Source organism: Pinus tabuliformis, chromosome 6 (assembly GCF_031772625.1).
Source record: "Pinus tabuliformis cultivar Carrire ecotype Pingquan chromosome 6, CPIR1, whole genome shotgun sequence".
NCBI classification, from domain to species: domain Eukaryota; kingdom Viridiplantae; phylum Streptophyta; class Pinopsida; order Pinales; family Pinaceae; genus Pinus; species Pinus tabuliformis.
Genome location: NC_142292.1, coordinates 1,345,390,512 through 1,345,534,690, shown reverse-complemented (window position 1 = coordinate 1,345,534,690; position 144,179 = coordinate 1,345,390,512).

Sequence of the window (144,179 nt, the reverse complement as noted above, 5' to 3'; positions counted from 1 at the left end):
GAATATATTAACTATGAGAATATGTCTTTATTTTTCATTAAAATTATAGGTTTATTTTACATTTCATTATGATATATAAGGGTGTGTGTCAGTAATTAAAGTTTAAGTTTTTTTCATATCTATTAATTTTTTTTTTACTTTAAAAATAAAAAATTAAATAACTGTACAAAATATTTAAATAATGTTTGGTCATAAAAAATGTTAAATCCTTATCTAAGATGGATCTACACATTATCATTAAATTAGAATCTATGGTTTAAAAAAAAGATTAATTTGAAGATTTCACTGAGATTATTGGCTTGTGGGGGCCCGACCCAGGTTCAGAAGTGATTTAGCCAGACAAATCCAAAAACTATCGGCCCTTTCAGCAACAGTCTGCGGAGCGTAGACTAAGGTCTCACCCGAGGTAGTATGGGAGGGTGCTGGAACTAGGTTTCCACACCCTAGGGATGTCTTGATGAGGTCTGGGAAGTTCGTGAGCCAATCCTGCGAGCCTACACTGTTCTGCGCAACTGTCTGACCTTGGCGTAGTTCTGGTACAGAATGCGAAGAGGCGCTGTCTAGATCCTTTACCATTACTGTGTTATTATTATAGATCTAACTTAATTTTGTGGGCCTAGTAGTCTTTATCAAACATTCAACATTCATAACAAGTGTGTGCAATTGTAAACTGTAAAGAGATGCATAACAATATAACAGAAGTATAAACACACAGATCTACGAGCGGATGCAAAATATTTCAGAATCAACTTATCTTTCATTAAACCTCTATTCAGTTACAATCCCAACTCCACCTTGCGCACTCAGCTACAGGGGTCTGTGCACACAGCTGCAGACTCTACTAGGCCTCTACGCACATAGCTGCAGAGCCTCTCCTTACTACTATAACCCAAGACTCGAACTTACAGACTCAGAATGAAATCCTTATCTCAAAACCATATTACCTCAGATCAAGATTCCTAAAAACTGCCTTTTACCCTTAGAGCCTCGCTCTATTTATACATTCCCATGGTCTGCAAACCATGGGTAGGCCGACACATTCTATATTGAATTACAATATTTTAGGACAGACTACCCTAGACTCTCACACTCCGTGCCCGCATTTTTCAGGGTCTTTACATTACATTGACCCAAAACTAAGCTTTAAGCCCCAAAAATCTTCTATGGGGGGATCTGCTACCCAACAGGCCCCCAACATAATCATCATGACTTGTCCCGAGTTACTCGGCTGGTGTGGTGATCTTTGCATGAAGTTCATCTAGCAACCTCTGTGCTTCGGTCACATCCGTAGCACATTATTCCGATGTCTATTGTACCCGTTGTGCATGTATCTCTGATGCCTCATTATCAGGTGTAATTCCTTGCCTGAGTGCATATACGCCTTGCATCTGTGCCAGCTTTCCCTCGATCTTCGCTATGACCGTGAATGCTTCCTCGAGCCAAGGCTGGATGCGTTCTTTAAGCACTGCTTATTTTTGACGCGTAGCATCCACCTACTCCTTTAGAAACTGGGCATCCCTCATCTTGGCCAATCGTTGAGTAAGGGCTACCGTCTGCGTCATCCCTTGGGCATTGTTGTAGGCCTGCTGCAATTCCCACGCTTCTATCTCTAACAGTTGTAGCGTTGGTACTTCATGCGGTGAAAAGTGAGGGTGAAGAGTGACTGATCTAACAAACCTGCACAATCCTATATGGCGTGCTTTATTGCTTCCAACCCTAATTGAATGGCATGGTGCCACTACTCTCTGAATTTCGGCAATGTAGAGAGCTGCACCTTCAACTTCAGCTCCGCGATCTGTAGATTAAGGTCCAACTAGATCCTTGTTACTTCCTCCTTTGCCTGGCAGAATCCACTGGCAAGTTTGTGGATCTGTATACCTATTGGTAAGTCTGCTGCAATCTCTAACTCAAGGACGCGACGACATGCTTCCTAGATTATTTTCTCCAACTACTAAGCTTGTGCTACCACTTCCTCGTGTTGGAGGCTAAGCTGCTCAATGTTGATTCATTGTTCATTGAGCACCTGTACTGCACGTCCTTCCCTAATGCACATCTTTGTCGTCACTCCATCCTGCAACTGGTATAATATTTCTCACAGAAGGGTACCAAGTTTAAGCTAAGTCCCTTGAGCCAGCTTACCATAGCTCTGTCCTCCATATTGTCTACTGTCAATGCTCCTTCTGGAAGCGCAACGGTATTTGTCAGGGAAAATTTTAAGAACCCCCCCAAATTTATATGTATAATAAATGAGCGAATCTCCATGGTATATATGAAAAATGGAAGGCAATTTTATCAATAATATAATATTTATATATAATTTTTTGGCGAATCTCTCACCAGGTATTGCGAATATTTTACTCAATTATAAAATCTTGTAGGATCTTGGCAAGTATTTCACTAAATAATAAAACTTTGTAAAGTCCTAATGAATCTTAGAATTGTGAACTCTTAGAGAATCTTTTGAAAAATTATAAAACCATATACGAAAAGAGCCACATTGTCATGCCTCTAGGCCTATGATAGTCTTTCAACCGTACTTGGTGAGGTGCAGCACCACCGAACACTTTCTTTCCACCAATACTTATGTTCATGGACTATGCCTAACCACTTGTCCTACTTAGTTTGTGTTTCTCAACCAAGTAATTATTATGTTTCCTTTATACCAATGAACACCCATACACATTCACTATCATCAGCAATTATACATGAACAACACAATTGCACAGTATAAAGGGAGGGGCAACTCCCTGAACAATGAGTCTACCCGAATATATTATATTAATCAACTTTCAACTTTACAAAGCTTTACAAGTATACTTGGGAAACACCAAGTTTCATACTTAGACAAATTTACAACTTGTCACACCTTCGTGTGCCAACCAAAGTTCCTTACCCAAGCTGGGTGGGCGCGCCCTCACACGAGCTACCAACCGCACTTCTCAACCAAACCTTGTTTCTTTGTGCACGATGGGCGGGCAACCTCACCAAGTCACCGAGACACCCTTGTTTACTCCTTCGCGGGCTTCACCAAAATATCCATCATTTTGTTTTACATGTCGGTTGGGCAACTTCACCAAGTCTCCACTCGTGCTCCTCATCCAAACTATGGGCGCTCCTACCCATGCCCTCACCCAAGAACCAAGACCCATGCGTTATATCTCCGTGCGGCATTTCCCGAGGTTGGGTGCATAGAGCTACGCCTCTTCTTTGCTATGGCTACACCTTCCAACTTCGTACTTTCTCCTTGCTCGAGTTGCTTGTTTGAATTCGATTGCCAAATGAATCCATCTCATGGTTTATTTGTATGGATGGTTGGGTGAGTTGGGCTATCCAAGCTGACTCATCCACCATGTAATTAACACCCCTACGCAACACAACTCATTTGGGAAGACTCATTGTTTAGGGAGTTTCCCCTCCTTTTATACTGTGCAATTTTGTTGTTCATGTATAATTGCTAATGATAATGAATGTGTATGGGTGTTCATTGGTATAAAGGAAACATAATAATTACTTGGTTGAGAAACACAAACTAAGTAGGACAAGTGGTTAGGCATAGTCCATGAACATAAGTGTTGGTGAAAAGAAAGTGTGCAGTGGTGCCACACCTCGCCAAGTACGGTTGAAAGACTACCGTAGGCTTGGGGGCGTGACACACATGGTCGCAATATCATTGTATTTTTTCACATTTCCATGAGATGGAACTTTTTTATAAAATTATAAAAAAGCCAACCAAGTCCCTTATAATATGCAGGTAAAGTTATAACAGATTCTGATACCTCTACTATGCTTGTCTTCATTCAAGTGTCATAGTTGTTATACTTAACACTATGAATCACAACTCTCTCAGAACTCAACTCTATAGTGTAATTAAAACCTTTGAAAATTGAATCTAACAACTCTATAAAAAGGATTAGTGAAATAGAAGCTTTTGTGAATGAGCCCACTAACTATCACTGCTAAACAATCAATATAGACTATGAAGTCTTCCATCTTGATCACAATCGTGCTCACGAACAAGGGAGTGCGACCACCTGGCCTGACATAATGGCCATCATAGCTTCCAATAATAAAAAGCCACCTTGCAAGGACATCCTAGCTCATGTCTCATGAATTTTATTCATCAATCTTAACTGATATAAATCTTATAAAGATAATATTAGAATCCTCTCCTGATTCACTGTTAATACAAGGGTAAAGGAAAATTTATAGGTCAAGGCACTAGCCAATACCAACTTTGGTATTTGTGACCCCTTTTTGAGGATGCACCTACCCTGCCCCATTGGGTTTCTGCCTTGTAACATAGTTCAAGGATCACAAGACTTTCCAATATTCCTACTCCATTGGACACACTTTATATGCTATACATAGTGAATGGAAAAGAAGCAGTATAGAACACACAATTTCACAGAAGGAAGAAAAATCTTAGCCAATTCAATATCAAAATCTTAACCACTGATTAATAAAGAATAACAAGTAGTGTAATGAATTGTTCCGAGTTATTTATTTACAAGTTGTAAAGAATGTAGTGGAATGGAAAATATTACTTAGGCAACCCTTCAATATTCTATACTAATATGTTTGTGCATGTACATATGAAATTAAGAGCATTGTTGAATACAAAGTTTCCTTTTCTCTTGCCTCCATTTTGACAAATCAGTGTCACTTTGAATCTTCTTTCATGTGTGGATGTTTTGAAAAATCAACGTGAAATCAAAGTCACTTTGAATTTCCTTTCCTACAAGGGATCACATCCACAGTTGATTAGTAAAATATAATCTACTATATATTATGTTCAAGAAACTGACTACAATCTACAATGGAAACGAGACGTCAATTCTTATTCTAAATTTGAATATCTCAGGACAACATAAGAGTTAAAAATGCATATGGCCTTAGTAGCTAGAAAAAAATCACTCCATCATTACAAGGCCACCTAGATTTCGGCACTTAATCTAAATAATGGCACTAGTTGCAGTTCTTATTTGCATTAACACCATGGAAAAGAAACAACAATGTTTCAAAGCACACTTACTAGAAAAGTTGCAATGTTCTGAGAATATTTAATGATAGCATTTGAACCTCGTAGCTATGGTGGGGAACTAGGGAACCCAAATCTTGGGAGATATCTCATACCAAATCTGAGAAAAAAATAAAAAAGGGAAAAAATCAAAATCTATAAATCAAGCAATGAATATTTTACAAATCAAATACAATTCCTTTAACTAATAGTTAAATTGTGGTGATATATTTAAATATTTAGTAAGAGGGGAACTTCAAACCATGGAATATTACCTTTATCCTTACTGTCATGCCTCAATGACTGAGATTACAAATCAATACTTATGGAAAGATTGTAAGAAATTCTGTGAAATAGTAAAGCATAACCTTTATTTGCAAGCAACAAAATCAAGACATTGTTACATCAAGAGCCATAATTGATACATAATCAATGAATCAAGTCCTTGTATGGCATAGGCTTGTTTCACAACCTCAATTTTCTCAATAACAAAATCAAGACATTGTATGTGGTTATTGCCAAAAGGAAACTGTGTTCTAATTTGGAAGAGGATCGTATCAAAAGAAATGGATTTATTCAAAGCTACAAAACCTAATGGGTTACTGAAAAATAAGTTGGAATATGGGATCATGATACTTAAATTGAAAAAATATTCTTTCCTTTTAGAAACATTACAGTTATACAATGTTTTTTGAAAGCACTAGAATTTGAAATTGGGCCTTTCTATCAAGACAAATTTTCATTAACAGAATGTACTTTCCTACCTGAAACATTGTAGATATCCAAGAAAAACTTGAAAAGCATAAGAGAACTTAGCATAATGTACTTTCTTTCCTTCCTTAACATTCTTAAAGAGTTGAGGTTCCCCAAGTCATCAGGTAACTTTCGAAGGAAATGACAGTTAGTAATAGTACAATTCACAACTGAAGATGTGTCACAAATATGAGGGGGCATCTCCTCCAAATCAAAAAAGTGCTTCAGGTTAAAATCTAGCATTATTGGAAGCTTAATGCTTGACTGGGTGTTATTGAACCCAAACATTTTTCCAATCTTCACTAAAAGCTTAAAGATAGCTTCTCTAAGTTCTACATGACTTTACTATGCTCTTGAAGTGGGGGCACATGTAGCCTCTCCAAGTGAATAGTCTTAAACTAAGTGAAGATAAGGCCGATAGATCATTTAGTGTGGATCTCTTTAACCCATAATTGAATACTATGTCTCTCTTGAACCCATAATGGAATACTATTAGGACTTTCAAATTTTTCATGGAACTCAAAAATGTTGGAAGAAAGTATTTGCTTCCAAAAAAGTGTAAAACTAAAGCCTCTGCTTGAAGACAATTGATGTCACACCACTAATACTTCTCCATGGAATCTATATAGGTAAACCACAAATGCAGAATTCCATTACAATATTGTGTTTATTGAATACACAAATGAAATCATTACATTTCTTTAAAATGTCTTTTGAAATAAAAATTACTGAAATTGAATATGGATAACCTAGTGGGTGTAGGATAAAATGCACCCGTTTCATTCACAGAAAGCATGAGAAAAAACCTAATACTATATATAAAACCAAGAAAAATTCAAATTCATCACTTCTAGGGGCCTCGTAACCACCCTGCCAATACACAAGTATGTTCCTATTTGCAGTTAGAAAAATTACCCAAATTACAATCTGTTTACTCCAGCCTATGTTGGAAAGCTATAGAAGGATGACTAGTGCAATCAATCCATTCCTTTTAGCCATAGATTTGTTTCAGTTTAAAACAGAAGTATACAAATGTACTTGTCCAATGTCTATGCTTTAACCATTCACCTTAAGATGTTTTTACAATATAATTTCCTAAGTCTATTTAATATCTTCATTATCATAAAAACCAACCTATATCCATCTTAACTCCACATCTACCACTCTTAGTGGGATGAAATCTATTTATCCCTCTGAGCACTTGGTAGACCTAGAATTAAGATGGATCTAATATGATAGAATTTCCCCTTTAAATAGTATATGCTCACATGAATAACATGGTATTACCATGGGTCAATACCATGGGTTATCATAAACCTGGAGCTTAAAAATTACTATTAGGAATTTATAAAAATTAATAAAATTAATAGTTGATTTTTATTTTATTTTTTATTTTAACCAAGCTAAAATGTTTAGCATACATTAAATTACAACATCCATTTTTACTCTTGATCCACCAAGCCCCGAGAGGGATCAAATATTTTTTCACTCTATGCTAGTTTGCATATCACGATATTTGATACCTCTCGGGGGTTATTAGATCCAAAGTAAAGATGGATCTATGTTGTTTTAATTCCCCCATTTAAATAGGCTACATTCCAAGTGAATACCATGGGTCAATACAATGTGCCATTTTTATCTTTATTAATACTAATATTAGGGTTAATAATGATTTTTTGCATGGTATTAATAATAGTCTAGCTCATGGTATTTGTCCCATAGTATTTTGCCCATAGGTTTCACCTAAATATAATGCATTTTTTTGAGTGTTCCTAAATATAAGGTGACTTATGTAAAAAAAATGTTTTATTTGTTTACCATACCTCTTTTTTATTTATACTTTTATTAATTTACCATACCTCTTTTACAAATATGGTATTTGGCCCATAGGATTCGCTTAAATAAAACCTCTTTTTTGAGCCTTCATAAATAGAACGAGGGTTATGGACTAAATATAAAAAAAAGCTTTATTCATTTTCTATACGTTTAGTTTATTTATATTTTTATTTATTTACCATACCTTTTGAGTAAGTATAAAAAGACGTTTTATTTATTTACCATACCTCCACTTTACTTATATTTTTATTTGTTTACACTCTTGCATGTATATAAGGTGACTTAAGGAGTAAATATAAAAATGTTTTATTTATTTACCATACCTCTCATTTATTTATATTTTTATTAATTTACCATACCTCTTTTATAAATATGGTATTTGGCCCATAGGATTCACTTAAATAAAACCTATTCTTCAAAATTAGGGTGAATGGAAGGTTGTAACTCGTAATTTCAAGGGCTAAATTTACCTTTTTTACCCTCTCCCTTAAAATAAGGTGGGCTATTTGAGGTGATTTGTAAAAATGTACTATGATACAAAATATTCGCCCACTAAAAATTTAAAACCCCTTAATTTCGCCAAAGGGCGAACATTCGCCCCTAAAATTTTCCATGGTATTTGCCATTTTGGCCTACAACAATTGCTCTACCCATAGCCCTGACTACCATTCCCTGCTATGGGGCCCACACCTGAAGTTCCTGGAGTTGCACCCTAAGCTCCCCCAACACATTCTGTTGCTCCGAACTTGCCTTCTAGACTGCCTCCTTGGTGACTTCGCGAACTGTGTCGCCGATGTCGTATAGGTCACCCACGGTTAGTGTAATAGGCTCCCCATCCAACTTGGAAGCCTTTGTCTTCTTCTGTGGCCTTATTCATTCTATCCTGCGCGGCCATTTCAATTGTGTCGAGGTGGTGCTTGGGTCCACACCTTCCATTGTATCATCTATCCCCTGTCCTATGGTTAGGTCTGGGCCTCTTTCTTCTTGCATCATAATGGCCCCTACTACTAATACCCTTTCCATGGTAGCCTTCACTGCCTCTTGGGATGCCCGTACTTCTTCAACGAGCTGTTCATTCAACTTTTGTTGTGCTAGCAGCTTAGCAGTAGCCTTTTGTTTTCGAATCTCTATCTCATCGCACACTACCACATCTAGTGCGCGCCATTTCGGTGGTCATGTGTCGAGCACCATGAAAACAATGTCATCTATTGTGATGAAGGGGAGCATGGTCCACTTCTACTCTGGATCCTTGCACGCCCTGATATACACATTATGCACATCTGCTTTAAAGTCTACAAAGCTCCTTAGACTGTCGTATACCGATGAGGATATGAGTGGCCATTTGTTGATCCATAGTCATACGCTCACCTCCATCATTACCCAGAAGATCTTTGTTTCCAGATTCACATGGCATCCTTTGTCTCCCATAGCGACGCCTATTTTGCTACCTCTGGCCAGTCGTGTTCAAGGGGAGGAAACTGAATATCCTTAGGCAATTCTCCTATAACCAACAGGATGGATAAGAGCAACCACACACAGTGGAAGGTCTTACCCTACTCCTAGGCCTCCCTATAGTTTTTCAGGAACTCCTTGCAGAGGAACTGCGACTAGTTGAACCATACCACTTCTGCACATTGCTCAGCCAGCGTGATGATTGTTGTTGGTACCTCATTGCCATGACATTTTCTCATCACCTTTCTTGCCAACAAATGGGTAGCAATGCGGACCTCATTGTCTTAAATCCTAGTAATAATGTAACCCCTCTACTTTTTCTCCAATTTATATTTCTTTTTCATGGCCTTCGCAATCGCCAAGTCTTCACTTGTACTAGTTATTTCTGCGGGGTCCCTTCCCATATAGGGAAGCCGAGAAATCCTATGAACGAGCTCCACCATGATGGGAATGGGCTCCTCCAGCCACAAGTACCCATCGTGATTGGGGCCCGATGAAAGTATGGAATCGATAGGAGGTGAAGTAGCCCAGCCTCCTCCCCCCCGCGCAGCCATTTCCATGGCTGTAGTGTTGTAACTACCCCCTCCGTGCTTTGTTCCATCAGCTAGCTAGTTTCCAAATGAGGGAACTTCTCGCTATCCGCGAGGTCCCAGTCTTCAAAGTTCATAGTGGGTATGCAGCCCACAGCCGAACATTTGAATAGAACTTCCACGGGTAGGAACGGGGTGTTGAGTGTGCTTTTAACAACATCCAAATATTTAGGTACCTTTACCCTCCCTTTCCGTGGAGGGACATACTTGGGCAGATTTGTTATGGCACCTACTGGCTGGATGTCTTCTTCCATTTCTTCCTCTGGTTCTATCTCTTCTACAAAGGTCTGAGGATCCTCCTCCTCATTATCACTCTCAATATTAACTATTTTTCCCTTTTCTTCCATCAACAATTTGCCAAACCACAGATTTCACAGAGGCATACAGACTAGTCCTGTTACCTATGGATCCTATTAAGGAATCGGTGTCTGGGGTGATTTTGGAATTTCTGGCGCATCCCCCACCAGTGACATAGGGCTTGGTGCGGCCTCCTTGGCGGTCGACATTCCTCTGCTCAGAAGGTCCTGCATATCTTTCGGTAATGCTTCAAATACTAAACTTGCTGTCAAATCCTCTAAAGCTGTAAAGTCCATGCGCAATAACTGAATTCTCAAGATGCCAAGGGTTGTTTGGTGGATGACCATCTGGGTTTTATAGGCCTGCCAGAATTCAAATTCGAATGTTCCCCTCCTTTTTGTCTCATTAATGCTATATTGGCAATAGATCGTTTCAAATCTAGTTCTAACTCTGTGTCTTAATTGCCTGCCATCCGCTCCTCATTGCCTTAAATTGGACATCTTGTCATTAACAGTGACACCAATGGTCACTTTCCACCCTATCTACATGGCAGCACAGTACCTTGTGCGCGAACGTGATATATGTGTCATAATGATCCTACGCATAACTTCCGGGTCGCGCAGCTCCCATACATACTCTGTTATAGAACCACACCCTCTTTCAACTGCCTGGAGCGCTGAGACTATGCTTCCTATGGATAGTCAGGTGGTTGCACTACTGGTGCAAGGATTCAAGGTACCTTCTGGCTTGGTCCATGGGCCTCCCTTAGTTACTCTTTCACTAATCAACACTTCATGTTCTTCCTTATGCATTGTGCTTCCTTAGTTTCTTTGCCTCATCAAGTGCGGTCACAACCATGGTAGTATGGCCAAAATCCCCTAGCGACAATCTTCTAGTGTAGTGGTAGGGTTTCCCATACGTGGCCCCATCATTCTGTGAATTCATAATGCTTGCAAGATTTTGGTTTCCATCTTTTTGATATCCTCACCCATTAATATGCTTTCCTGCTTCAGCCGTACTCAATCTTCTTCGAGTTCATGAAGCTCAAGGTTCCCTCACTCAATGGCTTCTTGAATCTACATATGTTAATCCTTATGCGGCTGCATAATCTCTTTGCTCTGGTCCTCACACGCTATCACAATTATGTGAGTGATTGCATGAGGATTCTTTCCCAATGTTATGGCCTTGAATGTGCTCGTCGTCTTTGGAACCATTTCCATGCTCAGGTTCTTGCACATGGCCCTATAGGCCCATCGGATCGCTACTACATGCAGGTCCCAATCAGCTCGTTCATCTAGTAGACTTTGGTCATGATTCCACATAGCTTTGTGAGGGCTCCGATGTGGAATTTGTGTCACCTTCCTTGCTGGCGCATCGAGTTCTGATTTTCTATCCTCAATCTGGGAGATGCTTGCACAACACACGTCTGCACCCACCAACATAAGTGGGAACACAAACTACTTCGTCCTGGCTGCCTGGCTCGCGTTCATTGCTGGGGACTTTCAAATCGTAAGTGCATCCGTCTTCTACATTCACGCCAGTTTCCAATATTCTTCTAGTGTGTACTCCACCACCATGCGGGTGTCGCGCACAATGCCCATTCCAGCATACTATACCGCTACTGTTCCAGTACTGCACTTTCAATTTTGTCTAAGAATTCATCCACTCTTGTTACCCCATCATATTTTGGTAGTTCCCTTGCTTTGGTCGTCGCGCACCACAGTGATCTAATCATCATGTTGTAATTCATCTTTGTTACTTCGTGCAACTGGTTCTGCTAACATTCTATTTCTTCATCCGAATCTGAAGTACAGGAACAATCACACTCCCATGAGATTCTCCCATATGCTGTCAGGTTCACCCAATCCTTGTCTTGCGGCGTTATTTGGCAAATGTAATCCAGCTCATCGTCACTGTCATTATCGCGCACAGGTTTAGTGTAGCGCACTCCTTCGACTAGATCTAGCGAAACTACTACATGTAGAGACCTTTTCTCTAATATCATCTTCTGCTTCTTCAAGTTGATGACTCCATTCATATCAGTGGCTCAGTATATTCCTAGCAATGCAGGACAAGTATTTTTGTCATCAACAATCTCTATCACTTCAGAGTTCATCTGCATGCTCGCACCGTTGATATCCACTTTTACCCCTTCCAACCTCCCCATGGGAAAAATCTTCTGTTGGTTAGCCATTCGTAATTAAATCAGGGACCACTACAACACAGGCTTGCCCATGCATTCCCATGTCTACTTTGGTAATACATTCACGTCCGAACCCAGGTCTAGGATTACCTGATCCATTTCATATTCACCAATCTGTGTCGTCAATCTCATTTCCCTCCCAATGCGCAATACATGCTTTCCAAGCTTCTGGAATACGCGCAGTTCCCCTGACCCTGCGCACCTAGTTATCAACTCCTATAGTCCTTTAACCACCTTATTATTGTGCAACAATTTCATGCATGTCCCTAAAAAGGTAGTTAGCATAGAAGGATCCATTCCCGGCTCTAGTTGATCCTTACTATCTAAAGTAGAGGACTCCGCGAAGCTCTTCTTAGCTTCCATAAATGTCTCCTTTGCACGTTCCAAGTCAAACTCAGGTTCCTTTGTAGGTGCCTTGCAAACCCATGTATCTTTCTCGAGCTGCTTCCCCTTATCTTCCCCTATATTTGCACATCTTCGAAGCACCATATTCACATTTGGGTCTTCTTCGCGCGGTTCAGACCTCATCATTTGAATATTATGTGTCAAAGTAGGCTGAAGTACCCATTTTTCAAACATCTGCACGATCAACGTGGGAAAACCTACTGCTTCATGGTCGAATTGAGCACAATATGAAAAAGATAGTCTCATCGGGTTGGTACAATCACAGGCATAGTGCTCTGGTACTCTGCAATTGTAACAGATTAACTATTCGCGGCCCCTTCCTGGCCCCATTCCTCCTCATCCTCGACCCCGGCACTAAATCCGGTATGCCCCATCCCCGTGGATGCATCAAGGCCTCACATTCCTGTCTACATTCTGTATGCTGGGGTTTGCTCCATCATCAATTTGTAGTTGTGACGAGTACGCTCATCATGACCCACTTATCTACATAAATTACAAAACAATTGTTGGGGAGACTGCGTATACTTCTGCAACAAGTGACAGTTATTCGTCATGTTCTTTTCTACTATCTGACAGATTGCGCACCATAGCGCGGGTGCTGTACTTAGCCCTGCCTATGCCTCTGGTCTCAATGGCATTGATCTCCCTCCTGCCAATTAGTTCGCAAAGACTGGATAGTGGTCTTTGTCATGGCCCTCGCCTTTGGATTTTATGCACCACACTTATTCGCGCGCCTCTAGCCACGATGCCCTTTCCTACTTCAAACTCTACATCTCCAAGCATAGATTCTGTAGTTGCACATGGCTTTGTTGGGTTCCCAACCCCAAATCCTATATCGGTGTTTGATGCAACCTCATCGCCATTTCCAATGCTTCAGCCTGGGTTGAAAGATTCTGTTTTGATAGCGTCGTCCTCAAGTGTGGTGTCAAAGACGCCACAAACCATGCGCAGTGCTACACATCCATTAGCGTCATATTAGCCTTGTGGATCGTACTCTTCAGCCTCTGATCCAGATCCCAGGGGGTCTCACCTAGAAACATCATGATATCTTTAAGTTTGATGATTGACTGTGTATTTGATTTCAGCCAGCTAAATTCTTTGTTCAACACATTCTTGATCTTGACTATTCTTGCATTTGGCTAATCATTTAAGTGCTTCATATACCATGTCAACGTGCAATCTTGCATCGCTCTTACTAATGTGGTCTTCCTAATGTTGTCATCCGTAAACCAATCTGCTTCCCACACTGCTCTTACCACGAGCTAGAACTGGTCCGGATCCTCATTCCCTACTCCTCTAAATATGGGTAGCCTGATCACGCTCACCATGCTGAACCATGTGGGTGGTGGAGGTGGGGGGGTTGAAGATGGAGGTGAAGTAGGTGAAGCGAGTGATGGCATAAGTGGAGGTGATAACTGCAGAATGCACTGCGTTATCAAACTAACCGCACTTCTCAGAGAAACCAGAGCACGTTCTTCATTGCTCTCTCACGAAGGTGAAATTAAGGGACTATTTCCTAATCCTTCGATACCTTTGTAGATATTTCTACTCTATGTCACTCCAAAAATCAATATATTTGCATAACTTGCTTTTCACATAGCAATATCTTAATCTAGGTATTCAGGGATTTAATCTACCTACCTCGTGGTCCCTTGAGAAAATGTCGTTCTGCGCTGCTATAACTCAAGGTTGTGTCTATTGAAAATTCAGTGATAAATCCTCCTATTATTCAGTCGAGCCAATGGTCCACAACTCGTGTGATCTTATCTTCTGTGCCTCTAGTCTGCACACTAACTCTAGAGTCCATACTATCAGTTGATCGAGCTTATACCTTCCCTGGCTGTTGGCTAACCTCGTGATCCAATCATACATCTATGAAGAGAAGGGCGTGAAGAAGATCTTGTGGATTTTCGTATACACATAGCGATCTAGCCACCTCTTCTCGGATATCTACGGAGTTCCATTCTCCTGTGTCACGAACTCGTGAAGTTTCTTGTCGAACCGCTCTTCAATTTCCTTATTTGTGGGGTTCTAGTGTTTTGACATCATACATCCTTTAGGTAGACCCCAGTCCCAATAATTGAACCATTTGTTGGCTTGTTGGGACCTGACCCAGGTTCAAAAGTGATTTAGCCAGACAAATCCTGAAACTACTAGCTCTTTCGGCAATAGTCCATGAAGCACAGACTGAGGTCTCACTTGAGGTAGTATGGGAGGGTGCTAGAACCAGGTTTCCAAACCATAGGGATGTGTTGATGAGGTCTAGAAAGTTCATGAGCCAATCCTGCATGCTTGCACTGTTCCGTGTAGCTGTCTGAACTTTGCGTAGTTCTAGTACAGAACGTGCAGAGGCGTTGTCTATATCCTTTACCCTTACTGTCTTATTATTAAAGATCTGACTTAATTTTGTGGGCCCAGTAGTCTTTTTCAAACATTCAACATTCATAACAAGTGTACGCAATCATAAACTATAAAGAGATGCATAACAATATGACAGAAGTATAAACACACAGATCTACGAGTAGATGCAAAATATTTCATAATCAACTTATCTTTCATTAAACATATGTTCAGTTACAATCCCAACTCTTCCCTGCACACTCTGCTGCAGGGGTCCGCGCACACAGCTGCGGAATCTACCAGTCCTCTGCACACACAGCTGCAGAGCCTCTCCTTACCACTATAACCCAAGAGTTGAAATTACAGACTCAGAACGAAATCCTTATCCCAAAACCATACTTCAGATCAAGATTCCCAAAAACTTCCTTCTACCCTTAGAGCGTCGCTCTATTTATACATTCCCATGGTCCACGTACCATAGGTAGGCTGACACTTTCTATATTAAATTACAATATTTTAGGGCGGACTACCCTAGACTCTCATGCTCCACGCTTGCATTTTGCGGGGTCTTTACATTACATTGACCCAAAACTAGTCTTTAAGCCCCAAAAACCCGTTATGGGGGGATCCGCTGCTCAACAGAGCCCATATTAAATTTGTATTTAACATAAAAAGCTATAATGATTATCATAAAATTAGAATCTTTAATTAAGGAAAAAATTAATTTGTTATTCACTTCCCATAAAAGATGCCTATCAATTTAAATATGTTATATTTATTAATATTTTATATAACAAATTAAATATGTTATACTTATTAATATTTTATATAACAAATTAATATGTGGTGAAATGAATTTGAATATGAACGGAAAGCTATAGTCCCTGCCATAGGCTGTTGGGTCCCTATAATACTAGTGATTACCCCATTACTATTGTAGTTATACCCCTTATTTATATTGATGTACCCATGTAGTGCCCATATTGTTACTATTGTGCCACATAGAAGCCCACTATTGTTATTGTTGTGCCCTACAATATTATTGTTATGTAGGCTTTGATTGTATTGGGACCACTTAGACTCCTATATATAGAAAGGAGGTATTTTCATTTGTAGCATCCAAGAATTGTTCATTTATGTAATGTAAAGGAGGTTGCCCCCTCGAAGAGGCTGAATTCTAAGGCGTGGATCTCTCTTTTCTATCTTTTTTGAGCTGGTTTCATAACATTTGGTATCAGAGCTTTGGATTCTAGGGTTTCGCTGCTCCAAACAGGTCATCGTGGCATTTTCGCTATAACTTTTTTTCTGTGACGTTTCAGAAGTCACAAAAAAAACCCATTTGAGAAGAAGTCGCGCTGAACCTTGGGCCCAAATTTCAGAGTTTTTCGCATGATATTTTCGGAGATATGATCTGAGGAAGTTGGTCTTTTTGCAGACTCTTGAATTACACTCAAAACAGGTGACCTAGGGAAAATCGTCATAACTTTCTTTCTGAGCATCGGATTGAAATTTCGTAAGAAGGTATAGAAAGAGGACGGACTGTAGTTTTCTTTTATATATTTTTTAGAGTCAAAGGTTGAAACAGTGACACGTGGCACGTCGTCCAAGTTCGCTCTACTGAACTAGTCTATAATCAAGTAACTGTGGGAGATTTCGCATAACTCTTCCTTGGAGAATCCAATTTGGGTCAGACTTGTGGCATTGGAAAGAGGACACAGAGGGCTGCTACAGGTCACACATTCAGAACTAGATAATCAGAAAGTATAGAGATACATCAGAGGCAATATCGAGCTCCTACAAAGTGAAAAAAGGTGTGTAGATTTTCTTTAATTTTTGCTTAAGCTTGGTTTGAAAATTTATTTTGAAGGTATTCAAAGGGAATATTAGAGAATTATTATCGGTAACTGATGCCACGAGGAAAGAAAATGCAAACACCTAGTAAGGAGCCTGAAAGGTCTAGCATGACTCATGAAGAAGAAGAAGAAATGCTATATGATATATCAAAATTACAAGAACAAGTGCAACGAGTGTCACTTGCACAAAAAGCAACAGAATCTAAAATGGATGGTTTAAGGAAAGATGTAGAAGCTAAGATGGATGGTTTAAAGAAAGGTGTAGAAGCTAAGATGGATGGCATGGAAGCTAAAATTGATGGCATGGATGATAAGATGGATAAGTTGCTACAAGAAATAGTCACTAAGGGTGAAAGAGTACCAAAGGAAACTCATGATGAGAACAAAAGAAATATTAATCATGATTCCATAGAATCTAATGTTGGATCGAAGACTCACCATGTTCCAAAAATCGATATGAGGAAGTTTGATGGCAAGGATCTCGCCACATGGATATTACAGATGGAGCAATTCTTCGATCTCAATAATGTGCAAAACACACAAAAGGTACGTATGGCAACTTTATATTTGGAACCAAATCAGTTTGTATGGTATCAATGGCTTTGTTCTCGTAAACAATTTATCACTTGGGCAATTTTTACGGAAGAATTGATAGCACATTATGAGGATACAAAAAGCAACACTTTTTTTAGCCAATTGATGAATCTCAAACAAAAGGGTTCAATAATGGAGCACATTGAGGAGTTCCAAAAATTGAACATAAGGATAAAAGATATTCCAGAGGAGCATAGGATTGATGTGTTCATAGGGTCTTTAAAGGATAATATCCAACATGATGTGCGCCTTTGGGAACCTGATTCATTAGAGAAGGCATTCAGGTTAGCAAGAAAAATGGAAAGCAAAATTATGGCAACTAGGAAGCATACCATTCACAACTATAAAGATGGAAGTGTTGCTGCCCATAGTCTTCCACAACCTACAAGGTTGACACCACAACAATTGGAAGAAAAAAGAGCAAAAGGGCTTTGTTACAATTGTGATAGCAAATACACAAAAGGTCATAAGTGTGCTGAGAAGAAATTATTCTACATAGATTGTGAAGAGGAAGAAGAAAAGGAGCAAGAAAGGTCAAAAGAAGAGGATATATTCCAGGAAAAAAGCCTATATGAAGAACAAATAAATCCGACCATATCTTGTAATGCATTGGTGGGAATTACCACTCCTCAAACCATCAAGATAGAAGGACAAATCAAGAAGAAAAAGGTGATAGTGTTGATTGATTCAGGAAGCACCCACAATTTTATTCATTGTAGGGTAGCAAAAGAATTGAATTGCTTCCTATATCCAGCACCAGAGTGTCAAGTGATGATTGCAAATGGAGGAACAATAAATTGCTCTGGAAAGTGCCATAATATCAAGCTATCCATGGGAGAATATGTATTGAATAGCCCAATGCTTTCCATTCCAATGGGAGGTGCTGATGTTGTACTAGGAGTCCAATGGCTACAATCCTTGGGTACAATAGCTTTTAATTTTCAAGAACTTTTCATGAAATTTTCTGTGGAAGGAAAGGAAGTTGAATTAAGGGGTATTGCAGGGAAACCAGGAAAGATAATCAGCTCTAATGGTATGACAAAGCTTCTAAAAAAGGAGCAAAGGGGTGTAATTGCACAATTATGTTCGCTAGATGTTTCCACATTAGAATCATCTATTTCTCCTGATCTCCAAAATGTCCTGGACAATCATTCCAAGGTATTTGAGACTCCCAAAGGTCTCCCACCTATGCGTGATCATGATCATGCTATTCATCTGATTCCAGGAAGTGTTCCTCCAAACATCAGGCCGTACAGATATCCCTATGTCCAAAAAAGTGAAATTGAACGTATGGTTGCAGAAATGCTAGAGGCTGGTATAATTCAACCAAGTCAAAGTTCTTTCTCTGCTCCAGTAGTATTGGTGCACAAGAAGGATGGATCATGGCGCATGTGTCCGGATTATAGGGAGCTCAACAAGCTCACTATTAAAGATAAGTTCCCCATTCCTGTCATTGATGAATTACTGGATGAATTGCATGGATCAATTTACTTCACCAAGTTGGATCTTCATTCAGGATATCATCAAATCAGAATGAAGATTGAAGACATTCCGAAAACGGCATTTAGAACTCATGAGGGTCATTATGAATTTTTGGTCATGCCTTTTGGCCTTACCAATGCACCTTCAACATTTCACGGTTTGATGAATTCAATTTTCAAACCATTCCTTAGAAAATTTGTGTTAGTATTTTTTGATGATATACTTATCTACAGCAAGTCTTGGAAGGATCATGTTGAACATGTCGACAGGGTGCTGCAACTATTGGAAGAGAAACAATTATATGCCAAAAGATCCAAATGTTTCTTTCGAGTCCAGGAGGTGGAATATTTGGGTCATATTGTATCTCATGAAGGAGTTAAGGTAGACCCTACCAAAATTAAAGCCATTAAGGAATGGAAAATCCCCACATCCATAAAGCATTTGCGCGGATTTCTTGGGTTGACAGGGTATTATCACAAGTTTGTTAAGAATTATGGGAGAATAGCAGCACCTCTAACGACATTATTGAAGAAAGATGCATTTTCATGGACTCCGGAAGCAACAAAGGCCTTTGAACATCTTAAAGAGGCAATGTGCCAAGCACCGGTCTTAGCTACACCGGACTTCACAAAAACCTTTACTGTGGAATGTGATGCTTCAGGAAATGGAATTGGTGTTGTTCTAATGCAAGATGAAAGACCCATTGCCTTTGAAAGTCGTCCAATCAAGGGAAAGTTTCTAAGAAAAGCTATTTATGAGAAGGAAATGTTGGCAATACTCCATGCACTTAAGAAATGGCGACCCTACCTAATGGGAAGACACTTCAAGGTAAAAACAGATCATGATAGCCTTAAATACTTTTTAGAACAAAGATTATCCTCTGAAGAGCAACAAAAGTGGGTCACAAAGATGTTGGGTTATGACTTTGAAATCATCTACAAAAAGGGGAAGCAAAATGTGGTGGCAGATGCACTCTCAAGGAAGGATGAGGATGTGGAAGCATTGTTCTGCGCTATTTCTATCATCCAACCAGATTGGATAAATGAAGCAAGGGAGGAATGGAAGAATGACGAAGAAGTATGGACACTTATTCGAAAGCTAAAACAAGATTCAAGTACGTCTAATACATTTAGCTGGAAAAATGATTCGTTATGGTACAAAGATCGCTTATACCTCTGTAAGAATTCCCAGCTAAAACAAAAGATTCTTAGGGAATTTCACACTTCTCCCTTAGGAGGGCACTCAGGATTTTTAAAAACTTACCACAGGGTGAAGAAGGAATTTTTTTGGGATGGCCTTAAATCAGATATTCATAAGTTTGTGGCAGAATGTTTGGTTTGCCAGCAAAATAAAGTTGAAACAATTAAGACACCGGGTCTATTACAACCTTTACCCATTCCAAGCCAACGTTGGGAGGAGGTATCAATGGATTTTATCACAGGTTTACCCAAGTCTGAGGGAAAGAGTGTCATCATGGTGGTAGTTGACAGACTTACCAAGTATGCACACTTTTGTGCATTATCACATCCATTTAAAGCCAGTACAGTTTCTACTGCATTTATGGAAACAATTCAAAAGCTACATGGAAACCCAAAGATTATTGTAAGTGACAGAGATCCCATTTTCACTGGAAATTTTTGGACAGAATTATTTTCTTGTCTTGGTACTCAGTTAGCTCATAGCTCATCTTATCATCCTCAATCTGATGGGCAAACTGAGATAGTAAACAAATGTTTGGAAGGATACCTTCGTTGCTTTGTATCTGATAAACAGACACAATGGGTCAAATGGTTGCCTCTGGCTGAATGGTGGTATAACACTTCCTTTCATACAGCAACAAAAATGACCCCATTTATGGCACTTTATGGGTATCAACCACCATCCATCACATCATATTTAAGAGAAAATTCTAAGGTTCAGGCAGTGGAACATCACATCGAACATCAACAACAAGTCCTCCAACTCTTAAAGGATAACCTTGTGTTGGCACAGAATAGAATGAAACAACAGGCAGATCAGCATCGCAGTGAAAGAAGTTTTGATGTAGGTGATTGGGTATTCCTACGGCTACAACCATATAAGCAAATGTCCCTCAAGCAAGCTAAGAAGGATAATAAATTATCACCAAAGTATTATGGTCCGTACAAGGTGTTGCAAAAGATTGGTACTATGGCATACAAATTGGAGCTTCCTGCAGCTTCTCGATTGCACCCAGTTTTCCATGTTTCATGCTTAAAGAAGGTTATAGGCGACAAGCTCCCAGTTCAAACAATATTGCCAGAACTTGACGAAGAAGGAAAAATTATATTGGAACCAGAAGCAGTTATAGAAACAAGAACTCGACAGCTACGAAATCGATCAATTTCAGAGTACCTTATCAAGTGGAAGAACTTATCCGCTGAAGATTCCACATGGGAGGACGAGAATTTTATGCAGAAGTATCCTGAACTACTCAAGCGTTGAGGACAACACTTTTTTGAAGGAGAGGGGCATGTTGGGTCCCTATAATACTAGTGATTACCCCATTACTATTGTAGTTATACCCCTTATTTATATTGATGTACCCATGTAGTGCCCATATTGTTACTATTGTGCCACATAGAAGCCCACTATTGTTATTGTTGTGCCCTACAATATTATTGTTATGTAGGCTTTGATTGTATTGGGACCACTTAGACTCCTATATATAGAAAGGAGGTATTTTCATTTGTAGCATCCAAGAATTGTTCATTTATGTAATGTAAAGGAGGTTGCCCCCTCGAAGAGGCTGAATTCTAAGGCGTGGATCTCTCTTTTCTATCTTTTTTGAGCTGGTTTCATAACATAGGCTGCTAAAACAATTTTTAAAGTGAGATCAATATTTGTTAGCATTCTGGTAGAAGAATAATGTAAATAGGATTTGCAACGAATTTGTTGGAGTGTGCAAGGCCTCTATGATATATGTTTACATAGAAACCATGGAGGCCGTCATGGTATAGTAACGATCTATAATCCCCAAGTTGTAATTACCATGTGAAGTGTATTGTAAGCGATAAAATATTTGAATAATTTTCCAATTAAAGTGAACTGCTCCTCTATTATAGTATTTAAATTTTCTGTATAATCAAAGATTTGGAAGATGATTAATAATTATTTTGTTAAATGTTTTGGAACTGATCTCACATTTATAATAATTCTTTTGGTATCCCTTGCTAAATATTTTGCAACTGATCTAATATTTATCTAACACGGCAATAAATGCTATTGTTTCGAAAACCCATAATAATAATTGGGTGCATGATGATGATGGAGTCTGCAAGAAAAGGACGATATTATGAGGAAACTGAGTAGAATTTTAATCAGAGCTAACTCAACAATCATGAAACTTTAGGAAGAATCCGATGATTCACTATGAGAGGGTAGCCAAATTACTGGTATATTTAATTGTATATAAAAATATGAAGAATTATATATATTTTTTTGCTAGAATTAAAAATTAGTATAAATTTATGCTAAATATTGATTTAATATGATTAGAAAGGGATTCAATTTTTTTCAGGTGTAATTTCTTTTATGAGCTGATAAATATTTTGTCTAGCTATTTAGTTTTTCTATTTTTATATTTTTAAAAAATTTTATTTTGGTTGATATAAAAAAAATTTCAACTTTAATGACGGATTGACAGAATTACACATCACACTGAGCCGTAAAATAAGTCTTTCATCCTGTTATCACAAAATCAGTACTAAGGGCTGCAGCCAAGCAAGATTTCATGTAACTCTTTCAACCAGACTTTAGACTAAGGATAAGCCTCCTTAGTCAGAGAGGGCTCTCTCACAAACTTTTGATAAAAATCAATCACAACAACAGATGGCTAACTCTTCACAAATTTATGAAAGCAAAGCTGGTTGGACACATATCAAATTGGTCTTCATTGGGCTATGGAGTCTCACACATTTAGTAAACAAAATCACAGTCATTTCATGGAAGTCAAGGTTCTTTGCATCAGATGTTCAAACATATTTCACATAAACCACAGCTTGCCAAACATACAGGAAGTCAGAGCATTAAACATGAATTCTGAGTGATTATGCTATAACAAGGCTGTAAAAGAACATTAAGAGAATAAACCACCATCATATTTGAACAATATAATCCATTGAGAATCTTGAGAAGAAACAACCACTGTTTTACTATTACTGTAATAAGTCTTTACATTGGCCCAAATAAACTCTGTTTTTGTATAAAATCTCCAACCTTTTTTACATCAGAGTCATTTCTATATATAGGAAAACAAAAATACAACTACTTGAGACTCCTCCTCCAGCATGAGGGGAGCTCGAAATCCTATCATTAATTGCCTTATCCATATCTAAACAAACTAATTAATTACAAAGGTATTGCACTGTGAAAACATAGAGTCCCATTCCCATTGAAACTCTAAGTCTATCTCCTCGTGTGCATTGATGCTTTCTTGAACTTTGACACCTGTACCATTTCAGTAATAGCCAATACATGCTGGAGAAACATTCACTGAACGAGCAGCTTCGGATACTTGTTGTGTGGATGACTCATCAGTTGATGAAGATCTGTGCCCTATTTTCACGGTCTCTGCCTCCCATTAGTCTTTATGCACTAAAATACTATGCTCCAAGCCATTTAATTCCTTTAATAACCACGCATAATCCAATATGCCTTATGATCTGGACACTTTGTGAGCTGAACAGGTGTACCACTCAAAATTTCGGTAACCCTACCAGAACCCTAAAAATTCGGCTATAAAGTAACTTTAGGAAGACTTTAACAAAAATTTCATCTTTTTCTTCAATACTTACACCTGTCACCTTTTGAATATCTGGATAGCTTTGTATAATCTCCATGCTGGCCTCGAGTCATCCTTTTCAAGATTTGCTGACCTCAGCATCAATTTCATTTTTTCACATAAACAGTCATCTACAGCAGTTTCGTAGCGCGCTACGAAACTGCTGTAGGTAATCAAAACAGAACATATGAATCTTAAAGCACTGATGACTTAACTTCGTGATTTCTTCAGTTACTTTGTACAGGTGTAAGGGATCCAAAAAGTTTCAAAATGATAACAACCAAAATTTATCAAAACTTGAAAAGCAAATTTCCTCTTGGATTAATCAGCTAGTTTACCTAGCTTCTTCTTCAAACTGCTAACTTCTTCCTTCAAAGCCTTGTTTTCTGCTCTTAAGCTCGTGTTCATCTGTTTCATGATTTTTGCCTGCTTTAGAGCTGGCACTGTCCACAAATATGCATCAGACACTGAGTCACTTTGGCTCATTAGACTTGTTCTGCCTTTTATTACAGCCTTTTTATAATTTGCATATCTCACTGCCCTTTCCTTAGAAACATTTTTAATCTGAGGCACTTCTTCTTGTGTTGTTCCTGCCTGTTGCTTGATAGCAATGACATTTCCACCTTGGCTGATGATGACCCTATTACTCTTGTTTTTACTTCTGGTTGTATGAACTGTTCTGGTCAAAACCTCATGTACATCTGTACTAGGCACTTCTAAAGGTGCCTTCTCTTTCTGCACTTTCTGCACTTCTTTCATTTGTCCTCTTGTGACTGGCCTACGTGGCTTGAAAGCATATTCTTTACTAGGCTCCTCAAATTTCAACCTTTTTGAAGCTATTGGTTTTTTAGTACTTTCGGGTGAAGATTGAGTGAGGTCAATATGCATTGGTTGCACTGGGTGATCTTGCTCAAACTCTATTGGTTCAATCTGTATTGGCTGATCTTGCTCAAGTTCAATAGCTTCAAGTAAGTCATTTAAACTGCCTTTTGAAATAGGGCTTTCTTCCACAGTAATTGACTTACCCTTCTCCTTGTTTAGTTGACCTCTAGTTTTCACCCTTGAAATCTTTTCAACTTCACTTGGTTTAGCTTCATCCTTCTTTTTCTGGATCTTCTGCTTTGATGACTGAGGTGTCTCCTTAGATGATGACTTAGGTGTTTCCTTTGCTGATGATTTAGGTGTCTCTTTTGCTACCACAGACTTCTCTGATTTCCTTAACTTGGTTTTAGGCTTCTTTTGGTCTGTCACCTCTTTTCTGAGCTCAGCCAGAGTAGGTTCTTCGCTCCTTCCTTCCCTTTCCCTCACAAGCAATGGAGTGAGGCCTGTTTTGCTTGGAAAGCCGGCCATAAAAACAAATGAATCCCAATCTCTGCCAATCTTTTGTAAACCATCCAACACCAGCAACTTTACTAAACCATGATGAAACAAGGATGTTTCACAACCATCTTTCTTTAACTGGATTTTATCACACATTTTACTAATGCTTCTGAATAAATAGAAAGGTATATCTATTGAAGCCTTACCTGTGAAATGCAACAAAAGTTTGAAGTGATAGGAATAAACTTTATTGTACCTTCCCTCGCATGTTAGGTATTTCTGGATGCATGTGAGGAGCATAGCATAATGTTCTTTTATGTAACTCCTTGGCACCACTTTGGTGAGGTCTTCATTAACATACGGTTCCTTCAAAAATTCTTTACAGGGACTCATGTCGAATTTAAAATTTTTGAACCATTCTTGACCTCCCCTCGGAATTTCAGTGACAATGGAAATGGCTTCAGGAGACACAGGAAATTCTAACATTGACACCTTTGAATTTAATCCAGTAAAATTCAATGCGAAAGCCTTCGTTACCTCTGCATGTCCTCCCCTCAACTTCTCGCAGAACCTCCAGCAACCAGCATTCCGAAAGGCTCTTGCCACACCTTCATCCCTGAGTGTAACATCAAGCCCCTCTGGCTCTGTCCTCAGGCACTTACCGGATCGATGTTCCCTCTTTTCCATCTTGCTTCGAATATCTTCACACAGGGAACTAATAGCAGCTACAGCTCGAAAACAATCTCGACTTTGGAGTGCAGGCTCGCTTGCAATGATCCCTTTAAATGAGAACTCAGACTTCTCATACAGCAGACATGTTTACACATTATGAAAAACACATTATGACACAACCATACCTCATAAAATCCCTTAAGATGATATTCATATGCGTGATTCTGGACCTTATGGCGGAATGATGATTTATCATGACCTGGAGAGGACATCAACTGACAAACATGAACGGACCTATGACTCACCCCTCCCGGATTTGACATTCCAAGAAAAAGCGCTACAAAAACCCCGAAACCCCGATTTCGTAGCACGGACAGTTCAAATTTAACAAAACGCGCTACGAAATGGCTGATAAACAGTACGCTGCGAAAAGACGGAAACATCATTGCGCAGCTAAATTGACCAAACAGACTGCGCTGCGAAACTGCGCAAAGTACTAATGACATGACATGCCTTAACTGACAATGATGGAGGGTATCTAACGATTTTTTTACACGAACTTACATCAATACCTTTTGAAATTCAAATTTCAAAGTGACACACACACATATAAACCTATTCACAAAACTGAAGACTTTTATATGAAACTTGTGGACAACATTACATACATGAACTATGGTTCTAAGTGATAACACATCCTAATCAATATCTCAAAAACAAGACCAAGTTTAAATAGTAGAAACTATTTCCTATTGACAATGGTTGAAGATGGACATCTCTCGGATAGTGAGGGTGACAAAATTAATAGGTTGAAAATAAAATCCCCTTTGGAATTAAACTGAGAATTTAGGTGTAAACCCAAAACCATTCCACCCTTTCCTGAGAGACTAACTGGATACACGCAACCAAACCCGGAAGAGACTGAACTTCTGGGAGAAATTAAACAACTGTGTGTAAAAATACCACTTCTCGAGGCCATCAAAGATGTACCAATCTACAACAAATTGATCAAAGAGAAGTGTTTTAGGCACCCAAGCAAGTGCAAGAGAGATGTCGCAACTATTAATGTCATAGGACAACTGTCCGATCTAATGTTGGGACAAGTAATTTGTCCAAAATATTTGGACCCTGGGAGTCCTGTAGTGGATGTCCACATCAGTGGCACCATAATCCCCCACACCCTGATTGATCTAGGGGTTGCCATTAATGTGATGACCAGGGACACTATACTCAAACTTAACCTTCAGGGTTCCATGAGAAAGACCTCGACAGTACTGGAGTTAGCAGACCGCTCCACTGTGACTCTCGAAGGGATTGTGGAAGATGTCCTGGTCTCTGTTGATTCTTGGGAGTACCCTGTGGACTTTTTGGTCCTTCAGCCAAAGGAAAATCTCACTAGATACCCCCTCATTTTGGGAAGGCCTTGATTAGCTACTACAGATGCTTACATCAGTTGTCGAGCTAGGAGCATGACCATTAAGAATGGGCCAATGTCCAAACAGCTAGTCCTATATCCTCTTGCCCAACCTTAGAGGAGGAAGATGAGGATGAAGTCTACTCTGCACCTGTGTGCATCGTGGAAGCCACTGGGGGGGTCCTCAAACTGAGGATGACCTTATTGAGAATTTAATCCAAAATCCACCTCCTAGTGTGTTGCCATTAGAAGAGTTGGTAGGATACACCCAAGCCAGTGCTTTAGGGGATCTCTGTGTGGTTGATCCGACCTCTTCTTGAGTTAAGAATGTGGAATTTGGCTCTGAAAGAACCTTGAAGATCAACTTGTCCCTATCTCCCTCTCAAGTGGAGCTGTGCAGCTTGTTGAACCGCCATTTGGATGCTTTTGCTTGGAGCTACAAGGAGATGAAGGGAGTCCACCCTTCAGTCTGTACCCATCACATTTACATCAAAGAGGATTATAAACCAGTCAAGCAGCCTCAGAGGAGAATGAATCTAGCCCTTAAGGAAATTGTTAAAGAAGAACTGCAAAATTTATCGGACACAAGATTCATCTACCCCATCTTTGACAGCGAGTGGGTTTCTCCTCTAGTGCTTGTGCCCAAGAAAAACGGGAAGTGGAAAATCTGTGTAGATTATCGAGAACTTAGCAAAGCCACCAAGAAGGACCATTTCCATTTTCCTTTCATAGATCAAGTGTTAGATGGGCTGCAGGGAAGAAGTTATTTTCTTTCCTAGATGGGTTTAGCGGGTATAATCATATCCAAATCAGCCTGGAGACCAAGATAAGACCACTTTCACTTGCCATGGGGTACCTATGCCTACTGGGTCCTCCCCTTTGGGTTATGCAACACTCCTGCCACTTTCTAGAGAGCAGTACTGGGCATATTCATTGAGCTGGTTCATGATTCGGTGGAAATCTACATGGGTGACTTTACTCCTTATGGGTCCAACTTCCAAGAAGCATTGACTAACTTGGGAAAAGTTTTAACCAAGTGTGTTGAAATGAACCTGTGCCTCAGTCTTGAAAAATGTGAGTTCCTGGTGACTGAAAGGACCGTGCTACGTCATAAAATTTCTCAGTAAGGCTTACATGTGGATCCCAACAAGGTTACTATCATCCAATGGGTTCCACCTCCTCAAAAGGTAAGGGATGTTCGGAGTTTTTTAGGCTTAGCTGGATATTATAGAAGGTTCATTAAATATTTCAGTATGCTAGCCTCTCCATTGTTTGGTATTTTCGGGAAAGATGTTGAGTTTATGTGGACTGACAATTGTCAAGAGGCTCTGGATGTGTTGAAGGATAAGCTGGTAACTACCCCAATCTTGAGATGTCCAAACTAGACCCTACCTTTCCACATTCACACAGATGCCTCGAACAAAGCCATGGGAGCAACTTTAAGACAAGTTGAAGAGAAGCTACCATATGCCATATATTTCGTCAGCAAAAACCCGTCCAAGGTAGAATTAAACAATACGATAACTGAGAAAGAGCTCCTAGCTGTAGTCCATTCCCTAAACAAGTTCAAACATTACATCACTGGTTATCAAACATTCGTACACACTGATCATGCTGCAATTAGGTATTTGATGAATAAACCTGATGTAAATGCTCGTATCATTATATGGTTACTTTTATTGCAACAATTTGATTTGACCATTGTTGACAAGCCAGGTAAGGAAAATGTTGTTGCTGATTTTATGTCTAGACTAGATTTTCCTACAGGAGAAGAAGGGGTGGTGGATGATCAAAAGCCAGATGAACACCTGTTTATTATTTCAGTACTCTCACCATGGTTTGCTGATATAGCCAATTACTTGGTTTCAGCATAATTCCTGCCACACCTATCCTCAAAAGAGAAGAACAAGATCATTAGGAAAAGTGCCCCATTCACTTGGATTGGGGGCAACCTGTTCAAACTTGGCCCAGATCAGATTTTGAGGCATTGTGTCAGGGAGGAGGGGCCAGTCAGCAAGTCTCTTAAGCATTCACCTTTGGAAATGATTCTCCCAAGACAAGAAACTATCTCTCTTACACAAGCAACACAACACAACCTTCCCTAAGCTATCAAGCACTTCCACACTTATCACACCAACTACCTATAGTAGCAGCAATCTGAGCACTATAAGCTCCACACAATCCAAGCCATTCCAAACTAGCTCCTCATGGTAATGGTAGAGGTTTATATAGGAGAGGGAGTCTCCTTGAATGGTGGAAGGATGAGCTTATCTTCAAGGGAAGAAGTTGCAAAGGGTCGAACAGACATGCCATAGAAGGGAGGCGATACTCACAAGGCCAACAACCAAGTCTGGAGTTATCTGGAAGCCTGGCTGTTGGAACAAATTCGCCCAAACTGGATCAGCGCGGGTGCATAACTGGTCTGGCGCGCTGACGTCGCAAGGCAATGACGGTCAGGCTGCTGTCAGCGCGGGTTAATACAAACAGAGGCTGCGCTGGTCATGAAATTTGATCATCGCGGAAAAGTCGTGTTCTTTCGCGCTGGCAGCGCACGCGGTCTGTTACGAAGCGCCAGTCAGTGCGGGTATTTTAGAAACAGACGCGCTGATGAGGAAAACTTTAGAAAAGTGGGTTTTTGGGTCATTTCAGAAGGCATGAACTTGATTATTGTGAACTCCTGACATAGTAGGGTGACTGACAGGGAGACAGTGAAAAATTACTGTGTAACAGATGCCCCCTAAAGCATGAAGACCGAGAGAGTGGGAGGGGTGAAATGCTTTACAAAACTTGCCGAACTGGAACACCACCAGGAAGGACCGAATATCTCTGATAATCAAGTACATGCAGTCTAGGCATGGGCGCAGCCATCCGAAAGACGTGCGAAAGGTCTGTGGAATGGACGCAGCCACCCAGCTAAAGAGACCAGAATAATGATAAGGTATGGTCGCAGCCATCCATCAATGAGTCATGTAATGATCATCCACAAAATCGCAGCCTGGACCGTAACAGATAGAGATCTAGGGTCTTGCGCTCCGTCCCGACCCGAACAAAGTACAAGTCCAAGCATGTGAATGCATGAGCTGAAGTTGAACATGCATGAACATCGTCTGATTACTAGTCAATGATCAAAACTGTTAACAGACGCGAGAGGTACCACCAATAATGACAATGGTCCTCAAGGTACTATAGGTACAATCTACGGTGTGTGAATCAATGCGCTGGTGTCGAACACCCGCAGAATCATCCGATCGGAGGCCAATGATGAAAAACTTGCGTCGAACACGAAGAACCTGCCATTGAGGCATGCAGGCTCTAAGGCACCTGAAGGGAGTCTCTAAGTCGCCTTCCTGGATAATGAGTTGAAGTCGACAGGAAGTGACCTTGATCGAAGGTGGGCCATAATGTTTCCCACATCATCGACATGAGACAGAGGTAAAATGATTTGTGTGAGATAGCAGATGAGGTTGTATTACTGCAGAGGTCAACTTCTCTTGAACATATCGGCGGCACGACAGTGGATTCGGCAGTATTCGACATCAAATGAGCATAGGGTATGATGACGAGGCAATGAGCAAATGAGAGGTCAAATAGGATAACCCGCACCCACGGAGGTCAGTCGTGAAACAAAATGAGAAATTCCCACCCGACACGAATGCAGACCAGAGCCATGTTCAAGAGTGACATACTGCCGACACGACAATTATAGTTCCATTTTCCCCACCATTTCTGGCAGGTACCCCGGTTATTTTTGGATGACAAGCTTGACGGGGATAGCATATGCTTGGAGAGTGTCATTTTGATGATGCCTGATGTCATCAAGTGTTTAACGAGCCTAACAAAGGAAAAACTCGGCGTCTTTTCCTGTTTAGAGAGTCTGAAAAGACAGCGGAAAAGGAAACTCCAGGGGGTCCTTTTTCGTAAAGTTATGTCTCTCGAACCCGAAAAAGTATAAAACAATGCTCGAAAGAACCGCCCGACCATTACGATCGAGGAGTACTTTTCGTAAATAGTGCCTTCGACCTGAAAAAGTAAAAAAGCGGTCGGAAGCACGTCGTTTTAGAGCCAATAACGAGTGTGAAACGACAAACACCCGGCAATCTTTTTAAGTTAAACGGTCGAAAAAGAGCTTAAAATGACCGCCTCTCGTTCCTTTTAACGAGACGAAAGGAAGCTCGGCAATATTTTCTTGATTCATGTCGGAAAAGAGCTCAAAGACGACATTTTTTTGAAACCAAGTACACGAAAGACTGCTATGACCACGTCAGTTACCTGAACCTGCACAAGAACACCACCCGCATAAATCTATTCGACATGTGTAAAAAACATATTAAAACATGCATAAAGGCATAATACAGTGACATTAGTGCTAAAACCATGGCGAAAAGATGACAAAAACTCATATGGATAAGAAATTATAGTCAATTATGAATTTTTTACCATAAATAGGGGGGTAAAAGTAATTTTTTACCATTGTTACCATTTTGGGTCGTTGGTGGGCTACAGTATTGTAGCAATAATGCTACAACTCCTGGAGCTTCCTATCTCTAATTTTATCAACCCGGTAGTTCGTACAAACTTGGAAGCGACGGTGTTGTATGCACAAGTACTAGCTCTTGTCGCAGCTGTCACTTGGTCAGCTGGCACAAGTCCGCTAGGGCTCAAGCCAACTTCTATATGCTCTTAGAAGAAGCTTTCTAAATGATGGACGAAGGCTATCTCAACGGAAAGTAATCTACTTTGCAAAAATGGACTGAAAGCCAACCAAAACATGGAAACCCTAATAAACCCTAATCTGACTAGTTTAACCTCTATGATGCAATAGTGAGAGTGCAAATGTCTAAAAATGATGCCATTACTTCTAGTGATGTGAAATGCATGAAATCAAACTACTTCCATTAAAAAGAACATTGTTTTTGTATTTTTGCTTAAGTGGTTGGAGTTATTATGACTTGTTTCTTATTAGGTTTTGACTGTGCAGGGGTCGTTTGAAGGGAAAGAAAGCTTGGGAAAAGTCAAGAGGGCTAGGAGAGGTTCCAGGAGATCCAAAACATCATTCCACAGAAGTCCACAACGTTCAGGTGCTCGGCAACCGAGTGTGCAGGCTTCTACAGGATGTCTGCAGGGGTTTCTAGAGGATGTTCAGAGAAGAGGATTTTGGAGCATGGATGGAGGGGAAAAGATGGAGGAATGAGTATGGAGGTGAAATAGGGGTGTGAAGAGGTCTAGGACTTGGTGGATGAGGCTAAGGAGCGATTGGATTTGTTCAAGGATGGAGGAAGCGATGATGCACAAGAATGTAGGAATTAGGGCAAGGTGGGGAAAGTATGGCAAATGAAGGGTACAAATCATGGACTAAGGGTTGGAGCAGATTATCTGATGGATTATGGGTAGATAGAGAGGGATAACAGGTACTCTGCAAGTTATTTTTCGAATTTAACAAATGAAGACTTGGAAAATCAAGAACCTAATTACCTTGACCTAATCTGACCTAGATAATAGCAAAGGAAATGGAACAGAGGTTTATTCGAAATGAAATACGTGAAATGACTATGCAACTAAGCAATCATAAACTGAAGCATGCAATCAAAACTGATATCAAGTTCGACAACTAAGAATCCAACACTATTAATTGCATGGTGAAGCAAAGAATGTGCTTTCGTGGGCAGCAAGGTTACATTGGTCCCAGCTCATGATTCCACTGAAGGGGAGGTGAGATCCAAAGTAATTGGTAGCCTTTTTCTGAATATATTCCCTGTGATTAACCTATCAAGTAAATCTGAACATGAAGAACCTTTTTAATCATCAAAAGAAACCTAAATAACAACACAATATTTAAATCTAAATAGCAAATTTTATTCTAAGAATGCAACAAAACACATAAAGATAAACAAGGGAGGTACTGGGCGCTTGAGATGGGCCCAACCCCAAGAGCTACAGCCTCCCAAGAGAGATTTAGAGCTGGTGCAAAGCTAGATTCATCTTTATTAAACAAGAATGAAGAGTTACATCAAAACTGTCCACAAGGAGAGCTTGAGAATGAGCTGAAAGCAAAGCTAATCTATTGCATAACAATCGAACTACAAGCTAGCTAACTAATGGCTAAAACAAAATGACTAACTGGCTAACCCAATTGACTAACTAGCTAACAAAAATGACCAACCACTAGCTACCCAAAATGACTAACAACTAGCTAACCAAAATGAGGCCCCAAGCCTTCATATTTATACAATTTGAGGACCCAACAGTCCTCCTAAAAGTTAGGGACTTGGCTGCCCAAGACTTGTAGTTAACAGCAGTCCTACTTGACTTGCTTGGCTGCCCTTGTGCTCATTGATTTGGTGGCCTTTGAACTCTGAGCTGATGGTGGAGAATTCTAGGTAAGGGTCCATAAATGAGGGGGACACCTTCCTACAAATCCTCTAGCTTGTTCTCCCACGAATTTGGCTGCCAAGTGCTCATTAAGACCTTCAATTTTGTCTCCAAGTTGACCAAAAAGGCTACACAAAGCACCCATTAGACTTGTTGGCATAATGACTAACCAAATTCACTCTATTAACATAAAAATAATAAAAAACATGCAATAAACAAATGAGAATGGTGGACTAAGCCAAATTAGGAGGTTGAATGAGCCCAAATAATTGTACATTTTTGGGGCTCATCATCACCCCCCTACTGAAGGTGTTGCTCATCCTCTAAGCAACCAATCTATCTCCTTGTCTTTGATGGCCATGGTGGCTTCTTTGGCTAACATCTCGGCTGATTTCTCCTTTGGCTTCCCTCTTTTCAAACTTTCCTGTAGAAACTGTTCGCTGGCTTCCTGTAGAAACAGTCCTCTGTCTTCCTGTAGAAACAGTTCGCTGGCTTCCTGTAGAAACAGTCTGCTAGCTTCCTGTAGAACCAATTTCACTGATTTTACTTGGCTGGGGGTGCCCTCTCCTTGAACTGTGCTGTGGCAGCCTTCATCTTCTCCTCCTTTCTGCTCTTCTCCCTCACGGCCTGCTGCTTTTCCTGTCAAATTCTCAGCTTCCTGTAGAACTGTCTCAGCATCCTGTAGAGAGGCCTTTGTGTCCAACATTTTCATTCTTTCTCTCTAAGTGGATGTCTTCGGGCTTCCCTGTTCATAGCTGATGGATATCTTTGAAGGAGGCTCCTCCTTTTGTTTAGCTTTCGTGTCCTTAATGACAATTTGCTCCTTTGACAGTGGTTTGGGTTTGCCCACTTTTATCTGTGTGCTCCTTTTTCACTTTAAAGTACATGAAGGTTTGCCTCTTTCCCTTCCTTTTTGGTCTTGGAGGTGTGCTAATGGTGGCAAGTATGGCTGCTGCCTCCTTGGCCAAAATCTCAGGCGATTTTCCCTTTTTGTTCCTCTGTTTCTAGACTTCCTGTAGAAAGTCCTGTGCTGACTGTTTTCTGTCTTATGCTCAGCGGTCATGTCAAATTCCTCTTTTTCCTTCTGTTTTACCCTCTGCTTGAATGCCTTGTGCTCCCTCATCAATGTTCTTCTCACTTTCTTCAGTTGGCATGGTGTTGAGTTTGTGTTTTAACCAAAAAAAAGGAAAATTGTTCATGGGAACAATCATTTCACTGCGACAGAGGATAGCTGAATTCTCTTCTTTTTTTGGGACCAAATAAGGAATTCTTCATGCTCCTTATAACATCAAATGACAGTAATCCCCTTGTGTTAAAGCTGTTGTCACCTAGAATTGGTCTGTCTATTTATGTAAGAGATTTTTTACAGAATAGAGCATAAGGACATTGATTTTTTCCAACACATTGATAGATGTGTAAATTCAGGTTTTTCCACACACACAGGTCAGTCTCTACTGCTGCATGTCTTCTTTGCAAGGGAATGTTTTGTTTTCTTCTTTTTCTTTTTAAAATTGATGAGGATATTTCAGAAGCAGAAGAAAAGAATGGGTAAACTCATTGAATCATGCAGGCAGACTTCCACTGTTCTCCATGCACAGGCAACCTTTTTTACTCTCATTTTTCAATTTAATGTCGTGTTCAATGCACCATTTTGCACCAACAAATCATGCACAAAGAAGTTTCCCCACTCCTACCTTGTTTGGAGCTTGAAATTCACCAAAAATCCCAGGTTTCCTTTTTGCATGGTTGTTTTCTGCGTTTCCTGTAGAAGACTTCCTGTAGAAACGCCTGTAGGGTGTCTCTGCGTCTTTGAATGATCTTGGCATGCGGGAGAATTTTTAACAAGCTGAAAAACTTGGCGAAGGACGTCAGTTTAACAAAATTCAGAGGCAGAGGATTCAGCTGAAGAGGTTTGCAAGTGTAAATGAATCAGCAGTTAACGTGAGTCTTCAGCCGAGCCGTCATTAATTGCTGCGTGATTTGCATGAGAGAGTGAAGTGGCCAAGTGTACGTGGCCACATGAAACGGCAGTGCTGTGAAGCTGCATGTCCTCTCCCCGTTAATCAACTGCACTAGAGTTAAACTTTCTATCACTGTTTTTTTCTTTTAATTTTTTTTTTAATTTTTACGTGAGTCCATTGTCCACGTGCACTGCGTGGCTGCCGGCGGAGTTCTAAAGCAGACAATCAGTTGAGCCTTGCTAATCCGTGGTGTTGGGGGGAAAAGTATCTAATGCAGAATGCCTCTATCCCACTCTGAAGGTGATAGTACTCCAGCAACAACTGAATGCAAAGCTACTCAAAGTTTCTTCTTTATGATATGAGAGAGGGAAGAAAAGGATGATCTACTAACCGTTATCTTGCGCTAATAGTCGACCCAGTCTTCACTCCTTGCCGCTTGCTCCTAGCTCCTTGTCCTTTCACCGGCCCAGCTACACACAGATCCTGTAAAAGCACAAGAAAAGGAAACTAAAAGAAGCATACATCCATAATCGATTATAGGATTAGCATAAATCAAATATACAAGCATCTATTCATCATAAAGACACATGCATATAGAAGAACCTCAAATGCTTTATTGATAATAGAAGTAAAGTTCTGAGAGAGTTACAACCACAATGGGCCCAATCCAGCAACACCTCCCAGCTGAAAGAAATCTCCTCTTCACCTCCTTCAAGCAAAACACCCAATAGCTCTATACACAAACCAACAACACTTCTTTACTTGCACAAAATTCCAGCCTCCCTAGACCTCATGAGAGAGATCTATATATAGGTTTTTGGAGAAAGGATGAGTCATCTTGAGACTGGCCTGAAGCTGACTTGTGTCCTCTCCCACTTTAGTTAATCTTCAGTTCTTGAGTCCACTTGGAGAATCTTGCTTCCACTTGGAGATCAAGACCCTCTTACTCATCACTAGGCGAATTCCTTGACCCAAGTGTCAGTTTGGAAGCTTCCTGGGCAGTTGACACCTTGCAGAATGATTGTGCCACTTGGCCAATCTCGCCCAGCGTAGGTAGCCTTCATCAGTTTTGACCTTCAGTGCAGGTACAAGGAGGAGGAGTTGACATTCAATGCAGATGCTCAGTGGAGCAGCTGACATGATCCAGAAATTGCTTGTTTTTTAGTGTTTTCAGGTGGAGAACTGATTTTCAGTGCTGTGGTTTGTAGACCTTGTTCCTCTAAGGGTAAGAACAACATGTTTAGGGACTTTGGATCCCTCATATTATTGACATTTCATGCTCCATGCTGTTAGGCACAAAAATGTCTATAACAGTTGCCCCCTAAAGTATGAGGTCATTTATCGGGTGAAATGCTTTATCAGGAGGATCCGAAGTTCATTCAATCGCTGAGAGGTGCCCTGTAATAAGATACAATACAATACATTATTTTTCATTCTGTTTTCATGATCTAGCTGAGGCGGGCATTCCCATGCTCATCTTTATAAATTCATTTTGGTACATAGAACAGACGATCGTCTGATGGTAGACTGATAATTCTCTGCTGATATTATCATCCTTTGAGTAGGATGCTCATCTGCTGCAATGATGTACATATCAAATGTCTTTATATCCTGAATATATATCGCAGCCCGGATGGATGAAACTAGATCCGGGGTCTTCAAAACTCGTTCGATCTTCACTCTAAGTACAAGTAGATCCATGTGAGAATTGTGTTGAAGTCGAACATGGAAAGACATCGCTTGATTACCGGTCAATAATGTAAACCGTTAACAAGCGCGAGAGGAATCACCAATAATGACAATGACCCTCAAGGTACTACAGTACAATTTACGTGGTGTGAATAAAGGACTTGGCGTCGAACACCACGCAAAATCTTCTGGTCGAAGGTCATTGATGTATACCTGTCGCCGGAAGTGAGAAACTTGCCATTGAGGCATGCAAGATTCAAAGTACTGGGGGGGGGTGTTCCTAGATCAACTTCTTGGATAATGAGCTGAAGTCGACAAGAAGCGATCCGTCAAAGGAGGGCCTTAATGAATCCCACATCAGTGACACGGAATGGAGCTAATGACTTTAGTGGAGGTGAAAACAATCTGGAGATATGATTCAGGGTGGCGATCATGGGTGGATGAAGGATAATGTATGGCAGTGGATGGGACACGGTTGACTCTTTCTGAACACATCTCTTGAACATATAACGACACTAATGTGATGGATCGGTAGCATTACCCCAAATACGGATGGTTTGGCGAGGACCATGGTGATGAGACCGGTGAATGAAACAACCCAACCCGATGTGGTACGGAGGACAAAGTGTCATGTTCAAGAGCGACTTGCTACCATCAAAGCTTTGAGATTCTCCCAATTTTTCCCTAGTCATTTCTAACCAGTACCTCTTTATTTTTGTCAAGCTTGAGGAGGATAACATATGCTTGTTCTATAACCTGCCCTTCGGGCAAGCCCATCGCTATGTTTTAACGAGCCTAGCGATAGGGAAACTCGTTCTCGTCTAAAGACAAGTTTGTCGCTATTTAATCATTTTAACGAGTCTAGCGACAAAGACAACTCGGTCCTTTTCATTTTTAGAGAGTCTGAAAAGGTACAGAAAGTTAACTCCAAAATTCCTTTTTCGTCATCTAATCCCTTAAGTCCGAAAAAGTATAAAACAATACAAAAGGGATGAATTTTCGATAACTTTAACGAGCCGAATAAAACAAGCGCTCGACCTTTTTGTGCAATAATCCCTCAGGTCCCAAAAGATTAAAATCTAGAGGAGGGATAGCTCTTCCGGTCCTTTTAACGAGCTGGAAGGAAAAAACTCGGCAAACTTTTCATATTTTACGAGTCAAATGAAAAGAGCTCAAAGAAGACTCGTCTTTTGAGGAACGAGTGATAAACAGGGATAGCAGCAAATTCCAGGTACAGGTTGGAATTTTCCAATCACGGTAGTGTCACAAGGATGGCTAAGTGAAATCACTCTTCGCAGCTGTTCCTCAAAATGGGTAAACAATCATATGGGGGTGAACGATCGGCCAAATGGAATGGAGGTGGCGGGTGCAAACACAACCAAGGCTTTTATGGCTAATAAATTTACGATCACAATGGTTATTTACCGGAATAGGTTCTTTTTTTTAGATAAAAATGAGCTTAAACTCTGTGGAAAACATTGCTCACTGCTTTTATTTATTTTTTAACGAGCATGAAGACCGCGTTAAAACTGCTCGGATCTTGCGTTTATATTTTAGCGAGCATGAACTTTATGCTAAAACTGCTCGATTTGTGGTCAAATTTTTTATTTTTTACCATTACTAGCTTTTCTCTTTTCAAATGTAGTACTGTATTTTTCAATTGCTGCAACAAACTATGTTAGAAATGGATAATATTTGCATGAAAATGAGATTATAACCCTAATATTTCACTTTGTACTATGTAAAAAGCCATTAAAAGATGTTTTTACCTCTCATTTACCATTTCATTTCCATTTGGTTTGTTGGAGCTCTGGAGGTGCCTCTTCCCCCTTGATTTTCACCAGCTGATTCCGGGAGATTCTGCAGACGATTTTCGGCGCCGTCTGGACCAGGTAGGAGCTGAACCCTAGCTCTTTCTTTTCATGGTTTCCTTTTCCTGTTTTTTTGCATGTTTTCCAGTCTTTCTGAGCCCCTGGGGTTTTGCCTGGGCGCCCTAGGATCAGCGCAGGTTTCCCTTTCGAAACCTGCGCTAAAGGTCAAGCTGCCTTAAGGCAGCCTGACCCTCAGCACAAGTGGGAGACTTCCTGCCTGCGCTGGGCTTAAAAAGACTGAGTTTTGAGGTTATTTTTGATGATTTTTTCGCCAGTTTTTCATCAAAACAGGAACTCATTCTCTCTCTTGTTTGCTTTGCAGGGTGACTTGAGCAAAATGTCCCTTACATGGCGAGAACGAGAACATGAAGAGGAGGACATGATTGCCCTCCATGACCCGGTCACGGTGAACGCGCTGCGGAACTGTGGCCTGCTGAAGTTCTTCCGGATCTCTAGTATGAGAGCACAGATTTCTTTACTGCAGTATATGCTTGATGCTTGGGATCCTGTTAACCAAGTATTCCAGATTAGGGGGAAGACCATCCCCTTGACCATAGAGGACATGTACTTCTTGACTGGGTTGTCAAGACGTGGTGCCTTCGTTTCCTTATCAGGTACGGCCCGGGGGACTGATTCCACCAGAGATTATGTCCGCTAGTATTGCAGGGAAGGTTCTCAGCCAAGCAGAGACGCCAAGATTGTTATCCGTGAGATTACTGATCGGGCTCTCAGGTCCATTCTGTTTACTATTGGTAGGATGGCCGGTAGCGCAGCTTTACACGTTGCCAACAGGTCCTATATGCAGCACGCCTTGGAGTGTCTCCAACCGAAAGTATTCAACTGGTGTGATGCAGTACTTGTTCAGATGAAAAGTCAATTGACCAAGATAAAGGATGGGAAGCTGAAGAACTTTGGATTTGGTTCTATTCTGACTGCCTTTGCCTTGGAGAAAATCCCACTGATGCAGCCTCAGTACATCATACTTGACTTTCCCTCTCCGACTGAGCCACGCATCCAGAGGTGGGTTGACCACATGTCTAGGCATGCAGGTCAACCTCAGATTACTTTCACTGAGGCCTTCTTTAGGAGGTTCGAGCGCCAGGAGATGGCGTTTTCTGAGTATCCATATGTGGGTATGGATTTCCGAGGTGATCCGGATTTGGTTCTACCGGATGGCAAGCAGTGGGGTGCCATTGGTAAACTCTTTGACCACATTACTGTTTATTGTTCTTATTCATAACGTTGATGTGCTTTATTCTATCAAGACTTTTAATTGTACTCTTGGGTGCATGCAGATATTGGTCCTGTTCGCCCAGCAGTTCGTCCGAGATCGCCAGCTGCTGCCCCAGCAGGGGAACCTGCTAGGAGAGCTGTTATCCGCGATCTTGACGACACCAAGACCCTTACAGCTGTGCAGGAGCAGGTTGAGAGCCTTTCTCGTGGCCTTCTGGATGTACAGATCGACGAGTTACCTTTACAGATGCAGCGTCATACCATTGGCGTGCCTAGACGATGGACTCGTCTCTTACGCATGATTGCACAGGCCGTGACGTACTATCATGAGCACCATTAGGCTAGGGTGCCCCCTAGCATATTTTTGAGTTTTCAGGTCACATGACCAATTTTGTCTTGGTTACAGAACATTATGTATGAACTTATATAAACAGCTTATATATTTTGATTTTCGGATTTTATTCTGGTTGATTTACGTGATCCATATGTACAATCTTTGATGATGTGTCCTTTTTATAAATGTTGCAAATGTCGATCTAACACATAGTTTGCTAATGAGTCGGTTAATGTGTTTAAATTTCTTGAAATATGTTGATATTGAATCGAATCAAATCGCCTTTCCAAGATCTTAACCCTTAGGAACATGCGATAAATAGCTGGATTGCGAACAGAATATATACCATTGAGTTGTAGTATGACGAGCTGTGAGTCTAGCCTGACAATTAGTCGGCGTATGCCACGTGTGATGGCATCAGAGAGTAGTTCTATCAACGTGCTATACTCAGCGATGTTGTTCGTTGATTGCCCAACACATACTCCTCTGAAACTTACTAACTCGCCGCTTGGATCAAAAATGGCCCAGGTTGCGGAGGACAGGTTTCGCGAACTACGACTCGCTCCGTCGGCATATCCAACACATGTCTCCATAAGGTTTGACATCTGCCATCAATGAAAAAGGTGGATCACTCGACCAGAACAAATACTTTAGCGAAAACAAAATACAACAAAAGCATGCAGGTTACTATTTAAGCATAGTAACGCTTGAGGTACAACCTGTTGCGGGGCTGCACCAGTGGAATTCCATCGTAATCCATTAACTCGTAGGCCCTTTTGCTAACACCCTTTTAACAATATAGGGGCCCATCCATAAGGACTTGAATTTACCTGCTCCCAATTTATCGGATTCTTGATCATAAAGCAAGACCAAATCACCTTCTGAGAAGACACGAGGTTTGACATTTTTGTCGAATTGAGCCTTGACTCGTTTCTTATGGGCCTCGTTAGCCAAAGCGGCATCACGACGAGTTTCATCCAACTGGATTAATTCCAAGAAACGAGCCTCTTCCTCTGAAGTTCCGGGGAGGAGGTCGATCGCGAGTTTAAGCGACGAAATTTCGCACTGGATCAGCAAGACTGCTTCCAGGCCATACACCAATTGAAAAGGCGTGAACCCGGTTGCGTTCTTTACCGAGGTTCGGTAAGCCCACAAAGCTGAGTACAGGATTAGGTGCCATCTTCTTTTATGAACCCGATCATCCTTTGCAACATACGCTTCAAGACCTTGTTGATCACCTCAACTTGTCCGTTGGCTTGCGGATAATATGGGGTAGAGCTGTCGTGAGATAGCCCTAGCTTGGCAGCTAATTCGACCATCATGTGATTGCGAAAATGCGATCCATGATCTGTAACTATAGCCTGTGGTACGCCGAACCTAGCGACTACATGATTGAAAAAGAAAAGGGGAGCTGTTTCACCAGTGTTATCCAATGTAGGCATCGCCTCGGCCCATTTGGTAAAATAGTCGACAGCGACTATTATATACCCATGCCCCCCGGTCGAGGTAGGGTTACATTGCATGAAATCGATGCCCCACTTGGCAAAGGGCCCAACAGCAACTATAGGTTGCAAGGGTACGGGTGGTCGTCTGGTTTTGCTATCAAAGATTTGACAAGCATGGCAACTTCTGACTGCTGTTATGCAATCTTTGAACATGGTTGGCCAGAAGTATCCTGCTCGTAGTATTCTTTGTGTTGTTGCATATCCAGACTGATGCCCCCCACACGCGCCTGAATGAAAATCATTCAGGGCTTTTTCGGCCTCCTCATGGGTAAGGCACCTCCTCAGAACTGTATCGACACCACGACGGTAAAGTGTATCACCGACGATCATGTAGTCTTTTTCTTGGTATCGTATACGTTTTTGTTCTGAATGAGAGGTATTAGACCTAAACTTTTGGGTTTGGAGATAAACTATGATATCTCCGTACCACTCATCGCTTACAGATATCAGAAACAAACTTTCATCCACGATTGACTCTTCCGATGTTTCATCGTTGGACGACGATGGGAAATCGCATAATAATTCTGCGAAAACTAGAGCTTTCTTTGATTTGGATTTTACAAATTCCAGATCAAACTCTTGAAGGATAGCTATCCATTTTGAATATTTGCCCCCAAGCAACTGTCGCGACAGTATATAAGTCATGGGGTTGCAATCTGACAAGACGGTAGTTTTCCGAAAGAGGACATAATGTCGAAACCTTTGAATCGCTTGAACAGCTGCAAGCGCTAGTTTTTCCACATAAGAATATTTACTTTCTGTATCGTTTAAGTTTTTACTTAAATAATAGATAGGATGTTCAATTCCCTCGACTTCTTGAACTAAAACCATCGCAATGGTCGTATCCGCTGCAGCCAGATACAGGTTAAAATCTCTTTGATAGTCCGGGGCGTACATTAATGATCCTTTTACTAGACAATCTTTCAGAGCATCAAAGGAAGCTTGCGCCACCTGGTCCCAGACAAAAGGTACATCCTTTTTCAAAAGACGAGTATAACCTTTAGCAAGTTCTGCGTGATTTGGAATGAACCTCCTCAGAAAGTTTGCTTTCCCTTGGAGTTTCTGAATCTTAAGCAAATTTTCTTGAACCTTATAGGGGTCGAGACGAATCCCATCCTTAGAGACTACAAAGCCAAGTAAACGACCAGAGCCGACGCAAAACACACATTTGTGTGGGTTGAGTCTTATCTTGTAGTGTCGGCAACGTAGAAATATCGCTCTTAAATGCTGCGGATGATCAGTCCGCTTTCGCGAATGAGCCGGAAGATCGTCGAGATAAGGTTGAACAATGTTCTTGATGTCATGGAAGGCATAATTCATCGCCCTCTGAAACGTCGCCCCTGCGTTCTTTAAACCAAAGGGTAATTTTCGATAAGCGAATGTGCACCATGGACAAATAAATGCAGTCTTCGACTGGTCCTGTGGGCGGATATTTATTTGATTATACCCGGAAAATCCATCCATAAATGAAAAGATTTCACATCCGGCGCATTCATCAATTATCTAGTCGATGAAGGGTGTAGGGTAGTTGTCCTTCGGACAAGCTTGGTTTATATCCCTATAATCAACACACACTCTAATCGTCCCTTGTTTTTTCATAACAGGGACAATATTCGATACCCAATCGGTTAGAGGAACCGGGTAGATGAATCCAGCATGGAGGAGTTTTTCAACTTCCGCCTTGATGGCAGCGGCTTTCTTTGGGTGCACCTGCCGAAGCCGTTGTCTTACTGGTTTGACATCAGGATACATTTTAATTTCATGTTCAACTATACTCGAGTCGATGCCTGGCATTTCATCATATGACCAAGCAAAGACATCTCTAAATTCACGAAAAAGAGCGTTATATATTTCCAGTTCTGAAGGGGAACAACCTTTGCCGACATAAATATTCTCTACAAGATTTGTGTTGGTCGAGATATTTATGGCTATAGTCTCTTCGATATTGGATAGGTTTCACTCGGAATCCACCGTGTTTACAGTATTTGTTAGGAATTCAAATACTGAAGGGTGATAAAGGTCACTTTGAGTATCTTCTTCATATTCCGGAAGAAGGGAACGATGGTGGTGATCATTCCATGGTGTCCCCTCAATCATCATTGATTGTAAGATTCCTTCGTCGGTCCCATGTTCTTTCGACCAAGGATCTAGTGGGGTTCCATATTCTCTAGACCTATCTACCCAAACGCTTGACGAGCGTTGATTTGGGCTCGCCTCCCATGCCTGAAATATTGATTGCTACAATACTTCCAAAGGGCTTGGGGACAATACCATTGCATGATCCAAGTTGACCCTCGTGGAAGATATCATGTTGCAGGTTGCTACAAACGGTACATTTCCCGAATAAACAGGAGGTGGTAGCGCGAAAGTTCCCATCAAAATGGGATCTTTCAATAATCCTACTCCGATATCTTGAATTGAATGGTTACTTTCATGGATCATGGGAATGCTTCCTGTAACTTGCGAACCATTTGGGAGGAAATTCTGTTGGTCGACGATCATAATCCCTCCTTCAAACGGGAATGCGATCTTCCTAAAATAAGTCAACACGACAGCTGCCATGGCATAAATCCATGGTCTTCCCAGTAGGATGTTATAATCAAGATTTCCATCAATGACTTCAACATCAATTTCTACTGTTTTTCCTCCAAGTTCAACTTTCAAGTTATTAAGGATACCGTAAGGGGTATAAGTCCTTCCGTCGAAAGCCTTTAATGTCGTCGATGATCAAGACAAGGTTGGAGATCCTAAAGTTTTCCAGCAGCTCATCGACATAATACATGTCGATGCCCCCTCATCAATTATCGTTCTGTGAACAGTTTTGTTGAGGGCTTTCACTTGAATAAGGAAAGCTAGTTGAGCCGGTAACTGAGGATCATATCCTTTTTGATCAAAGGATACCAGATTTGAATCCTTAGGATCTACTCCACCAATTGCTGATAACAATGCCTGCCTTTGGGTTGGACAATTTTGTAGCACTTCAAGGGTCGACATAGCGGATGGCGATTGGGCCAAATCTTCCACTATATTATAATGCTGCGCCGCCCTGGCGCGAGGATTAAATGTCGACTTATGTACTACACCCTTTGGCGGTTTTATTGTTAATTCAGGGATGGTGGGCGTTACAACTTCTGTCGAAGTTGTTGTCGAACTACTTGGTTGATCTTTACCTTTTTCGTTCGACACCTGAGGATTCCCATAATCTTTGTTCCTTGTCGAAATCAAAGCATCATTCTGCTGTTTCGAAACCGACAACATAAGGACTTGTGACGGGGAAGCATTTCCACTATCAACCAGATTTTGACCTGGGTTGGGAAACGGATCAGTTAACACAGCTGACGTTTGGGAACTTTTAAAGAACCTCTTTAACTCAGCTTTGAATGGGAAATTCTTTGTGTTATGATCCTTATCATCACATATTAGACATGGATAATTTTGTTTCCCTTTGCCAGGAGGGTTTGAAGAATTTTTTCCAGGGGATGACTCACCCTGTTTCTTCTTCTTCCCTTTGTTTTGTTTCTTCTTGCTTCCTGGTTGATTGGTTTCTTTGCCTTTATCTTCCAATACGGAATTTACTTCCGAAGCAAGAATTTCTGCTTTTGCATTTTGATCCGAATTCTTACGGGCTTTCTTTGCGGAAGCCTTTATCGATTTCGTGTTTGCGGTGCCAATCACGCCATCACCGGCATGAGAGTCACTATTTGATTTAGGAGGAGGAGGAATTGAAAATTCCGGTCTAGGGGCGTCAGGTATTTTGTCATAGAGTGTGCCGGACTGGGTATACACTAAGTCCAAATACTGTGCATGAGCAATAACTTGCTCCTCTGTTACGACTCCCCCCTTGGCCACATCTTCTGTAATAGCCGGAAGTAACGACTTTATAAACCATTCAGCTAATAGCTGATCGGGAACATATGTTTTCACCATCCTACGACGACGACGCCACTCATGTATATGATCAGATATATGGGTAGCAGTTGTCTGTTTGAAGTTGGTTAATATTTCTGTTCCTGTTTCATACCTTATCGGTAACTGAAAATGGGTTAAGAAGGTCGTGGCTAGGGAACTAAAGTTGTCGAAAGAGGCTCTTGGCAATTCAATATACCATTTAGCCGCTGGACCTGTCAATGTCCTCTGAAAAAGGCGAAGTCTTATCGAATCATCGTTAAGGGTGTTCGACGAACACCACAGATGAAAGGTCATCACGTGATTCGACGGGTCTTCACCTGGATTTCCATTGAATTTAGGAATGTCAGATGGAAGCTTATGAGGAATCACTGGCCACCAAGGGGCATAAGCAATTAGATCGTTTGTTAACCGATGTAAATCGGGTAACTCTAACGTTGCCACGAATGGTAACTGTTGATTCAGGTTAGGCGAAGCGTAACCAGGGTACGATGGAATCGCTTGAGCAGTGGGTCTTTGCATACCAGCATAATGTAATTGATGTTGGTATGATTGATACGGTTGGTGGACTTGACCACTGTAAAGTGGTTGGTTTTGACCGTTTTGGATATACAGTTGTCCACTATTCGCAAAGATCTGCTGCTCAGAACCTTGGTACACTTGTTGGAACTGCGGTTGTTGGTATTGTACAAGCCATGGTTGTGACGCCATGTTTTGTTGCGCCAGGCTAACCATTGGACCAAGGTGTGGGGTAATTGTACCCGTTTGTACTTGTGTCGACCCACCAGTTGGCGATTGTGGTTGCGACCCATGGTCAAGCGACTGTTGCATTACAACCTGTGGTTGACATGTAACAGGTATCGCTTGAACTTGCGACACGGTTACAATAGCCGGTGTGGTTTGGATGTTCGTCACAGGTACACACTGTTGCATAGAATATACAATCCTTGGTTGTTGAGGTAGCATGGGTACCCAACTACTTGATGTAATTCCAGTATAACCTGAACATTGTTGTGAACTCATGTATGGATACCCTCCCGGAGGGGGTAATGAAAGGGCATATTGCCCCCCATATGGTAGCAATCCGGAATTAAAAGGGATTGATGGCCCAGATTGTCCTCCATGAGGATCAATCTGTTGAGTCTCAACATAAGAGTTGCCGGGTATTACTCCGGATGAACAAACTGGAACAGACCACACTGTCGAAATAGTCCCTTGGTGGACTCCTTCTAGTTGTTGAGAACTAGTTGGGACAGCTGGTATGCCGGCAAACATCGTCGGAGTGACGGCAGGAGCTTCTGTTGTCGCTGTGTCATTTGACACAGTCCTAGATGATGACGGTTGTTCAGACATTTTAAGTCTATCCAATAGATTGCCTAGCGATTCTACAGGAACTTCCACTTGTGGTGGATTAACTTCTGATGAAGGAAATAGAGTGACCCCGACTCCAAAATGAGTTGGAGTACTCGCTTGCGGATCCTCTGCAATTTCCTCTATCGCAATCAAACCAGGTGGAAGAGGAAGACCGTCAGGTCCGTAAAATATTTCTGGTGCCGAAGAAGTGGTTGTTTCGACAGCGACAGTTGTTTGGGGAACAAAACTTTCTAGACCGGTTACGGATGGAACTGGTTCAGTTACACAAGTATTTGCCCCCAGACTAGGATCGGTATTACTGTCCTTATGTGGCTGTTGAACTTCTTCTATAGAGGCAGGGTTTCCAGAAATGCTAGGAGTAACCGGAACCTCGGATGTAGTAGGAACACTTGTTCTAACTTTCAAAGGAGATTTTGAACCGGTTAAACGAGTTCGCTTTGCCCGTACTGTTTTCGATTCCGGGGACAAAGACAGTTGACTTGCAAGCCTCCGCGAACGACAGATTTTTAATTGACTTTCTTCCACGATTGCAGATTACTCGATCAACTAAAATATTAAAAGGTGAAATTTGTGTTTCCGAATTGAATGAATTTTATTAGACGCTTTTAGACACAACTTGCTTTTTCACTTTTTAAGAGTCGAGAAAAAGCTAAAGATGACTCTAGTCTCCTTTGATGTATTAACGAGCCCGAAGTGACAAATGCTCGGTTGGACTTTTTCAGTTATAGAGTTTGAAAAAGGCCAAAAGAAACTGCTCTGGAGATCTAGGCAGAGGGTGTGCCAAACCTTTCGCAAAACCACAGAATACGTTTCACGGTACGAGTGGTCGATCTTCGTGAATGCTGTGTTCACTGCATTGCGATCAGTAGGGCGGCCGACACGGTTTCCTATGGATAAAGGCTTTGATCCTATAGGGGTCTCCCAATATATACGCGACGGTACGTGGGAGCACAAGTCCGTATTAGTGCCACCGACTCTCAGGAGGAATCACCCACCTTCGTCGAGATCGACAGTCACTATGTTTAACGACGCCGGAACACGTCTCTAGCTTAGACCTCTAGATGTTTGCGTTATGTTTCAAAGCGTTGTTAGGTTCATTCAATATATTTTAAGTTTATCTTTTTAAAGTTTGCCTTTCAAGGTTCACCACGAGATGTATTGATACAAATTCCTAAATGCAGTCTAAGATGAGAAGCAAGCTTTTCCAATCTTTTCGACTTATGAAAATCTTAACTACTGAGGGAAAAGAGAGATAAAATCCTTTTCACACAGATCAAAGAGCACTCGCTAATGCACTTTTCCCTAAATCAACATACAAACTTAATGCAAAATGCAAAAATGCAAGTATTTCTTTTCTCTTTCTTAATGTTGATGAAATGCAAAAAGAAAGCTGTTGTATAACTTTGAATTCAATTTCAAGCGAAAGCAAACAAGTTTGTCCAAAATTGAAAGACACCTTACGATTCACTTGTTTCGACACTTAGAAATATATAAATTCAAACCATATAACGAAAGAGACAAACTCAATCAGCTATGAACAACAAATAAACTAGCTCTTAAGATCAACACGACACTTAATCACAGGTCTAGATCTAAGAGGTCAATGCATGACTGGTTCACTTTCGTTATGGGAAACTGTAAATGACACAAGAAATAAAAAAGAACAAATACAGTTTCTTTATACAACTTAGGCGGAATAATGACAAAGGGAGATGGTTTCAGATAGGTCCACTGACTGGCAACAAACAACAAAAACAAGAGTGAAAACAAATCAAGACACAACAGGAAACCCCAGGAACTCAAGCCAAGACTGGTCCAGCGCAGGTGTAACACTGCCTGTTTGACCTTCAACATAGGTAGCCCCTTCGGGAACTGCGCTGAAATGCAGACTGCCTTTGTACAGCCTGCAATGAAGAACGAGACTTTCGTCCGTCTTGGTTTTCGGGTCACAGATTGCTCAAAAATTCACAGTTTTTGCTCAAATCAGAAGCTATCAGTCAAGGACACACTAAGGGATGTAAAGGAGGATGAAAAGCTATCACTAAGAGCTTATTAGAGTCCTTGTGGATCAGCTCTTCAAATCATAAACTTGCTCAAAAAACTGAGCCAGAGTAGCTGCCCTCTACTTTGTGTTTGATAGATTCAAACACAGTTCGATTCGGTACTCTCCTTGTTTATGAAATGAATAGCAAGAAACACAACAAACCAATAAGATACGCTCCCCAGCGGAGTCGCCAGTTTGTTGGGGGGAAAAGTATCTAATGCAGAATGCCTCTATCCCACTCTGAAGGTGATAGTACTCCAGCAACAACTGAATGCAAAGATACTCAAAGTTTCTTCTTTATGAGATGAGAGAGGGAAGAAAAGGATGATCTACTAACCGTTATCTTGCGCTAATAGTCGACCCAGTCTTCACTCCTTGCCGCTTGCTCCTAGCTCCTTGTCCTTTCACCGGCCCAGCTACACGCAGATCCTGTAAAAGCACAAGAAAAGGAAACTACAAGAAGCATACATCCATAATCGATTATAGGATTAACATAAATCAAATATACAAGCATCTATTCATCATAAAGACACATGCATATAGAAGAACCTCAAATGCTTTATTGATAATAGAAGTAAAGTTCTGAGAGAGTTACAACCACAATGGGCCCAATCCAGCAACACCTCCCAGCTGAAAGAAATCTCCTCTTCACCTCCTTCAAGCAAAACACCCAATAGCTCTATACACAAACCAACACTTCTTTACTTGCAAAAAATTCCAGCCTCTCTAGACCTCATGAGAGAGATCTATATATAGGTTTTTGGAGAAAGGATGAGTCATCTTGAGACTGGCCTGAAGCTGACTTGTGTCCTCTCCCACTTTAGTTAATCTTCAGTTCTTGAGTCCACTTGGAGAATCTTGCTTCCACTTGGAGATCAAGACCCTCTTACTCATCACTAGGCGAATTCCTTGACCCAAGTATCAGTTTGGAAGCTTCCTGGGCAGTTGACACCTTGCAGAATGACTGTGCCACTTGGCCAATCTCGCCCAGCGCAGGTAGCCTTCATCAGTTTTGACCTTCAGCGCAGGTACAAGGAGGAGCAGTTGACATTCAGCGCAGATGCTCAGTGGAGCAGCTGACATGATCCAGAAATTGCTTGTTTTTGAGTGTTTTCAGGTGGAGAACTGATTTTCAGTGTTGTGGTTTGTAGACCTTGTTCCTCTAAGGGTAAGAACAACATGTTTAGGGACTTTGGATCCCTCAGATTATTGACATTTCATGCTCCATGCTGTTAGGCACAAAAATGTCTATAACACGTGGCTTAATTCCACCATTCCATCAATTCATGCAGTTTTCAAATTAAATCTATGCAATAGAACAATGAGATCAGTCACATACCTCGAAGTTGAATGGCTGCCGTGAGCTTTTTGCTGCCGCCTGCTCTGATTCTGCTGCTGCATGCTTAGTTTCTCTGATTGCATGTGGCTTGGCTGCTAATCCTTGATTGCTTTTCCTTGTGCAGGTGTCCTCTGGCCAGATGCATGCAACAAGAGTTCATTTCCACGTTCAGATCTGTACCCTCAAACTGTTGCCATTGAATTTTCACAGGACCAGAACTTCTTTTTGCCATTTCTCCCAAACGGTAGATCGGATTGATCTGAAACTCGGTGAGCATGTTCCTACCATCATTATGCATCTCCCATAGCAAATTCGTGATCAATGGATGCACGGATTTCGAGAAAAATGGAAAATGGCTGAAGATTTTAGATCTCGATTTCTCGAAAACCGTGCATCGGAATCGGCTGAAACTGCTTGGGTAGGTTACCATCACTCACATGCATATCCCCATGAAACAGGTTTTGAAACGGATGCACGGATATGGAGAAAACGCAAAAATGGCTGATGGTGATGGAGGCTGATTTCTTGGAAACCGTGCACCGGAATTGCATGAAACTGCTCAAGCATGTTGTCATCAACCTTGTACAATTCCCCACAAAACGGTTTGTCAAATGGATGCATGGTTTTCAAGTTATGGCAAAAACAAATTTGGCTCTAGGTATTTTTGCATCAAGGCCTTTTGCATTTTGGTTGCATGGTATGACAAAATGAATTTTGGTTGTGATGCAGGTATAGAGATGATGGAGGAGGAGTTGGAAGACTGCATGAGGACTTCTGAACCCTTGAGGAAGCTACCATGTTCGCCAAACCACTTTTTGAAATGCATGCCTAGTTTCCCACAATTTCTACAGGAAGTTCCTGTAGAAGCACAATGAGAAGCACAAGGAGGTGAAAAAATGATGGATGAAGGCAAGGGATGGACACACAAGTGCTTGTAGGCCTAATCAACATATTCCCACCATTAGATTCACTTTTGAAATTGGATTTGGCTCGTCCAAAGGTTCTACAGGATGTTTCCTGTAGAAATACAGAGCTTCCTGTAGAAGGCAAGAAAGATTCCTTTAACCTTGATTTGAGTGTTCCTCCTGTCATGAAACATCCTTCTTGCAACCTGCAATGTCATTGCTGCAACTTGAAATTATTCAATGGAGATTAGCTTTATTTTTCTTTTTCTTTTTCTCTTTTTTTTTTGAAAAACAACTAGGGCGCCTCATGGAGGTTTTCACCCTAATTGCCTACCTTGGGCGCCTCCAAGGGAGGTTTTCACCCAAAGATGTTATTCTCTTTTCTCTTTTTTTTTTCCAACCCATTGACCGCCTCATGGAGGTTTTCAATCAATTAGCCAATCTAAGGCGCCTCCGAGGAGGTTTTCACCTTAGATTTCTATTTTCCTTTTTTTCCTTTTTTTCTTTTTTCTCTTTTTTTCTTTTTTCTTTTTTCTTTTTTCTACCCTACCCTACTTGAAAAGCAAAAAAATTTCAAGTATAAGAATACTTCCAATGGAGCCATGTGCACATCGAGATTAGAGAAAAAATGATGTGAAGGCTCGCAATGCATGCTTTGATAGGTATCCAGATCTCAGAGACAAAGTGATCTGACTTTGAAAGTACAAAACATAGCTGAGGAGGAGAGTACTGGTGCAACTTAGTGACTGTCTAGAACCATGTCTCAATATAGCTTTGATATCCTTGGTCCTTTCCCTGATCTCGATCATTCTTCATGTCACCTTCTATCATGACCTTCTGATCTTCCTCTTTTTGTTGATCTTTCTCTTGAATACATGGAAGATTTGATGGTAACCATGAGGGAACTCTCTCGATCTCTGATTCTGATCCCTTCTCTTCATCAAGTGCAGCCCATGGTTCTTTGATCTCTTCTTTTGAATCTTCTTTTACTGGATGTGATCCTTCAATGCTTTCAAGATGATCTCTTTTTTGCAATGCTTTTCCTGAGCTATGGTGAAGATCATTGAGCTCAAGAGGAGTCATTTGCACATGTTGTGCCTCAGCTTTGCAATTTGGTTGAGCTACTCCACTGCATGGTTTTGGAAATGGTGCTACGGGTAGCTGAGTGGAGGGGTGTAATTGAGATGGAGATGGATGGCATTGTGGTTGGGTAGGCATTTGGGGTTGCCTTGGTGGAGGAGGAGGCGATGGTTGTGGATGAGCAGGTGGTGGAGGACAATGAGTGGGGTGAGAGTTGTACTGGGGCCTCCACTCCTGATAAGGTGCATTCCACTGAGGCTATGGCTGCTCATAAGAGTGAAATGAATGAGCAACTGGTTGGCCATAATATGGATCTGTGAAGAAACAAGGAGAATATGACCAAGGAGGAGGTGTAGACCAGGAAGGATGAGCAGGGGGACCCCAAGAAGGCATGAAAGTGGCTTGATAGGGGTCATAATAGGTCTCGGATGTCCCTTGCACTTCCTGCTGATAAGATCTAGGTTCATGTGGCCTCCTTTGGTTCATATGGTAGAGTGGTTCAGTGGCTCCTTTAACTCTTTGATATGCAACTTTAAGTCCAGGCAAGGAAGGGCACTGATTTGTAGGATGGTATTCTTCACAGATGAAACACACTTCTAGGGAGTGTGTTGGACATTCGTTCCTAGGATGCTTTCTAGTGCACCTAGGACAGAAAATGGCCAAAGCCCTCTTGGCTTCTTCTTGCTTCTTTTGGATCCGAAAGGTATCTAGTTGCATGGCAAGAAACTGCCCCATATCACTCTTGAAATCTTCCAGCTGATTTTCAAATTCATCTTTGGACAAGATGTTGCTCCCAACATTTCTGCTTGTAGCCATTTGCTCCAGAGGAATGTTTTCTTCTTCTTCTCCCCTAGAGGTTCTTCAAATATGTCTTGATGTCCACCCAGGGGTTCTTCAATCACAGCCATCGAAGAAGAGAGAACGCTGTGTGAAGCAGTGGGGGTGTTTTGCAATCATTTTTCTAACTTATCTCTACTCCTACAAGGCATGAAATGAAATCTTTTTGCTTGATTTTTGATTTTTTCTACTTCTACTTGCAAAACTGAAATAAATTGAACTGCAACTAACTATCTCACTAAAATGAACATGCGGAATTGAAATGAAAGCAGGAAAAGACTAATCTATTTTTCTCAAATGAAATTGTAGGAATGAAATGCTAGTCTATGCTTGCGGAATTGAAATGCTAATCTACGCTTGCAGAAATGAAATTGCGGAATTGAAATGCTAATCTATGAAAGCAAGAAATGCTAATCTACTTTTGCATAAATGAAATTGCATAATGGAAATGAAATAAACTACTTAGCAGAAGGTTGTAGTAGAAAATAGAAGAATAGCAACAATCACCAATACTCTGCCGCTTCCCCGGCAACGGCGCCAAAAAGATGGTGGGCTCCAGTATTGTAGCAATAATGCTACAACTCCTGGAGCTTCCTATCTCTAATTTTATCAACCCGGTAGTTCGTACAAACTTGGAAGCGACGGTGCTGTATGCACAAGTACTAGCTCTTGTCGCAGCTGTCACTTGGTCAGCTGGCACAAGTCCGCTAGGGCTCAAGCCAACTTCTATATGCTCTCAGAAGAAGCTTTCTAAATGATGGACGAAGGCTATCTCAACGGAAAGTAATCTACTTTGCAAAAATGGACTGAAAGCCAACCAAAACATGGAAACCCTAGTAAACCCTAATATGACTAGTTTAACCTCTATGATGCAATAGTGAGAGTGAAAATGTCTAAAAATGATGCGATTACTTCTAGTGATGTTAAATGCATGAACTCAAACTACTTCCACTAAAAAGAACATTGTTTTTGTATTTTTTCTTAAGTGGTTGGAGTTATTATGACTTGTTTCTTATTAGGTTTTGACTGTGCAGGGGTCGTTTGAAGGGAAAGAAAGCTTGGGAAAGGTCAAGAGGGCTAGGAGAGGTTCCAAGGAATCCAAAACATCATTCCACAGAAGTCCACAACGTTCAGGTGCTCGGCAACCGAGTGTGCAGGCTTCTACAGGATGTCTGCAGGGGTTTCTACAGGATGTTCAAAGAAGAGGATTTTGGAGCATGGATGGAGGGGAAAAGATGGAGGAATGAGTATGGAGGTGAAATAGGGGTGTGAAGAGGTCTAGGACTTGGTGGATGAGGCTAAGGAGCGATTGGATTTGTTCAAGGATGGAGGAAGCGATGATGCACAAGAATGTAGGAATTAGGGCAAGGTGGGGAAAGTATGGCAAATGAAGGGTACAAATCATGGAATAAGGGTTGGAGCAGATTATCTGATGGATTATGGGTAGATAGAGAGGGATAACAGGTGCTCTGCAAGTTATTTTTCGAATTTAACAAATGAAGACTTGGAAAATCAAGAACCTAATTACCTTGACCTAATCTGACCTAGATAATAGCAAAGGAAATGGAACAGAGGTTTATTCGAAATTAAATACGTGAAATGACTATGCAACTAAGCAATCATAAACTGAAGCATGCAATCAAAACTGATATCAAGTTCGACAACTAAGAATCCAACACTATTAATTGCATGGTGAAGCAAAGAATGTGTTTTTGTGGGCAGCAAGGTTACATTGGTCCCAGCTCATGATTCCACTGAAGGGGAGGTGAGATCCAAAGTAATTGGTAGCCTTTTTCTGAATATATTCCCTGTGATTAACCTATCAAGTAAATCTGAACATGAAGAACCTTTTTAATCATCAAAAGAAACCTAAATAACAACACAATATTTAAATCTAAATAGCAAATTTTATTCTAAGAATGCAGCAAAACACATAAAGATAAACAAGGGAGGTACTGGGCGCTTGAGATGGGCCCAACCCCAAGAGCTACAGCCTCCCAAGAGAGATTTAGAGCTGGTGCAAAGCTGGATTCATCTTTATTAAACAAGAATGAAGAGTTACATCAAAACTGTCCACAAGGAGAGCTTGAGAATGAGCTGAAAGCAAAGCTAATCTATTGCATAACAATCGAACTACAAGCTAGCTAACTAATGGCTAAAACAAAATGACTAACTGGCTAACCCAATTGACTAACTAGCTAACAAAAATGACCAACCACTAGCTACCCAAAATGACTAACAACTAGCTAACCAAAATGAGGCCCCAAGCCTTCTTATTTATACAATTTGAGGACCCAACAGTCCTCCTAAAAGTTAGGGACTTGGCTGCCCAAGACTTGTAGTTAACAGCAGTCCTACTTGACTTGCTTGGCTGCCCTTGTGCTCATTGATTTGGTGGCCTTTGAACTCCGAGCTGATGGTGGAGAATTTGAGGTAAGGGTCCATAAATGAGGGGGACACCTTCCTACAAATCCTCTAGCTTGTTCTCCCACGAATTTGGCTGCCAAGTGCTCATTAAGACCTTCAATTTTGTCTCCAAGTTGACCAAAAAGGCTACACAAAGCACCCATTAGACTTGTTGGCATAATGACTAACAAAATTCACTCTATTAACATAAAAATAATCAAAAACATGCAATAAACAGATGAGAATGGTGGACTAAGCCAAATTAGGAGGTTGAATGAGCCCAAATAATTGTACATTTTTGGGGCTCATCAGTCGTGAAGAACGTTGAGGAGATGGAAGGTTGACGGAGCGATTTCCAGCCCGTGCGGACACCATTCATCTGGCAGCTTCTTCCAGGTAGGTTCTCCCCTCCCTGTGTTTCATTTTGAGCCTTTTTTATAGCAATTCCATGGTGGAATTTGGCCATTTGGGCAAATTCTTTGAGCGTTGGTGCGCTCTCGGTTAGCGCGGATTTCCCGCTCGGGTCCGCGCTGATCGATTTATATTTACACGTACCACCACTTGGGTCAGCGTGGAAAACACGTGTGCTTCCGCACTGACCCAAGAAAAAAACAAAGGGGCGCCATTTTCAGCGCGACTGTTTTAAAAACAGTCGCGCTGGCGCGGAAAATTTTGGTTTTTAATGAAATGAACGTTCAAACTTCCACAATTAGCACTCTAATGTTTTTTCATGGTCTTGCAGGGCAGAATGGCTTTTGTTTGGCAAGAGAGAGCTCACGATGATGAGGATATAGCTTCCTATGCACTTGTCGAATGCCGGAATGCAATGCAGGCATGCGGTTTCTTGAAATTCTTCCTGACTCCGCGCCTAAGGGCACAACCTGACTTACTAGAGTTCCTAATCAGAGCTTGGAACCCAGTAGATGGAAAATTCACAATCCGTGGTCAGGATATCGAGTTTGACTCCACGGACATCTACTTTTTGACTGGATTGTCATGCCGGGGTCAGATGCCCATCCTGGAGGGGCAGCGACCCAGCGGTGAGACTCTGGACCAGCTGATGGCTCGAGTATGCCCAGGAGCCATCAAAACACGGAGCGAGAAGGTGGGTATCCCGACAGTACAAGACATGCCTCTTCGCACTATACTCTTCCTAGTGACACGGGCAGCGGGTTCTTTGGCCAATCATGAGGCCTCGAAGAACCAACTACTACTAGCTTTGGAGTGCCTACAGCCCACCATTTTCAACTGGGCAACAGCTGTGACTACCAGCATGAAGAGGCAACTGAACAACTGCCGACGCGGAGAGGCGAAGCAGTTTGCATACGGGTCGCTTCTTCTTCCGCTCATGCTGGAGCGGGTGCCGGCTCTACAGTTAGAGACGATGGTTGTGGATCCACCTAGAGGTCCCCGGGAGACGAGGGCCAGCCGATGGGCCCGTGTCATGCCACGTGGAGGTGGAGGCCACCCAGTATCTTGGGGAGTGTATTTTCGAGAGTGGCTGGATCGCCAGGTTGTCATCATGGAGGGCTCGCCATATGCTGGCATGGACTTCCGCAATGACGCTAACATGCTACTGCCCGCAGGAGAGCATTGGGACGATGGAGGTATGACACTTGATCTCTTTTCAACATTTTTTGATGTTTTTGATTTTTCATGTACATGTCTTAATAAATGTCACGGTGTGCAGATGTGGGACCCGTGAGACCCATTGGCCTAGCCCCAACGACATGGAGAGAGGGGCAAGGAGCTGGAGCCCTGGCCCTAGTTCCTCCAGGAGTTGATACGTCGGAGACTGTAGCTCGCAACCTCGAGGGTTTGCTGGAGGGAGTGCCAAATTACCAGGGGGTCGAGGACGTCCCTATAGAGCATCAGATCCACACAGTGGGGGTGGCACCCAGGATGCACCGCCTTTTGAGGCGGGTGGCACGAGCAGCTGTATGCTACAGAGAGCATAACCCAGCACAGTAGTCACCTAGGTTTACTTCCACTGATGTTTTGAGAGACATATGTCTCGAATGTATTGAGGACAGTGATTCCATTTTTGACATATACACTTATTTTTGAGCGCCTTAGTGCGCCACACGATATATATATATATATATATATATATATATATATATATATATATATATATATATACATACCGATTTTTGGATGGATCTTGTTTCATGTGATGATGTTTTTGTTTATGCCATGCAAATGTTCAGTACAAATGTAATCTTATGTATGAATTGCATAACACATGACCCATGTATTTTAATTTTTTAAATGCAAGCTTAAAAGCACACACGACACGCATGCAAACTATGCTTGGAAAATATCTTATTTACATATGCTTTACTCTATGGTCTTATTATGCTTTCTACGTTTTCTTGTATGATGTTTATCTATTTCGCAAATGTCTGTCTAACACACGATTTGCCAATGCATCAGTCAACGTGTTTAATCGTCTTGGAATATGTTGATATGTGATATAGTCAAAATTCCTTTCTAACAATCTGACACGTAGATACAACCTTAGGATGCATTGGTCTCTGACGGAATATCGCCCGTTGAGTTGATGGACGACAAGCTGGGAGTCCAGGTTTACCATCATTGCACGAATGCCGAGATCAACTGCTTCGGCTAGTAGCTCAATTACGGCACTGTATTCGGCAACATTATTAGTGGTATGACCGAGGCAGACTCCTTGAAGATCTAGCAACTCTCCGTGAGGATCATAGATTGCCCACGCCGCAAAGGACAAATTGCAAGTACTACGGCAGGCGCCATCAGCAAAACCAACATAAGGTGCACTAGACATCTGCACAAGAAGGAGAAAACACAATAAGAGGCAAACACGCCTTCTCACCAAAGAAAAACATAAAATCATGCACACAAAACACACTAAACACGCGTATGTACAAACTGAGTGCACGAAATCATGCATAATATTTCTTCAAATAAAGCCCGTTGCGGGGCTTGTCAAGAGGATTTCCTTCGTAATCAATCAACTCATATGCGGCCTTTTGTAAAACTCTCTTCACGATATAGGGAACTGGCCACATGGATTCGAGTTTTCCTGCCCCCAGCTTATCTTTAGCTTGATCATAGAGCAGTACTAGATCTCCCTCAACGAAGGAACGAGGCTGAATATTATGGTCAAAGTGAGCCTTGACTCTCTTCTTTTGCGCTTCGATAGCCAGAGAAGCTAAACGACAGGTCTCGTCTAACCGTTCTAGGTAAAGAAGCCGTTCCTCCATCGGAGTGGTGTTGGGAAGCAACTCAACAGCTAATTTCAACGAAGGAATCTCACACTCGACGGGAAGGGTGGCCTCCAGTCCGTAAACCAACTGAAACGAAGTGAAACCGGTGGCGTCCTTCACAGAAGTTTGGTAGGCCCACAAGGCTGGGAACAGCATCAGATGCCAATTAGACTTGTGCGTATTGACGGTGCGTTGAAGCATAGTGATCAAAACTTTGTTCACGGCCTTGACTTGACCGTTGGATTGTGGATAGTATGGTGTCGAACTATCTTGACGCAAGCTTAGTTGGGTTGTTAGTTCCGTCATCATGTGATTACGGAAATGCTTTCTGTGATCTGTGACGATAGCCTGAGGGACTCCGAAATGAGTAATAACATGATTAAACAAAAACTGCGCCGCTGTGTAACTGTCTTCGTTCAATGTAGGCATCGCTTCGGCCCACTTGGTGAAATAATCCACGGCAACGATGATATACCCATGCCCCCCAGCCGAACGAGGGTTACAGGACATATAATCGATGCCCCATTTGGCAAATGGACCTACGGTAACAACAGGGTGCAGGGGTGCAGGAGGTGCACGCATTTTCCGGTGGTATACTTGGCATTCATGGCATGCGCGAATGGCAAGAATGCAATCTTTGAAGATAGAAGGCCAGAAGTAACCAGCACGGAGAATTTTCTGGGCGGTAGCATATCCGGACATGTGGCCGCCACAAGCACCAGAGTGGCAGTCATTCAACACTCGCTCAGCTTCCTCGAGAGTCAAACATCGGCGGAGAACAGAATCAACGCCGAGGCGGTACAGGGTATCGCCCAAAATGCGATAGGGTTGAGATTGGTGACGAATTCGCCGTCGAGCATATTTCGACACATTGGGACGGAAGGAAGACGTCTGCAAATATACGATAATGTCCCCGTACCACGGGTCGAGGGTGCTGATGAGAAACAATGTTTCATCCGGGATATGTTCCTCCGAACGAGATGGTGCAGAATGAGATGGTAAGGAACAGAGCAGTTCAGCAAAGACCAGAGATTTCTTAGACTTGGCTGCAGTAAATTCCAAGTCGATCTCTTGGAGGATTACAATCCACTTCGAGTATTTGCCCCCCAGCAGTTGACGCGACAAAATTTAGGTCATGGGGTTGCAGTCAGAGATCACGGTCGTTGTGCGCAACAGGATATAATGTCGGAATCGTTGAACGACGCAGACAGCTGCCAATGCCAACTTTTCGACATATGCGTAGCGAGTTTCCGTATCCAGAAGGTTGCGACTAAGATAATAGATAACGTGCTCGGTGCCGGCATCATCATCCTACACTAGAACCATGCCGATGGTGGTGTCAGCGGCAGCTAGATAGAGAGTGTAATCACGGTGGTAGTTCGGAGGTCTTAAGAGCGGAGCTGAGACAAGAAGGTCTTTAAGGCGCTCGAAAGACTCCTGGGTGATAGCATCCCAATGAAAGGGTGTGTCTCACTTTAATAACCGTGTGAAACCCTTAGCCACCTCGGCATAATTCGGAATGAATCGTTTGAGAAAATTAGCTTTACCCTGCAAGCTCTGCAATTGCTGCAAAGAGGCAGGGGGAGGAAGATTCAAGATGGCCTCGACTTTGAGGGGATCCAGACGGATGCCTTCCCGGGAGACGATGAACCCGAGTAGTCGGCCAGATTCTACGCAGAAGACACACTTATGCGGATGGAGTCGAATACGGTAGTGTTGAAAGCGGAGAAAAATTTCGCGTAGATGAGATGGATGGTCCTGACGCTTAGCTGAATGAGCTGGGAGGTCATCCAGGTAAGGCTGTACGATGTGTCGAATATCATGAAAAGCATATGACATCGCACGCTGGAAAGTGGCACCGGCATTTTTGAGACCGAAAGGGAGCTTCTTATAGGCGAAGGTGCCCCAAGGACAAATGAAAGTTGTCTTATGCTGGTCTGCGGGGGCTATGTTGATCTGGTTATAGCCAGAGAAGCCGTCCATAAACGAATAAATCTCACTTCCTGCACAGTCATCAATAAGCTGATCAATGAAAGGCGTAGGAAAGTTATCTTTTGGACAGGCACGATTGATATCGCGGTAGTCAACACAGACCCGGATAGTGCCCTGCTTTTTATTCACAGGGACTATATTGGACACCCACTCCGTGAGGGGGATGGCATAGATGAAACCAGCTCGAAGAAGCTTTTTGACTTCGGCCTTGATGGCTGCAGCCTTTCGAGGGTGCACTGGACGTAAGCGCTGACGAACAGGCTTAGCATCTGGATAAGTAGGTATTTCGTGCACCACAATACTAGGGTCGATGCCGGGCATTTCCTCGTAAGACCATGCGAAGACATCATGGAATTCGCGAAATAGAACAGTATAGAGTTGAACTTCCTCAGGAGTGCATGTGACTCCAATAAAAATATTCTCGACAATCCCTGGTTTGACAGAGATGTCGATAGGCTGGGTTTGTGTGATGTTACCCATATTTCCCTCTGAAGACACTTGATATAGCTGAACAGGTGTTTGGAGGGGCGGAGATGGGACACATGAAGCAAACCGCTCGAGACATGCGACCATTTCCGAATGTGGAGGGAGAAGCGAAGAGCGATGGTGGTGATCTGACCAAGGGAGCTCTTCAAGAGACATAGTCTCTATGATAGCCTCATCGGAGGGAAATGTTTCCTTCAGGGGATCCGAAGTGGCCTCATCACCCAGCCAAGGGGAATGATCATATGAATCGGGAACACTGCTTAGAAAAGCAGGTTCAGGAAGGGGAGCCGATGCAGCGACAATCTCGATGTAGTTGAGCTCGGCAGGACTCAACGGCATCATATCACCCCAAGAGTCTTCTGATTCAGGGGAGGAAGAACCCATGGATCAAAACGTACTGAAATGATGTTAACAGGGGCGAGATTCGGAGGTGGGAGGGGAAAGACTCCGATTAAGGAGGGATCTTTGAATAGTCCGGCACCCACACTCACTAATGACTTGGAGGTATGCTCCACGAACGACACGTTACCTTCAGAAGAAGAAGAAAAAAAGGACAACTGGTCCACCGTGACGATCTTCCCCTAATGAGGGAAGCGAACGACATGGAACAAGGAGGAAGCCACGGCTTGCATGGCGTATGTCCAGCTTCGTCCAAGGAGGAGGTTGTAAGTGAGATTAGCGTCAACAACTTCAACCTCTACCTCAACGGTCTTCCCTTCTAAAGAGATAGGCAATCGTTGGAGGATACCATATGGACAAGATTCTCTTCCATCGAAAGCTTCCAGGGTCATAGGAGACTGGCTCAAAGCAGGAGAACCAATAGCCTTCCAGCAAGCAACAGACATGATGCAGGTTGAGGCACCCTCATCAATGACTGTACGATGAATCGTTTTGCCATTGATGATGACCTGTATAAGGAAAGCCACTTGGTGAGGCAGTCTCTGTGTGAAACCCTCAATATCAAAAGAAATTAAATCCAAATCTGCCGGGTCAATGCCACCAATAGCTGATAGCAAGGACTTCCTCTGGGAGGGGCAGCTCTGGAGGACTTCTAACGCGGACATAGCAGACGGATCTTGAGCTAAGTCCTCGACAACGCTATAGTGCTGGGCAGCACGAGCATTGGGGTTATAAGATGACTTCTTGAGTACACCTTTGGGAGGGGGTCGGGGGGTCGTCTCAGTGTTGGGCCGTTCGATGTGAAGGGGACCAGAACTAGACGGAGGAGTGCTGGAGGGAACCTCCGGCTCTTTCCCAGCTTGAGATGGATAATCTTTCGCTCGAGTTGAAACATGGATGGGAATCGTTCCAGCCATGAACACTTGAGAACCGAACGAGGAAGAGGATTGAGACGGATCTGCCACCATTTGGGTCTGCTGGGAAGGGAAAGGCTCTTTAAGCACAGCAGGAGGCCCAGGAGCACCTTTCAAAAGTCCACTAACTTCGGACCACCTCGGGCAATCCTTGGTATAGTGATCCTCATCGCAGATGAGACAAGGATACTTAGGTTTTCGCTTAGCTCCTTCCTCGGAGGGAGGCTTAGGGGGATCCTGCTTTGGCTGTCCAGATTTATCTTTAGCTTTCCCTTTCTTTTTCCCTTTTGAGGATTTATCCGCCGCGATGGACTGAACGGCGTTTACCTCGGAGGTACTTCCAGAAATTGATTGGCCCTGAGAAGCATTTTCGTTAGAGGCGTTTTGTTTCTGCTTCCCAGGGTTCGCGGTCGATTTCTTTGATGACGAATTCACAGAACCAATGACTCCATCAACAGAAGGTTTTGGTGGAACCTTGGGCTATCCAGGCCTCAGGGCATCTGGCAAATACTCATACAAAGTACCCGACTGAGAGTACACTAAGTCGAGGTACTGAGCTTGCGCGATAGCTTGCTCTTCAGTTACACACGCTCCCATTGCGATGTCTTTTGCAATCTTAGGGACAAAGGAAGTCGTGAACCAATCGGTCAGGAGTTGATCAGGAATCCAAAATTTGATCAGGCGACGACGCCTTCTCCATTCATGTATATGGTCAGAGATGTGCGTAGCTGTATCCTGTTTGAGAGACGTGAGGAGATGTGTCCCAGTCTCGTACCGAATGGGTAACTGAAAATGAGTCAAGAAGACCATAGCCAACGAGTTGAAATCTTGAAACATGCCGCGATTCAGCTCGATGTACCACTTAGCGGCTGAACCAGTGAGAGTTCTCTGAAAGAGGCGGAGCCGGATAGAGTCATCAAGCCATGAGTTCGATGAACACCAAAGGTGATAAGTCATTACATGGGCCTGAGGATCTTCACCAGCTTTGCCATCAAATTTCAGACAATCGCCTGGTATTTTGGTTGGAACTGGTGGCCAATATGGATTATGCAAAATAGGGTCATTTGTTAACTTGGACACATCAGGCAGTTCCAACGTCGCTAAGAACGGTAACTGTGGGTTAAAAGACATTTGTGGCTGCGGATTCGAGGCAGCATTAGGGTTCCAACCAAGTGGTGGTTGCCCCCATGGGCTCTGTCCGGATGGACCCAGCCCGAAAGGGCCTGGTGCATAGGGACCTTGCCCATAGGAGTTCTGTCCATACGGATTCTGGCCATATGCGGACAGTTGTCCCTGTGTCTGCCCTCCAGCTCCCCATGTATTAGCAACTTGCCCTACAGGTGCAGAATACTGATAATTTTGGTAAGGAGTGACCTGCAGTTGTTGATAATTTTGATAAGGAGCAAACTGAGTTTTCCCTTGGGGTTGCTGGTAGCCATATGACTGTTGGGCCCCATACTGAGCCTGATAGGGAGGCTGCATCTGGTAAGAAGGTTGAGGCTGTGGCCCACCTTGCATTTGATAACCCATTTGAGTTTGAGGCCCAGAATAATGTCCTTGAACCGGATGGGCTTGGAACATCTGGCCCGAAGGTTGACTTGGTTGGGTTTGGGATGGACCTGCCTGCCCAGAAGGACGAACTTGCTGGGTGCCAGGTTGTCCGTGAACCACCAAGGGTTGTCCTTGCGGAACAGATGGCTGAGCTGGCTGGACAACTGGTTGACCCTGAGGTTGGCCAGCTTGTCCAGATGGATGATTAGGGCGGACAGTGGGTTCGCCTTGCTACATAGAAGGTTGGCTTGTCTGCCCCCCAGGGTGCACAGGCTGAGCTGAGGGCTGGCCTTGCTGTATAGCAAGCTGCCCCCCTTGCCCAGAAGGATGCATGGATTGAGTAGTGGGTTGACCCTGCTGAACGTAGGGTTGCCCTGCTTGCCCAGAAAGATGACCAGACTGGGCAGTAGGTTGGCCCTGTTGTAAGTAGGGTTGCCCCCCCTGCCCAAGAGGATATCCCTGCTCGACTGCTGGTTGACCTTGAGGAGTGTAAACTTGCCTAGCTTGTCCAGATGGGTACCCCTGCTGGAAACCAGGTTGGCCTTGTTGACGTAAGGCTGCCCTGGTTATCCAGTTGGGTAACCTTGCTAGGTACCAGGTTGCGCTAGGTATCCAGAAGGTTGACTCTAATAGGAAAACGACGGACCACCAATGGCCGAGGGTTGTCCCGGGTAGGGTTGTCCCTCGGGCCCCCAGATTGTCCTGGGTAAGGCGGGCCATAAAGTGTCTGCCCTTGAGGGGTTTGCACATAAGGCGGCTGGCCTTGATTTGGCGGTCCTTGAGGCTGCCCAGGGATGACCTGACGTCCACGAATCGTATGAGTAACGGGGTCATAAGTAACGTCAAATGGTGTCGAGACTTCAACGTAAGGTTGACGAGGCAGAGATTGAACGAGCTCGAGATACTGACCATTAGCATCATAATAGAAGAGTGGACCTTGGTAATCTGGGTCCACAATGGGCTGCCCATGGGCATCATACGACCCTGCTCCTGGAACACCACCAGAAGAGGGTTGAGGACTCTGCGTAGGATCAACGACTCCAGATGAAACTCCTGGCTGGCCCTGACTGTGAGAAGGACCAGCACCAACGTTCATAGACGAAGACGCTGACACGGCACTAACGACCGGAGTCGAGTGCGCTACACAAACGGTCGGATTGGTAGGAACTGAGGTAACAGGCGTATTAAGACCTGAGGTAACAGGCGTATTAAGAGGTCGCGAAATAAAGGGCCCCGTGGTGGCAATAAGACTAGGATCCCATATAGTCGTAGAAGTAGTTCTAGCAGCTATCCTATCCCTCACTGACTGATATCGTGGAGGGAGTGGAGAGGTAGCTGGGATCGGAGTTTCAATATCTGACACCACGGGTGTCTCACCTGTGCTGGGAGATGTCTCATCCATGTGGGAAGTGGACATCGGAGACGACATACCGGGAGGAGTACGAGGGGTATAGTCGCTGTCAGGCTCCCAGATAGGATTCCAATCTTCTATGTAATCTTCGTCGCCCGGGGCACGTACGTTGATAGGCTGGATACTCGGAACAATGGGAAGAGTATCGCTTACAACTGGTACCTCAGGAGCAACAGAAGATGGAGAACCTTGATCACTCGGACCGGGAGTTGACGGGTCAGCCAGGATGACAAGACCCCTTAGAAAACCTAAAGAAAACTAACGATAAAGACCCTACTCAAGCTAACACACAGAAAATATAACCAGGTGATGTTATCGTGGCCGAATAAATTTTTAAGACACAGGAACCAAACTTGACCTTTTCATGTTTCAAGAGTCGAGAAAAGGACGAAAAGATGACTCCAGTCTCCTTCGAATGTTTAATGAGCACGAAGTGACAAGACGCTCACAGGCACCTTTTCTTTTAGGGAGTCCGAAAAGGATCAAAAGTGACTGCTCTGGAGACTCTAGGTAAAGGGTTTACCAAGCGATCCGTAAAACTGCTTATACACCTTAGCAATCGTATGAGAGCCAAGGACTTTCCGTACTACAGTCAATCTTCCCGAATGCTGTGTTCGGTGCATTACAGTTCACAAGGCGGCAGACTCGGCTTCCTATGGATCAAGGATAAAAGCCTAGTGGGGTCTCCCTATATACGCGATGGTACGTGGGAGCACAGTCCGTGTTAGACCACTATCGAGTCACAGAAGGAGGAATCACCCAACCGTAATGTGAAACAATAGTGACTATGTTTAAAGACCTCTAGATGTTTGCGTTTAGTTCCAATGCGTTTTTAGGTTAATTCAGTTCATTTTATGGTTGATCTTGAATTTAAGTTTCGATTTCAGGCCCTATCATGTGATCTCTCACAATTACCTGGATGCAAGCTATATGCCAAAGAACATCATTTCGTTCGATGAATTCTAACTATGAGAAGGTTAAGAGCTTTCAATCAAACAAAACGAACTCAATCAATCAAACAATCTAATGCAGCTAATGACAAAGAAATGAGACTTTTCTTTTGAGAACGCAAATCAACAAAATGCTGTTTCCTTTGATTAACTATTGAATGCGAAAGATATTAGTTCGATTTCTTTTTCAATGGCACAATGCACTTACAATGAATTTTGAGAGACAGCAACACCGAGTAAAGAAAACAAAAATCACTCAATGGAACACACAACAAGCGTGAAAAGCACTGGTTGAACCCAAGCAATTGTAATCTATGTTTGGGTGGCGAAGAGTAGCCGAAACAACCGAAGGACTGGTTCGAGCACAATCACCTAAACCACCAAGCAAAGAAAGCGAAAAGGAAGGTTTACGCAGTAGCAAAGCCAAGCGGCAACGAACTTTTGCGAACAAGTGAACAAGCGAACAAAACAAGGTTGTTCCAGTGGAAACTGGATGATGGCACTAGGTCATGGGATGCAAAAATGAAATTCGTTCGACAAAGCTTTGCAAGCAAGTGTGTAACAGTTCAAACAATGAATATCAAGTCACAAACCAAGTAGAAAGAGTTGGAGATAGCCAAACCAACAGGTTCAAGAGGTAAAACTGAGACAAATTCAATTTTACAAGATCAGCGCGGGTAGCATTCAGCAACTGTGCGCTGACACTAGGTCACGCGTAGCAACTTGGCGCTATCAGCGCGGAAGGACACGGATTAAGCGCGCTGGTTCGATTTCAGAACCGTCGCGACTATTTTACGTACAAGCGCGATGACAACAGGTTTAAAGAAACAGCTATGCGCTGTCAGCGCAACTGTTTTGATATAAACTGTGCTGAGGTTAAAAAAGAGGCAAAATCAAGCCAAGAACTCCCAAACCAAGGCCAGAACTCTTTAAACAATTCATACACCTCCCAGACTGACCCAGGAAGTCTGAAAGTAGAGAACTAATCCCCAATTTTGAAAAGAGAGAACAATCAAACTCAAACGCAAAAATGGACACAAGAGACAAAAGGCTGAACTCCCCAGCGGAGTCACCAAATTTTTGGAGAGGCAAATCCCCTCTACGGATAGAGGCGATCCCTACTAGCCCAGAGTACGTCTAGCAACAATCAATCAATGCTACTATGCAAGTTCCTAATTGCAATTAAAAGATAGGCAAAGAACACCTACTTGGATTCCAGCGCTGTTGTTTGATGAAGAGATGCCACCTTCACTCCTTCGCTCTGGCTGGTCACGATCCTCCGCGATCTCCGCGAATAGATACCTGCACACACGAAGAGAAAACAAACACAAGCGTGAAATCTAATAAAAGCAACCATACATCAGTCAGAAAGGATGTAATTCACATTAACCATTACGGAGACAAATGAGAATGGAACCATAATAGTAGTCATCTATTATTAATCAATAACAGAGAAGAGTACAACCAAGTGTTCTGACGTCGATATCCTTCTCAGGAGGGGCCAGTCAGCAAGTCTCTTAAGCATTCACCTTTGGAAATGATTCTCCCAAGACAAGAAACTATCTCTCTTACACAAGCAACACAACACAACCTTCCCTAAGTTATCAAGCACTTCCACACTTATCACACCAACTACCTATAGTAGCATCAATCTGAGCACTATAAGCTCCACACAATCCAAGCCATTCCAAACTAGCTACTCATGGTAATTGTAGAGGTTTATATAGGAGAGGGAGTCTCCTTGAATGGTGGAAGGATGAGCTTATCTTCAAGGGAAGCAGTTGCAAAGGGTCGAACAGACATGCCATAGAAGGGAGGCGATACTCACAAGGCCAACAACCAAGTCTGGAGTTATCTGGAAGGCTGGCTGTTGGAACAAATTCGCCAAAACTGGATCAGCGCGGGTGCATAACTGGTCTGGCACGCTGACGTCACAAGGCAATGACAGTCAGGCTATTGTCAGCGCGGGTTAATACAAACAGAGGTTGCGCTGGTCATGAAATTCGATCAGCGCGGAAAAGTCGTGTGCTTCTGCGCTGGCAGCGCACGCGGTCTGTTACGAAGCACCAGTCAGCGCGGGTATTTTAGAAACAGACGCGCTGATGAGGAAAAATTTAGAAAAGTGGGTTTTTGGGTCATTTCAGAAAGCATGAACTTGATTATTGTGAACTCCTGACACAGTAGGGTGACTGACAGGGAGACAGTGACAAATTAGTATGTAACAGTGGGGCATGGATTTTGTGGGTCCTATCAACCCTCCTTCAAGACAAAAGTCTTACATCATCGTGTGCATAGACTACTTGACAAAGTGGGCAGAAACGAAGGCAATCAAGGCAAAAATAGAAGAAAAAGTGGTTGAGTTTTTGAGGGAAAATATCTTCTATAAATTTGGCTACCCAAGAGAATTAGTCACAGATCAAGGAAGCTAGTTTACCTCTAACCTGATTGAAGACCTGCTTGCTCATCACAAGATTAAGCACAGAACTTCCACCCATTATCATCCGCAAGCAAATGGGCAGGTGGAAGTTACTAACAGGGCTTTGGAAGAAATCTTGACTAAAGTGGTGAGCAGAAGCAGAAAGGATTGGGAAGATCACTTGGTTGAGGCCACCTGGGCCTACAACACTACTTGGGAAACTACAACATGTTTCACACCTTATGAGCTAGTCTACGAGAATAAGGCTTTGCTCTCCATAGAATTTGCATACAACAGATTCAGGTTGGCAGCTCAACTAGACCTAGATCTCAGCCATGCACAACAGGAAAGACTGCTTCAGCTGAATGGACTAGATGAACAAAGAATGCAGGCCCTCCTCCACTCAGAGGTGGTCCAACTTCAAAGAAAAATATGGCATGACTGGCACCTTAAAGAGAAGCAATTTCAGCTAGGAGATTGGGCACTGTTATATGATTCAAGATACAAGGATTTCAAAGGGAAGCTGAGGACAAGATAGTTGGGATCATCTATAGTGGAGAAATGTAATGACAATGGTTTAGTCCTTATCAGGACCATTGATGAAGAAGCCATCTTCATGCTCGTCAATTGGCATCGTTTGAAGATATACAGGAAGCCCCTTTCTAAGCAGGAGTTTATTGAAACTTTGGATAAATCAGTGCTGGTAGTGGAGACGGTTCTTGTCTCCACCCCATCCACATTCTGAGCACCAAAAAAAAAAGGGAGAAAAAACAGAAAAAGAATAAAAATATCCCTGGGTGAAAACCTCTTAGAGGAACCCAGAGAAGAAAGTGAGAATGAAAACCTCCAGGAGGCGCCCCAACTGTCTATCAAAAATAAATAAAAAAACACAGAAAAATAAACCTGACTTATGTTGAACAATTTGCAGGTTGCAGGAAGGACATTGTAGGTTAAGAGGATCACACAAAACAAGGACATAGGTTGGCACCAGGCTACAAGCATCCCTCACAAACAATTCCTCCATGACCACTCCCCTTTCCTAAGATTTGATCTCATTTGAGCCAAGATTTCACCTTCTACAGGAAGTTCTGTGTCTTGTATAGGAAGATCCTGTAGAACCCAAAGACAAGCAAAATTGATTTCAGAAGAGAATCCAAAGGTTGGGAATATGTCTATGAGACCTACCAACACCCCTGTTTTTGTCCATCACCATTTGTCACCCTTTTTCATCTCTTTACACCTCCGTTGCACTCATCCTGTTATTTGTTCCTGCACAGTCACACAAAAAAAATGTTTTCTTCATATTGCCAGCAAGAACTTCTAGTGACAAATCAAGCAGTAGTGTCTCACTCACCATACCTATCAATCTCCATCTACACACCTCATTAGCTGAACCCCTCCTCGGCGATATAGCCCTGCTCATTCTAGCATTTCATTCAAGGAGGAGAAGCAGTTACAGGACATCCTACAGGAATCCTCTAGAAGCTGATCAATCTGAAAGACATACTCTGGAGATAGGGACAGCCAAAAATGATAAAGGAGACATGAAAAGGGCTCTCCTTGAACGTGGAAATATCAGTAAAAACCGATGCTAAGAAAAGCCCGTGCATGCAGTATCATCGAATGAAAAAATGGGTTCCAAAACCCGTGCATGAAGCAACAACAAATGAAGGAGTGGTTCCAAAACCCAAAGTCTGCATAACGCAGCCATGACCACACAGGTAAGTGCCTAAACTCATTTGTCAATTGCATAAATTATATTTTAAAAGTTGCATGCCTATGGAAATGGTTTATATTGAGTGGAATTGGTGGCCAGTCAACTGGCCACCCTCGGCTAGTTACATATCCTCATGGATCCAAACAAGCCCCAATACATTCAAAATTGCCAACGAAATGTGCATCCAGCACGTGTGGAGCATCCATTCCAAGAGAAATCATCGCGACTGATCGTGGTGGTGGCAGATAATGACAGAAAGGAGGTTATGGTGGTAAAAAACATGTAGATAAATTATGGCTGTGATGTCATATCAACGGTCTGGTCCAACCATCTCATCCCCTCACCACGAATCACACTGTAGTTAAAAGATGCCCGACTGAAACTTACACCACCTTCTATTCATCTTGCACTTGCAATGTCCTCAACTGGAGTACGTGTCCTCCACTTACAAAAAATATTAACGAGTCGTCCTCCACTAGTTTTCCTGCTTGTTTTGAAAATCTCCCGCGTATTGGGCTCTCTCAGCAGCACAGTGACATTCTACAGGAAGGGTTCCACAGGAAAACTTGCACAACTTTCTAGAGCATGATAACCTGAGATTTTTTGTTGAATTTGGAGCTCTAAATGAGGTAGGCTCCAGTATTGCAGGAATAATGTTGCAACTCATGGGACTCGCTTCTTTACTTTTATCAACCCGGTAGTTCGTAACAAACTTGGAAGCAACGGTGCTATATGCACAAGTACTAGCTCTTGCCGCAAGCTGTCACTTGATCAGCTGGTACAAGTCTGCTAGGAGCTTAAGCCAACTTCTATGAGCTCTTAGAAGAAGCTATTAACTGTGATGGATGAAAGCTAACTCTAAGGAGGCTAATCTACTTGCAGAAAGAAACTAAAAGTTGAAAGGAAATGCAAACCCTAGCAAACACTAGTTTTACCGGCTAACCCTACTAGTGCAAGAAAAGAAATGAAAGCTGCTGAAATGGATGCCATTGACTCTTGGAAAGGTAAAATGCATGTGTCTAAGCTACTTCTGAAGTAAAACCTAGAAAAAACATCTTTTTGTATTTTTGAGTAATTTTGTAGAATTATTATGCATATGCTTTAACTGTTTTTTACTGTGCAGAGGTTGATTGGCAAAAGGAAATGGAGCGGGCACTTGCAAGAGGTTGGGAAGGTGAAAAGAGGGCCTAAGGGGTCCCTGGAACCCTTCCAGAGAGTTTTACAATGATCAGATCTTGAGAAACTACCCACTTCTACAAGATGTTCTGCAGTGAGAATCGAGAGAGGATTTTTGAGGGTCGATGGAGGAAAACCGGTGGGAAAGTGGAAATGGAGGTTGGATGAGGTTTTGAAGTGGTCTAGGACCTGGTAAATGAGGCTAGGGGCTGATGAAGACAGTTGGATTTGTTCAAGGATGGAGGGACCAGTGTTGCACAAAAATGAAGAAATTAGGTCAAACTGGCAGAGTGTGGTGAATGAAGGAAATGAATCTGGAATCTGGGGTTGGATCAGGTGGTGGGAGGAAGGAAGGATAGGCAGGGATGGATTACAGGTGATATACACACTATTTCTCCAAACTAATCAAAGAAAGACTAAAAACATCAGAGATCTACCTACTTTAACCTATTATGACCTAAAAACCAGAAATCATGGTGGACAGAAGCTTATTGTTAGAAAATACAAACTATGAAAACCAAGCAAGAATAGATCTAAGCATGTCATCATAACTGGTATCAACTTCCCTAACTAAAAATCTAACACTTGTGATTGCATGGAAAGGAAAAACAGTGTTTTTGTGGCAGCAAGTATGCCTTGGTCTCAGCTCATGGTCCCCAAGAGGGAGAGATGAGATCAAGGATTGCTTGGTGGAATTTTTGGAGGTCTTTTCCTTTACCAAACTATCAAAACAAATTGAAGCATGAAAATCTATTTCAATCATCAAAAGCAACCTAAATAACAAAGCAATATGTTAATCTAATTAGCAGAAACTATTCTAGGAATGCAGCAAAAACATATAAAAGTACACAAGAGGACATACTGGCACTTGGGTTGGGCCCAACCCCAAGAGCTACAGCCTCCTAAAAGAATCTTAGAGCTGATGCAAAGTGAAATTGATCTCCATTACTCAAAAGATAACAATGTCACAAAAAGGTTTACAACAAAAGCTCGAAAATGGGTTGAAAGGCAAAGCAACACTAAAATGCAAAAATACAACTGTTCAAGAGCTAAAACTCTGAAGGCTGGAAGCCTTCCTACTTATCACCATGAGGACCTCCAACAACCCTCCTTAACTCAAGGGGCTTGGCTGCTCAAAACTACAAGTAATCAACCACTTCATAAAAGCTGCTCAGATTCCCTTGGGGATCATCTTCAGTGGGCTGCTGAACTCCGAGCTGATGGTGGAGAACTCAAGGAAGGGGCCATTTAGTGTAGGAGACACCCTTCCTACAAATCCTTAGCCTTTTTCCCTCGTATTTGACTATCAACTGGCTCATAAATGCTTGACCTTGGTCCAAAAGATGTCTAAAAATCTGCAATAAGCACGTATTAGACTTCATGGTCAAGTGACTATTCTCATTCATTCAATAAACATAAATATACTCAAAAGCATGCATAAACTATGAAGGATGGTGGATTAATGGAGAACAATAGGAAAAATGAGCCCATTAAGTTACCCATTTTTGGGGCTCATCATCACCCCCTGCTAAATGGGTTGCTCATCCTCTGAGCAACTAATCCATCTCATCATCTTTGATTGCTTTGACTGCCTCTCTCACATCCCAGGCTTCCGAGGTGATGTCTTCTTCTCAATCATGGAACCCTGCTTTTCTCTCTACTTCCTCCCACCACCTGTGCTCCTCTTCCTCTTTGACTCCTTCCAGCAGTCCTAAAAGCAAGGGACGACTAAACTTTAGGCCAATCCAGTTGGCCTTCATATTTTTCATTGACTGTTTATAGAGTGGTACTCTTTCCAAGGCATCCCTCATCCTTTTTGTGGTGTGGTATTCTCTTATTTTCAGACTGTGGGACAGTGTGTTCCACCTCCTTGTGCAAGCATGAATGCAGTTATCCACCAACAGTCTTTCCATGTCCTCAAAGTGAGCAATGGCCTGAGCTTGTTTCTCAATGTAATCTAGGTGAACCCAGGGGTTGTTGGCAAGTTGCTGATGGGAAACCTAAATAACAAAGCAATATGTTAATCTAAGTAGCAGAAACTATTCTAGGAATGTAGCAAAAACATATAAAAGTACACAAGAGGAGGTACTGGCACTTGGATTGGGCCCAACCCCAAGAGCTACAGCCTCCCAAAAGAAGCTCAAAGCTGATGCAAAGTGAAACTGATCTCCATTTCTAAAAAAATAACCATGTCACAAAAAGGTTTACAGAAAAAGCTCAAAAATGAGCTAAAAGGTAGAGCAGCACTAAAATCTAAAAATACAATTGTTCAGGAGCTAAAATACGAAGGCTGGAAGCCTTCCTACTTATCACCACGAGGACCTCCAACAACCCTCCTTAACTCAAGGGGTTTGGCTGCTAAAAACTGCAAGTAATAAACCACTTCACAAAAGCTGCTCGGCTGCCCTTGGGGATCATCTACGGTGGGCTGTTCAACTCCGAGCTGATGGTGGAGAACTTGAGAAAGGGGCCATTTAGTGCAAGAGACACCTTTCCTACAAATCCTCAGCCTTGTTCCTTCATATTTGGCTGTCAACTGGCTCATAAATGCTTGACCTTGGTCCAAAAGATGTCCAAAAATCTGCAATAAGCACGTATTAGACTTCATGGTCAAGTGATTATTCTTATTCATTCAATAAACATAAATATACTCAAAAGCATTCATAAACTATGAAGAATGGTGGATTAATGGAGAACAATAGGCAAAATGAGCCCAATAAGTTACCCATTTTTGGGGATCATCATCATCCCCTGCTAAATGAGTTTCTCATCCTCTGAGCAACTAATCTAGCTCATCATATTTGATTGCTTTGACTACCTCTCTCACATCCCAGGCTTCCAAGGTGATGTCTTCTTATCGGTCATGGAACCTTGCTTTTCTCTCTACTTCCTCCCACTGCCTGTGCTCCTCTTCTTCTTCGACTCCCTCCAGCAGTCCTAAAGGAAAGGGAGGAATGAACTTTAGGCCGACCCAGTTGGCCTGTAGATTTTGCATTGACTGTTTATAGAGTGGTACTCTTGCCAAGGCCTCCTTCATCCTTGTTGGGGTGTGGTATTCTCTTATTTTTAGACTGTGGGACAGTGTGTTCCATCTCCTTGTGCAAGCATGAATGCAGTTATCCCCCAACAGTCTCTCCATGTCGTCAAAGTGAGCAATGTCCTGAGCTTGTTTCTCAATATAATCTGGGAGAACCTGAGGGTTGTTTGACAAGTGCTGATGGGCATATATTAAGGCTAAGGAATCCTCTCGTTTGCTCTGATCATGAGTGGTTTACTTAGCTCCCTATTAATAATATTCTGAATCTCTGCTACCCTCTTTTCCTCATGGTTTAACCAAGAGGCCACGACCATAAGTTGCACATCTCCCAATGTATCATTGGGGTCCCACAGATTCATGTTTGGGAGGGCCAAGTTGTGTAAATATAATTCTGATAACTTGGTCTTATCTTCTGCTGAGCTGCTGTCACACAAACCCATGAGTTGATGGTAATTATGAAATGGAATGGTGCCCCTTTAGGCCAAGGTGTTAATTTGGAATTGCAACCATTGATCTTTAAGATATAAGGCATATGACTTAGCAGGTTGCCTACATTGTAAGGCTTCTACTGCCCAGCTGGCCATGCAGGCCAGTTAGGCCTCTTGCTCTTGCACCTGTTTCTTTAGGGACTGTATTTCATCTATTGCCTATGACTCCTTTTCCTGTAGCAGTTTTGTTAGTTCCTCAACCTCAGCCTGCAGCTTGTCCTCTTTCTGTTGTTCATCAGATGATTCCTTGTCTGCCGAAGGGCCTTCTTGCTGCTTATGTTCTCCCAAAATGGAGGGCCTATCTTTGTTATGACTTCCCTGTAGTTGCAACTATTTTCTTAGCAGCTCATTCTCCTCCTGCGGCTGGGCTATTTTGCAGTTTTCTACATGCCTGACCATGGCCAGTTCTCCTCTTAACTCTTTTAACTTCTCCTCCATGTGGCCTATGTCCTCAATTCCCTTAGATTTGGCAATTTTCATCCATGTGTGTGTTCTAATCCTCTCTTATTCTAATGCAAGGAAGAGTGACACAAAAAATTTCTATGGGATGATTTTCCTACCCTCTAACAGGTTGTAGTATGAGCCCAAGCTAGGCTGAGGGCTTGGTTCCAGTATCTACTCGGTCTTTCCCTCTCCCTGTGATGATTTGGTTGTCTTTTCCTCCAATTTCTCGGTCTCTTTTAACTTGGCCAGAGTTCCCTGTAGAGACGTCTCAGCTTCCTGTAGAGCTGTCTTTGAGTCCACCATCATAATTCTCTCTCTCCAAGGGGAGTTTTTTGGGCTTCCTCATTCATAGGTGATAGACATATTTGAAGGAGACTCTTCTTTTGGTTTAGTTGTTGTGTCCTCAATGACAATTGGCTCTTTTGACTGTGGCTGGGGTCTACACACTTTTATCCGTGTGCTCCTCCTTGCTTTAAAGTACATGGAGGTTTGCCTCTTTCTTTTCCCTTTTTGTTTTGGAGCTGTGCTTAAGGAAACAAGCACAACTACTACCTCCCTTACCAATATCTCAGGTGATTTCTCCTCTTGCTATTCTTTTTCCCTGCTTCCTATAGAAATCCCCATGTCAATTGTTTTTGTTTGTGTTGCTAAGATTTTAGGGTGTGTCTTTTCCTTCTGTTTCTATGCGCCTGCTTTGGCTATGGCAGCCTTCATTTGGAATTTTTCAGCCTTCTCTATTCCATTCTGCATCCTCTTTTCTTGTGGGGTTTTTGCTATTGTTTCTTCCCCTGTTTTAGGCTCAGCAATCTGGCCCATTTCTCCTTTTTCTTTCTGTTCTTGTTGTGCTTGAATGTCCCGTGTTCCTTCACCATTGGTTTTGTCACCTTCCTCAGTGTGTTCTCGCCCCCCACTATTGGATGAGGTGATGTCTTTAGCCAAAATTCTGATATTGTCATCCCTGGACATGTTTCGGAAGGTCTCCCAAGATATGGGGACAGTGTAGGTGTGCAAAGCATCTTCCACCAATAGTTTGATGAGCCCATGATGGACCAACTAATCTGGCATCCCTTCATTTAATTTTGTACCACATTCAATTAGTGACTGAAGAAGAAAATAGGGAATGCTCAGTTTGTTGGCTGGAGGAAAATCAATCCCATGCCTTAGTTCAGACAACAACCTGAAATGATATCCATAGATGATGCTAAACCTTCCTTAACATGTGATGTACTTCGTAATTGGGAAACTGACTTCACTCCATAGAGGAGGCAAGCTGGTTCTTCTAACCCCATTTTTGTCTTCTACAGGATGCTCTGTGGGCAAAAATAATGACTTCTTAGCAATTTGGCCCAGTGATCTCTCTTCTTTGCTCCAAGGGAGCCCCAATGGTAGACCAGTAACTGCACTGATGAGCTCAGGGGTGAGTTCTAGGGTCAAACTCCTAAAACTAACTATGGCATGTGTTTTTTACTATGGTCTCAGGGACATTAAAAACTCCTCAATTATCTCCTCATCATGACCCTGAATTTTGTCAAAGAAGGATACCCAATTTGCTTGGGTGAAAAGGTCCACCACCTAAGGATGCTTGTGCAGTTTGCTAGAGTCTGATGCTTCTTTCCTTATGAATCCTCCTGGCATGGTGAGAGTGCTCTTTTTATGCTTTAATCAAAAAAGGAAATGCCTTTTATGGTTTCCCTTTAACCCAAGAAGGAATTTCTCGAGTGTCCAATATCAACTAGCAACAATTCTTTGGTTTTAAGGTTGCTGTCACCCAGAACTCAATTGTCTGCTTATGAAAAGACGAATTTGGTTTTTACAGACAAAGCATAAGGATTAAGTTTTCTTCTCAGCACACAAACAGATATGCAAATTCAAATTTTTTTACACACACAGGCTGGCCCCCACGGCTGCATATATCTTCCGTACAGGAGAATTCAAAAAGGGAAAGTGGAGGAGAATTTTGATGTAGAAAACTGGGAAACTCAGTGCAATACGCAGGCAAACATTTTACTTCCAATACACAGGTAGATTTTTCCTCTAATTTTCCAATCTGATGCCATTCAATTCACCACCTTGCACAAACACATCATGCATAGAGGATTTTTTCAAGCTTACCTTGTTTGGAACTCTAAATTCGACAAAAAATCCCAGGTTCTCCTGCTCTGGAAAGCTGTGCAAATTTTCCTGTAGAAGGCCCCCGGTTCCTGTAGAATTTCACTGTTCTGTTGAGTGAGCCCGATACGCGGGAGATTTTTGAAAACAAGCAGGAAAACCGGTGGAGGACGACTGGTTAACATTTTTTGGAAGCGAAGGACACATACTCCAGTCGAGGACATTGCAAGTGCAAGATGAACAGAAGGTGGTGTAAGTTTCAGGTGGGCATCTTTGAACTGCGGTGTGATTCGTGGTGAGGCCGGATGAGGTGGCTGGACCAGACCGTTGATCCAACATCATAGCCATAATTTCTCTATGTGTTTCTGACACCCATCACCTCCTTTTTTCCGTTATCCACCACCACCACTACCAGTCCCGCGATTTCTCCCAGAATGGATGATCCACAAGTGTTGGCTGCACATTTCGTTGGCAATTTGGAATGTAATAGGGCTCGTTTGGATCCCACGAGGATATGTAACTGGCCGAGGGTGGCCAGTTGACTGGCCACCGATTGCACTCAATCCAAACCATTCGCATAGGCATGCATCTTTTAAAATATAATTTATGCAATTGACGAATGAGTTTAGGAACTTACCTATGTGGTCACGGCTGCATTATGCAGAATTCAGGTTTTGGAACCAGTCCTTCATTTGTTGCTCCTTCATGGACGGGTTTTGGAACCCATTCCTTCATTCGTTGATGCTGCATGCACGGTTTTGTAGGTTAGGAGGATCACACAAAACAAGGATAGAGGTCGGCACTAGGCTACAAGCATCCCTCACAAACAATTCCTCCAAGACCACTCCCCTTTCATAAGATTTGATCTCATTCGGGCATAGATTTTACCTTCTACAGGAAGTTCTGTGTCTTCTACAGGAAGTTTTGTGTCTTCTACAGGAAAATCCTGTAGAACCCACATACAAGCAAAATTGATCTCAGAAGAGAATCAGAAGGTTGGGAATCTGCCTATGAGACCTACCAACACCCTTGTTTCCGTCCATCATCATTTGTCACCCTTTTTCATCTCTTTACACCTCTGTTGCACTAATTCTGTTATTTTTTCTTGCACAGTCACACACACACACAAAAATCTGTTTTCTTCATACTACCAGCAAGAACTTCTAGTGACAAATCAAGTAGTAGTGTCTCGCTCACCATAATTGTCAATCTCCATCTAGACGCCTCATCAGTCGAACCCCCCCTCAGCGGTATAGCCCTACTTATTCTAGCATTGCATTCTAGGAGGAGAAGTAGCTACAGGACATCCTATAGGAATGTTGTAGGAGTTGATCCCTCTAGAAGACATACTCTGGAGACAGGGACATCCAAAAACGACAAAGGAGACATGCAAAGGGCTCTACTTGAACGTGGAAATATTAGCAGCAACCGAAGCTAAGAAAAACCTGTGCATGCTGCATCAGCAAATGAAGGAATGGTTTCCAAAACCCACGCATGAAGCAGCAGCGAATGAAGGAGTGGTTCCAAAACCCGAACTCTGCATAACGCGGTTGTGACCACACAGGTAAGTGCCTAAACTCATTCGTCAATTGCATAAATTATATTTTAAAAGCTGCATGCCTATGGGAATGGTTCAGATTAAGTGGAATCGGTGGCCAGTCAACTGGCCACCCTCGGCCAGTTACATATCCTCATAAGATCCAAAAGAGCCCCATTAATTTCAAAATTGCCAATGAAATGTGTAGCCAGCACGTGTGGAACACCCATTCCGAGAGAAATCATCGGGACTGGTAGTGGTGGCGTCATATAACGACATAAATAAGGTGATGGCGGTTAGAAACACGTAGAGAAATTATGGTTGTGACGTCAGATCAACGGTCCGGTGTAGCCACCTCATCCCCTCACCGTAAATCACGTCGCAGTTAAAAGATGTTCGGCTGAAACTTACACCACCTTATGTTCATCTTGCACTTGCAACGTTCTCTACTGGAGTACGCATCCTCCGCTTCCAAAAACTATTAACCAGTCATCCTCCACCAGTTTTCCTACTTGTTTTCGAAAATCTCCTACATATTGGGCTCGCTCAACAGCACAGTGACATTCTATAGGAACCGGGGGCCTTCTATAGGAAGGGTTGTACAAGAAAACCTGCACAGCTTTCTGGAGCAGGAAAACCTAGGAGTTTTCATCGAATTTGGAGCTCCAAACGAGGCAGGCTCAAAAAAATCCTCTATGCATGATGTGTTTGTGCAAAGTGGTGAATTTAATGGCATCATATTGGAAAAACAGAGAAAAAATATTCCTGTGTATTGGAAGTAAAATGTTTTTCTACGTATTGCACTGAGTTTCCCAGTTTTCTGCATCAAAATTCTCCTCCACAATTCATTTTTGAATTCTCCTGCAGGGAAAATATATGCAGCCGTGGGGTCTAGCCTGTATGTGTAAAAAATTTTGAATTTGCATGTGTCTGTGTGCTGAGAAGAAAACTTAATCCTTGTGCTCTGTCTGTAAAAACCAAATCCGTATTTTCATAAGCAGACAGTCGAGTTCTGGGTGACAGCAATCTTAAAACCAAAGAATTATTGCTCGTTGATATTAGACACTCGAGAAATTCCTTCTTGGGTTCAGGGGAAACCATAAAATGAATTTCCTTTTCTGATTAAAGCATAAAAAGAGCTCTCACCATGCCAGGAGTATTCATAAGGAAAGAACCATTGGACTCTAGCAAATTGCACAAGCATCCTAAGGTGGTGGACCTTTTCACCCGAGCAAATTGCATATCCTTCTTTGACAAAATTCAGGGTCATGATGGGGAGATAACTGAGGAGTTTTTAATGTCCCTGAGACCACAGTCAAAAACACATGCCACAGTTAGTTTTATGGGTTTTACCCTAGAACTCACCCCTGAGCTCATCAGTGCAGTTACTAGTCTACCATTGGGGCTCCCTTGGAGCAAAGAATGGAGATCATTGGGCCAAATTGCTAAGAAGTCATTCTTTCTGCCCACAGATCTTCTTGTAGAAGAAAAAAACGGGGCTAGAAGAACCAACTTGCCTCCTCTCTGGAGTGAAGTCAGTTTCCAAATTATGAAGTACATCACATGTGAAGGAAGGTTTAGCATCATCTATGGATATCATTTCAGGTTGTTGTGTGAACTAAGGCATGGGATTGATTTGCCTCCAGCCAACAAACTGAGAATTCCCTATTTTCTTCTTCAGTCACTAATTGAATTTGGTACAAAATTAAATGAAGGGATCCTAGATTAGTTGGCCCATCAAACTATCGGTGGAAGATGCTTCGAACACCTACACTATCCCCATATCTTGGGATACCTTCTGAAACATGTCCAGGGATGACAATATTAGAATTCTGGCCGAACACATCACCTCATCCAGCAGTGAGGGGGAAGAACACACTGAGGAAGGTGACAAAACCAACGGTGAAGGAACACAAGACATTCAAGCACAACAAGAAGAGAAAGAAAAAGGAGAAATGGGCTAGATTTTTGAGCGTAAAACAGGGGAAGAAAAAATAGCGAAAACACCACGGGAAAAGAGGGTGCAGAGTAGAACAGAGAAGGCCGAAAAAGCCAAAATGAAGGCTGCCACCACCAAAGCATGCACACAGAAACAAAAGGAAAATACACACCCTAAAATCTGAGCAACACAAACAGAAACAGTTGACACAAGGATTTCTACAGGAAGCAGGGAAAAAGAATAGCAAGAGGAGAAATCACCTGAGATATTGGTAAGGGAGGCAGCAGCTGTGCTTGCTACCTTAAGAAAACCTCCAAAACAAAAAGGGAAAAGAAAGAGGCAAACCTCCATGTACTTTAAAGCAAGGAGGAGCACACGGATAAAAGTGTGCAGACCCCAGCCACAGTCAAAAGAGCTAATTGTCATTTAGGACACAAAAACTAAACCAAAAGAAGAGTCTCCTTCAAAGATGTCTATCACCTATGAATGAGGAAGCCCAAAATACTCCACCTGGAGAGAGAGAATTAGGATGATGGACTCAAAGATAGCTCTATAGGAAGCCGAGATGTCTCTACAGGAAACTCTGGCTAAGCTAAAAGAGACTAAGAAATTAGAGGAAAAGACAGCTAAATCATCACAGGGAGGTGGAAAGAACGAGGAGATATTGGAGCCAAGCCCTCAGCCTAGCTTGGGCTCATACTACAACCTGTTAGAGGGTGGGAAAATCATCCCACAAAAACTTGTTGTGCCACTCTTCCTTACATTAGAACAAGAGAGGATCAGAACACACACATGGATGAAAATTTCCAAATCTAAGGGAATTGAGGACATAGGCCACATGGAGGATAAGTTAAAAGAGTTAAGAGGAGAACTGGCGATGGTTAGGCATGTAGAAAGCTGCAAAAGAGCCTAGCTGCAGGAGGAGAATGAGCTGCTAAGAAAACAATTGCAGCTACAGGGAAGTCATAAGGAAGATAGGCCCTCCATTTTGGGAGGATAGCAGCAGCAAGAAGGGCCTCTGGCAGACAAGGAAGCATCTGATGAACAAAAAAATGGGACAAGCTACAGGCTAAGGTTGAGGCACTAACAAAACTGCTACAAGAAAAGGAGTCACAGGCAGCAAAGGAAATATAGTCCCTAAAGCAACAAGTGTAAGGGAAAGAGGCCCAACTGGCCTACATGGCTAGCTGGGCAGTAGAAGCCTTACAATGTAGGAAACCTGCTAAGTCATATGCCTTATATCTTAAAGATCAATGGTTGCAATTCCCAATTAACACCTTGGCCCAAATGGGCACCAATCCATTTCAGAATTACCATGAATTCATGGCTTTGTGTGACAGCAGCTCAGCAGAAGATAAGGCCAAGTTATCAGAATTCTATTTACGCAATTTGGCCCTTCTAAAAATGAATCTATGGGACCCCAATGCTTCATTGGGGGATGTGCAACTCATGGACATGGCCTCTTGGTTAAACCATGAGGAAAAGAGGGCAACAGAAATTCGAAATGTTATGGACAAGGAGCTACGGCAGCCACTCATGATCAGAGAAGAACTAGAAGATCCTTTAGCTTTAGTGAATTCCCATCAGTAACTTTCCAACAACCCCCAGGTTCACCCAGTTTACATTGAGAAACAAGCTCAGCCCATTGCTCACTTTGAGGACATGGAAAGACTGTTGGGGGATAACTGCATTCATGCTTGTACAAGGAGATGGAACACACTATCCCATAGTCTGAAAATAAGAGAATACCACACTCCAACAGGGATGAGGGAGGCCTTGGCAAGAGTACCAGTCTATAAACAATCAATGAAAATCTGCAGGCCAACTGGATTGGCCTAAAGTTTAGTCCTCCCTTGCTTTTAGGACTGCTAGAAGGAGTCAAAGGAGAAGAGGAGCACAAGCAGTGGGAGGAAGTAGAGAGAAAAGCAGGGTTCCATGATCGAGAATAAGACATCACCTTGGAAGCTTGGGATGTGAGAGAGGAAGTCAAAGCAATCAAAGATGATGAGCTGGATTAGTTGCTCAGAGGATGAGCAACCCATTTAGCAAGGGGGTGATGATGAGCCCAAAAAATGGGTAACTTATTGGGCTCATTTTGCCTATTATTCTCCATTAATCCACCATCCTTCATAGTTTATGCATGCTTTTGAGTATATTTATGTTAATTGAATGAATGAGAATAGTCACTTGACCATGAAGTTTAATACGTGCTTATTGTAGATTTTTGGACATCTTTTGGACCAAGATCAAGCATTTATGAGCCAGTTGACAACCAAATACAAGGGAACAAGGCTGAGGATTTTTAAGAAGGGTGTCTCCTACACTAAATGGCCCCTTACTCAAGTTCTCCACCATCAGCTCAGAGTTCAACAGCCCACCAAAGATGATCCCCAAGGGCAGCCGAGCAGCTTTTGTGAAGTGGTTGATTACTTGCAGTTTTGAGCAGCCAAGCCCCTTGAGTTAAGGAGGGTTGTTGGAGGTCCTCATGGCGATAAGTAGGAAGGCTTCCAGCCTTTAGATTTTTAGCTCTTGAACAGTTGTACTTTCGTATTTTAGTGCCGCTCTGCCTTTCAGCTCATTTTCGAGCTTTTGTTGTAAACCTTTTTGTGACATGGTTTTTTTTGAGTAATGGAGATCAGTTTCACTTTGCATCAGCTTTGAGCTTCGTTTAGGACGTTGTAGCTCTTGGGGTTGGGCCCAACCCAAGTGCCAGTACCTCCTCTTGTGTACTTTTATATGTTTTTTTTGCATTCCTAGAATAGTTTCTGCTACTTAGATTAACATATTGCTTTGTTATTTAGGTTGCTTTTGATGATTGAAATATCTTTTCATGCTTCAATTTGTTTTGATAGTTTGGTAAAGAAAAAGACCTATAAAAAGGCCACCAAGCAATCCTTGATCTCATTTCTCCCTCCTGGGGACCATGAGCTGAGACCAAGGCATACTTGCTGCCACAAAAACATTGTTTTGCCTTTCCATGCAATCGCAAGTGTTATATTTTTAGTCAGGGAAGTTGATACTAGTTATGATGACATGCTTAGATCTATTCTTGCTCAGTTTTCATAGTTGTGTTACATGATTTTCTGCCAATAAACTTCTGTCCACCATGATTTCTAGTTTTTAGGTCAGAATAGGTTAAAGTAGATAGATCTTTGATGTTTTTAGTATTTCTCATATTAATTTGGATAAATAGTGTGCAGATCACCTGTAATCCATCCCTGCCTATCCTTGCTTCCTCACACCACCTGCTCCAACCCCAGATTCCAGATTCCTTCCCTTCATTCACCACACTCTGCTAGTTTGACCTAATTTTTTCATTTTTGTGCAACATTGGTCCCTCCATACTTGAACAAATACATCCATCTTCATCACCCCCTAGCCTCATTTACTAGGTCCTGGACCTCTTCACAGCCTCATGCAACCTCCATTTCCACTTTCCCACCAGTTTTCCTCCATCAACCCTCAAAAATACTCTCTTGGCTCTTCCTGTAGAACATCCTGTAGAACCCTTGCAGACTTCCTGTAGAAGATCACGTGGGCAGTTTCTCGAGTTCTGATCATTGTGAAACTATCTGGAAGGGTGCTAAGCTCCCCTTAGGCCCTCTTCTCACCTTCCCAAATTCCTGCAAGTGCCCACTCCATTTCCTTTCGCCAATCAACCTCCGCACAGTAAAAAACAGTTAAAGCATATGCATAATAGTTCTGCAAAATTACTCAAAAATACAAAAAGATGTTTTTTCTAGGTTTTGCTTCAGAATTAGCTTAGACACATGAACTTTACCTTTCCAAGAGTCAATGGCATCCATTTCAGCAGCTTTTATCTCTTTTCTTCCACTAGTAGGGTTAGTCGGTAAAACTAGGGTTTGCTAGGGTTTGCATTTCCTTTTAGCTTTTAGTTTCTTTTTGCAAATAGATTAGCCTCCTTAGAGTTATCTTTCATCCATCACAGTCAAAATCTTCTTCTAAGATCTCATAGAAGTTGTCTTAAGCTCCTAGTAGAGTTGCGCCAGCTGATCAAGTGACAGCCTGCGGCAAGAGCTAGTGCTTGTGCATATAGCACCGCCACTTCCAAGTTTGTTAGGAACTACGAGGTTCATAAAATTAATGAAGGGAGTCCCAGGAGTTGTAGAATTATTGTTGCAATACTGGAGCCCACCACATGTCATCAGCAAATCCTCCTGGATCGCAATGTTACAAAGAACAAGTATCAAGGCTCCAAATCTCCTACTCTACTATAACTCCAACCATGACTGTTGCCCATCCACCACCTACCAACTCATCACTCTCTCCAATCTAATGTTTTGGCATAATCCAAGCTGAGTCTCATTATACTAATGTTGTGCTAAAATACTAATAAGTGGCCAGCCTACATCCTACTTCCAACTAAATCATGTAATATCCCTCATCTCTAAGGGCTCTTGCAATACACTGCTCTTGACTACAAACGATACTCCATCAATAGGTTACCAACTCATGATCTCTCGCCAATTCAATGCATGGACACCTGTGCAAGGAACGAGTCTATTGGGTTGATATGGGTCCCTAATCAACGAAAGCAACTTTATTTGGTAAATGAAATAGATATGTCTAAGGAACCCTACACCTCTCACTATAATAGGCAAAAGCGGGCAAGATGTGCTACAAACCTTATCTATGTATTCTCAGAGTGGGATGCTACCTAAAAATGTTGTGGCTCGGTTGACTGCCACTACATTGATTTGCACATCATGGGCTCAACATGAACCTCCAATTGGCTCTTCCAAAAAGGCTCATCATGCATACTTTGCATATCATCCTTCTGAGCTGACTCATGCTCCATCATAAGCTACTCATGTTGACTCATCACTGGTGACAGACTATCTTGAATGTCTCTCCTAAAACCCACAGACTACTCATCATATGAATCTGGTCTGATGTTAATATCTTGCCATGACTCCTACTCCTCTATTTTATCTCTATGCTAAGTCATCAACTGCTCATCTGCTCCCTGATCTCTTACCCACATGGGAACAATCAGATGCTTCTCGCACTTCTCTACCACACATGGATGCATATCTGGGCTATTGTCATCAACTCCATATGATTGCTCGTGCTCCTCTAAGGTATCGTCATATGAACCCATGGACTCCTCCAATAAAGAGTCCTCATCCTGACAGACATCAAGAATATATCCTTACTTTACCGTTGTCATTTCCTCAGTGTCACTCAAGCATGATTGGTGAGGTCCCCAAGGTCCTTTGTAGATGAAGACAAGTACCTTCCTCCTCATCTCATTCTTGTTTCATGAGCACCCAAACTTGAGTTGCCACTCCCTGGTCATTTGTCTCCTAAACAACCCAATGTTCTGCTCAACCAACCTCTCAGCTAGATCATAAATGATTTGTGAGACCAACTGCTTTCTCCTCCAAGAAGAGAACAATCGAGACTACAACTCTCGACACATGGCATCACAACCTCTCATACATCAGGACAAGATGGGTTGCATGTGTGATATGACTCTATCAGGATTATGTTTCCTAATGTTGAAGAAGCATTGGAAAATCTCTAAGATAAAACCATCACACTCTATATCAAACATGACTTCATATGTCCTAGTTACAGCCATAACCTCTAAAATCTCAAGCTTCTTCCCAAATGTAGGACCCACACTATTGTCCAAGAATTGAAAAGTATCTACTATCATCTTGAAAAATCTCTTCATAACATCATCATTGTAAGGAGCTATAAGGGTGGTTAGTCTCATGATGCTACTAAGCCAAGAAGAAAATGGAAGTCTAACCCCTTCACAAGGTTTTCCCAAGAAATTGGGTTGTATGAGAGCGCATAGCTGGTCTTAGAGCCCAAATGAGTTTCTTCCCTTCTAAATGGTTTACTTCATAAATGAGTGCATCCATTTCATCTAGTTTGAAAAGGACTTTCCATGGACCCTCATGTACGTCAAATCTGTCCCAAGAGAAAAACTATTGTGTCCTATTTCCTGTCCCTTCTGCACATCCTTTAGTTGTTCTTTCGGAAGAATGGCATAGGCACCTCTTGAGAAAGTTTTGATGTTCAGTTTGGGTTTTTGGTCTAGAATGCAGTCCACTAATGCATTGTTGTGTTGATTTAAGAGATGTTTTAAATAATCCATTTTTCACTAGTTCCTCACCAACTCACTCTCAAGCAATCGATGCCAATATCAACATGTGTTCTTTGCAAACTATGCTCTACAAACAATGTTAGCAATACTCTGCCATTGTTCAACAATAAAAACCCTTTGCAGTATTATAGATTCTCAGTAGCTATACAAGGCATCATAAAAAATAATTCCAGGACACACCCAACACTTTCAACAATATGTAACAAATAGGAACTCATTCCTATCTCCAATAGTCCATGTAGACATGCAAGTCACAAAAAATATTCAAGAACAACATATGGTTATGGAAATGATACTTTTCCCCATAATTCATAACCTTGACATATAGCTCCACAAATAATGAATCACAACAAGGATGACTTAGGAAAATGGTATCATACTGAGCACATTAGAATGTTCGTAGTATGATCATAGCTGAGTTTTTAGAAATATTTTCAGAACAATCACATTAGAAAAAGTAATACCTTCACGCCAATTCCCATCATTTCCCAGCTCAGAAGTTGGGCATTCTCAACACCCTCATTACTCGTGCCCTGATAATCTCCGATGAAAATAGCTTCGATAGAGATAAATCCCATCTCCTTAATGTCTTTGTTGAAAATGGTTATAGCAGACACCTCGGTCAGAAAGCTTTCCATAAAGCCTTCAAGAACTCGGCGGTCAAAAAATAACCTAAAGATCGTATCCTGGGGGTCCATATGCCTTTTATCCAAGGGACCACTGATAAGATTACTAGGATTCTTAAGAAACATAATGTTCCCTCGACCTTCAGACCCCTTAAAACCATTCATAATTCCATCTGATCAATAAAAGATCCCATCAACCCCAAGGACATGAAAGGTGTCTATATTATTCCTTGTTCATGCAGAACCCCCAACATCGGTGAGACTGGTCGCTCTATTAACCAAAGGATTAATGAGCACACAGATGACCTAAAACATGGGAGAACCAAGTCCTCTACATTGGTGGAACATGTAGAGAATAATAATCATCATGTATGTATTGAAGAAGCCCAAGTGATTTCTAAGGTTGCACATTTTCATCACCAGAAATTTAGGGAAGCTATTGAAATCGAAAAGAGGCTCGTTAATCTCAATAGAGATGATGGGTGGAATATAAGTAGTTGTTGGATCCCTGCCCTTTCTTCCCAGTCACATCGTCCCTTTGCTTCGTCCCGCCTCCGCCCCCCATTAGTAGCTTAAACTAAAAGAATTCCCCCCTTTCCTTTTTTGCCCTTATCCTAACTAACCGGTTTGTTTCTCTTTAGATGGTTGAACAAATTAATTTAAAAAGTTTCCCAAAAACCGTTAATGATATAATATTACTTTCTACAATTGTTTAATAATATTTAATTTAAAGACAATGTTAAAGCAATACTATTGACTCATATTAAACATTAATAATATTACCCTTGTCATAACTGAGTAAAGGGGTTAATATTATAAGATTACTATCTAGATTTATAATAGGAAGTTTATTACTATAATAATATTACAATTATACTTAATATCATTGTATTAAAGCATTTATGACTCGTTTTAAATAAATATTAATATTATACATATCATTAAGGTTGACTCGTAATAAATAGCAATATTATACATTAAATTAAATTATGTTTACCCTTGTTATAACTAACTGTAAGGGGTTAATATTACCCATTATAAGATTAATATTTAGATTTGAATAATATGGTTTGGTAAAAAAATTTGTAAATTAGATAATCCAGGAATGTATTAAATGTCATCATCATATATATATATATATATATATATATATATATATATATCATTAATAATAATATTATAATTAAATAATTTTTAACCTACCTAATCTAGCCATTTCTTAATCATTGTGGCCTTGGTCCAATTAAGCCTAATATAGCAATTTTTCCAGTCAAGCGTAACTGTTGGAAGATTTGCCATCCCTATTTAACATGGAGCCATGATATGATTTTTCAACTTGTCCTGATGATGGACTACACTCATTGGTTCGAAACGCATCCACAAAGATTTTTTAATGTGATTGTTCCGAAAATATTTCTAAAAACTCAAATAATGGATCACATAAGCTTAAATTCAATCATGATCATAGCTACTAAAATCTCATGAAGACAAACCCATAATGATAATAAGCACAACACACTAGAGATAATAAAAACTTGGTATATCATATCTAGAAAAATTCCTTGAACTAGCTCATTCTTCTCTAGCCGACCTTCATAGATGTCTGAACCTCCTAGCAAACTCTGTATTGTACTAGAATATTCCACCCTTAATGTTCATTGTTTTTCCCCTTATATTCTCTTATTTCACTTATTTGAATCACCGTGTAATGTGGTCAACAATTCGTATAGGCCTACTATAGTGGTTTTCTTCTTGTTGAATCTAATTAGGGCATGCAGAGTACTCAACAACAATTGTAGATCCTGGGCCATGATAACAGTTTTTCCTGAGCTTGTTCCAGCAATGCAGTAATCAATACATATGTTGCAACAACGTGCTAATATCATGCATCATCAACAATGTTTTACCTACCAATTAATAGCCAATAGAGTATTATTATTCACGAGTGATAGAATCTTAACTCAGCCACAATAACTCAAAGTGACACGCTGCCTCGTAGTGATGCAACTTGACTGTGCGTTGTTATACTAGAGAGATGCCAACTAATATCAACATGGCCCCATGATAAAAACAATATTTTTGCAATAAATTCACTGCTCACAGTTCACTTTCTCGATTTAATTCTTGAAATGGCGGTTGGACACTCTCGGTTGCTACTCGGTCTACATCTTCAGCTACTTTGGCCAATCACAACTTGTGATTTGGTAAGCATGCACCACTGTTCATTAGACTGTAAATAAAAATTCGATATCAACTTTATCATCAACAAGAAAAATAAAAAGGCTCAGGCCTCAAACAGAGATGGCAAAGTACTCCTTTGCCAAACACATCCTCCAGCTAGGAAACTCACACAGACTTCATGATGCAGACAAATAACTCTTAGAGATGAATCATGAGTTCCTTGGGACCATGACACAGGATCTGCAAGTGTTTTTGAGTACTTTTCACTCCCTATATTAAAACAGCACATGACTGAGTTGTTTTATATACAACTCAGTCTTGTGCTAACAATCGCCAACTGATCTATATGATTGTTCTATCTCACCCCTACCACCGAAAATTTTGCCATTGACCCTTACATTCAGAAATTTTGGGTTCAATTAAAATATATTTCATCTCCCTTAGACATCTTTTGGAAAATAACAATATTTCATCTCCCTTAGACATCTTTTGGAAAATAACAATATCTGTTTTGAATGAATGATGTGCCCCGCTTTCAAAATCGCAATGGCTCGGTCTTTGATTTTGACAACTCTTTTCAATCCTTCTCTAATGCACCTAAATTGCTCCACGCCTTGGAATCACGATCAAAATCGCAATGGCTCGGTCTTTGATTTTGACAACTCTTTTCAATCCTTCTCTAATGCACCTAAATTGCTCCACGCCTTGGAATCACGAACAACCTTAGTGAATGCCGTGTTGTCTTCCCTTTGGCTTAGCGGTTTATAGAATAAATATTTGATTTTATAGAGAATGATATGAAGGCCCACTTTGGTCTTAATAAAATAATACTTCAGTCCCTAGAAAACAAATATTCGACCCTTAGGAACATACCAGCTTTCAAAATGTAAGAGTAGGCCCCTTCGATGATTTGATAGACGACCTTATTTCAACTTCCAATTTGTTGAATGATTATTAAGAAAAAAGACAAATCAGAAAAAGAATTGTCTAAATTGCTTAATTTGTAGGATGGCCAAGACATGGTTGAAAAGCTGTGACGCTTAGCGGAACTGCTCCAAGTAATTTGAAACCCTTGCAACTGAAACTCCTCCCGCTGAGTTAAGGCTAAGGCTCCAATACCATTGTGATATCCCAAATGAGAAAATTTTGGAACAGGCTCTACACATAAAATTTTCCATACATTTAACAGAAGATTTCCATGTAAAAATAAGCAAATAAAGCACTGCAATCTCATAACACAATGAATTGGAAATCATCAGCTTTATTATATTAGAAGAACTAGGGCTTACATGCAAATACAACCCATATAGTTAAGAGAAATGGCCTTAGAGAGATCTACAATAATGCTACAATCGGCCTCCAAAACAAACTGAAAACCCAATACACTGCAACGTGTGAACCCTGAATGGATTTGCCAAGGGAAGAGATGGGTGCTTGCCCACTATCACTTAATAACCCAAGGGTTTCCATCCTAGGGCTGCTATTAGAGTAGAGAATTGGGTTCTCAACCTCACATACAAGAAACAATATCAAAACCAAGATGTATCCAAATGACCTTCTCCTCCTCTTTTAAAGATCTCATGGATAGATCTCCAAGCCTCTAGAAGCATCTTATTTTATTATTTTATTATTATTCTAGAAGCTCCTACATTGACTTTATCTTAAGTGACCCCTTTATTTTATTTTAGTTTATTTTATTTAAGTCGCTTTTTGCCCCCTTTTATCCAAAATGGATCCTAAAACCTCTAAGTCATAATGTATATTAATTATCGGAAACACTATCGCAAGGGAAAACAACGAAAGAATGGTGGAAACAGAGCTAAGAAAATGTTCAAATAGTGCTGCACAGGAGCCATTGAATTAGACAGAGCAATGGTCCAGATCAAATCGATAGATTGCATCGAAGGAGGTTAGCAGAGTATATCGGAGGAAACCTTATGGGAAACATGACCGCGACCCAACAATACAACGTGACTCGTTGATCAAGCGTGAAAATCAATGGTGGACATGAACGGAAACATATCGTATCGCAATTCTCTAAGAGGAGGACTTAAACACATGATAACAGGCTTAAGCAATATGCGATGGCCGCATTATCGCATCGCAAAGAACCAAGGGGCAAGGACGGGACCTGTAGACTTAAGACTGAAATGTAAAAAAACTTCTTGATATATATATATATATATATATATATATATATATATATATATATATATATATATTTCTTATTAATAATGAATAGATAGATGATGATGATTACAAATGGGGTTCCTAGCTTATATACTGCCATGGACACCCTTTGGGGAAAAGGCATGATCTTATGATCATGCCCTTTCATCTAATTTAACTGAAAATTAAATAATAAACCTAATCTAACTAATTTTTACATAACATTTCCTTCCTCTCGAAAGAATGCTTTGTCCTCAAAGCATACGTAATGATGGATGTTGTTGACAAAATGCTTCATTCTCCCAAGAAGATTCTTCTTTAGGTAAGTCCTTCCACTTGATCAAATATTCCTTGTTAGTACGATATTGAAGCTTTCTTTATCTAATAGACAAAATACCTTCTGGTTCTAAAATGACTCTTCCCTCTTCATCTAGGGATGGAAGTGTTGTTTGCGCTGTTTGATTGTTACCTAGTGCCCTTTTAAGGCAATATACGTGGAAGACATTGTGAACACGACTTGTCTCTAGAAGGCTTAAACCATACGCAACTTGGCTAATATTTTTGTTGATCTGATAAGGTCCATAAAACTTTGGTGCCAATCTTTTTTTTTCCTTTCTGTTTTAAGGATAATTTTTTGTATGGTTGGAGCTTAACAAATACCCATTCTCCAACTTCAAACTCTCTTTCGGTTCGCTTGTTGCTTCATACGATTCATTGCATTATTCAGGTTTTCTTTTAATATTTGGACGATTTGTTGGGTTTCTTCTAGTTGATTTTTAACAGTGGGTAGATTTGTCTGGACAATAGCTAGATCCTTCCATTTTGGGGGTTCATACCCATATAGAGTTTGAAATGGCGTCATTTTTGCTGATGTATGATAAGTGGAATTATACCACCACTCAACAAGATGTAACCATTGAGCCCATTTATTTTGTTTTTCTGTAGCGTAGCAACATAGGTAGGCCTCCAAAAATTTATTGACAACCTTTGTTTGGCCATCTGTTTGAGGGTGATAAGCAGAACTCATATTTAGGTAGGTTCCTATATGGCTGAACGATTCCTTCCAGAAATTACCTTTGAACTTGGCATCTCTATCACTCAGAATGACTTTCGGAAAACCGTGTAACTTATATATATTTTTGCAAAATATTTCAGTGATTTATTTTGCTTAGTATGACTTCTTTATTTCCATAAAATGAGCATATTTAGTGAGTCTATTGACTACTATGAAAATCTTGTCCTTGCCTGCAGATACTAGTAATCCTTCGATAAATTCCATCGAGATTTCTTCCCATTTCTGATTTGGAATGTTTAAGGGGTGAAGTAATCCTGCTGTCGGAATATTTCACTTTTATTCCTTTGACATGTGTCACACTCTGCTACATACTAATGAATATCACAATTCATTCCATTCCAAAAGAAGGATTGACGTGCATTGTAGTAAGTCTTAAAGAATCCTACATGTCCAGCTGGCGATGAGTCATATAATTCCTTGAGTATCTTAAACTTAAACTTGGAATTTGTATTCAGATATATTCTTCCCTTATACCATAGGATATCATTCTTCCACTCAAATTTTGAGCTATTAGGAAGGTTATTGATTATTTTTGTTATTTCTGGATCCTTGGCATACTCACTTCAAATTTTTTTAAGCCACTCAAGGACAACAACCGAAATTGCAAGTAGTGTTGGTTCTTCATCTTTCCTGGATAAGGCATTTGCTACTACATTGTCTTTACCTCTTTTATGTAGTATTTCCAAGTCAAAAGTGGAAATTTTTTCAATCCATTTTTTTTGTTCTTCGGAAAGTGGTTTTTGTTGAAGAAGATGCTGGAGACTGTCATGGTCTATTAGAATAGAAAACTTACTTCCCAAAAGATATTGCCTCCACTTAGCTAGTGCATGCATGATAGAAAGCATTTCTTTGTTGTATGTGGATTTGAGGCAACTCTTTTGTTGAGCTTCCTACTTTCAAAAGCTATTGGATTTCCTTGTTGCATTAATACTGCACCTATACCAAATCCAGAAGCATCACACTCAATCAAAAATGGTTTAGAAAAATCTGGTGTTGCTAATACGGAAGCATTAGACATAGTTTCCTTTAATTTTTCAAAACACCTTCTTGATTCCTCATCCCATAGAAACGAATTCTTCTCTAAAATATTTGTTAGAGGTGAAGTTATATGTGCATAGTTTTTAATAAATCTTCGGTAATATCCAGTCAAATGTAAGAACCCTCTTAGCTTGGATATATTAGCAGGTTTGGTCCATTCTTTTATAGCTCTGATTTTGTTAGGGTCCACCTTTACGCCTTCATGGGATATAATGTGTCCAAGGTAATCTACTTCTTCCTTTCTGAAGGTGCATTTGGATTTTCTTGCGTAAAATTGGTGTTCTTTAAGTAGTGTAAGAACTTTGTCCAAATGTTGTAAGTGCTCCTTCCAAGTTTTACTATAAATTAGAATATTGTCAAAAAATACTAATACAAACTTTCTGAGATGTGGGTGAAATAATTTGTTCATAGTTGCTTGAAACGTTGTTGGTGCATTGGTTAATCCAAACAGCATTACTTTAAATTCATAGTGTCCTTCTGTGTTCGGAATGTCGTTTTTGGTATGTCCTCTAATCTAATTCTAATTTGATAGTAGCCTGATCTTATGTCCAATTTTGAGAAATACCTTGCGCCATGTAGCTCATCCAACATTTCGTCAATAAAAGGGATTGGGAAATTGTTTTTAATTGTTATTTTGTTTAATTCCTTGTAGTCAATACATAGCCTGAATGACCCATCTTTCTTCCTTGCCAACACCACTGGAGTAGCGTAAGGACTTTTACTTTTCGAGATGATTCCACACTTTAAGAGGTCTTGGATTAATCTCTCGATTTCTGTTTTTGGGTGATGTGGATATCGATATGGCTTGATGTTGACCAGGTCTAATCCTGTCTTGACTTGTATTGTATTCTCAATTTCCCTATTAGGCTGCATCTTCATAGGTAGGTCTTGAAATACTTTTTCATGTTTCCTAATTAAATCTTGTATCTCTGGTGACTCTTCACTGGTCATATTTGTAGATAACATTTCTAACTGATGATATTGTACTACATAAGCAGGTGCTCCATTTCGAATCATCTTCATCATCTGCAATGATGATATAATTTTATTTTTTAGTGCTTGGAATCCATGTAATTTGTACTTCTGACCTCCCCATTTGAATTTTATAAACTGTACTTGGTGGTTGGCGGCATAAGTACCTAAATTTTGTAACCACTGGATACCTAAGACTACATCTACTCCTAATGGCACTGTGAAAAACGGAGACTGTAAACTAAAGTCTTGAATCTACAATTTAACCTTATGGCATTTCCCCACCTTTTCAATCTTCTTACAGTCAGCTACCATCACCTTCATATTTGGTAAAGGAAATGAAAAAATATTGAGTCTCTTTGCCATGGTTGCATCTAAAAAATTGTGTGTGCTACCAGAGTCGATGAGAACCACTACGTTTTTCTTCTTTATGTGTCCTTTTAACTTTAAGGTCTAAGGTTGTGATATACCTACCATGGCTGATAATGACACTTCCGAAATACTTTCGTCATCTAATTCTAGTGAGAATTCTAGGGCATCTTCTATTACTTCTATGTCAGAATCTTCACTGTTTGAATAATTGGTTGCTTCACAATTGTATAGGTTCTTTGGTTCTTTCCCTTTAGCAAACCTATGCTTGGGGTCCCACTTCTCACCACAGTGCTTGCATTTACCCTCTTTTATCCTTTATGTTTCCACATTAGATTTTTCATCTTCATGTTGATGTGGTGGAACATATCTTATATTTTTTTCGTTCGTATACTGAGGTGTTCTTCGTCTTGAATATGTTTTTTTAGATTTTGACCAAAATATTTGTTTGAATTTCTTTTCGATGGTTTTTTCTTTTCGTCTTGCTACTTCTAGTTCTACTTGTAAATGGGTTTTGAGTCTCGAGATGTATGATTGAATTAGACAAGATTCTGATAACCTAGGTACTCGTGTTACTAAGTTCTCCCATTCTTGAGTGTATTCGTCCACACTTCATTTTTGTCATAACTTGATGAGTTTTGAAAAGAACTCTTCTTCTCTTACACCTTGGAATCTTTTAAAGGAGGCATCTTTAAATTTTCTCTAGCTAATGACGTGTGTTGTTTTTTTCCCCAACCCCCTCTCAATATTTTCAACATGTTAGGCATATCCAGCTAATTTTAATGGGCATTTGCATTTTTAGGAAAGCATGTGAAAGGTGAACGAGACGAAAAGGTCAAGCATAAAGAAAAAGGTCAAACAGAAAGCATATCACCCAAGCTTGCCAATAGAGTTGAGAGCACTAACTTTGGAGAATGATAGGTATCATTTGTGGCAAATTATTAAGATATTTCACAATGAGCTTAAATTACAACTACAAAAAGTTGAGATTTTAGCATTATATAATGTTCATATGGATATCAATTACAATAATCTCTGGTTATATGTAATTGATTTGTTTAAAGTAATGATGGAAACACAATTGAATATTCACATATGAAAATCAAAGCATTACATAAATTAAGAAAGGTGTACTTCTTAGTGGATTGGATAATCAAATTAATTTATATACTTAATCTGAAACCTTGAAACGATGTTATAGAGTTATTTTTCTCATTATGGAAATTTTCACAGAAGTTTAAAGGATTTTCCTTCCTATTACATGAGCTAATACATATTGTTTCATCCATTAATCTACCAATCCTTTACTCTTAACTCTTATTTTAGGCATATCCAACTAATTTTAATGGGCATTTTTAGGAAAGCAAGTTAAATGTGGAACACTGACAGTCATAGAATTTGTTTTACAACATAGGGAATGAGAGGAAAAGGTAAGGCAGCAAGCCTATCACCAAAAGTTTGCCGATGGAGTTGAGAGAACTAACTTTGGAGAATGATCAGTATTGTTTGTGGAAAAATATATGAGATTTCACAATGGGTTTAAATTATAACTACAAAAACTTGAGATTTTAGCATTTTAAAATGGTTACTGGTATCAATGGAAATAATGTTTGGCTATATGTAATTGATTTAACCCAAATAATAATGGCAACATAGTTGAACATTCATATATGAAAATCATAGCATTACATAAATAAGAAAGGCATACTTATTAGTGGATTGGAGAAGAAATTATTTATATACTCTATCTGAAACCTTGAAACAATACTATAGAGTTGTGTCTCATCGATTAAAACAATCCCAAAAGTAGTGACATTATGCCATTTTTCTTTCAATAACGATTTATAAAGCAAATGATGTGTTTACTCTTGTTGAATAATCACATCGGAATTAATGTTACATGGCTCCCTACTCATCAATGTGAGGATAATATTAAATAAAACACATGTTTAAAAACAAGGTCTTTACATTTATGTGTTGGAAAAAATGCATTTATTTGTTAGTATGTGAATTTGATGTATGCATATGAATGTCTAGCAAAGAATAACATTTTATATTTGAAATTTGGGAAAACACTGTTACTTAGCATTCCTGAGTGCATTTGAAAAAATTAAAAAAAAAAAGGTCATGCTCAAAAGGAATGAAAAGTTGAGCAATTCAAATTCCAAGAAATGTTTCTCAATGCTTGCATATCCATATTCTATATCTAATACATGGACCATACATGGGGATTCCTCAATCAAGGTTTAATACCATCATATTTTCTAATTATTACGATTATCACTGTTAGAGTGAAGCGCGACTTCTAATTGTTGTTCTGAATTTTTCTAATAAATAAATAAATAAATTTGTACACATGCTTACACTGAAGGAAAAATGGCTTAGAAAAGACACAATGGAAACCTAGGTGGAACTCCAAAATAATGGAAGTATATATTCTAATATTTACATTTTTAATAGAAGGATAAATGTTGTCAAAACATTTCATACAAAATTTCTTCAAAGGCCAATCTTTGCAAAAGGTAATAAACCATGCACTATTCATGTTGATAACTCAATAAACAAACCATCTATGCAAAGCTTGATGTTTAAATGATTTAAGTTTGAAGGAAATATTTACTCATTTTATGCACGCAATCACATTACTAAAATTGATTTCTACACAATAAGGAAGATATGTTAAGTTGTTTTAGATTGCCACCTACTTATCCATATTTATTTAAGTCTCAATTATCTCCTCACAAATGACTCCTTTTGTGATTGTTGTGTCCCTCTATGGTAGTATTCATTGCTCTATAGCTAATAGCCCACAACCTCCCTTGCATGTGCCTTTTGGCACTTTAACTACTTGTAAAAGACTTGAGATTAAGCTATGTATCAATGTAGAAACAACATTTTTACACTAGAATATGATGTCAAACATGTGTGTTCTTATCACAATGGAAGACCTAAAGATTAAGTTGAAATTGAATCATAAACAAAATATCATTACTTAAATATCAACAACAAATCACTCTCTATCCATGCATTGAAAAAACCAAACACCTTTTCTAGTGTTATTCAAACAAGTTTACTCCCTCGGGGAGGGGTTGGGGGGTGGGGGGGGGGTGGGGGGGGGGGGGGGGGGGTTGGGGGGGAGGGGGCCAGGGCCGGGGGCGGGGGCCGAGGAGGGATGGGGCGCGGGAGTGTGGGGGGACGGTAGGGGGTAGGGTGAGGGAAGGGGAGGGGGGCCGGGGAGGGGGGGAAGCTTAGGAAGCTTCGTTCAAACATAAAATTCATCTGAAAACAAACATCTAGCGTGGCATGCAAAAGATGGACCACGAAGAAATACAGAGTTGGCGAGCGAAACAAAGAGAAAACACAGATTTGATGGATGCAGGGAGTACAATAACTTGGTAATCATATCGAGGGATTTTTCATCATCATCATTTTCGGAGATTGGATCAGGCATGTTACTTTAATTATTAATGTGTAGTGAATCCAGACAAGAGATCTCTCGTGAGAGGAATAAGTTAATGGGGCCGGGGCTTCAATGTAGTCGTCAGGGGGTTGTGGGGGGCGCATGGGTAGGGGCTCGCCCATACTTGCCTAATTGTGCACTTAGTCTCATTATCCCTCACCTGACCTCCCGCTCGCCCATCGACCCGCCTGCCCGTTAGAGGTGGCTCGACAATTCTGATTATACAAATAAAAAATTTATGGTATATTTTTGTTGTTAATTTAAGTTAATATGTTTTTTTATTTACTAATTTATGTGTTTTTTTTTAGGAAAATGGCATCAAGGAAAATTTCTGTGAATCTTTCTGGACCAAAGAGTAATAAAGGTGTATCTTCAAAAAACATTGGTGAACGAACTCCACCTGAGCTCATGCCTACAAATATTTCAAGTGCTTTAAGTGATAAGAAGCTAATCTCAGATTGGAAAAGTTCAAAAGAGGTGAAATTTCCATCAAGAGTCTGGTATGTGAAAGAAAGAGAGAGCACAACTGTGATTTTCGCATTGATTTTTAAGTTAATTATTATTTTTTGAAAACAAAAGTTGTTATTATTATTTTTTTGACATGAAATTCATAAAAAAAAACTATTATTTGACCATTTTTAGTTAATATTTTTGTATAAAAATTGTGATTTTGACATGTTAATTCTAGCAAAAAATTATCAAAACGTTTAGTTTTTTCGTTATATTTATGTTAAAAATGGTTATTTTTATGTCCATTGTTAAAAAATGTTGTTTTTTAGAAACAATTATTTCATGTGGATTGAAAAATTAATTAAGGATGTATAAATATGTAGATTATCTAAAATTCAAACTATCGACTTTCTAATTTAAAAACGCAAAACAATAAAAACCCCCCTAAAAAAAAAAATTAAGATAGAGAACAAGAAAATATGAATAAAATGACGACTTCAAAAACTATCAAATTTAGAAAATAATTTTTTACATTTCACACACTAGAAAATTAAAAGTCAAAAAATAGGTCTTTTAAAAAAAGGGTGTGATGCAGAATACTCACTTTTTAAAATCAGCATGAAAATCACTACCATTCTAAAACTTGATTTCATCCTTGAACATGAAAAAAAATTAAAGTTCCAAAAACCATGTTCTAAAAGAAACATGTGTATTCTGCATCACCACTTTTGAAAATCGGGTCTTTTTTTTGCTATCTCTACGAAACGGGTAACAGTATCAGTTCCCGTTTCAAAGTTTACATTGTCATGCGTGATCTTTTCGTCATTGTCATTGATGTCATATACCTCAAAGTATTCTTCTGCTTTATTTATCCATGCAACATTGTTTTTTTCGTTTCCATCGAATTTAGGCATCTCAACTTTTGCCCTTCGCTAGTATGTTGCTAATGGCCGAGTGAAAAAAGGGTGTTGATTAGTAAAGGTATCCCAAAGTTGCTTATCTGTAAAGGTTGTGGTACTCGCTTCTTGGTGGGGTGTCACTGATTTTTTTGGGGATTCAACCTTTTCATGAGAGTTTATTGACTTTGTTGAATCTGATGAGATGTGTTCTTGATTCTCTTCACTTTATTTTAGTAGTTGTTCGCGTGTACAATTCAACCTTTTACACAAAAGTTTCAACATTGTTAAGGCATCTCTGATGTTTACTTCTGTTTGGACATGTTGATTTTCCATATTTATTTCTATTCGATTTGTCGTATCATGAAGATTTTTTATTTCGTCGGCTTGCTCCCCAAGCTTAATCTAGAATTCATTTAATCTTTTACTGACCTGATTTTGGTTGTTATTTATCTTATGCTCCGGATACCAGATGAAATGTAAAAAAACTTCTTGATATACAGAGGATATATATCTATATATATATATATATATATATATATATATATATATATATATATTTGTTATCAATAATGAATAAACAGATGATGATGATTACAAATGGGGTTCTTGGCTTATATACTGCCATGGACGCCCTTTGGGGAAAGGGCATGATCTTATGATCACACCCTTTCATCTAATTTAACTGAAAATTAAATAATAAACCTAATCTAAGTAATTTTTACATAACAAAGACTGTGCGATGAGCACTTCATTGACAATCGTTGGATCCGGAAAGGAATGCATGGTTGTGATTCAAATCGGCGATCGAAACAATCGGGGTGATCAGGGATCAGGGATCGGGAGTGCAACAGAGCAAAGGACCATTTGAGTAGTGATACCACTGATGCACCGATAGCCGATGAGGCCGATAGGAGCAATCAGGGATCGACAATCGGGTAATACAAAGGGCCGTTGACATGTGATATGCGATTGCGATGAAGCTAGACCCGATAGGAATTATAGATAAGGCTCGATAATATTTGAGTTCCGATATAAAAGCGTTTGTCGAGTTTCTTAGTGTTTTAATGTATTTTGTGTATTTCCATTATAAACCCAAATACAAAGGAAACCATGGCATATGGGTGCTTGTGACTTGCTATTGCGATGCAACAATGGACCCGATAGGATTATAGTTTTCATTCAATATCTCTTGAAGTCCTGCCTTGGTGGATTTTCCACTGTTTTTTTAGTGTTTTCGTCGTATTTCTCTATGTAAATAGAGAAGTGTAATTTCAGGGTATTTTCACCCACGCTGGTCCTTTCCATTTGAAAATAGGTGGCCACCATACCTTAAAGCATTTTGCAATGATTGTTTAACACTCTACAAGGATTTGAATAGACAACGGCTGGGAGCCAGAAAGCTTGAAAATGGAGTTGAACCAACAACGCCGATAGGCTTAAAAGCCATTGAATGGCAGAGATCAGGGGGGAAGCAGTTGCTCATATAGAGAGAGAGCAAGAGAAAGTAGAAGACAAAGAGCAAGAGGGAGCATCTGTGTACTCTTTTAGACTTGAGGATTTCAAGTAAATCCCTGTTGTTTTGTCACTGTTGTGTTGAGACTTGGTTTGAGCTCACACTTGTAATAATATACTCTTGAAGACATAATATAGAGGTCGACACTAAAAGCTAGACCATGAGACGTAGCAAGGAATTCTCATGAACTCCTTTATTATTTTGGCTGTGTTGATGTGTTGATGTGAGTATCTGTTATGTTTCCTAACTGCTCATTGTCTATATTATTCACAATATTTTTGGTCCGTTGCACTAAGTAATATAGGCATTCCTGCACATGAGTCTGTAATACCTTAATATTAATTTAAGATCTCATTTTCAGATCAAGTGGTATCAGAGCATTAGGTTTTGTTAAGGTTAGACAAGCTTGTGCTAGATTTTGAATGCTAAATAGATTAAAGTTTAGACTATGAGAACGAGAACATGTTGAGGCTAATCTAGAGATTGGAAGAGTCTATTCTCATAGGAGAATGACAGAAGAAGCTCCACTAGGATCAAAATCTCAAGTCATGGACAGTTTTATGGCCATGCGAGCCATGGTGGAAGAGATGTATCTAGAATTTAAGAAGGGTTGAGGTGAAAGCACTTCAATACCCAAACCAGATAAAGGAATAGAGGAACCTTTTCTAGTTGCCCCTCCAGAAGTCAAAAGGAAAGAGGAAATGTCTCCTCCACCATCTCCTCCATGATCACCTTCATCATCCTCATCGTCTTCTTCGCATAAAACTAGACTTGATAAGAAAAAGAAGAAAACTTCTTTGATTAAATTAGATGTGAAGTTTGATTTACCAATTTATGATGGAGAACTAAATGTAGAGAAGCTATATAATTGGATATGACAAACTGATGTATATTTTAGGGGGCAGAAAATTGATTCAGAAAGGAGGAAGATTCAACTGGCTAGCCTTCGACTTGGAGGAACTGCACTAATATGGTAGTAAGGCAGGACACAAGTTGATTTTCAAAAACATGGTAAAATCATTTCCACCTGGAATGAATTTGTTTCTGATATCAAAAAGCAATTCTATCCTTTAGCTTACATGTAGCAGGCAATGATAAGTTGGCAAACTCTGCACCAGTTAAAGGGTCAAAATGTACAAAGTTAGACTCAAGAATTCAGGAAAATAGCTTTAACTCTAGGTATATCCTTGGACTCACCTAAGACTTTATTGAAGTATATAGGTGGTCTACATGGTTATTTAAAGCATACTAGTCTCATGTTTAATCCCACTAGCCTAGACGATGTATCAATTCAAGCCACACATCTAGAAGCTACAGGTAAGAATGTAAACCCAAAGGTTGGGGGATCATCTAAATATCCTGTAAGAAAGAGCAAGGAAAAGAAGAAACTGAAATGGAAGGAGAGGAAAGAAAACATTGTACAGAAGGATAAACCTTCATGCACTCATTGCAAGAAAGAAGGACATGATGAGGCATATTGTTGGCTTTTGCATCCTAAATGGAGACCTAAGAAGTTCAGTGGAAGGAAGAAAAACAATGTTGCATCTATTCAACAGGACTTGGGATCATATTCAGGCGATGAAACAACAATTGCAGCCACAGGTATTAAAGGTAAATATTCTGAAGCATCCACAAGTAATTCTGCACAATTTGTTGATAATGAAAGTAATGAGAGGGAAAGAAATATGTTTCTTGTATTAGAGTAATTTGCAAGCATAATAAGATTGATACTTTGTTTGATTGTGGATCACAGGTAAATTTGATTTCTGAAACAATTGTAAAGAAGTTGGGATTACAAACAAAACCTCATAAGAAGCCATATCCACTATGTTGAGTGTGTGATAAAACAAAGTTACAAGTAACGAGACTATGTAAACTTAGATTTGCTATTGGATCAACATTTGTAGATGAGGTTGAGTTAGATATAATTCCATTGGATATATGTGGTATTATTTTGGGAAGTACATACTTGTATGATAGGAAAGCTATTTTCTATAGAACTGAAAATACGTATCAACTCACTAAAGACGGAATGGAATATATTGTAAGAGATCATAAACTCAAAGGAAACTATTGTCTCATAAACTCAGGACAGATGAAAATAATTGTGAATTCATGTAAGCAGTTTTTACTAATGGTTGTAAAGGCAAAGGATCCTAAAAAATCCAATGCATTTAAAGGCTGTGATTCTAAATTGAAAGCTGACATAGTTAAAGTTGTTTCTGGGTATGATGTTCTATTTCAAGAACCTAAAGGCTTGCCACACAAGCAAGAAATAGTACATGATATTTGTTTGCAGCAAGATGCTCCATTACCTAACATTGGAATGTACAGGTTTTCAGCTTTAGAGAATGTAGAGATAAAGAAGCACATACATGAGTTGCTCGATAAAGGGTTTATACGACCAAGCACATCACCATGTAGATCTCCAATCGTGCTGGTCAGAAAGAAAGTTGGTTTGATTGTGGAGAATGTGAATTGATTACAAAGCACTAAATAAAATAATGATTAAGAATCATTATCCTCTTCCTCATATTGATGATTTATTAGATCAATTGAAAGAAGCAGTTTACTTTTCTAAGTTAGACTTACGAAGTGGTTATCAACAGGTCAGAGTTGCAGAACAAGATGCATGGAAGACTACTTTCAAGACAAAGCAAGGACTGTATGAATGGTTGGTTATGACTTTTGGCTTAACTAATTCTCCTGCTACATTTATGAGAGTTATGAATGATGTACTCAGACCTTTTATTGATGACTTTGTAATTGTTTATTTAGATGACATTCTTGTTTTTAGTAAGACATGGGAAGATCATGTAAATCATGTAAAGCAGACTTTAGATGTTTTAAAAAGAGAAAATCTCTATGTAAAGTTGTCAAAATTTGAATTTGGCAGAACATATTTAAATCATTTGGGTTATATTGTAGGGGGTGGTGAATTGAAGATAGATCCCTCTAAGGTTGAAGTCATTGTAAACTGGCCTAAACCCAAATGTGCTACAGAGATTAGGAGTTTCCTAAGGGAAGCACAATACTAGAGAAGGTTTATTGCTAACTTTTCTTTGATTGCAGCTCCATTACATGCTTTAATGGGATTGAAACAAATGTTTAAGTGGGGAGGCAAACAACAAAAGGCCTTCAACACCTTAAAAGAGAAAATCAGTACAACACTAGTACTAGCAATGCTATATCTTCAACATGCATTTGAGATTGAGACAAATGCCAGTGACTATGCCATGGGAGTAGTGTTGATGCTACACAGTAAACCCATATGCTATCATTCTAAGACATTTACTTCTCCAGTAGTTAATTATCCCACATATGATAAAGAATTTTATGCATTAGTACAAAGCGTGAAAACGTGGAAACATTACCTAATGGGTAAAGAAACAATCATACATACAGATCATCAACCACTTCAATATTTGCACTCACAAACTAAATTGTAACAATCAAGAAATTATAGGTGGATGGGTTTTCTACAGCAATTTCATCTTGTCATCAGATATAAGAAGGTCATACACAATAATGTTGTAGACATGTTATCAAGACCAATCATAAATGCATCTACTATACTTAAGCATAACTCAGTAATGCATGAAAGTTACATTGAAAAATATGCTCAAGATGTAGATTTTAAAGATGTATATGCAACTTTAAGTCATGGCAAGAAAGTAGAAAAATTGGATTATTATGTAAAGGACCAACTCTTATATCATTTGGGAAAGTTATGCATTTCAAAAACTGAAAGAGTTAACATAATTCTAGAAGCACATGCTTCTCCTATATCAAGTCATTTTGGTGTAAGTAAAATAGTTGCACAATTGAAAAGGTTCTGTTATTGGCCAAGAATGCATGAGACAGTTTCAGATATATCAAAAGATGTACAATGTGTGCTAAAAGCAAACCAAGTAATAGAAAATTAGGCTTGTACACTCCTCTTCCAATTCCTTCTCATCCTTGGGAAAGTGTTTCCATAGACTTTGTTGGGGGATTGCCAAAATCTGGAAAAGGTCATGATTAATTGTATGTTGTTGTGGATAGGTTCAGTAAAATGTGTATTTTGATACCTTGTAACAAGTAGGTTACAACTGAACAAATAGCAAAGTTTTTCTTTCATAAATGTATGGATTCATTTTGGTTTACCCACTTCTATTGTATCTAATCGAGATTCTCGATTTATTGGGAAGTTTTGGTCAAATCTATGGGAGTTGATGGACACTAGGTTGAATAAGAGCACAACATTTCATCCAAAAACAGATGGTCAGATAGAAGTGGTCAACATGATAGTGATCTAGTTTCTCAGAGGCTATTGCAGCAAGCATGCCAAGCTTTGGGATGAGCATTTGTGCTATGTGCAGCATGCTTAAAACTGTGCCAAGCACTCTTCTACTCAAAGATCTCCTTTTGAGACTTGTTTTGGTTTTATACCAAAGTTTCCCTTGGATTTTGTCTTTGGTAAAGACATAGAAGTTGATCGACATAGTGATGTGGAGAACACAACCAAGTTCATTGAACAAATCTAGGAAATTCACCAGGCAGTACAAGAACAGCTGGAAATAATTCAAGCCAAGTACAAGGCAAGACATGACAAGCATCGAGTTGAGCATATTTTTCAAGTTGGTGATCAAGTCTGGTTATACATCAGCAAAGATAAAATGCAAGGTGAAGGTAAGGAGCTAAAACCAATAAGGTATGGACCTTTCAAGATACTTGATAAAATTGGTGAAAATGCTTTTCACCTTGATTTGCCAGCTTATATGCAGATCTATTTAATCGTTAATGCAGAAAACTTGAGATTATATGAACCTTCATTGATTGAAGATCCTGAAGAGAAAATTCAGCTGCCTTCTATTGAGGATCTATTTCTAGAGTATCTCAATGAGTTATAGGAAGACACAGTTCTGGACAGGAAGGTGAGAACTACACGTTGAGGGGATGTTGAGTATCTAAGAGTGGGACTCAAAGGTTCAAATCCAAGAAAAGCACGATGGATATAAGTTAAACAAGTGAGGGAGTTGTGTCCTCACTTGATCGATGCCTAAAAATCCAACTTTTGGTGGTCCAAAAGCTTTTCAGTGGGAAGGCGTGATCCAAAATGGATCCTAAAACCTCTAATTCTTCATGTATATTAACTGTTGGAAACACTATCACAAGAGAAAACAATGAAAGAATGCCAGAAATAGAGCTAAGCGAAGGTTCAAATAGGGTTGCACAGGAGTTTTTGGATCGGATAGATCAATGGTCGAGATCAAATTGGTAGATCACATCGGAGGAGGCTAACGGAGTATATCGGAGGCAGCCTTATGGGAAACATGACCGCGACCCAGTGATACAACGTGAGCCATTGATCAATCACACAGATCAATGGTGGACATGAACGGAAACATATCGCTTCGCAATTCTCTAAGAGGAGTACTTAAACACATGATAACATGCTTAAGCGATATGGGATGGCCACATTATCGCATTGCAAAGAACCAAGGGACAAGGATGAAACCCATAGACTTAAGACTGTGTGATGAGCGCTTCATTGACAGTTGTTGGATCTGAAAATGAATGGATCGTTCCGATTGAAATCGGTGATTAGAATGATCAGGATGATCAGAGATCGGGGATTGGGAGCACAGCAGAGCAAAGGATCGTTTGAGCAGCGATACCACCGATGCGTCGACGACCGATGAGGCTAATCGAAGCAATTAGGGATCAACGATCGAGTAATACAAAGGGTTGTTGACATGCAATGTGTGATTGCGATCAAGCCATACTTGATAGGAATTATAGATGCGGCTCTATAATATTTGAGTTTCGATATAAAAGAATTTGTCGTGTTTTTTAGTGTTTAATGTATTTTTCATATTTCCATTATAAACCCAAATAAAAAGGAAACCATGTCATATGGGCACTTGCAACTTGCGATAGAAATGCAACAATGGACCCGATAGGATTATAGGTTGGATTCAATATCTTTTGAAGTTCGACCTTGGTGGATTTTCCACTTTTTTTTAGTGTTTTCCCAGTATTTCTTTATGTAAATAGAGAAGTGTAATTTTAGGGGATTTTCACCCGCGTTGGTCTTTTCCGTTTGAAAACAGGTGGCCACCATACCTTAGAGTGCTTTGCAATGATTTTTTAACGCTTTATAGGGATTTGAACGGACAGTCGTCAGGAGCCAGAAAGCCCAAGAATGGAGCTGAACCGAGAACGCCGATAGGCTTAAAATCCATTCAATGGCAGAGGGTAGGGGGGGAACAGTTGCTCAGATAGAGAGAGAGAAAGAGAAAGTAGAAGATAGAGAGCAAGAGGTAGAGTTTGTGTACTCTTGTAGACTTGAGGATTTCAAGTAAATCCCTATTGTTTTGTCACTGTTGTGTTGAGACTCGGTTTGAGCTCACACTTGTAATAATTTTCTCTTGAAGACATAATATAGAGGTTGACACTGAAAGTTGGACCAAGAGACATAGCCAGGAAGTCTAGTGAACTCCTTTATTATTTGGCTATGTTGATGTTTGTGTCTGTTATGTTTCCTAATTTCTCATTGTCTATATTATTCGTAATATTTTCAATCCATTACACTAAGTAATATAGGCATTCCTTCACATGAGTCTATAATACCTTAATATTAATTTAAGATATCATTTTCAGATCATCTTTCCCCTAATTAATTATTTTTCCTTAATCAAATGACTAATTAAAGTAATTTTTAACTAAGGAAAATGGTAAATCACCCACCATACTCTCTCCAGCCACTGGAAGTCACTTCTTAGCATCCCATCCTGTAGATCTTCTCATTTTGGTTCAAACAAGCTATTACACTAAGGTGTTCCATCAATTAATCTCCCCGGAATGCCACCTAAAACATAATTAATTAAGTTATGCCGATAATAACCTCGTTTTACGGGAATTATCAAAAAGTCACAGAACCAAAAAAGAGATGTGCGGAACTGCTCATGATGATGAATATGTGAAGTGAATGTCATCAGACCCCATAATAAATTCTCAAAACTCCATCGGGACCCTTGATAACATAAACTTGCTCCACTGACCTGACCATCACCTGCCCAAAAAATCCACTTTTGTTGTACCATGGAGGAAAATACAAATGGGGACATTACAATATTGGGTTTAGAATATCAATCCCTTGGGTTTAATAATCTAAGGGTTCATATTCCTAGGGTATAATATTATTGATAGAGTTTATTATATTAACCATAGGGTTTAATATTAATCCCTTGGGTTTATAATCCATTGCGTTTATAATATAAAATCCTTGTGTTTATAATATTAATACCTTGATATCATTATTATAAATTACCATTATAATTGCTATAATTATTATCATATTTATAATTTCATGATAATAATATTTTATAATATAATTATTATTATTATTATTGTATTGTTATTATATTTATATGTTTATTAATATCAATATTAATATTAATATTAATATTAATATTAAATTCATATCCATTAAAGCCTATTAGCATATATCAACCACATTTATTAATATAATATAGTTGTCTTAGTATAATAAGTAATTAAATATATAGTAAATTAACAATGTTTAAATATATTATAATTGTGAAATATGTGTATTTTGTGTTGACTATTTTTTATTTAATATGAGAATATAGACATGTCAATTATGGTGATTTTTAGTTGTTGGGTGTAATGACTATTATTTCTCCTATCTAAGTTCAATTCTCTTTGAGAGTGATATGATAACAAGACATGTTATAATATATATGTACCTATGTTAAGAGTATGCCTATCTTAGCAAAAATTAAAATTTCACTTTATAATATTGAAAAAAAATTATTATAAAAATAATTAATTTTTTAATAAAAGGGAACATATTTCTAATTCAAACAAATATTTTATAGACATGGAGACTGCATATGTTTATAATTTAAACATAAATTTTATAGACTTGGAGACCATAGGTGTAGTGATAAAATTTATACTTTATTAAAAATATTATTTGAATAAATTAATATTATGTTTTATTTAAATACTCTTGGGGTCAGGTCTATGATGGCCGAAAGGTTTGATCCCCGCCGATCAGCCTAGTCTAATGAATCATGGATGTAGCGGCCACCTAGTGACCAAGGGTGGTCATGAACCACAGATAATATATTCAATAAGTTTCTAATTCTAACATACATTTTATAGACCTAAAGATGGCTTATGTTTCTAATTTAAACATAAATTTTTTGGTTATGAATACTAGAGGTGGAATGATAAAAATTATTTTTTATTAAAAAAATTCATTACTAAATCAATATTATATTATATTTACAGATTTTTTTCTTAGAACAATCTATATATATATATATATATATATATATATAGATATATATATATATATATATACATATATATATATATATATATATATATATATAGATATATATATATATATATATATATATATATATATATATATATATATATATATATATATATGTATGTATATATATATATATATATATATATATGTATGTATGTATGTATGTATGTATATATATATATATATATATATATATATATATATATATATATATATATATATATATATATATCTATATATATATATATATATATATATATATATATAGCTTGGCTGGACATTCTTTTTCTATTTATAAAACACAAGTTTACACCACATATATGAGATAGGTGGCCTCAACTTACCCAGTGGGAAACCAAGCATGTTGGCTACCTATCCTCATTATAATCCATCCAAAAACAATATAGTATGAGTCGATCTAACCAAGCTATATATGCATCAGTATCATGACAAGAGTTTGTGTGTCTATCTATCATAAGCATGCATCAGTAAAAGTAAATGCTACCCACAAGAAACAGAAGAAAAACGTCCAAGAAATTGACTAATCCTTTTGTTCTTCTGCGGCAGACTCCACCGGGGCTGGGTCTTTGGTTGAATCACCAGGCATGTCAATAAGCTCAATAATGCAAGGGATGTGCCTTTGGATTCAGTGAAGGTAAACGTCTTGCTTATACAACTAAAATTGGATTGTCTGCAAGTCTTTTTTGTAATTGGGCATGTCATGGAGGGTCATATCCTTCCCCATTGTCATTTTCTCCATTGCCTTACCTGTGAGGATCTTCAAGAGTCAGTACAAATAGGGCATCTGTTTAAACTGGGTGAGTCTACCCCTGGTATTCCCAATATTTGGGAATACAGCCTACCAATTCTCCATTTCCTCTTCGAACTCATCCTCTCATTTTATCTTATCCTCCCATTCATCCAAAATCTTACAAATGATTGCATTTGATCCTTCCTTGTAAGCTACTACTGCTTCGCTAATGAGGTGTTCTACAAGCTTCCTCCCATGCCTAGGTTCCGAAGTGCTCGGGTCTATGGATCGAGTTGACTTGCTCCGCTTTCTGTCGCGTGCTCTTCCACGTGCAGGTCGGACTATATCTTCTATGTCATGTGCCTGTTCACACATGATATGAATTAGCTCTCAGGATGTGGTCTCATGCCTCTCTGGATTGATGCAGGTTCCCATCCCTCATGCTTCCCATCACAATTTCCTCTGCCCAAGTACCCCTCTGCCCCAAGATGTATTGCCTCTCCTCTGCCTGGTGTAGCTGTGCCACTCTTCTGCCACTCACTTTGCTTTCTCACCTGCCTTCCGATAGCCTCACCACCCCCATGGTTTTTCCAATGCTCTCGCTTACTCACAGGGGTGGTGTCATGGTGCTAGACCCAATTTATGCTTACGAATCTAACACCCAGCCCATCAAGCTAGGTTACCGTCACTCCCAATCACATTGCCTTCCCTCGCCCCTCCACCTAGTGTTGCTGCCTCACACCTCTGCCCAGAAGAGTTGCCTCACTTCTCTGCACCTCCCATGGCCATCACACATGCTTAGCCTCAATCTCCCCACGCTCATTGGTATACCAACTATCTCGTTCACTCATAGGAGGGTTCTCTAGATCCCAACCCCAATTTTCTCTCATGTCTCTTGCCTCTGGAAAAAACATGATCACTATCCCCCCAACTTACGCTGGTCTCCTCAGCCACTTCCCCAATTTCCCTCCCCTGTCATCTCCCACACCCCCCGACCATGAATTAACATAGTTACCATAGTAATGGGTTTGTAAGCCTAGGATACATACCTGGAAACGCTTTGCATAGGTCATTACTGGTAGCTCTAGAATCTTGCGCCCTTGCTCCTCCCTCCTCCTGTAATCTCGACTATACTCCTCTCTCTGTCCCGACTTCTTTCATAATCCCATTCCACCTTTCTCTGTCACATCACCCATTCTGCCTTAACCGCCTCACCTCCTTCTCTGTCCTAGCCCTGCCTGCCACTTCTCCCATATCTTCTATTAGGTAGCATGCGGGAGGCCACCGCCCCCATCGCCATGAGCGTTTAGGGGGCGGTGGGTGGTACCCTTCCCTTAAATATCATAACTATCATGTCTAACCAGCGTCCTCGCCTGCCTCGAGCATGCACCATGATCGGGAGAAAATGTAGTTTATTTTTATTTTTATTTATAACACTGAACATAATTTTCTAAACATGCAGCATGCCAAAGATATATTTTTACCTAAACATTTTATTTAAAAAAATTTAATATTATAAATATAAGTAAACCACATGAAAATATCTCTAAATAAAATAGAACATTAATTTAGTCAATGACCTTCTCAGTAAAATGTAAATTTTATAATAACATATTACATCATGCAAACTGTAGTTAACATAGGTTTATAAATTTTATGAAACACATTATATGATGCAAACTATAAATGGGATAGGTATTTTTCATTCTTTTTTAATCTCTCTCTAGATGTAAATAACGAAATACCTATATAATTTCTTTAAAAGATGCCATGCAAAGATCCCAATTTCTTTTGGGAATGAACTCCCACTTTCAAATCAAATACATCTCCACGGGCATCAATAACAAGATTTTATTTTTACTTAATAATGAAAAGTTACATTGGCTTTGGATGCAACCATGCAAAAAAGTTAAGTTAAAAATGACGTCGAACTCCAAGTCAATTCTCCCATAAATAGAGTGCATCACCTTGGTAGAGCAAACCATTATTTTTCTAAGCTTTTTTTCCTTCCCCTATGTGGCTGTACACGAAACATGGCTTGACACTCGGCTACATCTCCTGGTGCCCCCTAAAAATTCCTTATTCACTTGTTGTTGCTTTCCATATTACGTTTGATGCAATGCAGGTCGCTTATACCCAATAAGGTTTCAAGGTCCAAGCATAAACCCATTGTTGGATTGAGAGTAGATATTGTGCATAGAGATTTATCACTTTCCGCACTCTTTCAGGGAATATTACATCAACTAAAGGGGTTAAGCAAGCAGTGCGATGTGGCCAAGAGAGGCTAGAAAAACTGCATGGATCTATGGTTCTGAAGGCTGGTCAAGTCCCTCATTAAGTGTAGGAATCCAATCTCCAATAAGTGCAGGACGTGGAGAATATATGATGAAGGTAGAAATTGGTAAGCCATCTCTATCATATTATGGAATTCTAGACACAGGTAATGACTTGATATGGACACAGTGCATGCCCTGTGATGATTACTCTAATCAACCCTATCCAATCTATGATCCTTCCCAGTCCTCCACTTCCATGATGGTCACATGCAAAAGTGCTCAGTGCCAGTAATGCCCTAACTCCTATTTCTCTGCTGATGTGTGCCATTACTTGTACAAGTATGCTGATTATTTCACCTTAGGGATACTTTCATATGAGATGTTTAACCTTTCATCAGAGTCAATTGACTAAATCGCGTTTGGTTGCAGCTAAACCGATGGAGGCCACTTCCCACAAGGAGGTATAGGCTTTGGATTTCACAGTTGTTGAAAATAACAACAAGAAACGATAAGAATAGGATCTATAATATTCCAATTTTAATTTGTCCTTGAATTAAAATTAAGAATTAATATTCGAATTTAGTCTCACCAGCTGCTTGAAAAATAATTAATTAATTCCTCTTGAGTTATTTAGTTTGAGAAATTCAAGCTATAAGTCTTTGGGAAGTCATGCAATAGTTATCCCTTAAATTAAGGAGATTATCCCTTAATTAAGGAGATAAGGATGAGTTTCATTTGAGTTGTAATTAGTTAGCTCAGTTAATTAAGTTAATTCCAGTTAGATTAGTTCCAAACTATTTGAGGAACTAATTGCGAGTTCAATCAGTTAATGCATGCATGCATGAAGCTAGTGTACTCCAGATAACTGAAGATTCTCTCATAAATAACTCATGCATGTCAGTTTAGACGAAGACCCAATTGAGATTAAAGACATGGACAATGTATTATCAGTTAGAGGAATTTTCCTATAAAGCAAACTCATCCATGCAGGAGGAATAAGGTTCCTTGAGGATTGTGCAGTTTTATAGGGTGTGAGATCAGTGTGAGTGACCAGTGTTACACTTCGTAACAGTAGGATCACCTAGGAGACACAATGCAAGGAAAAAGGAGGCTTGGAGGGTAGAGGAGAAGGCTTGTGAGAAGCTTTGTTAGCCTGTGAGCATTCAAGAGAATTTTACTGAGAGCTAGCTAGTTGTGAGAGCTAAAGCTTTGTGTAATCTTGATGTATTTCCGCCTTGTATGATAACACAGATAGTGGAGTTTTTAGCTGAGGCTTTCCCCTTAGTATTCTTTTTTATTTCATGTGCATTGATTCTTCTTATGGTTATATGTGTTCAATTAGATTTTTCTCAATTTTAAGATTCCGCAAAGCAAATCTATAATAGAAGTAGATTATAGTATTTTTCTTTGGTATATTTCATTATCGGGTTAATCTACAATAAGATTTTCTACATAGATCTCAGAGGTAGATTTGTAGAGAATTTGCAAGAATTTCTACATGGTATTAGAGCTAGTTGATCCATAGAGAAATTTCTACATGGTATCAGAGCCAAGTTTATTGGAGCAAAGGTTATCGAAGCAGTGAAAAATATACGAAGAAGAGCATTTGAAGTAACCAAAAAAAATGGGCCGCTAGTTTTCTGAGTAGATCTAAAAAAAATTGTGCAAAATTTTTGAAACCAAATAGAAGATCTGGATTTTTTTTATAATAATAAAAAAAAAAAATTAAATTAAAATAAATAAATAAATAATAAAATAAAATAAATAAAAATAAAATAAATAAATAAATAAATAAAAATATAAATAAAAATAAAAATCGGATGAATCGGAGTTAGAATGAGGGAGATATCGCTGATTAAAATCAGCTCTATTTCTAGAAAATTTCATGATGGTGGGACAAATGAAACAGATTGGTGTGCTAGCCAAGAACCTGTATGATCTTGAGGTTCAAGATGCATGCAAAGCCTTGAGGAGCAAGGAAAATGTTAGAGACTTTGTGGTTGAAAGGAAGAGTAAATTGCCTCTCAACATGCAATCCTAGAAGAAGTCTCAGACAATTGTGGAGGAACCATAATTGGGGAAGTCAACAGAGGGATCACTTGCAACCATACCTCAAGGTGTGAGGTGTGGCGATGTGAAGTGATAGTCCCAATAAGACTGAACTTGGGCAGGGTCCATTGAGAGGTTTTATCTCATGGATCCTACCTTGCTATAGGAGCCCAAAGTAGATAGTAGCGGGAGGAATCAGTGGGATTGATTCAGTTAGAGATCAAAGTGACAGAGGCTATAGAATTCACATACTGAAGAACGCGGAGAAGGATTGACATCATTGCAGAAAGACAGAGTCAGCCGAAGTGCAAATTTTTCAGTTGACAGAGGAAATAACAGTCAGAGACTTTGATGACAGATGCATCATACTGATTCAGGTTGGATGTTTTCTTGTTTCTAGAGTTTCTAGAGCAAAAACACTAGAGAGAAGTTTTGCATGCAGAACTTTCCAAAGGTTTAGGATCGGGATCAAGTTGAATTCCTTTCTTGTTGAGAGGGAGTGTTGAAAATAGCAACAAGAAATGATAAAAGTAGAATCCAGAATATTCCAATTTTAATTTGTCCTTGAATTAAAATTGAGAATTAATATTCAAATTTAATATCACCATTTGCTTGAAAAATAATTAATTAATTCATCTTGAGTTAATTAGTTGGAGAAATTCAAGCTAGAAGTCTTTGTGAAGCCATGCAACAATTATCCCTTAAATTGAGGAGATGAGGATGAGTTGTATTTGAGTTGTAATTAGTTAGCTTAGTTGACTGAGTTAAGTCCAATTAGATTAGTTCCAAACTATTTGAGGAACTAATTGTGAGTTCAGTTAGTTAAGGCATGCATGCATGAAACTAGTGTACTCCAAATAACTGAAGATTCTCTCATAAATAACTCATGCATGTCAGTTCAGACAAAGACCCAATTGAGATTAAAGACGGGGATAATGTACTATTAGTTGGAGGAATTTTCCTATAAAGGAAACTCATCCATACAAAAGGAATAAGGTTCCTTGAGGATTGTGCAGTTTTACAGGGTGTGAGATTAGTGTGAGTGATCAATGTTACACTCGGTAATAGTAGGATCACCCAGGAGAAATAACGCAAGGAAATAGGAGGCTTGGAGGGTAGAGGAGAAGGCTTGTGAGAAGCTTTGTTAGCCTGTGAGCATCCAGGAGGATTGTAATGAGAGCTGGATAGCTGTGAGAGCTAAAGCTTTGTGTAATATTGATGCATTTCCACCTTGTATGATAATACAGATAGTGGGGTTTTTAGCTGAGGCTTTCCTCTTAGAATTCTTCTGTGTTTCATGTGCATTGGTTCTTCTTCTAGTTATATGTTTTTAGCTAGATCTTACTCAATTTTAAGCTTCTGCAAAGCAAATTGATAGTAGAAGTAGATTATAGTATTTTTCTTTGGTATATTTCATTATTGGGTTAATCTATAGTCAGATTTTCTACATAGATCTCAGAGGTAGATTTGTAGAGAATTTGCAAGAATTTCTACATGGTATCAGAGCTAGCTGATCCATAGAGAAATTTCTACAACAGCTTGGTTCATTAGGACTAGGTAATAAGTTTTCTTATTGTCTCCAGGGTTTTGAAGAACCTTCTTACATGGTTAGCCCTTTGTTTATTTGTTTATAAGCCACAATGCTACTTTGAATTCAAAGGTTGTCAGTTCAACTCCTTTTATTCAAAATAACATGCATTTAGGTTTATATTATCTTTCTTTGGAAGGAATTAACCTTGGAGGTATATTATTGAATATCAATGCTAGCATTTTTTATATTCAAGACAATGTTAGTGGTAGATTTATCATAGACTCTGGAACCGCATTCATGCTTCTTCCATTCACTTTCCACAAACTAATGGGTTTGGACTTGGACTTCACCTCTACTTTAACTTATTTCATTCCTCCAATAAATTTCCAACTATGACTTTCCACTTTAAGGGAGTAGATTATATTTTGTAGCCAGAACACTATTTCTACGTTGATGACACCACTTTCTACTTGGAAATGTTTCCGAGTTCAAGCATGTCCATATTAGAAAATTTTCAGCAGAAAAACTACCGAATTCTCCATGATAATGGGAAGAACGAGCTATCTTTTGCACCCACAGATTGTGATTCGTTGTAAGAAAGCACAAGGATAGGTGTTTTGTCCTATACATTCTACACCACATATTAGATGTGTTAGACTCCGTCTCATGTCAGAGATTGATTCTTCTTCAAAAGAAGGTTTTGAAGAAGAAATCATTTAAATGTTGCTTTTTAGATTATGTAATTTGTTCTTCAGCTCTTCAAATGGCAGCGACTTCAAGCTCCTACCTCTGTAAAAGCACAAAGAAAACAAAGCATACATCAGACTCTACTGTTGATGAATTTGGTCAAGTTTTATCTTCATATGGTTTCAACTATCATGGCACAGAGGTTCCCTACAGTGGCACCCTTGGTACAGAGCTTACTTGTGAAATATTCATTGGTCCAGTTTACTATCAACGACTTCGTCATATGGTTTCAGATAAATTTCAGGACAATGTCTTTGTGCAATTATTTTGCTCTATCCAGTATCGTGTTGTGAAACAGAATGCTGACGATGCATTTTATGAGCTGCAAAATCCTCAAGAATAAATTCAAGCTTATGTGTTTGATGTGGTTCGAGCAAATGTTCCAAAGATGAATTTGGATGAATTATTTGAGCAAAAGGGCGATGTTGCCAAAGTTGTGTTAGAAGAGCTTGAAAAAGCAATGGGGTCATATGGGTATAACATACAACAGATACTTGTGGTTGATATAGTTCCGGATCCTTCAGTACAGAAGGCAATGAATGAGATCAATGCAGCTCAACGACTTCAACTTGCAAGTGTGTTGGATGAAGTTAGAGAGGGGTCGCGTGGGAAAGAGAATTCTTCTGGAAAATTGATGCTGGAAAATTGATGTTGCAGATCCAGATCTTGATCAAATATTCATAGCCTCTTCGCAGCATATCTATGTGACCTTTATTGGATGAATTTCTGATCTGGTAGCCTCTCTTTCGGTGAACTAGACTAAATTTTGGGTATCAAATTGGTATTCTCTAAGGCTCATGTTTGTTGACTGTGATATTTCCTAAAGCTCGCAGTCTATTACAGTGATCTGAATACATTTCTCTGTGGGTTACATATCGCTTTGTCTAAATAATTCAGTGGTTAGATTCATAATTTGTGGATCGTATTGCCGAAAGAAATGGATCGCACCATAATTTTGACGCATTTTTTGTGGTTTGTGTAACTTGGATTGCACATTACCATGATTCTGAGGCAATATTTTATGTAGCTCACTTGCTCCATCTCCGTGGAAGCGATCTGAATTGCTGATCATATTTATATCTAGCTCATTACAGTGGCTTGTTACAATTGGGCACTGCATTCATGGTTATTATTGTGATCACATGCTCAAAGTCTATAAATTTGTGGTTCTTGCTCGCATCACTCTCTGGTTCGTTGGCATACATTGCGGTATATAACATTGAATAAACAAGCAGAGAAGATAATAGATTGTTTTTACTAATTTAGGCAGAGAACGTCGGTTTGCTTCACTTGTTGATAATGCTAAGAGATTAGAACCTCTGGGAGCATTAACGCAAGGTGACCGTAGGGCTGGGCCATCATTAAGTGCATATAACTATGATAGTGTTTATGGAAAGAGGGCTCCTCATATGTTGTATAAAGCTATCATTGTGTAGAGCGATCAACTTGTTTTACCTCCGAATTGCTTAGTTGGAGAGCGTGAATTTCATAGTTTGGCAAAGGCAGCATTGATATCAGTTGGAATGATTAGGGATGCAATACCTGAAAGAACTGGTAAAGATACATGGAAATTGTCAGGTCAGATACTTGAAGGAACTGATAAAGATGATGTTAGTCGTGTCTTGAATTGCATTTTGGGATTGGCACTAGATATCCAAAAACGGATTTTTTAGTATTTTACTCTGTTCACATCAGTGATTGATCATGGAATGACATTTGAGGCTATGTCTGGGTTGTTAGATCAGAATGCTAAGATTGCTGGCTGTCGAGTAATTGATGATCGCTGCAAGGCTTAGAGCGTGGCGAAATGATGAGATGGTGTTTGAAGGACATATAGCTGGGCATTGACCTGTAGTGATTTTCTCCTATCAAAATGCATTTCAAGGATCATCTGTATTGAAAAAATCAGTTTCATTCAACGGGAAGAGCGAACAGTCATAGAGTAAACGCCTATATTTAAACAAAGACGTCAACCGCAATAGAAAAATAGGAAACAATTTCCTATTTCAAGACCTCAGAAATCAAAAAGATCTACGCTCCATGTTTATTAGTCATCAGAGGATTTTTAGAAAAAATGCTCTTTTCTATTATTGTAAAACAGTGCCCTGATTGCGGGGTCGATCTGTTGTTTTTGTTTTAGAATAGTTTATAAAAATAATCATTTGTAATAAAAAGAGAGTGAGTAGAGAGTTAGAAGAAAATTTCTGAGTGCTGGAAGACAACTGAGCTCCATTGTACAGTCTTTGACAGAGGGATTTTTAATGAAATTTCACGGCCCTGACTTCTGAGATTCCTGTGGTATGATAATTTAGCATAAGTTTTTCTCTTGTTTCATATGTAATCTGTTATGTTTCATTTCACTACATGATCATTTCTAACTGAACAAATGAAGTGTTTAGGTAAGAATTCATACCTGCCATGCTATGCCTATAAGTTTGTTCATGTTTAATGTTTTCCTCTATTTGACAAGGATTCATCTCCTATGCCCTTGTCAGCTCCTCACCAGTCTTGCCATCCCATTTAAAATCTAGATTTGATGCTAAATTTCTTGCCTACCTTGCCTTAGTCGATAACCTGTGTTGTTCATTATTTTTCTCTGTTTCAAGTTGTGATTTTGCCCATGCAGCCCAGAAAAAACCCCGTTATTTAATTAAAAACCCCAAATCAACCCTTTTGATCAGTTTACTAGCCTAATATCAGTGTTACCTTGTTGGTCATCTCATCCCATTGAAGATCTGCCAAGATTGACTGGAGAGAGCCTTCTCCTGCCCCGTAGGGCTAGCTACGAGGCTAAATGGTTTGATGTAGCCTTGAGGTTTACCTTTCTCAGCTTGAGGTGAAATTTCAAGTGCTAACAAGATGATTAAAGTCTGATGATGCTAGTGTTTCATTTAAAAAAAATGTCATAGAATTTTGTGTCTCTTCCTATAATTTCTTTCTGCTAAAATATAAGCATATGTAAATAGGTTTTTAGACTATGTGCAAATTTGTAAACAAGCTTGGTTCTCTGATTCCAAATTCATTGAACCATGGATTCTTTATTGCATATGGAATATAAGGCCAAAGTAATAAAAGGTTATTACTCATTCAATGAGATATTTAAGGTAATATTAATATTAATTGGGCTTGCTTCTCAAATTGTACTTCAATTCTAATAGAAAATGTATAAATAATGAATCCATATAGGTGAGTATAGTTTTTAGATAGGAGGAATGACCTGTTGTAGAGTTTTAGTGAACCTATCTAAAGAAAATGTATAACTGAGATAATGTTAATGGAGTCTTTCTTGAGGAATCAAAAATATTTTCTTAATTGTTGGCCATGGGTATGTGTTAAAATATTACAAATAAGTTCTGATATGAGAGTCTACGTGATTGAAATATGCCAATAATACATATTGGAATAAAAATCTCTGGTCAGAACAAAACCTTGATCTGTGATATCAAACATTCCTGTAGAAGAATAATGTAAACAAGATTAGCAACAAATTCGTTGGAGTGGAAAAGGACTTCAAATCTCCTAACTCCTCCTCGGCCAATCTGGTTCTGGGTACTCCCAACGATAAGGGTGATAAATTATAAGGAAATTGATTAGAATTTTAATCCAAACTAACCCAACAACCATGAAATTCTAGGAAGAATCCAATGATTCTATTTGAGATGTGTGGTGAATCTATGACCTATTCAGTTATGGATAGCAATGTAAAGAATTATATATTTTTGGTCGAATAAAAAATGAATATCTTTAAGATCAGCATCTATTCTGTGGTGTAAGGGATGAGACCGAATTCATAGAGTATAAATAAACTCATGTTCACAATTGTGGACACCTCGTTACATAATTAGTTGATAGAAAAATAAAATCCCCTTTGTAAATAAGCTAAACCTTATCTCTGCGATACTATTGTTATCGACTCTGACGCTTAGGCAAGGCATGTCGAAGTCAACGTGGAAATTAAATAATTATAAAGTGAATGTAGTCTATCACAATTGAAAATTTATGTATATAGATTTGGTACAATATTTGGAGAATATGTAAATTAGGAGAGTCAATTCCTAGAGCCTTAGATTAGGAATTTGTTCTTATTTCTTAGGCAGTTGTTGTAACTTCTCTACTTGTGTGAAAAATATATATATTTTGATTGCAATATGAAGATTATAGAGCGTTCTGCCAGAGGTAGTCTCCAGGTAGAGCTCCTACTCGCAAGCTGCCCATTTCGATTAATAAAGTTGATTCTTCAGTTTTTAACATGGTATCGAAGCTCTAGGTCTGGTGAGTCAAAGCAATATGCTTTGATAGTTGAGTGAGTGTCTAGGTGATTTAAGATAGGCCCCTACTATTGTGAATAAGGCCTCGTATGGTGAGGAAGTAGAGCATATAGATTTTCTTTATGATTCAAAATCATCATTGTTGTTCGTGAAGGAAGGAGGGTGCTGAACATTGTGGATTACAGAGGAAAAGGTGCGATGATTGCTCATTCCCTTACAATGGTTCTGATCATCGTGCTTGATAATCATGGATCTAGGAATCAAGATCGTGATGACCTGTTGACTGTGGTCTAGCCTGCTTATAGGGTATTTCCAGGTGTTGTTGCGTATTGCTGCATAGCAGACCTGTTGGTGGATCTACTACTACCAAAACAATTGCGTGCTGCTACCACAACAGAGAAACAGAAGCAAATACTATGAGGCGAAAGTCTAAGGCAAGCTGTTAGTAGATTCATGGAGGCTGCAATGGCATAGTGGAGGCTGCGGATTAGTGGATCGCTGCGAGCCACAACACTAGAACATTGATGATCGAGGAGAAATTCAATGTCTCCTATAATTTCAAGGGATTTCTCACCATGGGAAAGCACGTCTCTTTCCTCTTGTTTCCCCTTGTTGACGCAATTAGATAATCAAATTGGCCAGAATAAGTAGATTTGGTGCTTTTATTGGTGGAGATCTTCATCTAGAAGCATTGTGTAGTAGTGAGAAAAACTATTACGGATTGAGTGAACTGCGCACTGGCAGCCCGTGGTGTTGAGATCTAAAAATTCATTGCTACTTGGGTGGAGAAAGGTTTGATGCAAGCTGATGTGTGAGGTGCTGGTGTGGAGGTCAAACTGAAGGCCAAGCAAAAGAGCCTGTCATGGGTGACAGAGTGTTGCTATGTGCATCCTACGAGGGGGTAGGTGCAACGAAAGCGTGGAGTAGCCCATATGATTAGTGGCTTTGTGGTTGGATTATTGCTCAACTCAGCAGATTAGGCAGCCTTTGAGGGTGTTTGTGCAGTGGTTTCCGTGTCAAATTAATGTGATATGTTAGACCCTAACAGCGTTGGTGGTGTTGGGAGGCCGAAAGCAAGGGTAAGGCCATATTATTATTTAGAACATTTTAGGGTTAGGATATTTTTATTTTTAAATTTGTGGGTGCATGTCCTTTATATATGAAATAAGGAAGTCATTTTTATTTTTAAAAAGAAATAGGGGTTTCCATCTAATAAAAACAAAGAATAATTTTGTGTGTTTTTGGCATCAAATTGGAGAAGTTGTTTTTTTATTAAGAGAGAGCACCTATTATTTTTTAGACTTCTCTTTGGATTTGGAGATGAATCCATCTTTTAAATTGCTGGGGGTCATTTTTTTTTTTAGGGAGATCTGTCAAGATGAACAATTAGATGGCGGAGACTTATATGAACAAGAGAAATAAGATTGACAGTTCCAATTATTCCAATTGGAAATTTAAGTTCCAGACTTTGTTGGAGGGGGAAAACGCATGGGTGATTTCAATCGGTGATGAATCAAAGCTGACCCTAGCTACAAGTGGAACAACAACAGCAATACAGGACTGGGAAAAGAGAGAGAATAAAGCAAAGGTGTTGCTCAAATTATCTCTGAAATATTGCATTATTCCTCATATTCGAGAATGTAAATCTATAACAGACATCTGGACAACTCTTGATGACTTGTACGAGATCAAGAAAATAAATCACCTATTATTTCTAAAGAGAAATATTCTCTCCATTAAAATGGAGGATAATGAATAAGTAGTAGCATTCATCTCTTGTATCAAGGAGCTTAAGAATAAGATGGGCAACATTGGCGAAACAATATCAGACATTGATTTGGTCACGATTACCATGAATGGTATGACTAGCGGCTATCATATGTTCATCACTAGGTTGAATGCGAGAGGAAAACCCCCCATGTTTGAAGAATTGACAGGGATCCTAATGCAGGAGGAGGAAAGGCGGATGAACCTGAAATCCTAGAGCTCATATCTTGCCCTAATGGCAAAGAATAATCCCTTCAGAGGGTAAATGTAGCACACAAAAGTGGAGGAAACCCACAAAGAAAGCCACCTCCATCTCAAGGTATGTATTCAAACAGAAGTGATTCAAGACCAAAATGTTTTTATTGCGCTAGAGTTGGTCATATCGCTAAACATTGTCAGAAGAAGAAGTTTGATGAAGGTCAACAAAGACGCAAGAAGCATGCAAGTCATTTTGTTGATGAAGAACATAATCAAAATCTCAGACTGTTCATATCTGATTCTGTGTTTTCTGCTAAGGACGATGAAGCATAAACTTGGTCTGTGGACTCAAGAGCTTCCACCTGTTAACACCCAGGTTGTTCCCTATGACTCCCAAGGGAATACGGCCGGGGTAACCACTAACCAATCTTTTAATCACTGTTTCTAGCCAAACAGTGATCAGAGAGGGCTCTCTCTTTATGATTTATATCTACAGTGATGGTGTTTTAGGCTAGGTATTGAGTACAGGTCATGTTTGTGTTTCGGTTGATGAAATTCCCTTAGACTTCAGTGATGTAGTTTTTAGATATGTTGAATATCATTGGGCAATGGAGTCTGTGGCTTAATGTGTTTGAATCTGTGAGATGAAAGATGGAACTTACAGGGCCATTTGGGTGTTTAATAGAACAGATTTTTGATTAAAAGACTGGTAACAGGTAGCACAAACAGTGAAAGCATTTAAGAATTTTCACTATTTATCTATATGTTCCCAATAGATAGCTTTAAGAAGAGAAAACAGAAGTCTTAGGGGCAAAAGTTGAATCCCTGAGAATGACTGTTATAATAAAAACACAGTTTTGAATTGCAGCAATTAAGAATTACAATTCTGTTACTGTATATGAGGAAAACATATATAATAGCTCAGTTTGAGTCCAGGGTAAACATGGTTAAATCCTGGTACTATCCTTTCACCTTGCTATCAAGTGTACAACATTAGAACGACAAAGAGAACAAAAGACTCAAAACAGACACGACAAGAGATTTGAGAATACTTATAGTTTTATGCAACACCCATGGAATCCTGTAACATGCATCCTTCACCACAAGACATCAAATACACCAAACTTCTGGAAGTTCCATTCCTCCTTTGTATTAATTCTCTGAAAATATTACAGCAGATGGAAGTTATCCAAGAGAAAATTCCAGCAACCCCTTCAGCATCTGTGAAGGGTGTATATATACTAGCGGTGGTCTACAGAAATATCTGAGTTCTGCGTTATCTCAGTCTTTACATTCTCACCAACTCTTTAAGATATTATGTCGAAAATTTATTACACATTTAATACACAGTACAGGCATTTTAATGCTCTGTCAGAAGATATTTAGCTTTATAAGAATAGCTAAGTCGGTCTGAATATTTGGAGTTAATGCATAGAAAACCCGACTGTAGGCTGGTACACTATGTCTCGGACCTGTCAGCTGTGACTTTGACTGCTGCTGGTGGTGAGTGACTGGTCTGGCTGAGTTGGCTCAGCCTCTGCTTTTTCTGTAAATTTTAATTCCCAAAATTGCCATTGCGCGTGTCTGCCTTTTTCCTTCTGCGCTATTGGTTCTGGCCTGTCAAAATTGTCTGGGTCAAATGCCTCCAGACATCCTGTGTGGGCAGTTGATGTGCCAAAATCGCGCCTAGAGTCTCATCTGCTTCTGTGAATTTGAAGAAATTGGGTGGTGTATCAAACAGATGCTCTATCTCATTCATGAGAAAAAACAGGTTTTCCACCCTGTCATACACCATTTGCCCTGTGGCTGGCCCTGTGTCTGCTGAAGTGCTGGGAGGTTTTGCAATCTCTGCTACTGCATGGGCATCAATTCTCTTGTTATAGTTGTCCAGGGTGAGCAGTCTTCCCACGCTGCTCAAAATGTTGGGGAGGCCTCTGTTCTGCAGTGTTACAAATTTCTCCAGGAATTTGTTAATTTCTGTCTGCATGTCCTGTGTTCTCCTCTCCAGGGTCCCAACCAAGTTTCTCAATGTAACAACTCTCTTGGCTATGGCAATTGTTTCTGTCCTGTTGTTGATTCCCATGGTAGCCAATTGAGTGCTGGTCTTGTAATTCAGGATATTGATCATCCTGGTAGCTGCTTCTGGCATGTGTCCAAGGCTTGCCCTGGCTCTCTGTATCTCCTTGTTTGCTTTGGTGATGAGCACCATTTGCTCATCCATAGTCTCAATATATTGCCACTGGTTGGCAATGGATCTTCCAATGTTGCTCCATAATACTGCTTTCATCTGAGCAGTTACCTTTTCCAATGCAAGCTCTTTTTCCAGCTCAGCAATCCTTCTCTTAAGGGTTTTCACCTCTCTCTCCTTGGCTGCCTCATTTTGTTTGCTTTTATCAAATTTCTCATTAACATTAGCCAAGTTCTGTTTGAGCCCATCCAGCTCTTTCATTTGAGCTTCCATAGCTCGGATCTCTGCTTGCAGCTTTTGCATGTCTAGACTAGCAGCCTGTTCTGATGTTGTAGTTGTTGCTGCTGTGGATGGCGCTGTAGTTGGTGCTGTAGCTTCTGTTTGCTGAGGAGGAGGAGCAGTCTTTGGAGGGACTTCCTCAAGATTTATTATCACAGGAGGAGGCTGGGAGGGTTGGCCCTCTTCTCTTTGCTTCAGTGCTTCCTGTAGTGCTGCCTTTGCAGCTTCAGTTTGTCCTAGCTGGTCTTGAGTCCTAACCAGCTCTTTGTATAAGGATACCAGCAGGTCTGTGGTATCTTTTTCTTGCCGTTGCTGGGCAACTTCATCTGTTTGTGGATGGATGGTGGCCGGGAGTTTGATTTTCTTTCTTAGGGCTGCCATGTCTGCATCCCTTATTTTCAGCAGTTCTTGGATGCCTTTGACATCCTTGGGATCATGTCCTATCTCTATGATTACTTCCTCCAAGGATTTGATCCTGTTGTCCTTGGCTTGTGAGGATGCTCGTTCCAATTCTAGCTGGGATGATGTATTGTTTAGGCTGCTCTTTAGCTTGTAATTTTCCAGTGTCTCATCCGCCAGGGAGGCATACACCATTTCACCCGTTTGTTTGTGTAACTCTATCTTATCCATGGGGTGAATATCTTTAGCCAGAACCTCCATGTTGGTTCTTAAATAGTCTGAGGTGGACTGGGGATGTAGAGTTGTGGGCATGAAATGGCTCATTATCATTTTTCCCTCACTCACATCAAAAGCAGACATTAGTCTCTGCTGGTTGCTGGGAGCTAGTTTTAACAAGTGATCATAGAGTTGCACTTTTATGGGATCACTCCTTCTCTTGATTTCTATGAACTGCTGCTTTATACTTGAGTGCCCCTCTCTATGCTGGCCAGAAGAGCTGACCTCTCCTCCCATTGTCATATCTGGTCCTCTTTGAGATGAGCTGGCCGAGAGTTCTCCACTGGGTGGGCCCATGCCCATGGCCTGCCTTACTGCTATGTCCTCCTCTTGGGAGTCATTCAATCTTTGTCTCTTCTCTCCTCTGATAAAGGATGAAGTCTGGGGAGTCTCTCTCTCTCTCTTTCTGGTTAAGTCCTCCTTCTGGGTGTTTGGAGGACTGAGCTGTCCACATTGATGTCTGTTCTTGGAGACAACTCTGTTTGGGGCCGCTGTTCTGTAGATCCGGGCAAATCTGTCTCTTTATTTTGCTGTAATGGCTGCTGCCCACTAGTTTGTGGTCTATCTTGTTGCTGCCCCAACTCCCGTTCTTCCATTTCTTCTTGCTGCTGTAGCAAGGTGTCAACCTGTTCTTCTGTTAATATAGGTGGTTGTTCCACCTGTTTGCCTTTGTCCTTGCTTGCTGCTTGGGTTGTCTGCTCGGCAGTTCGCTGTTGTGTTGCTGGTGTTGTGGTGGCTGCCCCAATTTGCCTCCTGTAGGAAATAGGCACCTGTCCACAAGTTTCCAAGTCAGCTTGTTTTTGGACATTTCTAGCCTCTTGCTCAAGTATTTCTTCATTAGTCATTTGCTCTACTAATGTGCCCTCTTCCCAATCTGGTGCATTTGCATATTTTTCAATTTCAGGTAATCTGGCATGAGCATAGTTGCCTAACTTATACCTGATCCTCCTGAGGGAAATAGAGTGGTTAGGGTCATATGGAATCCACTCAAAACTAGTTTTCAACTGGAGTCCTTCCAGGATCCTGTCTGCCTCTTTCCAGCCTTCCTCCTTCCTGTTGTATAAGAAGGGACCTAGCTGATTTCTCACTTTCAACTGTGATTTCTTGTTTCTACTCTGAAAGTGTAGGTAATCTGAGTTCCCAAATTGCCTGAAATATTCTAAGGCAAACAGTCTCATGGGAACGTACCTTGGCAGCCTAAATGGATTTAATTCACATCCATACACCCTAATGACTGTGTGATTCTGGTAGAAGTACCAGTTGCCGATGTTGTAAAGCTTGTTCAAATGAAGAATTCTTTTCATGTCATCGGTCAGTCTAGGAGGAGGGGCACCTTGCAGCACTGTTAGGGCTGGATGAACAAATAAATCAATAAACTCACAGTATGTATAAGGTGATAGTGAGGTACGATGGAACACAGGGGTCCAAAAAACAACTGATCTTGGGGTTCCTTGGGCGTTGAGTGACCTCAAAGGGACAGAGAAGGTAGCTGGCTGGTTGAACAAGAACAGATGATATATGTAGGAGGTGTATCTGAACAGCCTCTCCCTCTTCAAGTTCATGAACTGGTCATGAATCTTCTCAGCTATATAAGTTGCATAATCATAGTGGATAGCTGGAGGCTTACCCGGGGCAAATATGGACAGCATGGCCAATATGCTGTCATCTACATCTTCCAGTCCTCTGAATCCCAGGACATATCCAATCAAGTCCACCATCATCCTGCCCAACTCATTCAGGTATTGGTACCCAATGGGAGGGGTTCTGACTGCTTCAGAGCTAGGTGTGACAAATAGCTGGTTAATCTTCACAATCTGGTCATTAGACAGGTTATTTCCTCTCTTTATCAAATCTTGCATGGAAAGAGGGGTCAATTTCTTGGCTGTATGGAAATGCAGCATCTGATTTATACTCTCTGGAGTGATCTGAAACAGGACTAGGCCTGTGGGGCTAATGACTGCCCTTTGGCTGGGGTCATAGCACTCTTGGCAACTGTAGATAAGCTCTGGCATGGGATTAACTTGGGGAAGGTTGTATATGGGCAAATTTGATTCCCAAATTCCCAGGATATCTGCTCCACTCATGTGCTGGGCTCTCAGTTCATTTAACATCTGGATATTATACTTAGTTCCCATAGGAAACCAGTCCAACATCTGGTAATCCATGTCTCCCAGGGGTTTCCATGCTAATTCTTGGTGGGGGGCATTGATAGGCTTAATATTGAGAGCAATGGGAGTCTCCATAGCTTGTGAAGGGATAAACTAATGCAATTTGACAAGTGAGTTGGCAAAGACAGACTGCAGATTGCCCTCTGTGGTAAAAACTTGATTTTCTGAACTGTCAGAGGGGAATTTACCAGCTAGAAATTGAAATACTGCTGGTAATTGGTTACAGAGACTCTTTTGGGGCCCAATTTAGCTCCTGGTAGTAATTCAGAGGTATTCAGCGGGGCATTTAGCCGAGAAAACGCAGGACGAGGGGTTTTCAGATGAATTGCAGTTTGTTACAACTCTGCAGGGAATTTTTGGACTTCACAGAGACAATGGTGGAGGTATAACCCGGTTCTAGCGGTGAAAAAATCTGTTTTACGGTCCTATTATGCCTGTGAGCAGTTTAGAGCAGAATGCAGGTCGTATGGAGGGCAGGGTAGGGTAAATACCTGTAACTTGACGTGCAGAAGTCGTGATAAGGTGTACTGCAGTTGCTGGAGTGGTCGCCTTTGTTGAATTTACAGGTTGGCGGAAATCCGGGCAGAAACGGTTAAACAGAGAGTTCAGCAGACAATAACAATGAAATGGTGAAAAAACGCGTGAAATTTGGTTAATATGAGATTTTTACCCATTTGGCGCTTTTTTTATGATGACGTCAGCATGACGTCATTGGTGGGTCACGGTGATGTGACGTCAGCTGACGTCATCGGGGAGGACGTGGCGGAAGACGACAGGTCAACGGGGGTGAGGTGGCAGTCCAGTCAGCGGTGAGCTGGACGCGTGGTGGAGGCGGGTACGAGACGTGGCAGACAGGTCAACTGGGACGGGCGGAGGTGAAACCGTGACGGTCATGGTTAAGGCTCTAACCGTCACGGTTTCTCGGGGCGGTTAGAGTACGGTGCCCAGGGTGTCAGAGGGAGCTCCGAGATGGTCCATCGGGCGACGCGTGGCAGAGGAGTGACGAGGCGCAACGTCATGTTCTCGGGAGTTAACGTGCGGACGTGGATAGCGCTTCGATATTGTTGTGGGCCGTCGGATCTGGAAGGCTTGATCCGACGGCTGGCGGAGGTGTAAGGTGCACGGCGGATAGGACGGCGGAAATATTAACTGTTTGTGGGTTTTTTGACATGGTTTTCAAATGTTTCAACTTCTGACCACCCGCGCTTGCATTTGGGGGCGTGCTGAAGGCGGAATTTTGCCTTTTATAAGGTTTGCGGAGGGTTTGTGGGCTAGAGGGGTTTAGAGAGGGGTTTTTACCCATGCAAAGGTATTTTTTGAGGGGAAATGATCTGCAGCAAAGGGAGAGTATCGGGGATAGGTTCACCATGGTGGCCAGATGCCACTATGATCCCTCTTTGCAGATTTCTCGGCTATTATGCCTAGGGGAGGGAATATATAACATTTAGGGCTTTATACACCTTAGTGTTATTACTATTAGGGCAAGGGGTAGAATAAGGGAGTTAAATAGTAGATTTAGGAGTTAGTAAAGTGAAGGAGGGGAATCTTTGAGAAAGGGGATGTTAATGATGGAGTAGAGGGGAAAAAGTGAAGTTAGTGATGCTCTCTGCTGTGAATCCATGAAATTCACCACCTTTTTTGCTGATATGTCCATTGCCTTGGCAAAATATCTTTGACAACTATGTAATGGTGAACCTGTCCTTTCTGCAACCACAACTGCCTACCCAACTATTTCACCTAACATTTTTTAGTTTCTTCTTGGAGGGGCACTTAGACTTGCAACCCTCAATTGCCTTTTCTTTTCTTTGGCTTTTTCCTTTTACTCTATCTGCTTCTACCCTTATCTCTTCCAAGGTCCCAGATTAGACTTTTGGGAACCTTTGTTTCTCTATCTGAACTACTTATCCGCCAAGATTAAGCTGTTTGGACAGACTTCTTTCTCTATTCTATAACTCAAAATTGAAACATGGCATGATCCAGCTTGAACTGTTGAATCATCCACAAAATTTGTAATAAGGTCCTCAATATTTGAAGTATTTCCTACACCTCTGATTTCCTGGAAATATGGAATCTTTGTAGTAACAAAGCAGAGCATATTTGGATTTTCAATAATCAATCATGAAATATGAAACCTATTACTATAGGTATCCAACAGTGGCTCCACATGGGGATGGTTTTTCCTTTGAAAGACCAAGAACAGCAGGTCAGATTGCCTTGTTGCTCGATTGTCCATCTTAATCTTTGAGCTCTGATACATGTAACCTGTCAAAATTGTGTGCTTTTTGATGGGGAACCTCTGGTTCTATGTGCCTGTTGCTGCTAGGTGCAGCACTTGGAAAACCTCTTCTTACAAACTAAAAATAGAAAACATATATAGGCCTGAATATATACAATGAACCTTTGGATCCTTATCATAGTGGACCATCATAATAGTGCTTCAGCATCCTGCCATTGACAGGACCTTCATCCAGTTCAGTTACAGTCAAACTTTTAAGGAAATAAGTGTTATTACCTTGCACTGCTTGGACAGCAAATGGTCCTTTCCACAAAGAATCAAATTTCCCATGTTTCCCTTTCTCTTCTCTTCTTGCATCCCACTTTAGAACTTTGTCTCCCATATTGAAATCTTCTGCTTTGGTTCTTCTGTCAAAGGCCTTTTTCAGTTTTTCTTGTAATATTTGCACTCTGCTGAAAACTTGTTCTCTGGTCTGCTGTAAACAGATTATCTGGTTGATCCTTCTTTGCATATCATTTGGCTCTGCTTGACTTTCTTGTAGAAGTTTCATAACTGGCACCCCTAGTGATGAAGGAAATCTGGCCTCTAATCCGTAGACTAACTCATATGGGCTGGTCCCAATTGATCTTTTGGTGGTTAATCTGTCTGCCCATAAAGCATTTACTAGTTTCTTGTGCCAGTTCTTTTTGTTCTCTTCCAATACTTTCTTTATGATGTTTATCAAGCTTTTGTTTGATGATTCAGCAAGACCATTTCCCTGAGGATAGTAAGCTGTAGAATGGCCCAAAGTGATGTGAAATTTATGACAGAAATTTATCATTTTCTTGGATTTGAAGGCAGCAGCATTGTCTGTTATTATCTTTTCTGGGCAGCCAAATCTAGCCAGTATATTGTTTTCTAGAAATTGAATGATCACTGAGTCATTTGCTTGTCTGCATGGGGCAGCTTCAATCCACTTGGTGAAGTAGTCTGTTGCAGTCAAAATCCATCTGTGTTGTCCTGAAGATGAGGGATGAATCTCTCCAATGAAATCCAAGCCCCATTGTTGAAAAGGTCTTTCTGTTGAAATGGGCCTCAAAGGAAGTGGCAGCAACTGTCTTCTGCCTTCAAACAGCTGGCACTTGTGGCATGATGTTGTGAATTTCTTCACATCTGAGAACATGGTGGGCCAGTAATAACCGGCCCTTAATATTTTGTCCACAGTGGACTTCCAGTACAAATGTCCACCACAGTCTCCAGCATGGAATTCTTGCATAATTTTATCAGTTTCATTCTCAAGAAGACAGTGCAGCAAAATACCTTCATGGTTTTTCCAGAGTAGATTCTCATCTAACACACAAAATTTGGATGTTTTCATTTTTAGGAACCTAGACTTAGTTCTGGACAGTCCTGGGGGAGCACACAGGTTTTGTAACACATAACAGATATCAGAGTACCATGGAGATTGTTCAAAGGCTACGTTGATCTTTGGAGTCGCCAGCTCTGTTTCACTGTCCAGTTGGTTGATATCTAAGGCTTGGAAATTTGATTCTGTCATTAACTTAGCCAAACCTTGCCCTTTTATTAACTTTGTAGGCTTTATTTCAATGTCAAATTCAAGTATGTTTGCAATCCATTTTCCTCTTCTACCCTCTAAGTTTTCTTGGGTGAGAATGTCTTTGACAATAGGACTTGGTACATAAGCTACAACATGGGAGTAAAGGATGTAAATCCTAAAGTCTTTGATGGCTTTGATCAAGGCATAGGCTTGTTTCTCCATTATTTGGTACTTTAGGGGGGCATCCCTAAGAGCTCTGCTGAAAAAAGCAATGGGCTTTTCATTCCCTTGGTCATCTTTCTGCAATAAAACAGCAGCAATAGTGTGTTGGGAGGCAAAGGAGAAAATGACGAAGTCTCTGTCAAACTGAGGGTTAGTTAACACTGGGGTTTGAGTCAAGGCCAATTTTATACTTTCAAAGGCTTGCTTTGCTTCCACAGTCCACTTGACCTTTGAGTCTTTCTTTAGCATATTGTTTAGTAGTCTGATCAATTCTGCTAAATTTGGGATAAACCTTCTCAAAAAGTTGATTTTTCCCAAGAATCCTTGAAGCTCTTTGACATTCCTTGGGTGAGGCATTTGTAGGATAGCTTGTATCCTATCTGGATCAATTCTTATGCCATCTTTTGAAATGATGTGTCCTAAAAGTTTCCCTTCTTCCAAACCAAATAAAGACTTCTTGGGGTTTAAGGAAATGCCATATTTTCTGCATGTTATGAAAATCTGTCTTAAATGTTTCAAATGTTCTTGGTCAGATTTTGAGAAGGGTGTGAGATCATCTAAGTAAATGACCAAGAAATCATGAATTTCTTTTGCAAAAGCAATGTCCATTGCTCTTTGAAATGTTGCCCCTGCATTTTTCAATCCAAATGGCATTTTCACATACTTGAAAGTTCCCCATGGGGTAGTAAATGCAGTTTTGTCTTGATCATCAGGGTGCACTAAAATTTGATTGAAGCCTGAGAAGCCATCCAACAATGATATTCTTGAGGCTCCTACTACTCTTTGGAGGATGTGGTCCATTTTGGGTAAGGGATAGTTGTCTTTGAGTGATACTAGGTTCAAATTCCTTAAGTCTACACAAAGTCTAATCTCACCAGTTTTCTTTCTTGTAGGGACCAAATTTGAAATCCACTCAGAAAACCTGATTGGTGCTATGATCCCAGCTTTGAACATTTTTTGTAATTCCTTTTCAATGGAAGGAAGAAGCACAGGATTGATTCTTCTCAATTTTTGTTTGAATGGTTTTTGATTAGGCTTGAGGGGAATGGTGTGCTGTATAACAGAGGTATCATAAGACTTCAAGTCTTCATAACCCCAGGCAAAGACATCTTGGAATTCTTTAAAGAGATCAACATATTTGGGCTTTTGATCGGGGGGCAAAGAGGCGGACAGCTTGACTATCTTAGGCTTTTCCATAGTGCCAATATTACATTCTTCAACTCTTGCATCTAATGGCTGCATCTTTGGCTTCCTAGGGATGTCATTTGAGTCAAAAATATCCTCTAATGGGGTAAGGCCCACTGGGAGGAAGTTGTCTTTGAGTTGTATGATTTCAGTTTCAATGTTACTCATCTCTTCACAGTCCATTTGTTTAATTTGTTGAATGTTTTCATTGTTGAAAATGGTTGGGCTGAGCAGTTGTTTTGCTGTCCTAAGTGACATTGGGTGAGCAGATTGTTGAAACTGTAATTGTGATTGACTTGCTCCATCAACAATTTGAGATTGACTTGCTGTCTCAAGGTCAATATTTAATCCTGTAAACTCTTGTTGCAAAGTTAAAAAGTTGTTTATTTGCCTATCATTCTCAAATACTTGCCATTCTTTGACATTGTTTGGAATAGAAGGCCTATATTTGACTTCTGCTGTGAAACAATTGTTGGGTTGTAGTGGGAATTTGAAGGTGCTGGCAAATGTTGCCAAGCTGTGAGCATGGAGATTGTGGCCCCTTGGAATCTTTGTGAGAACAAACTCGGAGAAAGTTTCTAGTATTTCAATTACAGCAGACCTGTAGGACCTTAATCTTTTGTCATTGGTGACAAAATCCCCTTTTACTTGTTGAATTACTAGATCAGAGTCCCCCATGATTGAGAGGCTATGTGCTTGTAATGATTTTGCAATCTTGAGACCTAGTAGCAGAGCTTCATATTCTGCCATGTTGTTAGTGCATTTAAAGTTCAGTCTATATGCCCTGCCTTGTGCACAGGCTTTCTCTTTGTTATGTATCCATACTCCAGCTCCTGCCCCTAACTTGTTAACTGAGCCATCAAACTCTAGGACCCACAGACTATCTTGCTGGTCAGGGAATCTTAAATTCTTCTCATGGGATGGCCATGTGAGCATGAGTTGAGGTTTCTTTTCCCATTTGTCTCCTAGGATAATTTCATCATTTGTTTGACAATTTTTTACAACTGAAGGAGGGTGAATGGGTATTGTTGGGCTGATTAAATTTTGGCAGGTGCCACTTGTTTGATGGATGTTTTGTTTTTGTATGGGTGTCTCGGTCTTGATGTCATTGCTTAAGAAATTTGTGCTGTCATTGAAAAGGATGAAGGAGTCTATGTCCGAATGGACAGCATATATTGGGAAATTTTGGGGTTTCTCTTCACTGCTGACCATATACTTCATGAGGGTTTCCCTATAAAGTCTTTTTGGTTGTCCAAAGACAGAGATGGTTGCATATGACATGTCTAATTGCAGGGAGCCTTGAAGCTTTGCTCCCCATGATCTTGATAGTAGCATCCCATACTTGGGTGGGATATCAGCAACAACAACATCCATCAAAATGGTTTTGTTGGGGAATTGGACCAGGGACACACATAAATCCTTAATCAGGCCCAAGCATTTTACTTGACTAGAATCAAAAGAAAACAGGTCTTTGTATGGTCTTGTTATATCCAAATTTAATCTTTCCATGACTGCTTTTGGCATGAGGTTGTGAGATGCACCTGAGTCAAACATTGCATTGTGCAGTATTTTATCATGAACGTGTAAGCTGACATAAAAAGGTAAAACCCCTGTGACTACTGTTTTTCCATCTACCTCTGGACCAAACAGTAATTCTGGAGTGTCATCTAGCACATTTACATCATCTTTGTTGTTGGTGAGCTGAAGGGATTTCTTGATCTGTTGCTTATATATGTCATGCTTGGCTAGCTCTAAAAGGGGAATTGCTATCTTTAACTTGCCAATCTCTGTTCCTAGGTCAAAGGGTTTATCCACCTGAATTTTAGGGTCACGGACAGCAGTCCTTTCCTTGTTCAATGAATCTTCTTGTTGGATTTCATCTTGATTTTGGAACCTGCCCCCCATGTCCATGTCTTGAGGGGTGATGTTCGGATTTGGGTGAGAGGATGATGTTGCTGTGGGCTCTTGTGGTGTGTACAGAAATTCAGTGACCTCCTCAACCACTACTTCCTTTGCAGGCAAGTTTGTTTTGTCATTAGGTTCAGTGACTGAGGCTTCTTTAGATTGCTGTTTCTCCTTTACCTTTTCAGGCTGATTTGCATTTACAGTCCGACTTCTTAGTTTGTACTGCTTATGGACTTCATAGACAGCAGTATCATATCCTTGCTTAAAGTCAAAGGATTCTCCTGATTGTGTTTGGAATGTTTTGTTTTCATCCTCATCATGGTCTTCTTGTGTTAGGAAAACATGGCTTTTACCATCCAGACCTATTAAATTGATCTCAGGATCTTCATTGAGCTGATTAGCCGAGGAAGTTTCTGCATAATTTTCTTGAAAAGGTGGTCTGATATCTTGGTCAGCACCTGTTTTTCCTATATTGGGGTTCTGTGTTCTCCTAAAATTTGGGTTTCTAGGAGTATTGTTTTGTGGTGCTTCCCATGATGACTTTCTTTCTACTGATTCCACTCTCTCACCTAGTCTTTTCATGCTGTTTAGTATTGCATCCAACTTCTGATCGAAGCCCGAGGGCTCTTCTTTGAAACCAACCTTCTTTTCCAGCTTTGCCCTGTTTCTTTTGGCAATTAGGTTGGCCTCTACAGTGACTGCAACTCTTTGGGCTTCTGCAAGGGTTGGAGGGTCTCTTTCTCTCAACTGATAGGCCATATCAGAGTCAAAACCATCAGGGAAGTTATAAAGGGCCAAATCAGGAGGGGGCCTTAAGTTCTGGGGAATAGCATTGTATATGTTGTTAAACCTAGCACAATATTCCAACACCGTTTCTTGGGGACCTCTTTTAATAGTGTTATATTCACCAAGTATATGGTGTGGATCTCTCTTTTTCTCCCATCTGTTGGTAAATTCCTGGTATAGAACTTCAGAGGTTGCAATGGAATTTGCATTCAAGGATCTAAACCAAGTTCTGACATCCCCAGTTAGGCTTTGGACAAAAATTCTCATCCTGACACTATCATCATCAATTTCATAGGTCTCAAAGTGGTCTTGCATCTTTTTAGCATGCTGGATGGCTGTCAAAGGGCCATGGGAATCAAAAAATGAGAGTCTGGTTTGATAATCTTGGGGTAGAGCCGGAGCATTGGCTGGAATCTGCAATGGTGCATATCTGTTAGCCATGTTTATAGGGTTAATAGGGTTGATAGGAACAAATGGGACAACTGGGATTACAGGTGTACTGGGGTTAATAGGATGGGTAACAAGTGGAGAACTGGTTGAGTGAGTATGTGCAGATGGTGAAGATGGAAAGGTAGGACTTTGAGGGGTTGAAGATGAACTAGGGGAATTGGGTGTGGAACGAAAAAGGACTTTGCAAGGAGTGGGAATGAGGATGGGTTGGTCTGACCTTATATCTGAATCAGCAGGTTTATCCTGCTTGTGCTGTTTCCTTATGTTCTTTGGGATGATATTTGGGTTATCAACAATGATGGGTTGATCAGGGTCAGGGTGTGCCCTAGTATGCCTTGGGTTTCTTTTAGGAGCCAGCTTCTAAGTGTTCTTTCAGAACTTTATACAGAAGTTTTGTATTTACAAGGGCAAAATAAGAACTCTGGAATGACTATATATGTTTCAAGGCTAGGATAAGTTTCCCTAGTTAGCTCTTCCCTAAGACTGCCCCTGTATTAGAGAAACAGTCCTAAGATGTCTTGGCTAGCTTCAGGCTTGATGAAAGCTTTGGAAGATAGATAGTGATTGAATAGTCTTGTCCCCAGTGGAGTCGCCAATTATGTTAACACCCAGGTTGTTCCCTATGACTCCCAAGGGAATACGGCCGGGGTAACCACTAACCAATCTTTTAATCACTGTTTCTAGCCAAACAGTGATCAGAGAGGGCTCTCTCTTTATGATTTATATCTACAGTGATGGTGTTTTAGGCTAGGTATTGAGTACAGGTCATGTTTGTGTTTCGGTTGATGAAATTCCCTTAGACTTCAGTGATGTAGTTTTTAGATATGTTGAATATCATTGGGCAATGGAGTCTGTGGCTTAATGTGTTTGAATCTGTGAGATGAAAGATGGAACTTACAGGGCCATTTGGGTGTTTAATAGAACAGATTTTTGATTAAAAGACTGGTAACAGGTAGCACAAACAGTGAAAGCATTTAAGAATTTTCACTATTTATCTATATGTTCCCAACAGATAGCTTTAAGAAGAGAAAACAGAAGTCTTAGGGGCAAAAGTTGAATCCCTGAGAATGACTGTTACAATAAAAACACAGTTTTGAATTGCAGCAATTAAGAATTACAATTCTGTTACTGTATATGAGGAAAACATATATAATAGCTCAGTTTGAGTCCAGGGTAAACATGGTTAAATCCTGGTACTATCCTTTCACCTTGCTATCAAGTGTACAACATTAGAACGACAAAGAGAACAAAAGACTCAAAACAGACACGACAAGAGATTTGAGAATACTTATAGTTTTATGCAACACCCATGGAATCCTGTAACATGCATCCTTCACCACAAGACATCAAATACACCAAACTTCTGGAAGTTCCATTCCTCCTTTGTATTAATTCTCTGAAAATATTACAGCAGATGGAAGTTATCCAAGAGAAAATTCCAGCAACCCCTTCAGCATCTGTGAAGGGTGTATATATACTAGCGGTGGTCTACAGAAATATCTGAGTTCTGCGTTATCTCAGTCTTTACATTCTCACCAACTCTTTAAGATATTATGTCGAAAATTTATTACACATTTAATACACAGTACAGGCATTTTAATGCTCTGTCAGAAGATATTTAGCTTTATAAGAATAGCTAAGTCGGTCTGAATATTTGGAGTTAATGCATAGAAAACCCGACTGTAGGCTGGTACACTATGTCTCGGACCTGTCAGCTGTGACTTTGACTGCTGCTGGTGGTGAGTGACTGGTCTGGCTGAGTTGGCTCAGCCTCTGCTTTTTCTGTAAATTTTAATTCCCAAAATTGCCACTGCGCGTGTCTGCCTTTTTCCCTCTGCGCTATTGGTTCTGGCCTGTCAAAATTGTCTGGGTCAAATGCCTCCAGACATCCTGTGTGGGCAGTTGATGTGCCAAAATTGCGCCTAGAGTCTCATCTGCTTCTGTGAATTTGAAGAAATTGGGTGGTGTATCAAACAGATGCTCTATCTCATTCATGAGAAAAAACAGGTTTTCCACCCTGTCATACACCATTTGCCCTGTGGCTGGCCCTGTGTCTGCTGAAGTGCTGGGAGGTTTTGCAATCTCTGCTACTGCATGGGCATCAATTCTCTTGTTATAGTTGTCCAGGGTGAGCAGTCTTCCCACGCTGCTCAAAATGTTGGGGAGGCCTCTGTTCTGCAGTGTTACAAATTTCTCCAGGAATTTGTTAATTTCTGTCTGCATGTCCTGTGTTCTCCTCTCCAGGGTCCCAACCAAGTTTCTCAATGTAACAACTCTCTTGGCTATGGCAATTGTTTCTGTCCTGTTGTTGATTCCCATGGTAGCCAATTGAGTGCTGGTCTTGTAATTCAGGATATTGATCATCCTGGTAGCTGCTTCTGGCATGTGTCCAAGGCTTGCCCTGGCTCTCTGTATCTCCTTGTTTGCTTTGGTGATGAGCACCATTTGCTCATCCATAGTCTCAATATATTGCCACTGGTTGGCAATGGATCTTCCAATGTTGCTCCATAATACTGCTTTCATCTGAGCAGTTACCTTTTCCAATGCAAGCTCTTTTTCCAGCTCAGCAATCCTTCTCTTAAGGGTTTTCACCTCTCTCTCCTTGGCTGCCTCATTTTGTTTGCTTTTATCAAATTTCTCATTAACATTAGCCAAGTTCTGTTTGAGCCCATCCAGCTCTTTCATTTGAGCTTCCATAGCTCGGATCTCTGCTTGCAGCTTTTGCATGTCTAGACTAGCAGCCTGTTCTGATGTTGTAGTTGTTGCTGCTGTGGATGGCGCTGTAGTTGGTGCTGTAGCTTCTGTTTGCTGAGGAGGAGGAGCAGTCTTTGGAGGGACTTCCTCAAGATTTATTATCACAGGAGGAGGCTGGGAGGGTTGGCCCTCTTCTCTTTGCTTCAGTGCTTCCTGTAGTGCTGCCTTTGCAGCTTCAGTTTGTCCTAGCTGGTCTTGAGTCCTAACCAGCTCTTTGTATAAGGATACCAGCAGGTCTGTGGTATCTTTTTCTTGCCGTTGCTGGGCAACTTCATCTGTTTGTGGATGGATGGTGGCCGGGAGTTTGATTTTCTTTCTTAGGGCTGCCATGTCTGCATCCCTTATTTTCAGCAGTTCTTGGATGCCTTTGACATCCTTGGGATCATGTCCTATCTCTATGATTACTTCCTCCAAGGATTTGATCCTGTTGTCCTTGGCTTGTGAGGATGCTCGTTCCAATTCTAGCTGGGATGATGTATTGTCTAGGCTGCTCTTTAACTTGTAATTTTCCAGTGTCTCATCTGCCAGGGAGGCATACACCATTTCACCCGTTTGTTTGTGTAACTCTATCTTATCCATGGGGTGAATATCTTTAGCCAGAACCTCCATGTTGGTTCTTAAATAGTCTGAGGTGGACTGGGATGTAGATTTGTGGGCATGAAATGGCTCATTATCATTTTTCCCTCACTCACATCAAAAGCAGACATTAGTCTCTGCTGGTTGCTGGGAGCTAGTTTTAACAAGTGATCATAGAGTTGCACTTTTATGGGATCACTCCTTCTCTTGATTTCTATGAACTGCTGCTTTATACTTGAGTGCCCCTCTCTATGCTGGCCAGAAGAGCTGACCTCTCCTCCCATTGTCATATCTGGTCCTCTTTGAGATGAGCTGGCCGAGAGTTCTCCACTGGGTGGGCCCATGCCCATGGCCTGCCTTACTGCTATGTCCTCCTCTTGGGAGTCATTCAATCTTTGTCTCTTCTCTCCTCTGATAAAGGATGAAGTCTGGGGAGTCTCTCTCTCTCTCTTTCTGGTTAAGTCCTCCTTCTGGGGTGTTTGGAGGACTGAGCTGTCCACATTGATGTCTGTTCTTGGAGACAACTCTGTTTGGGGCTGCTGTTCTGTAGATCCGGGCAAATCTGTCTCTTTATTTTGCTGTAATGGCTGCTGCCCACTAGTTTGTGGTTTATCTTGTTGCTGCCCCAACTCCCGTTCTTCCATTTCTTCTTGCTGCTGTAGCAAGGTGTCAACCTGTTCTTCTGTTAATATAGGTGGTTGTTCCACCTGTTTGCCTTTGTCCTTGCTTGCTGCTTGGGTTGTCTGCTCGGCAGTTCGCTGTTGTGTTGCTGGTGTTGTGGTGGCTGCCCCAATTTGCCTCCTGTAGGAAATAGGCACCTGTCCACAAGTTTCCAAGTCAGCTTGTTTTTGGACATTTCTAGCCTCTTGCTCAAGTATTTCTTCATTAGTCATTTGCTCTACTAATGTGCCCTCTTCCCAATCTGGTGCATTTGCATATTTTTCAATTTCAGGTAATCTGGCATGAGCATAGTTGCCTAACTTATACCTGATCCTCCTGAGGGAAATAGAGTGGTTAGGGTCATATGGAATCCACTCAAAACTAGTTTTCAACTGGAGTCCTTCCAGGATCCTGTCTGCCTCTTTCCAGCCTTCCTCCTTCCTGTTGTATAAGAAGGGACCTAGCTGATTTCTCACTTTCAACTGTGATTTCTTGTTTCTACTCTGAAAGTGTAGGTAATCTGAGTTCCCAAATTGCCTGAAATATTCTAAGGCAAACAGTCTCATGGGAACGTACCTTGGCAGCCTAAATGGATTTAATTCACATCCATACACCCTAATGACTGTGTGATTCTGGTAGAAGTACCAGTTGCCGATGTTGTAAAGCTTGTTCAAATGAAGAATTCTTTTCATGTCATCGGTCAGTCTAGGAGGAGGGGCACCTTGCAGCACTGTTAGGGCTGGATGAACAAATAAATCAATAAACTCACAGTATGTATAAGGTGATAGTGAGGTACGATGGAACACAGGGGTCCAAAAAACAACTGATCTTGGGGTTCCTTGGGCGTTGAGTGACCTCAAAGGGACAGAGAAGGTAGCTGGCTGGTTGAACAAGAACAGATGATATATGTAGGAGGTGTATCTGAACAGCCTCTCCCTCTTCAAGTTCATGAACTGGTCATGAATCTTCTCAACTATATAAGTTGCATAATCATAGTGGATAGCTGGAGGCTTACCCGGGGCAAATATGGACAGCATGGCCAATATGCTGTCATCTACATCTTCCAGTCCTCTGAATCCCAGGACATATCCAATCAAGTCCACCATCATCCTGCCCAACTCATTCAGGTATTGGTACCCAATGGGAGGGGTTCTGACTGCTTCAGAGCTAGGTGTGACAAATAGCTGGTTAATCTTCACAATCTGGTCATTAGACAGGTTATTTCCTCTCTTTATCAAATCTTGCATGGAAAGAGGGGTCAATTTCTTGGCTGTATGGAAATGCAGCATCTGATTTATACTCTCTGGAGTGATCTGAAACAGGACTAGGCCTGTGGGGCTAATGACTGCCCTTTGGCTGGGGTCATAGCACTCTTGGCAACTGTAGATAAGCTCTGGCATGGGATTAACTTGGGGAAGGTTGTATATGGGCAAATTTGATTCCCAAATTCCCAGGATATCTGCTCCACTCATGTGCTGGGCTCTCAGTTCATTTAACATCTGGATATTATACTTAGTTCCCATAGGAAACCAGTCCAACATCTGGTAATCCATGTCTCCCAGGGGTTTCCATGCTAATTCTTGGTGGGGGGCATTGATAGGCTTAATATTGAGAGCAATGGGAGTCTCCATAGCTTGTGAAGGGATAAACTAATGCAATTTGACGAGTGAGTTGGCAAAGACAGACTGCAGATTGCCCTCTGTGGTAAAAACTTGATTTTCTGAACTGTCAGAGGGGAATTTACCAGCTAGAAATTGAAATACTGCTGGTAATTGGTTACAGAGACTCTTTTGGGGCCCAATTTAGCTCCTGGTAGTAATTCAGAGGTATTCAGCGGGGCATTTAGCCGAGAAAACGCAGGACGAGGGGTTTTCAGATGAATTTGCAGTTTGTTACAACTCTGCAGGGAATTTTTGGACTTCACAGAGACAATGGTGGAGGTATAACCCGGTTCTAGCGGTGAAAAAATCTGTTTTACGGTCCTATTATGCCTGTGAGCAGTTTAGAGCAGAATGCAGGTCGTATGGAGGG